We start from the raw sequence: 139,911 nt of genomic DNA, 5'->3' as shown, positions 1-139,911 counted from the left end.
TGTGCAACAGGCCTCTAGCCAACGGAAACTCTGCCCCCGTTAAACACTAACTCTCCACCCCTGCCCCCCAGCCCCTGGCACCCACATCCTAATTTCTGTCTCTATGAATTTTCCCACGTCCTCAAGGTTCCCCCATGTTGTAGCATGTGTCAGAATGTCCTTCTTTTCTAAGTCTGATCTTACTGTTGTTCGTATGCATAGACCACACTTCTTTACCCACCACTGGTGGGCACGGGGCTGCTGCCACGGGACGGTGGTGAAGGGTGCTGCTGGGGTGTGCAAGCATGAGCCGCACACGCTGACGACTGCGGCTGGGCTGGCAATGGCGGCTGCTTACTGTGTGTGCAGGGAGGGCAGTTAGGGGTGACACCAGGGAGGGGAAGGTCAGAAAGGCCATGTGGGAAGGCTTGGGTGGAACCGCAAAGCTGCACCCAGCCCTTGGAGCTTAGAAGACAGACTACCTGAGCCACACCTGTGCTGCACTGCCTTGCACACACTCTCACTCATACACACACGCACATGCTCACACTCACTCACTCATACATGCATGCACATGCTCACACATGCTCTCCCCCACACCTCTTCGCTCTCAGTTGACCTTCAGCTACTTTTACAAGGGCTCAGAGCCGTGCTGGCTGCCCCCATGCTCTGTGCGTGCCCATGGGGCCTCCGGGGACACCGCACCAATCCCTCTGCTCCTGGCCGTCCCCGGGACACTCCTCCCGGGCTGCTCCTCCTCTGGCACCGGGAGGACTTCCTGCCGCCCAAAGAGCAGCCGCTCAGGAAAGGAAGACTCACTCTAACATGAACCGGAGGCCACTCTAATTCCGTTGACAGAATGTGGTCAGAAAAGCATGTGGCTTGACGCATCGACGTAGTAGGTGGTGTCAGCATTCGCAGGTAGAGCTAAGGCCCGGAGCTGGGCAGGGCTGAGGCAGGCAGCGGGGTTTTGCGTTCTCCTGGGCCAGTCCTTTCCCAGGCTCACAGTCCTAGCTCATTTCCACCCCACCTCAGCCAGAGCTGCGTGACTGGGAGCTATGGCAGGTACTTTATTTCTGTTTATTTTTAAATTAACTTTCTTTTTAAATGTAAGTATAGCTGGCATACAATATTATATTAGCTTCAGGTGTATAGTGTGGTGATTTGGCATTTTGATACCTTACAATTGATCACCCCACTAATTCTAGTAATCACCCGTCACTGTGCAAACTTATCACAGTATGATTGACTACAGTCCCCTCCCCCTCCCCCATCCTCCTGCCCCTCCCTTCTGGTAACCATCTCTTTGGTCTGTTTCTATGAGCCTGTTTTTGTTTTGCTTTTAGATTCCACACATAAGTGAAACCATATGGCATTTGTCTTTCTGACTTATTTCACTTAGCATGATACCCTCTAGGGCCATCCATGTTGCTGCAGGAGGCAAGGTTTCGTTCTTTTTATTGCTGATAAGACTCCTTGAATGTATGTAGCACGTATATTCATTCGTCTATTGATGGACACCAGGTTGCTTCCATATCTTGGCTGTTTTTAATAATCCTGCAGTGAACATAGGGGTGTACATATCTTTTTTTCCCTAATATATTGTTATTGATTTCAGAGAGGAAGGGAGAGGGAGAGAGAAATAGAAACATCAATGATGAGAGAGAATCATTGATCAGCTGCCTCCTGCACATTCCCTACTGAAGGTGGAACCTGCAACCTGGGCATGTGCCTTGACTGGGAATGGAACCATGACCTCCTGGTTCATAGGTTGACGCCCAACCACTGAGCCACACGGGCCAGGCCATATATCTTTTAAAATTAGTGTTTTGAGTTCCTTTGGATGTATACCCAGGAGTGGAATTGCTGGGCCATAAGGTAGTTCTATTTTTCATTTGTGAGGAACCTCCATACTGTTCTCCACAGTGGCTGCACCAGTCTGCATTCCCACCAGCAGTGCACGAGGGTTCCTTTTTCTCCGCATCCTCGCCAGCACTTGTTGTTTATTGACCTTTTATAGTAGCCATTCTGACTGGTGTGAGGTGGTATCTCATTGTGTTTTGTTTGTTTTTTAAATTTATCTTTATTGTTGAAAGTTCATTGCGGCTTTAATTAGCATCTCTGATGATTAGTAATGTGAGCATCTTTTCATGTCTCTTGGCCATCTGTTTGTCCTTTGTGGAGGAGTGTTTATTCATGTCTTCTGCCCAATTTTTTTTATCAGATTGTTTATTTTTTTGCTATTGAGCTGTATGATTTCCTTATATATTTCGATATTAACTTCTTATTGGATGTATCATTAATGAATATCTTCTCCCATTCAGCAGATTGTCTTTTGTTTTGTTGATGGTTTCCTTCACTGTGTAGAAGCTTTTTAATTTGATAAAAGTCTCAGTTTTTTTATTTTTACTTTTGTTTCCCTTGCTTGAGAGGACATATCCAAAAAGATATTACTCAGGCTAATATGACATAGTTTACTACCTATGTTTTCTTCTAGGGATTTTAGGGTTTCAGCTCTTAAATTTAAGCCTTTAATTCATTTTGAGTTTGTTTTTGTATATGATGTAAGCGAGTGGTCCAGTTTAATTTTTTTTGCACGTATCTGTCCAGTTTTCCTAACACCACTGTTGAATAGACTATCTTTCCCCCATTTATGTTCTTGCCTCCTTTCTCATAGATTAATTGACCATATAAGTGTGGGTTTATTTCTGGGATTTCTATTCTGTTCCATTGAACTAGGTGTCTGCTTTTGTGCCAGTACCATGCTGTTTTGATTATTATATTTTTGCAGTACAGTTTTGCAGGGACCATGATAACTCTCATTTGTTCTTTCTCAAAATTGTTTTGTCTATTTGTGATCTTTTGTAATTCCATATAAATTTTACTATTATTTGTCTTAATTCTGAGAAGAATATCATTGGTATTTTGATAAGGATTGCGTTGAATTTGTAAGTTTATTTGGGTGATATGTTCATTTAACAATATTAGCTCTTCCAGTCCATGAGTCAATTACTTTATACGCTATGTCACATATGACAAGTGTGACTGTGAGTGACACAAACTTCAAAGCACCAGTGGCTTAAGCAAGAAGATGTTTCTTTCTTACATGTCGAGGATGCCTGAGCCAAGCAGGAGGGCTGTGGTGGCCTCACGTGGCCTCCTGTCTTCCTGCTCTGCCACTCTCCACTCCGCTCCACCTCACGCTCTCAGACAGCTCCCTGAACTCCAGCATTGTGCGGGGAAAGGACGAGAAAAAGGAGTGCACCCCACACTCTAAGACACTTCTCAGAAGTCCCTGGACACGTCCACTCACATCTATGGCCAGAGCTCATCCACGTGGCCATGTCTGGACGCGAGGGAAGTGGGAGGTGGACTTTCTATTCTAGGCACCCATGTTCCCCCAAAAAGTCCAGGGCTTCTCTGACGGAGGAAGAAGGGATGGACAGTGGAGGGCACTTAGCCGTCTCGGTTATACATACCTCATTCTAATAAGTTATCATGAGCCCTAAAGTTTGCTCTGGCCAGTGTGCCTCAGATGGTTGAGCATCAACCTATGCATTAAAGGGTCTCAGGTTTGATTCCTGCTGAGGGCACATGCCCAGTTGTGGGCTCCATCTCTGATAGGGGTTGTGCAGGAGGCAGCCGATGGATGTTTCTCTTTCCCCACCTCCCTTCCTCTCTTTCTAAAAATAAGTAATAAAAATAATTTCTGAAGTTTAAATCTTATTTACATACTAGATTGCACGAAATTCATCCCCTCAGCCCAGCCTGCACCCTCTCCAATCTGAGACCCCTTGGGGGATGTCTGACTGCTGGTTTAGGCCCAATACCGGGGATCAGGCCTAAACGGGCAGTCGGACATCCCTCTCACAATCCTGGACCACTGGCTCCTTATCGCTCACCTGCCTGCCTGCCTGGTCACCCCCAACTGCCCCCCCTGCTGGCCTGGTCACCCCATGCAGGCTGCTGTTCAGTCATTTGGTTGTCCCTCACTAACCCCCGTGCTAACCTGGTCGCCCCACACAGCCTACTGTTCAGTTGTTTGGTTGCCCCTCACTAACCCCCCTGCTGGCCTGGTCATATGCAGCCATCTTGTGAGGGCATGAGGGTCAATTTGCATATTACCTCTTTATTCTATAGGATTTTTGTTAAGTAGCCTGATCACAGTATGAAATTCAAAATGGCATGTGGTGAAACCTGTCCCTCCCTCTCCTGCCCCCAGAGGGCAGCAGAGGGCATCTGGGCCAGCAGTTCTCAAAGTAGGTCCTTGGACTGGCCCAGGATACGAGAGGATTTTAAAAATGCAGATTCCTAGGCCATGGTCCTGTCTGTGGGTGAGGCCAGTCATTCGTATTTGAGCTCGCCCTGGGGGTTTCTGAGTCAGCTACCGTCTGAGGGCCAGTCCGTGGGCCCCTGCCCCCGGAAGCACTGCGGATGCTCATGGGCTTGCTGCTGTGTCACTCAGGACCACAGACAGCTCCTCCGAGCCAGCGGGGCGGTGCAGGGGGCGGGTGCAGTCACCGCCTCTCACCCACTGAGTGTGCTCTGACCTTCACCTGGGTGCCCATCCCCATAGCCAGTGCTCATTCTTTAACCTAATTTTTGAACAGTCTTATTTAAGTGACTCAAACATTTTAAGAAGGCCTCTCCTGCGTGCCTGCCCCCACCGGCTCGGTGGCCCCACACCCAGGACACCACTGCCTTTGGGGTTTGTGTTTTCTTCCGGAACCTCTTGCTGGTGTGCGGCAGGCGGACACAGACACGCTGTCTCCACACGTGGACGAGGCCGGCTGTGTTCTCTGCACCTTGGTGAGGGCCCACCTGGCCGGCCTGGGCGACAGCTCACTCACAGCACAAGGAGGACCAGAGAGGCTTTGGACACCCCCTCCCTGGGTTTCTTTGGTCAGCGGTCAGCGCTGGTTGCCAGCTGGGTGAGGGGTATTCCTTCTCCCATGCTCCCGTCCCCCAAACCCTGAGCCCAGCTGGGCTCCGGGGGCCTGGCCCACACTCCGCTGTGGCACCTGTCTGTAAGTCTGTCCCACTGGGGACTGTGAGCTCGCGGGGCTCAGCCCGGGTCTGGGTGGGGCGTGTCCTCTCCTCACAAACGTTTGTTGAATGCATGGATGAGTCGGCCTGTCCCTGCAGCCACCCCAGTAGCTCTGGCCCTCAGGCACTCACTGCCCTTTCTGGAGTCCCAGGGTCTCTTCTGGAGCATCTGGGGACCTCACAGTGCTGGGAACCTCACAGTGCTGGGGACCTCACAGTGCTGGGAACCTCACAGTGCTGGGGACGCCTTGAGAGCAGCCACGGGGCTGGGGAGCGGACAGCATCCTCTCCTCCCGTCTCCGAGAGGAACAGCGGCCTGGAGCACAGGTCAGCATTCCAGGCTCCAGGAACCCAGTTAACCTCACAGCTGACGACGCTCCCATGCTGTGCCAGGCGCCAGCCAGCAGGGGGCACAGCACACCCAGGGCTGGGGAAAGGCCTGCCCTCAGGGGACCCAGTTGGAGGGGGCCCTGGACTTGGCCAGAGGAGTGTGGAGAATTTAGTTAACGATTATGGTGGGCACAGAGAGCCAAGGGAAAAACAGACTTCCTCAAAACAACATGTTTGTGCATCAAAGACACTACCAAGGGGCGCAAAGACCACCCACAGAACGGGAGAAAATATTTGCAAGTGATGGGTCTGATCGGGGTCTAGTGTCTAGCATATACAGAGAACCCCTGAAACTCAAGAGCAAATGTACAAACAACTGGATTAAAAAATGGGCAAAGGACTTGAATAGATATTTCTCTCAAGATACGCAAACGGCCAATAACCATATGAAAAGACTGCAAATCAAAATCACCTCCTGCCCATTAGGACGGTCAGGATCTCAGACGCCAGAGAAAATGCTGGCAGGCGTGTGGAGAGAGGACCTGCTGCCCGCGGGTCTCGAAGGCTGCAGGGCGGAGGACAGGCTGCTCGGCTGCGACGGCTAACAGGCCGGTGGCCCAACCCCACACGCACACCAGAATGTGCGCGTGGAGTTCATCGCAGCCCAGAGTGGAAGCAGCTCAGATGTCCATCATCGGCTGGTCCCCAGCCATCGGAGGAGTGGAGCTCCCGCCCAGGCTCCCGCCCCGAGGAACAAGGAAGCTCTGTGCGTGAGGAGGCCAGACACACGGCCACCTCGTGCGATCCTGTTTATACGAAATGTCTTGAGTGGCACATCTGGAGAGAGGTGGACAAGTGGCTGTAGGGTCGGGGAGGATGGGAAGTGGGGTGTGACTGCTTGACAAGGGCTTTCCACCAACTTTCCCAAACTTTATTTTAAAACATTTCTTTTCAATCCTCACCTGAGGATGTGTTTGCTTTAAAGAGAGGAAGGGAGAGAGAGAACCATCCATCGGTTGCCTCCCATGCACACCCTGCCCAGAACTGGACCTGCAAGCTTTTGGTGTATGGGACGATGCTCCGACCAAGTGAGCCCCCAGCCAGGGCCCTAACTTTATTAGCTAAGGAAGCAGTGATGGAAATCTCTAGGAGATGTCAATTTGGGGGACTGCACCCTTGAAAAGATGGCCTTTGACTTCCAGACACACGCCGGAGTGCACTGAGCAGGTGCCGGGCGGAGCCCTGCCCTGCCCCTGCCTCTCCCTCTGCGTCCTGTGGGCACCGTGGCTTCCTTCCCTTGGTCTGTAGCTCCCCGAGCACAGCAGTCGCAGGCCTGGAGCCGCTACACTGAGCTGTGGCTCCTGTGCCACAGCCAAGACCCCGCAGGGTCCAGCAGCGGGCAGGCCGCCCGCGCCCATCTCCTCGGCGCCCGCACCGGGCTGGGCTCCTGAGAGCTGTGCTGACGGCGAGGGAGCAGGAGGAACACCGGCCTCAGGCCCAGGGTCACGCCCAGCCCAGCCCAGCCCATCAGGACCCTGCGTTTCAGCTGCGTTGCCCGCATGTCTGTGTTGTCAGGGCGCCTCCTGTTCCAGCATTTTCTCCTCATTCTGGGCGAACGGCCGCAGCACCGGCCGGAGAGGACAGCGGGGCTGTGCGTCTGCCCGAGGAGCGTGGCCGTCACGGCCGTGGGTGCTTCTCAATCCCCTCTGTCTTCCTCTCTTGTCTGGCCGTCCGGTTGAACCATACGTTTCTGAATTCTGCTTCATCTTCGGAGTCGAGCCGCAGGACGGGGCAGTCAGGCCACCAACGCCTGGGCGGCCCTGGGTCCCCGCAGAGCGGCCCTGGGTGCAGTGCTGGAGGGGTGGCTGCCAAGCCCGCTAACACCCGGGGCGTGTGCCTGCGCAGGACTCAGACGGCTTTGTCGGTCCGAGGAACAGGTGCCGCGCGTTCAAGAAATGCCGGCCCTGCGCGCCCCTCCCCCATTGCTAAACAGTCCCACCCATTTCCAGACATTTTCGCTTTCTGTTGAATTCATGTTCTTGTTAACGTCTTCCTGTGATTCTCGGGGTGTGTGTGTGTGGGGGGGCCGGACAGGATGAAAAATTGCAATGTTGCAAACAAAAGAGTGTCTGGTGTCTGGGCTGGGGGCGTGCAGGCGGAGGTGGGTGCTCACTGCTCTCTGACCCTGCTGTGTGGTCCTGTTCCCGGACGGGGTCCCGGCCCAGGCGGGTCTGCCTGGGGCCGCCGGCAGTGTGTGGGTTCTTGAGTTCACGGAGGAGAGACCTCACCACAGGAGTCCCGGTGGCTGTGAGGGACAGTTAGTACAGCTGGGACAGTGAAACCAGAAAGGGCTTAGCATAGAAGCAGCAACAGGAGAGCCAGGCTGGGCTGTCGCTGCCCATTGCTCCCAGGTTGCAAGCCTCGTGGGGTCCCTTAGAGTTCAGGAGGCGCATGCCTGTGGGGGAAGGGGAGGGAGAAGGGGATTTGGGGGGCTGCTCCTAGAGAGACAATCTGGGTCCTTTGTCTCACAGGGGAACCTTAGGGGCGGTCTTGGGAGGGTTCCAGCAGAATATTCATCAGCTTTCCAGGTGGGCTCCTCCAGGGCCGTGGTCTCCCCTGATTGGTCAGTGCCGGGGCCGGGGGTTGTCAGTCATCGCAGCTGGTCCTGGTGTCGCCCCCCTGGTTTTGCTGCTTTTCTGGGCCTGGAGCTGAAATACAGCTGAAGCCTAGATGTTACCTGTGGGGAGGGGACCTGGTGTGTCTGCTGTGAATCGCTGTCAGTGTGTTCAGCTCTCTGCCTCAGTTTCCCTGTTCTGCCAGTCCAGGGCCCTGACACCGTGACACAGGAGGGGCGCAGGACTAGTCTGAGTATCTGGAAGGCTTTGCGCTCCCAGCAATCAGTGCTCAGGCCCTGGGTGGGGCTCACTCAAAACCACTCTAAAGTTGCAAACAGTACCTCAGAGAAGATTAATTTATTCAATTAAGTAACAAGTGCGTGCCCGCCCCCCCCCCCCATGGGACTAAGGCTTGGCTTGGTGGGGTCCCTGAAAGGAGGTGGGTTCTGGCCCCGCCCATTCAGCTCCCACCGTTGGGGCCCTCCTGGGGGGGAGCGGGGTTGGAAGCCGAGGGTGGGGTCCCCTGGCTGAGACCTGACTGTGGGGTAGGGGAGCGATGATGGTGGTGATTCCGGGGTGACAGGCAGCGGGGGCGGGGCCATGGGCTGGTGGTGGGCTTCCCTGCCTCCCACAGGAACCGATGATGGCTGAGGCCAACGCAGAGCCGTCTGCTGGAACCTTCCCTCAGCCCCGGGAGTGAGCTCACAGCTTGTTCCCGCACCCAGGAGGCGGCACCCACACTGTCTGTGCTAGCCTAGGGACAGCGCTGGTCACGTGGTCGGAGGCTGGGGGCCCGTCCTGGCAGGGCGGCTGGGAGGCTGAGCTCACGCCTAGTAAGAGGCAGGGAAATTAACCCTGGCTGGCGTGAGAAATGCTCGCCTGTCCGAATTCAAATAACGGACTCAGAGACAGAAGCGCGGCAAAACCAAGACTCTTCATACGTTTTGGAGGGGGGTGTCCGGTTGTACAGGCACACCGGGGCAGCGATCACAGCCTGCTTATCTCTAAGGTGAGAGAGTCCCTCCTCCGGGTCCTCATTGGCTGAGAACTACGGGCTCACCTGTCTGCTGTCTCCGTGGGGCCATTTGGAATTGGGCGGAGGCCTTTTCCCCGTAGCCTCCACCTCCCCGTCCAGCTGAGGCAGGCGCCCCGGGGGTTCCCACATGGCGCTGGCCCAGGTGCACAGTTCTTCGTTCCTACACCCTCTTCCCTCCTCCCTCCATTCTGTTGGCCGGGGACATTCAGCCACCGCTTCCACCAAACGCTGGCTGTGCTGGAGATGGACACAGAGGCCCGCTGCCCACAGCGGGAGCCCACTCTTGTCCTGTGCAAAGCCAGGTGCCTGCTCTGGGCGAGGCTGCCTGGCTTGGGGCTCAGTTGGTACAACCGCTCCTGAGGACCTTTTGACAAAATCTGCCACAATCACAAATGCATAAACCCCGCCCCACAGCGGGCTGCCGTGCGAATGGACGCGCCAGAGAAGCACAGGAGAGATGCAGCTCCCCCGGACAGACAGACAGAGCGCTGCTGATACCCGTGCGTGCCGTGCAGTACGTTCCTCTGAGGTCGTTCTTTTTGTTCAGTCCTCACTGGAGGATATGCTTTCCATTGACTTCCCCTCCCCCGCCCCTTTTTAAAGGAAATGATGGGAGAGGACACATCAAGTAGTTGCCTCCCCGCGCAGTAACAGGTCTCTGGGCGTGGCCTGGCCAGGGGAAGCGAGGGGCTACCCAAGTCCTCCTGCTGGATTGGATTGTTCCAACTTTTGCATTTTTCGTAGCTCTGAGGGAAACAACACTAGGCCTCATCTTTGCTTTTCTAAGGGTGGATTCCAAAAAGGGGTCCGAGAGTAGAAGTAAGCATGACTCTCCCTGCCTGTGCCTGCACCCTCTGCGGCTCCAGGCCTCACGGTCAAACAAGGCCGGCTAATCGCACATGGAGATGCCCTAGAGCAGTGGTTCTCAACCTTTCTAATGCCGCGACCCTTTAATACAGTTCCTCATGCTGTGGTGACCCCCAACCATAAAATTATTTTCGTTGCTACTTCATAACTGTAATTTTGCTACTGTTATGAATCGTAATGTAAATATCTGTGTTTTCCGATGGTCTTAGGCGACCCTGCTAGCGGTTCTCAACCTGTGGGTCGCGGCATTAGAAAGGTTGAGAACCACTGGGTTAATGGCACAGATTCAGATTGCGAGACCCCCAAAATGTCTCCTTTTCCCCATCAGGATGAATGTTCACAGAACACGCCCTCCAGGCTGGACAGGCCTCTTGAGCACCCGCAGCCCCGGTGCGGTGCCTGCCGTGCGCGCCCGCGGCCAGCTCCCTTCCCACTCCAGGAATGGTTTCTCCGTCAGTTAAAAGACCTGTTTTGCTGGCCAGTGTCTGCGCTGGCCTCAGCTTCAGGCCCCAGACCCCTGCCACCTCACCCCAGCCCCTCATCCTCAGGAACCTGGGCCAGAGCTACCTCACACCCCATGCAGCACATGAGCGCCCCCCCCCCTCACTTCCTTATCTTGTGAATGGCCAGGCTCTGCTCTGGCCTGGCCATTCCTGCAGGGTCGATGTGGACAATGCCCCCAACCCCAGGCTGCCTGCAGCACCCTGCTGGTGCCCTTTGGGGGCCAGTCATAGTGTAGGCCTTGATTTAAAGCACAGGGCACTCTGGTCACTGGTGCCCAACTTGCAAGAGGGCAACTCTGATATGTTCATCAAGTGGTCACTGCTGAGACTTCGTCCCTGGATGTGTAGCTCATGTAAAACGTAGACCATGGGAGTTGTGGCCTGACAGCCCAGGAGAGTGCACCTGCTCCCTTGGCAGGCACCGCCTCTGTGCCAGGACATCTGGGACACGCCCACGCCACTCGCACAGGACAATGAGGTGCGCCCTCGGAGGCCATGGGGCGAGGCGTGCCTGAGCCCTGGGAGGTGGTGCATCCCTGCAAGGCGCCCAGCCGGCACCCCAGGTCAAGGGGCACCAGCCTGCACCCCAGATCAAGGGGCCCCAGCCTGCGCCCCAGGTCAAGGGGCCCCAGACTGCACCCCAGGTCAAGGCGCCCCAGCCTGCACCCCCAGGTCAAAGGGCACCAGACTGCACCCCCAGGTCAAGGAGCCCCAGACTGCACCCCCAGGTCAAGGAGCCCCAGCCTGCACCCCCAGGTCAAGGCGCCCCAGCCTGCACCCCCAGGTCAAGGGGCCCCAGCCTGCACCCCCAGGTCAAGGCGCCCCAGCCTGCACCCCCAGGTCAAAGGGCACCAGACTGCACCCCCAGGTCAAGGAGCCCCAGACTGCACCCCCAGGTCAAGGGGCCCCAGCCTGCACCCCAGGTCAAGGGGCCCCAGACTGTACCCCCGGGTTAAGGAGCCCCAGCCTGCACCCCCAGGTCAAGGCGTCCCAGCCTGCACCCCCAGGTCAAGGCGCCCCAGCCTGCACCCCAGGTCAAGGCGCCCCAGCCTGCACCCCAGGTCAAGGCCAGGAATGCTTTCCCGTTGGTTTGGAGAAGCCCTCCTGCACCCAGCCCTCAACCCCGGGAGGCAGGTGCCCCAGGTGGGGCGTTGGGGTGTTCGCAGGACGTTGGGGCGGGCGCAGCTTTTCCTAGGGCTGCTGCTGGATGGGAGCGGCAGAGGCCAGCGCTGCCTCTAGGAAGAAGCAAGCTGCACAGCAGGAGCCACGGGAGGGAGGGGCTGAGAGGGCAGGGAGGGCCTGTGCGCGGCACCGCGGGCCTGGGTCCAGCCACGTCTGAAACGGTGCTGCTTGCTAGATTCTCCACCAAGTGAGTCAATGAGTTCCCTTTCTGGTTTGGACCAGTTTGAGCTCGAGTTTGTCACTTACAAGAAAAGTGTCCTGAGTGATGTGCACCGTTAGAGTGGAGTGTGTGTGTCCCCACGTCTAAGCCCGTCTATGAGCAGGAAGGGAGCCACATCTGGTCTGTTCCCACCCGGCGGCTGGCCCGGCCCCCCAGAGCACCGGGAGGAACACAGCTGGATCAGGAACCCCCAGAGCACCGGGGGGAACACAGCTGGACCAGGACCCCCCCCCCCCTCAGGGCACCGGGGGGAACACAGCTGGCCCGGCGAGCGCGTGCAGAAAGAATAAAAAGCAACAGTAGCAAAACCTCACACCTCTTCTTGTGAGTTTCAAATTCTTCATAATCTGGTTGAGGAAAACAAAAGAAGCCCGTGCCACCCCCATTTCAGCCAGCGCGGGCGGGGGAGGGGCCGCCGTGCCACCTGGAGCCCGTGGGCACCTGTGGGGCAGTGGGGCTCTGCCTGGGTTGCATCTGCCCCTTCGGGACCTGCCACGCGCCTGTGGCCTGGGCGGCTGGTTAACAGGGCCCCAGAGCCTGGCTTCTCTGCGGATAAATTCCGTCGCAGTTCCTGCTTCGTCAGGTGGCCTTGGCCTGGAGTCAGGACGCCCGGGGAGTGACAGGCAGTGCTTGCGGGTGTGGGGACACGTCCACGATGGCGAGGGAGGCTGTCTGCGGGTGTCTGCATGGCACAGGGGTCCCCACTCTGCTGGTCCTGTGTCGGAGGGTCTCTGCCCTGCGGGGTGGGGCAGGGCGGGGGTGGCCTCAATGGGAATGAACTGAGAAACCTCCAGCCTGGGCCTGGCCCCTCTGCGGCACCTCGGCCCAAAGGCCAGGACACAGCACCACCCCCGGGCGCGCCTGAGGTTGGCACGGGTGTTCTGTGAACAGGCCACCCCCCCACAAAGGGCCTCACCCCAGACACGGGAAGGAGTGAGATGTGGAGACAACGCAGCCTTCACACGCGTGACGAGGAGCCCGGAGCCCACGCAGAGGGGAGGGTCCGTCACAGGCCTGCTCTCTGGCGTGTGGAGGGCTCCGTGCGCTCCCGGGAGGGTCAGGAGGGAAGAGGATGTGCTGGGCTCGGCACCACGCTGGCGGGCTGTTCACACTGCGGAGGCCGAGGCAGGAGGACGGCTCCGTTCTAACTCCGTGGCACGTCAACCTCAACGCCCGTCCTGGCCAGTTCCCGGAGGCACCTCGGACTCCCCTGCAGGACTCCCGGGTCCAGCCACCTGACTCCCTGCAGGACTCACATGTGCCTCCACGTGACATCCATTATTCCGAGCACCTGTTGGCGCCCACCACCCGGCCCCCCGACGCCCACCACCCGGCCCCCTGGCACCCACCACCCGGCCTCCCGGCGCCCACCACCCGGCCCCCTGGCACCCACCACCCGGCCTCCCGGCGCCCACCACCCGGCCTCCTGACGCCCACCACCCGGCCCCCCGGCACCCACCACCTGGCCCCCTGACTCCCACCACCCGGCGCCCACTACCCGGCCCCCCCGGCGCCCACCACCCGGCCCCCCCGGCGCCCACCACCCGACCTCCTGGCGCCCACCACCCAGCCCCCCGGCGCCCACCACCCGGCCCCCCGGCGCCCACCACCCGGCCCCCTGGCGCCTGACCGATAAGCATCCTGGGCCGATCCTGGGGCTAAGGCTGTAGAACTGATCATTCTCTGGAAGATGCTTTTTACTATGAGAACTTTAACCTTCCTTTCTTTGTTGAGACGCTGCTGCATTTTTTTGCCCAGCTGTGTTCCCCGTTTGCAAACTCTAAGACTCCAAAGAACTGTTCGCCGTTTATTTCTAGCGAAGCCCACAGCCCTTCCTGGGTGGTTGGGCAGAGCGCGTGTGCATCGTGCTGGGGCCCACGGCACAGGGCCGCCCGCCGCGCTCTCAGACTTTCTCGTTTGCTAACCTGACAGTGGAATGCGCTATCAGGAGGGTTTGCTTGGAAACTTTATTATGAGCAAAGTTGAGCTTTTCTTGTATTTACGAGGCAGTTGTATTTTTCCCTCTTAGTTCTCTCCTTCCATGACTTGTCTGTGTCTCTACGATGTTGTTGGTCTTTACTTACTGATCTGTGGGAGCAATTTATGAATCAAGAAAACTGTCCTTTGTCTTTCTACTTTATGGAACTTTAGCTAGGCAGTCTTATAGAATTAAGTTCATCCATCTCTTACTAGGTGTGTAAGCAGCGGACGCCCAGTACTCGTGGATTCTGTATTTGTGAATCCACCTGCTCGCTCAAGTTTATTTGTGACCCCATCATCCACAGCTGCTGCCCTTCCAAGGTCTTTGGTGGACGTGCCAGAGCGAGGAAAGCCCGAGCCCCGTGAGCACGGCCCCGCGGGGAATGTGGGCGCTCACTGCCTCCGGTCCAAGCTCTCAGCTCAGACGGGAAACAAGTGCTCTTTCCACAATCTCTGTATCGCAGTTTTGCATCTTTCTGCCTCTGTGAGTGGTTTTGCAGTTTATAATGGTCCCACCTGCAGACCTGGAGTCCTGTCCACCAGGAAGTGTGCAGTTTATAATGGTCCCACCTGCAGACCTGGAGTCCTGTCCACCGGGAGTGTGCGGGGCCTCGTGGAGCAAACACACAGGAGACTCACGAGGCAGCGCTGCGCTCGGGGTTCGGTGGCAGCGAACTGACAGTAGTGACCAAGCTGTCCCTACCTGGGAACACACAGAAACGCTTGTACCGGCCGGGCGAGGAAAAGCGCTGTGGCCAGGGGCTTACAGGCCCGCGCCGGAGCCACCCCGCGTGGTTCAGGGCCACCCGGCGTGCGGTCCCTTTCAGACGGCGCCCTGTGAGGGACGAGCGCATGCTGCGGACTGCTTCCCCGGTCTCCGTGTCTCCGCGGAGCGGTAACACCTCCGCCTCCCTCCCCGGGGCCTGCCGGCAATGTGCCCGCGGGGCCAGGCACCGGAGGCCTGGCAGTTTGCTGTGCCATGTCACGCGGGCACCTCTTCAGCGTGAGCCAGCAGGTACTGCCAGGGGCAGGCACGCCATTGCTCTGAGCAGCGAGGCCTCCCCGGGCAGGAGAGCCGCAGGCCGGTGGAGAAGGCCCTCGGCGGGCAGTGACTCGGAGGGCGCTGCACCGGAGCGCACAGAACCCACTGAGCACGAGGCGGAAACGGGTGGGGAGAGGCCTATGAACCCAGCCCCCCGCTCGTCAGAACTACCTGGGCTGTGGTTGGGCTCTGCTCCCAGGACCCCAGCCACGTCCACTGGTTCGCTGCCAAGATTTGTGGCCACCCAGCTCCTCATGCGTCTTCCCTCTGCTGTCCACACAAGCCCGCACCCCTCCCGGGGCTCTGCGGCGCCAAACACACGGCCATGACCTCCCAAGCTCCGGCCCGGGAAATGGGGGCTGGACAGCTCCCCTGAGTCGGGCCATTCTTCTCTCTTGGCGGGTCCCACCGGAAGGGGGCAGACAGAGGCCGGAGCGCTCCGTCCTGCTGTGCTGCTGGAACCTGGGAATTTCAGATCCTCTTAAGCCCTTGGGAGGTGGATTCCACTGCTACGCAGTGACTGATCAGAAACGGGAGTTCAGAAAAAGGAAAAGTAACAGGTCAAAGGTCACAGCCAGTGGGCGGCACCAGGATGTGAATCAGACCTGAGCCTCCAGACACACCCTGCTCTCCACTGACCCTCATTACCTCATCGCTATCCCGTTCCCAAGGACGTGGGCCTGCAGTAGGAGCAGCTGCCTCTCCCAAAGTGCAGAAAAAGGCACAAAAGTAGGAGCCCCCATGCTGACATTTTGGTGTCTCTCTCTGTTCCTTCCCCTGTGCACTTCGCAGTCTCTCATTACAAAACTCCACACGCAGCATTTGAAGGGCTTCGCCACACGTGATTATGTAGAAACTAGAAGCCTGGTGCACGACATTCGTGTGCTGAGGGAGGTGTCCCTCAGCCCGGCCTGCGCCCGCTCGCAGTCCGGGACCCCTTGGTGGACATCCCCCGAGGGGTCCTCAGTGCTACCATGGAGGGGGGAGAGGCTCCCGCCGCCGCCGCTGCGCTCGCCAGCCGTGAGCCCAGCTTCTGGCTGAGTGGCGCTCCCCCTGTGGGAGCGCACTGACTATCAGGGGGCAGCTCCTGTGTGGTCAGTACGCATCGTAGTGACCGGTCATTCCGCTGTTCAGTCGATTTGCATATTAGGATAGCATAATATGAGCCATATTCTAGTTTTTGAATGTTTATGCCATTCATACTTATTACAAACAACCTTTCAGGGAACATCTGTCGGCACCACAGGCTGCAGAGCTGGGCCCTTCGTGTACAAACCTCCAAAGGAGATTGCTGACGTCAAGGGTAGGAACATTGTTTGGACTTTGCTCCAACCCTGAACTGCTTTCCAAGAAGCTGGTGCTTGTCTGCCCAGTGAATTGCTCGAAGGCAGCAGACAAGATGGGGTGGTGACATGAACTGTCAGGGCCAAGAAGAGAACGTCGCCTAGAGTCCAGGGCCTTGGAGTGGTGGCCGCCCTGGAGAGCAGGGGATGGGCAGGTTGGGCCTGAGATCAAAATGGAATTAAGGGAGGCCCTGACCCCATGGCCTAGCCATTAAGATGGAGCCCCAAAGAGGAAGCAGCGTAGAAGCACAGAAGAGAGCCGAAGCTGATACTGGGCACAGCAGAGAGAGGGTTCTTCTCACAGAGGGTCCCACGCCACGGCAGAGCCAGGGGCCGGCACGAGTGAGCACGCGGGACCTCTGTGGCCCAGAAAGCAGCTTGCACTTGGGCTGGGGCACAGAGGAGCCTGAGTGTAAAAGGGCGGCCCCGTGGATGGGGGTGCTGCCATGCACTCACCACGCGCTCAGAGGGGCACAGTGTGACCAGCGTGGGGCCAAAGGACGCTGGGTGCTGTGTGCCCTGCACCCAGTGGGGATGATGTAATCGAAAACAGGAAGAGACACCTTCCTTCCACTCAGACTCCTCCCAGCACCTCCAGGGCCACCACGGCTGCATGGTCGCAGAGCTGGTGTGGCGGGCACATACCAGCCCCTGCCCTGGAGCTAACGAAGGCCCGGAGGCAGGGACCGGCCATGGAGGCCTGAAGAGGGTTGTCAGCAGTGGCCTGAGGTTGAGTGGCAGCTCGTGGTCGGCTGGGGGGGAGCTGGCCTATCACGTCCAGGCTGCAGGTTGAGCTCGGGTCGGTCTAGTGGCCTTTCTGCTACTTCCTACCTGATCGCAGGGCCACCTCTAAGACATTGTGGGGTGAGTGAGAGAATTCCTACAAAGACACAGCTAGGTGCTGGGCACGTACTACGTACCTAGTAGGGCTGGCATCATCATTATTTTTATTTTAGCTGCTTGACTTACTTGGGGATCCATACCACCCATTGGAATCAGCAAACTGTTCCCACTTTGGAAGGCTAGCAGTTTCTCAAGATCCTTGGGCCAAATTCCTGGGGCTTTAAGGAGAAATAAAAATGTGAAAAATGCGAACCAAGATGGCGGCATAGGTAAACACAAGTACTCGCTGCCTCCCACAACCACATCAAAATTACAACTAAAATACACAACCACCATCATCCAGAACCACCTGAAAGCTGGCTGAATGGAAGTCCTACAACTAGAGAAGTAAAGAAAAAGCACATCGAGACTGGTAGGAGGGATGGAGAGGTGGAATAGGCTGGTCTGACACCCACCTGTGCGATTTTTTAACCAGGGGGAATGGGGGGATATCTCCAAGGCCTCCCATGAGAAGCAGGGGGTCCCAGCCCCACACCAAACCCCCAGCCCAGGGTTCCAGAGCTGGAAAGAGAAGTCCCCATAACTCTGGGCTGTAAAAACCAGCGGGGAGTGTGGCTGAGTGACAGGGAGGCTGCTGGAGACCCAGTTGCTCTTCTTAAAGGGCCTGAGCATGAACTTACATGTTCTCGCTTCCTCTGAGCTCCAACACTGAGCAGCGGCTTTGGGGGAATCCAGGGACATATGGGAAGGAACCGGACTGTCTGGTATTAGGGCAGGAAATTGGGGGAGGCATTCTCCCAGACAAGGGTGCTCACAGGGGTCATTGTTCCTGTACTGAGACCTTCCCCATCCCAGAGCTGACTGGCAGCCATATCTGAGTTCCCATCAGTGTGGACCTGGCACTAGCCTGCCTTACTTCACAGCTGGGCCTCGCCTGGGCACTTCCAAGCCCAATACAAATAGCAGCCATCTTCAGATCTCTGTGTAGCTCCCACCAGGTAGCCCCAGGCAGTGGCTGAGTTTGCACCTCCCAGGAGGCCCCAAACCCAGTGCACCTGGTGGACAGTTTCAAACCATACCAGATTACAAATCTACACATCCACAAGTGAGACACTCAAGGGGCAGACTCCAGGACCAAAGTCCCATTGAAGGAGGTCCTGCTTCATAGGAGTGTCTCCTGCCCAGCAGCTCTCCCACTGTAGTCCCAGCTGGTCCTCACAGTCAATTGGCCTGGAGGTCAATTCCTCCCAGGGCACCAACAGCAATCAAGGTTCAACTACAACAAGATCTAGAGTGTCCAGTTGAGGTGACTGGGGAGGCTGAACCACTGGGCCCTACAGGACACCTCCTACACAAGGCCACTCTACCAATTCCAGGAGACTAGAAGCTCTACCTAATACATAGAAATAAACACAGGGAAGCAGCCAAAATGCGGAGACAAAGAAACATGTCACAAATGAAAGAAATGGAAGCAAGCAAACTACTGGATACAGAGTTCAAAACAATGTTTATAAGATTACTTAAGGATCATCAGAAGATCTTCAAGGGATTAAAAGAGAGCTTCAAGGGACTTAGTGAGACTTTCAAGGATCCTACTGAGAATGTCAAAGATATAAAAAAAGACCAGTTATAAATTAAGCATACAGTAACTGAAATAAATAATAATTTACAGGGATTCAACAGTAGAGTAGATGATTCTGAGAATCAAATCAACAATTTGGAATATGTGGAAGCAAAAATCACCCAATCAGAAGAGCAAAAAGAAAAAAAAAATATGAAGATAGTATAAGGAGCCTCTGGGACAACTTCAAGCATACCAACATTCGCATCATGGGGGTACCAGAAGGAGAATAGAGAGAGCAAGATATTGAGAACCTACTTGAAGAAATAATGACAGAAAACTTCCCCTACCTGGTGAAAGAAATAGACTTACAAGTCCAGGAAGCACAGAGAGTCCCAAATAAGAGGATCCCAAAGAGGCCCACACCAAGACACATCATAATTAAAATGCCAAAGGTTAAGGACAAAGAGAGAATCTTAAAAGCAGCAAGAGAAAAGCAGTTAGTTATATACAAGGGAGTGCCCATACGACTGTCAGCTGATTTCTCAACAGAAACTTTGCAGGCCAGAGGGAGTGGCAAGAAATATTCAAAGTCATGAAAAGCAAGGACCTACAACCAAAATTACTCCACCCAGCAAAACTATCACTTAGAATTGAAGGTCAGATAAAGAGCTTCACAGACAAGAAAAAGCTAAAGGAGTTCATCACCACTAAACCAGTATTACACGAAATGTTCATTAAGAAGAGGAAGAAGAAAAAAAAGATAAAAAATATGAACAATAAAATGGCAATAAATACATACCTATCAGCAATTGAATCTATATATCAAAATAAACGAACGAGAAATCTAATGAATAAGATAAACTAATTAATAAAATAGAATCAGAGGCATGGAAACATGGAACATACTGATGAATTTCAGAGGGAAGGGGAATAGGGGTGGGAAGAGATTAACCAAAGATCTTATATGCATGCTAGAGGCCCGGTGCACAGATTTGTGCACTGGTGGGGTCCCTCGGCCTGGTCTGCAGGGATCGGGCTGAAACTAGCTCTCTGGCATCCCTCGAGAGGTCCCAGATTGCGAGAGGGTGGTTCTCAGGTGACACATCCTGGAATCAGTCTCCCTCCTCTCTGGTTCCAGGTGCATCATCTGAGAACTGCAACTGCCAAGTCACCGTAGCTCAGCAGCTCCTGCGTAGAGCATCTGTCCCCTGGTGGTCATTGTGTGTCATAGCTACTGGTCAGACAGTTGAACAGTCAGATGTTTACTTAGGCTTTTGTAAATATAGACTAGAGGCCTGGTGAATGAAATTCATGCATGGGGGGGATTGTTCCTCAGCCCAGCCTACACCCTCTTTAATCTGGGACCCCTCGGGGGATGTCTGACTGCCGGTTTAGGCCTGATCACAGGGACCGGGCCTAAACCGGCAGTCGGACATCCCTCTCGCAATTCAGGACCACTGGTTCCTAACCACTCACCTGCCTGCCTGCCTAATGCCCCCAACAGCCCTCCCCTGCTGGCCTGGTCACCCCCAATGGCTCTTCCCTGCAGGCCTGGTTGCCCCCAACTGTCCTCCCCTACAGGCCTAGTCGCCCCCAACTGCCCTCCCCTGTAGGCCTGGTAACCCCCAACTACCCTCCCCTGCCGGCCTGATCTCGCCCCTAACTGCTCTCCCCTGTCAACCTGATCTTGCCCCTAACTGCCTCTGCCTCGGCCCCCACCACCATGGCTTTGTCTGGAAGGAAGTTGGACGTTCAGAAGATGGCCGGTTGACCCGGTCTAATTAGCATATTACCCTTTTATTAGTATAGATATGCATTACCTATGGACACAAGACAATAGAGTGGTGAAGGGCTAGGTGGGTGGGTGGGGGGCGTAGAGGAGGGTGAAGGCAGGAACAGGGTGAAGGCGACAATGGGGGGAAAAAGAGGGACATCTGTAATATTCTCAACAATAAAGATTAAAAAATAAATAAAAATTAAAAATTTGAAAAATGGCCTTTGTTTTCTTCTGCTCATCCCCATATTCCATGATCCACGTAAGCCCGTTGGGCTTCATGGCCCTCTGTTTGCAGAACAACTTGAGTCTGGCTTTGGGATGCTGAAAAGGGGATTGCCCAGCAGATTACTGGCACTTTCTCCTGTGAGCACCCAGAGGTCACACCTGATTTCTTCTACCAAGTCCAGAAGAGACTGAGACGCTAGGGCACAGAGGGCATCGGGGTGAAGGCACCACTCCAGCTCCCGAATGGCTGCTGCTGCCCCCGGGGCTCAGGCACACAGGTGACCGTGGTGCCATGTAGCAGTTCCCAGTGGAGACTGGGCTGCAGTCCCCACTACTCAGGCCACTGACCGGGCTGGAATTACCACTGAGTGGTCTTAGCTGTTCTTCCTAAAATTATTCACAGAAAATGAAAATAAACCATTTCTAAGGGTTGTGTCCATTCCTGAGGCCTACAGTTGAGCTGCAGGGAAGGCTGTGGGCTGATGGCAACCCCCCTTCCCCCCCCCCCCCCCCGGCTGCCTCAGCAGGATGTGGGAGGAGATGTCAAACACCTGTGCATCATAGGGCTGCTGAGGGCTAAAGCCCTGTGCTCTGGACCACACAAAACAGGAGGTATGATTTTGCATGTGGTGCGAATCTAATTGAGTAAAATTAAATAATAACTATGCATAAGAGGAAAGGTTCAAACTGCAGTTTACTTATTTGATTGGAGCCTGCTAAGATCTCCTAAGGAGACAGCTGCAGGGGGTGCCCGGGGCGTCACACTGGGATAGCAACACAAGGACCGCTGAAAACTTTTATTCCCACTTTTTCTGTCTTACAAATTTTCTACAATGTGGACATGCTTTTAAAAAATCAGTATGGATATCCATTCAATGAATATTTTTTAAAAATATGTTCTTCTTGATTTCAGAGAGAGGAAGGAAGAGGGAGAGAGAGATAGAAACATCAATGATGAGAGAGAATCCTTGATTGGCTGCCTCCTACTTGCCCCCTACTGGGGATCGAGCCCACAACCCAGGCATGTGCCCTGACCAGGAATTGAACTGTGACCTTCTAGTTCATGGGTCAACACTCAACCACTGAGCCACACTGGCCAGGCCCATTCGATGAATATTATTCAGCCATAAAAAGAAACAAAGTACTGCCACCTGCTGCCACCTGGATGAGCTGTCGGTCACGCTGAGTGGGAGAGCCAGTCACCACGGGCACCACGGCAAGGCCCCCTCATGAGAGTCCAGCAGAGGTGGCCCACAGAGACAGGAAGCGCCTGCTGGTGCCTGGGCTGAGAGCGCGCGAGTGGGAGCGACTGGGAATGGGGACGGGTTTTCTGGGGAGTGATGAAAATGCTCTGGAATTAGAGAGTGGTGATGGGGATACACCTCTGAAGATACTAAAAACCACTGAATTGTACACTTGACAACAGTGAATTCCGTGGAATGTGAATTATGCCTCAATAAAGCTGTTATTTTAAAAAATCAACATGTTTTTAAATTTGGGAGTAAAGACAATGTTACATCAGCGTATTAATTATGAAGAATAAAGTGAAGACTGTGCTATAGAACAGCAGTTGCCAACCGGCGGTCCACGGACCACTGGTGGTCTGTGAGGTCCCGCCTGGTGTGGTCGGAGTGGAAGGGCCAGATGCCCTCCCAGCCACACAGGACTCTTCAGAGGCCACAACCCCACGCAGTGCTTCCCCTGACGGCACCCTTCCCTTGGGTCCCTGTCCTCCGGGGCACTCCTGCCACCCCCTCTGCTCTCCAGAGCTCCCTGCCATCCTGCCTGGCACTGGGCGGCTCCACACGGTGGTGCAGTGGCCCCTGCTGGCGAGGGGCTGCCTCCCTGTGCGGGCTCCAGGAGGCTGCACTTGGTCTGCCCCCTAGACTGTCCCGGCTGCCCGACACTGGGCTCCAACCTCCCGCCCTGGGGTGCCCTCCGGGCACAGTGAGCAGAGGCGGATGGTGGGGTCTGCCCTCTCCCCGCCCTGCCGCCGTGAGTGAACTTGTGCTGAACACTGACTGCGCCTCTGCGTTGATCGTGGCCATTATGTCCCTCTCACAGATGACCCAACTGTTGACATGGTTCTGTTGCCTGCTGGGTTCTGGCCCTGGAAGTGCCCATCTTACTGACTAGGCTGGGCACCAGAGCAGCCTGGACTTGGGGGGACTCAGGGCTCCCTGGCACTGGAGTCTTAGGTAGCCGGCTGAAAGCTGTTGGTGGTGGAAGGGTCACTGTGGCTAGCTCTGTGGCCTTGAGCAAGCTACTTAGAAGCGAAAAGTCTCTGGGCTGGGCCTCAACATATTAATCTGTGACATGGAGAGAATCAACCCATTTGGCCCGACAGCCACTGAGATGGCTGCTCCAGGCCGCAGAGAGAGGTGCTGTCATCAGCAGCCGGGCGGACCCTTTGCGGACTGTTTTCCACCAGCGTGGCTCATACCAGCCCAAGTCAACCAGTAAAGCAGACGGGCAGTGCCTGCTCTCCCGTCAGAGCCAGGGACAGAGGCTCAGAGGTGTCAAGAGACTTGGCCAAGGACACACAGTGATCCTGGCAAAGTTCTGGTCCCACGGTCTGTCCAAGGGCGCCTTAGCCTTCCCCTTCCCGGATCCTAGGATCTGTACAGAGCCCAGCCCAAGGTGTCTTGCAAAGGGAACTGTGACTTCTCCACTAGCTGCTTAGCCATGGACTCCGTGTTCATGAGTAAGCAGAGGAGGCAAGCTCCCTGCCACGGAGGCGTGAGCAGGGGCCTGAAGCCAGCCGAGGCCGAGAGTGCACAGAGTACACACTGCACTCTCCCGCTCTCCCGGGCCCTGAGCTCTCTGTGAAGTGGGAACACTGCTGCCATACTTCGCACACCTGCCAGCTGTGGGTGGGCAGCGGCCCACAGGCCGTAATGTGAATGGCCAGCCGCCTCCTCCATCACCAGGCAGGCATGATGGCCACATGCCACCAGTGGGGCCAGGAGGCAGAGCGGAGGCCGGTCTGGTGGGCATCTGTCGGGGAAATGCAGATCCACCCCTGCTGAGTTTTCCCGGAAAGGCGAGGCCCGCCTACCCCAGGTTGGGACTCCGGTGCCTTGAGGACTTACTGAGTCTTGGAGAAACTGGCAGTCTTCCAAATGGGAGAAACCAGGTCAGGCCGGTTCTTCAGGGGGATCCTGGGCTCCGCACGCAGGACGGCCCAGGGCCGTGAGAATGGCAGGGCCAGACTGGGTCTGTAGCCCCACAGGGAAGACCTTCACCCACCCTCCTCTGCCTGGAAGGCCCCACTCCGGGGGAGGACCCACTCAGGTCCCCACATCAGAGGTGTCCTCGGGGGCAGAGCTGGGTCTGCTGCTGGCCCTTCCTCACGTGGACTCTGAGCCTGATGCCTGTCCCACGAGCAGACGTGAGGACTGAAGCCGGTACTTAGCAGGTGTGAGCCAAATGCCCAGCCCAGCGCCAGCACGCCCTGGGGGAGTCCTGATCTGTGGCATCTGCCCATTTCCATGGTGTAATTTCTCCCAGTTTTGCCACGTGTCACTGAACAGAGCTGGAAAGAGATGCCAGCCCTCACCAGGTGGTGTCTGTGGCTCCAGCCCCACCGGCACCTGCAGGACCTCGGGAAGTCCCGCTGCTCTGGAAAGCAGCTGGCACCCACCCCACTCTGAGGGCTGCTGTCGCCGAGTGCCTTTGTGCCGCGGGCTCCGGGCCCAGCAGCCCACAGGTAACCACCTGTTTGAAAGTTTGTGTGCTTGACAGTGTGCCAGGCCAGGGGGCAGGGACCAACATGAGAACAGCCTGGCATCTCCCCTGGCAGCTGCCTCCCCTTGCCTCCCTTTCCTGCCCTGGAAGCAGGCCAACGGCTACACACCGTGGGCTGACGGGGGACGGGGGAGTGTGCGCTCAGGGCCGCACAGAGTCCGGCTGGGGAACTAGCAGGGCAGTCTTCGCCGTCGGCCCTTTCCCTGAAGCCAGGTTCAAGGTGCTCCAGAGAAGGGCAGGTCTGTGGGAGTCCAGAGGAGGAAGGGTGAGGGAGGATCTGCAAAGAGGGGACGGTGCCATTTAAAAGAGGGTGAGGAGACGCTGGGCCGGGGCCTCTGCAAGGCTCTCCCGCCCTACCACCCACAGGGCAGTTCAGCCTGCTGAGAGCTCTGGGTTCAGAGCAGATGATTTCGGCCTTTGGGGTCTCGGTTGTTCAATTGCAAAAGGGGAATTATGAGGACAGCACTCACCCTCCTGGTGAGGCGGTGAGGTCCTGGCAGGTCCCAGTGAAGTGAGAGAGGGGCGCCCCACCCCTCCACCAGGCTGAGGCTCCGTGGGGGTGGGGCGGGGCGTAGGCATCTTCTCGAGGTCTCCCTAAGGGCAGGGACCCCGGGCGCTGTTCCGTTGCCTTCTGGCCTGCTCCGGCTGCCCGGGCACAGGGCTCAGAGGCCTGGCACACCTGCTGCGCTGGGTGAGGAGGTGAGCCTGTGCCTCTTCTGGGGACACACGGGCTCCCCGCGGCCGGCAGCCGCGCGAGGCAGTCCAAGGCCCTCGGGGCCGGGGTCGCCAGGGGTGGGAGCTGAGGGTACTGCAGCTCCCCGGGCGGGCGGGCGGAGGCCTGGGGGCCCGGGAGCCCGCCCGCAGGTGGCGGCCAGCCCGCGGCCAGGTGGGCGTGCCAGCCCCGCCCCGCCCCGCGCCGCCGCTGACGCCCCGCCCTCCCGCGCGCCGGGTCTGAGCCGGAGCCGGTGCGGAGCGCAGCCGCGCGGAACCCGAGCCGCACGCGGGAGCGCGGCCCGCAGCTGAGGGCTCCAGGGAACGCGTCACCACCGGACCCGAGAGCGACCGGCCCGAAGCGCGGCCTTGCCCGCCCCGGCCGCGGCATGGACGGCGCCCGCTCGCCCTGTGAGTGCGGAGCCCCCGCCGCCTCCTTTGTGCGCGCGCCGCGCCGCGCAGCCCCCTCCCCGCGCGCCTCTCCTGCGCCCCCGGCCCGGCCCTTTGTGGAGCCGCTGTGCGCCGGTCCCTCCCCCCTCCCCCCTCACCTCCCGGCCCCCAAGCTATCAGCCCGGGGTCCCGGGGACAGCCCGTCAGGCCTCTTCCCCCGGCCGTGCGGGCACGGCCTCCTCCCCCACCCGGGCCCGCTCCCGCTCCCGCTGCAGCCCCTCCGCGGGGACGGCCCCGAGCGCCTCCGCGGCCGGGCGCGCAGGGCGGGCGGGCGGGCCCCGCGCGGCGCGGTCTCCCCGCGGCCGGGACAGGTGCGGGCCCGCTGACGCGGCCTGTGTCCTTGCCCGCAGAGATGGACGGTGATGGCCGCCTAGACGCCCGCGGAGCGCCGGGGGAGGCCGGGCGCGGCGCGGGACCCGCGGGCATGGCGGAGCCGACGGCGGTGCCCAGGGCGAGGGCGGCGCGGCCCGGGCCGCAGCGCTTCCTGCGACGCAGCGTGGTGGAGTCGGACCAGGAGGAGCCGCCGGGCCTGGAGGCCGCCGAGGCGCCCGGCGCGCAGCCCCCGCAGCCCCTGCAGCGCCGGGTGCTGCTGCTCTGCAAGACGCGCCGCCTCATCGCCGAGCGCGCCCGCGGCCGCCCCGCCGCCCCCGCGCCCGCCGCGCCGCCCTGCGCCCCCAGCGCCCCCAGCGCCCCTGGCCCCGAGCCCGCGGGTGCGCAGGATCCTGGCCTGGACGCGGTGTCGGCGCCCGCCCCGGACCGGCCTCGAGAGGAGGCGGCAGCGGCGAGGACCGAGGACGCGGGGCCGCCTGAGGCCAGGCCGGAGCCCGGGCCTGTCCGCCGGGATGAGCCCGAGGAGGAGGAGGACGATGAGGATGACCTCAAGGCCGTGGCCACCTCCCTGGACGGCCGCTTCCTCAAGTTTGACATCGAGCTGGGCCGTGGCTCCTTCAAGACGGTGTACAAGGGGCTGGACACGGAGACCTGGGTGGAGGTGGCCTGGTGCGAGCTGCAGGTGCGTGGTGGGCCCTGCATGTCCTCCTTGCGTTCCTTGCCTTAAGCAGCTCTCACCTTTGTGTGTGCCCAGCGCGTGGGGCGGGGGGAGGGGTGGCTCTGGGTGGTGCCGATTGGGGGATGGAGGTGGGATCTCCTGGTGTGTGGCATCCGGGTCTGGCACAGCGTGGCCCACACGAGAGTGGGCAGTGAGCACTGGGAGGGTGTGTCTCTGCCTCTCCTTCCTGGGACTCAGGGCTGTGCTGACCAGGCCCTGGACCCTGTGTCCCTGCGGAAGTAGTGCCGGGGCTGCCGGGCGGTCCTGGGCTGGGGAACGCCGAGCTGCTCTGTAATGAGCACCTTCCATGCCTTGCAAGGTGGAGGTGCCCTGGCCTGAGTTCCTGAGGGGCTGCTGCTGACCCAGGCCTGTTTAGGGTGGGGCCTGGTGGTCCCGGGGCTGCTGGACAAGGAGTGGAATTGCTGTGAGTGGCTTCTCGGAGCTCCCAAAGCCCATTTGTTCACAAAGTGGGTGTGTGAGGTCTTAAAACAGTCATGCGAAAGGCAGATGGGTGGCTTTTTTTTTTTTTTTGCACAGGCTCTGGGCATGCATTTTTCATAACCTTGCCCTTGCTCTGGCTGTGTCAGTCCCAGCCCTGGAAGATTATATAAACCGTAACCCGAGCCGCCCTGGGCGCTGTGGAAGCCGGGGCCATGCCTGTCACAGTGGGTGTTTACTGCCCTCTGCCTTGTGGGGGCAGCTGTCCAGCATGAGGCGGCCTCAGTGGTGTAAGCCTACCCCAGCGCCCGTAAAGCTAGCCGGGCCTTCCAGGTTTGATGCAGGCCGCCGCCACGCTGCAGGCCGCTGCCTTTTGGCCCAGGAAAGGGATTTGGTTGCTCTGTCCTCCAGGCTCTGGCTGGATGTGTGCGTGTGTGTGTGTGTAAGCGGGGGGGGGGGGGGGGGGGGGGGAGCACACACACGCTGGGCTAAGTTGGTGGTGCTGACTTGTCCTCAGCCCTTCCCTGAGACAAAGGATCCGAGGGAAGCCCCTTGGTCCTGCTCTGGAAATGCAGGCGTGTCCCAGGGAGTCCTGGGGCGAAAGAGCTGCCCCTCTCCATCACGGCCCTGCTGAGAGGTGGCCGGGGCCTGTGCTGTGCTGGAGATGGCACGGGAGTGAGTGGGCATCACTGCTCACGAGAATGCAGAGAGGAGCACAGGTCTGAGGGGGAAGATCAGGGATGAGAGGTGGGGGAGGGGGAGGAGGCTTCCTGGTTCTAGAGCGTAGCTGTGCGGTCCCACTGCCGAGTGATCCGGCCTCTGGCGTGGCAGTGGGCACCCCGGTGCTCCACGGGTAATGCCCGGGCAGGAGGCGGCAGCCCTGGTGGGCCACGGCAGTGGAGCTCAGGGGGTATGGCCGAGGCATTGTAGGTGCTGTGACCCCGGGCGGGAGGAGGAGGCTGTTCCCCTCATTTCCTTTAGGGCGAGGCAAGAGGTTCTGCTTCTGGCCTCAGGTGCAGCCTGCCTTGTCCAGGGGCCCGGACGTGGTGGTGGAGGAAGCCTGGAGATGGCCTCCGTGTGCCTGGCGCCTGCCCTGGCCCCGGTTACAGGGAGCCCGGGCCAGCAGGGACCGTGCTGTGCCCCCAGTAAGGGTCCTGCTGGTGTTTGCCTCGGGCCATGGCAGCGTTGGGCGCGCTGCCTTCTGCTGGGGGAGAGGGGTCAGCTGAGGGCAGCGAGGACCTCTCCTCACCGCCCGGAGGCTGCTGTCCCCACTTTATTGAGGACCCCCATGCAGGCCGGCGGTGAGGACGCAGGTGGGGAGGGAGCTGGCGGCATCGTGGGGGGAGGCCCAGCCTGGTGCTGTCCACTGAGCGCTGGAGAAGGGTGTGGAGGGGAGGGTGCCAGGTGAGGCCTCGAGGACCGCTGTGCCTGGGGAGCGCGTGGGGGCGTCCTGGCTTTGTGCCTGGAGAGGGGCTCGGTGTCAGGCTCCCTCCCGTGGAGGGTGGGTCACCTGGAGCTCCGCCTTCAGCGCGGGGAGCTTTATCCCGGAGGCTTCCTCGCCCCCAGGCCTGGCCTTGCCTCAGGACGCCTGGCCAGCAGCATCGGACCCCCGAAGCCCCCCCTCAGAGTCTAATTCTCTCGCCCTCTGCCTGCGGGGGGCGTTGGCACCTCTTGGCGCCCGTGGGGACCAGGACTGAGATAGTGTCACCTGCCTGCTCTTTCTGGGTGTCCTGCCCGGGGCCGGCCGTGCGCATTTCTGGGTCTCAGTGTGACCGGAGGACGTCGGGTCCCCTGGGCGGCGTTAGCGCGGGAAGTGCTTTGCAGCGGGAGCAGTGGGGTCACTGAACGCTCCACAGGTCCAGGAGGACGCCGGTTTTCCGGGGAAGCCATTTTAAAGTGTCACGCCTGTCTCTCCTTTCAAATGAACGTTTACTCCTGGCATCGGGCCATGTTACGCTAGTGATGTAGGGAGTGCAAGTGTGCCCAGAACCGCTGCCCGCGCTCCGGCGCAGGCCCCCACATCGCCACGTCCTTGGGCCCCCGCCAGCCGCCACAGACCCCTCATCAGACAGTGCTCGGGCAGGCGGGCTGGCCCTGCTCCGTGCCGCCGGGAGGGGCAGTCTGGAGCACGGCCCAGCTGCTCAGCGCTTCTGAGCCGGCGGGAGACCTGAGGAGAGGAGACGAAGCCGGCCCAGACCGGCCGAGGCGGGAGCCTAGCTGGAGGCGCCCGGCCCACCTGCCTCTCCCAGGTCTTCCTCAGGGACCTGGGACCCTCCTCTCAGAGGCCTAGGCCCCTGTGCACCTCCTCCCCACGGAGGCTCTGAGCTGCTGTTGCCGGACTGGGCACAGCCTCCTGGGCGGTCCCACCTGGAGCCTCTGCTTCCCACCGTGTGTCCGGGTGCACGCCCAGCATGGGGCCATTCTGCCTCGTGGGGGCATCAGTCCTTGACCTTCACCCAAGCACTGTAGCACCCCCTCAGAGTAACCCAGAGGCCGAGCCCCACTCCTCAGGCCCTGGGTCTCCCCTGTTCTATCATGAAGCCATCCTGCAACTCTCTGCTGCTGGAGGTGGCTGGCTCCCGGGGGCGGGCTGGCCTGGGCTCAGGCTAGGGAGCAGCTTGCGAATGTGGGGACCATAGGACCTGATAACGTATGACCTGCTGGTGTCCCCTTGATGCGGCCACAGAGGCACCGTGTTCCCCACCTCCTGTGCGGGCAGACGGCTGTGTCCTGTTCGCCTGTCTGTGCCTCGGATGGGGGAGACACGCCTGGGGACGTGCTGCTCGTGGCCATGCTGACGGCGCCGGTCCACGCCCTGGCCTCGGAGGATGGCCAGCTGCCTCTCCCATGGCCACGGCTCCTGCACTGCGCTGGCCCGGAGCTCAGGCGCCCCCTGCCGGTGCACCCTCCCCTTTCATAGACAGGCCGTGCCCACCCCACCTCACCAGCAGCCTGGCCAAGGTGGAGAGGTCCCTCCCCCAGTCCCTCCTGCTTTCCCAGGAGCCCTCAGCAGCTGCTGGGAGGGGGATGATCCGAGGGGATGGTACGCGCCCGGGTAGCCGGACCTGAGAAGGGCTGCAGTCAGTTTGCAGGTGGTGCCTGCTTTGGTATTTTCATTAACCTCCTAAGAGCTGAGTCTTGTTGCGAGAGCTGTGTTTGGAAGTCCGTTGGATGCCAGCACTGAGCTTGTTTTTTCCAAGTGAAGTCACACACCACGGTTCTGGTTTGGTTGGTGGGACAGGTTGGTACCAGCCACCTGGAGGCCTGTGAAGACAGCTCCCGCCCGCCAGGGCAGGCTGTGGGCGCCCCTGCCCGGGCGGTGCTGGGGAGAGGGACGTGGTCTGTGAAGGTGGACTGGCTGGGGTCATCGTCGTGGGCACGTCGGGCACTCCTGGCTCCTTCCTGTTGGAAGTAAGCGCTCCTGAGACCAGCTGTGTGCCCTCTGGGCGTCCTTGGAGGCCCTGTTGTGTGGGCATCCGCTGAGCCTTATTCAGGGCCAAATCGCTGAAGGACTTGGGCCCAGACAGCCTCACGCCTTGGGAGGGCTGGCGGGCACCTCCCCACCCTGTGCCATTTCTGGGTGGTGGCTGGGGGCTTACTCTGAAGTGGGTGAGCATTGCTGCTGGGTTGTGGGTCCGGACATGATGGTGGTGAGAGAAAGAATTGCTAAGAGGAGAGGGAGCAGATGTTCCAGAAGTTTCCGGCACCAGGCCCCGTGCTCAGAGCTCCACGGCGCAGTGTGGTTTATTGGCTCAGATGTATGGCACTGTTGAGTGTGTGCTCTGGTTTCATCTGGAGCACCACTGGGAGCAGGGCCCACCACGAGAGCGTCCGTGAGAAGCTGCAGGAATGGGGTGGGGCCGTGTGGGGAGAGCCTGCCCTGCGGTCAAGGGCCAGCGGGCTTTGCCGCTCACCTTGCATGGCGGCCTGGACTGGCGGCCTCTGTGACCATGGGCATCTTGTGGGGCCAGAGCTGGTGATGCCCAAGGTGAGGACACGAGCTCCAGTGTCACTGGTGGGAGAGAGCTGGACCTGGCCCAGCAGAGGTGTGGCCACCGGCCTGGTCTCCTTCGTGGTCCCCTCGGCTGAGTGGCAGGCGAGTGCTGGCATCTGCCTGCGGGGGCTGTCGGGGCGTTCAGGAGCCCTGTAACCAGGCACACAAACACCCTAGAAGCAGAGGCCTGCTACATGCAGCCCCCAGCCCCACAGCTTCCCTCGGGGCGCCTCAGTTTACCTGTCTGCAGTGAGGGCAGTGCCAGCCAGGCTTCAGGGCGTGGAGACTGGAGAGTGTGCTGAGCACAGGCAGGCACTTGCAGGGCGGCTGTCCTCGCCCGCCCCGTGCTCCCCTCGAGGACACAGTTTTGAGAAGCACAGGTGGAAGGGAGAGCAAGCTGATCTGGAGGGGCCAGGCCTGCCCGTCACTCCCCGCTGGTGCAGGCCTCTGTGCAGGCCGACGGGGCACCCGCCCATTCTGCGCTGCAGACGAGGAAAGGGTGTGTGGAGGCAGGAGCTGGGATCCCCAGGAAGCAGGTGAAGATCTGCCTGGACCACAGGCAGTGGAGGTGGAGGTGCGGTGGGATGGTAGAGAGGCCCCAGCGAGATCGGTTCAGAACCGAAGCACAGCCCATGGGACGCGGGCGATCTGAGTGTTTTCCTGCGTCAAAAAGTTTTCAAATCGGCTCTGTTCCTGGGAGGGTTGAATTCTAAGATTGCCCAGAAGGCTATTTCTACACCTAATTATGCCAGCATTTTAATAATATAAAGACTTTTGGAAAAGAATAAAATAAAAGCTCAAGCCTGTGTATTGGTGACAGAATAGTAAATAGATCATTGGGACAGACTAGAGAGCCCAGGAATGGACCCACATCAGAGTCAGCTGCCCTTCGGGGGGGCGTGCAGGGCGGGAGCAGCTGGCCACCCACGTGCAGAAAGCGGGTATGAATGCAGAACTTCCTCCCTTCACAAAAGTTAGCTCGTAATGGATCAGACCTCCCCGTAAAACACAGAACTCTAAAACTCTTAGAAGATAGCAGGAGAAAACTTAGGTGGCCTTTGGCGTGGAGATGACTTTTTAGATACAACACCAGAAGTAAAATGTGAGAAGGAAAACTGTAAGTTGCACTTGATTAAAATGGAAAACTGCTCTGCAGAGCCACTGAGGGAGAATGGAAGGACAAAGCACAGACTGGGAGAAGGTCTTTGCCAAACACAGACCTGATAACGGACTGCTCCCCAGAATATACAAAGAACTCTTCGAACGCAACAGTAAGAACGCACCGTTTGATTAAAAAACGGGCCAAAGACCTTACTAGACACCTCACTAAACAAGATACTCAGACAGCAAATGGACGTAGGAAAAGGTGTGCAACGCCACATACTGCAGGAAAACGCAAGTTGAAACAACAGGCCTATTAGGACGCGAAAGGCAGAGCCCCGGCAGCCCGTGCCGGCGGGAACGCAGATGGCGCAGCCCCTGTGGGAGGCGGTGTGGACGTTCCTTACATAACACACCGCACGCCCCAGCAGTCACGTTCCTTGGCGTTTGCCCAAAGGACCTGGAAACTTGGTCCGCGCAGAAAGCCCGCACAGGATGTTTACAGCACTTGATTCACCGCCGCCAGAACTGGGACGTGACCGGGCGTCCTCGGCAGTGACGGATACACAGACTGCGGTCCGCGCAGACCGGGGATATTCTGTGATTTTAGAAAGGCTGTCAGACCGCGGAAAGACACGGATGAACCTCCCGTGCACGTGCTGAGTGAGAGGAGCGAGTCGGAAAGGCCACCTGCAGCTATGACGTCCTGGAAAAGGCAGAGCTGTGGAGACGGTGGTGGTGGTTAGGGGTTCGGGTGGCCCTGAAAATACTCCGTGTGCTAAGATAATGGTAGATACGTGTCCTTATACATCAGTCAGAACCCACAGACTGAACCCTGATGAAAGCTGTGGATTTAAGTTAATAATAATGTATTAATATTGGCAATCATTTCTAGCAAATGTACCACATTAATGCAAGATGTTACTAATAGAAGAGGCTGTGTGTGTGTGTGTGTGTGTGTGAGAGAGAGAGAGAATTCATGAAAACTGTACTTTCTGCTCAGTTTTTCCATAAACCTAAAACTTCTCTGAAAAATAGTCTGTTAATTAAAAAACAGTGTAACAGCTACATTAAAGAAGTTTGCAGAAATGGAAAAAACCACTCGTAATCCAAGTGAATATAACTGATTATTTTTGCATATTACCTGAAGCTTGTCCGTGTACACATACGTCTTTTTTATAAATACAGCTGCAATTGCAGGGTGTCGTAGCCTTTAAAATCAGGTTGTTTTTTTGGTTCCAGAGTGTCTGCTTCCAGGGGTCTTGGAGCTGGGTGGCCCCGGGAAGGTGGCGCCCCTCACACCCACCTCACCTCCAGCGGGTGAGTGTCCCAAGGGTTAGGAGTGAGGTCCACAGTGGCTCCGGAAATGAAGAAGCCATGAGCCCTGCCGAGACACATGGCAGAGGAGCGAGTGGGGTGGTGGGGGCGCTGGGTGAGGGATTTGGGGCCCCAAGTCCTGGGAGTCTGTCAAGGGCTGTGCTCCTCGGCAGAAGGTCCGAGCCTGGCCATCAGCTGGCCGTGGGCAGGACACCAGCGGGGAGGGCGGGAAGGAAGCTCTGAGCCCAGCGGGTCCTCAGAGCCACCGTGCGAGGCTCCAGGCCTTCCCCCGGTGAGGGGCGCCGGGGCGGTGGGTCATGTGTAAGCTCAGAGCAGGAGGCAGCTGGCGGCTCGCGGGGACTGCCCTGGCTGTCGCCTGTCTGCGGCTCCGGGGCAGGCTGCCGCGGTGGGCTTTTCAGAGCCTGTGAGACGCTGGCCGTGTTGTGAGGCCGTGAAGGGGTGGGTGTGGGAGGCGCCCCCCACCTTGTCCTTCGCGCTCCCATGGGACAGGACGGGCCCTGGGGAGAGGGTGCCTTTGGGAGGCAGATGCCCCGGGGCTTGTCTTGGCCCTGTTGTGTGCTGGGGTTGGAGTGCCTGGAGCTAGACGTGGAAATCGGCCCTGCCCCGGACCCCCGCTTGTCTCCGACGGAGGACCGTCCTCCCTCCCGCGCCCTCTTCCCTCGGCCCCGCTTCCCTGGCTGTGTGCCTGCTCAGGAGCCAGTGTTCTGGGAACAGTCTCAGCTACAAGCCCGTGACCAAGCAGTGCGGATCTTTGGTCGCCCCAGAATCCGAAACTTGGAGATGGCCGCCGGAGGGCCCTGGCGCTGGTGTCTGCAGGGACCGACGGCTCCCTGCTCTCAGCCTGGCTGGTTTGTCCCCTCTCTCAGGCCGCGGACGGCTGCCACGCCAGGAATCCCCACCGCATCTTAAAGCAGGAAGTAAGGGCCTGGTTAGGTGCAGGTGTCACACTTGAACCTGCAAAGGAGAATGTTGGCTGTAATCCTCTCCGTCTCTCTGGCTAGAAGGGGGATGCAAGGGGCTCTGGGAAAGGCTCGAAGGCCCAGGCAGGTTCTGTTCTGTTCCCTGGGGCTGGGCACAGTGGGTTTTGCTGGGAGGGTGGGCTGACCTGCTGTCTATTTGGGGTACCTCATCCCCCCCAGGTCTTGCAGGTGCCAGTGCCCCCTGAGGCTGAGGAATCCGCTCTGGGTCCTCCCCGCCCGGCCCCTCCCTCTCCCATCCTGGGACCCCACCTTTCCCTCTCCTCGTCCCTCCTCGGAGCTTTCTTCTCTCCAGCAATCCAGTTTTTATTTCTCAACCAAGTTGTGTTACCAGTTTTTAAGAGCTAGCCACACCTGCTTTTTCTCTCTCTGCATATGCTTTATTCTGGCCCATTTACACCTCGCCCTGAACACCCAGCAGCAGCTCCTATAGGGACAGGGCGTTTGCCCGCAAACACAGCTGTGCTCATCGAAGGAGGGGGCGGCAGTGGCGTCTGACGTGGACTGTGCCCGTGCGCTCGGCATTTCCGCCTGGATCCAGGACACAGTCGGTAATGGGGTGTTGCTCTGGCTCTCATGTGAGTTTTTTAAACAAAAGGTATTTTAATTGATTTCAGAGAGGAATGGAGAGGGAGAGAGATAGAAACATCAATGATGAGAATCGTCAATTGGCTGCTTCCTACACGCCCCCTCCTGGGGATCGAGCCTGCAACCCAGGCGCGTGCCCTGACCGGGAATCCAGCCATGCCCTCCTGGTTCCTAGGCTGATGCTCACCCACTGAGCCAGGCCAGCCGAGCTCATGTCAGTTTTAATCTAGAACAGCCCCCCGCCGCTTGAATCATTATTTTTGATTCTTTTGCCGCCTTGCCTTCTTCTTGGCCCCACAGCCTCTGACTTGGGCCTCCATCTGGGCTGATCCTGTTGGAATCATCCAGGATTTTGGGAAGACAGATCAGATCATACTGGGCTCTCCTCATGGGCAGTCGGGCGGCGCTGGGACCTGACCCAGCCGAGGAGGGTGCTGCTAGGAGGCTGCTGCAGATGTGGGCCTCCTGGGACGCCTGCCTCCTGCCTGCCTGCGCCCGCGCCCCTGCACAGGGTGCCACCTGCATTAAGCTGCACGTGGTGCTGGTTGTACCCCGAGCTCCTGGTGCCGGTGGTGTGGACTTCTGCAGGAGAAGGGGCCTGCCCTGAGACTGCGGTCAGGGGACCCTGACCTCTAGGGCCATCCTCAGGCCTTGCTCCCGCAAGGGGCTTTTGTCCACCCACACCCCTGTTCATCCTGGAGGAGGGGGCCAGGTCCCCCAGGTGCCGGCGCTGGACCCCCCAGGGAGCGGGGACTGTCGGGATGGAGGCAGTGGCGGGCAGTGGGTGGGGATGTTTCCAGCTACTTAAGTTCTTCGGAATGTGACAGACGTGACAGATGCTGAAACCTGAAAAAGAAGCTGCCCCCGAAAACCTTTCGTTTTGTGCGACCCCTGGGAGTTCCCTTCTCATTGCTAGAAGGGATGCTGCCTAATTCATGAATCGTTTGGTAAAGCCAATTAACTCCTATACAAAGCTGCCCAATCTCCTGAGACAGCCTCCTCACTTGGTACCGGCCCGTGTCTGTTTTTACGTTCTTGGTTTTCTTGCGAAGTCATGTTGTGGCCCCACCTTCATTGTGAGCCCGCTGCAGGGGTGAGTGAGGCCACCAGCCTCCCTTGTCCCTGGTGGAGGGTGGAGGGTCCGGGGGGGGGGCGAATTCAGGGGGGGGGGGGTCAGCACTAGCCCCGCCCCTGCAGCTGGGCCCAGCCTCCAGCACTGTCGAGGCCTGACACATTTCGTGAGACGTGGGTGTGTCTCCTCAGCCCCTGTGGCCGGGGCCCGGGGCCCCCAGGGGAGCAGGGCCGCTGTGCTGTGTCTTCAAGCCGGAAAGTCATCTTCCAAATTGGCTGGAGCAAACCACTGACACCTGCCCAGACAGGCTCAGAGGGATTCCTCCTTTTTAATTAAGGGGTTCAAGCAGGAGAGTGAGTTCATTTCTGGAAGAATCATTGCAAACTTGAAGGGCAAAGGAGAGAGGATGGGGAGCAGGGTGGGTGCGATGCTGGGCCGTCCCCCTGGGTCTGTTGGGGCTCCCGTGTGCTTGGGTTTGGGAAAACCTTTGTACACAACACCAGGACTGACCCGCTGGGACTTCAGAGGGTTGGGGGTCGGCGCAGGGTCCCCTCCACGCCTGGACGACCCTTGGAGGAGCCCCTTTCTCCATCCTCCAGGGCGTCATGGGTCAGCCTGTGCTCCTGCTCCGGGGGCAGGCACCTGGGGACTGGGGTGGGGTGGCCACAGGCATGAGCAGAGAGGCCCGTTCTAGGGGCCCCGTGGAATGATCTGGGCGGCGGCATGTCCTTGGGCCCTGGGGGACACACAGCCCCTCACCCCGGCTGCACACTGTGACCTGAGCTGTGCTAGCCAGCATGCGCCTCGGGATGGTTTGACCCCTGACAGGATGCAGGGCTTGGCTTGTCATTGGGCTCTTTTGGGGCAAAGGCTGCCTCGTGGGGCTCTCTTCCTGTGTCCGGCTCGCAGGGGCCTTCTGAGCAGAGGGGTCTCCTTGGGACCGCCCCTGAGCTGGAGCTGGAGGGCTCAGGGAGGACTCCAGGGGAAGGCATGGAGGCTGCACTGTGGGCCTCGTGGGCATCGAGCAGACCCACACCTGCACCCCCTTGGGGGAGGGACTGCTCATGCTGGGAGGGGCTTGTCCCCTGGGGGAGGGCAGGGCCGGTGCTGTGGGAGGGCAGGCTGGGCAGCTGAGGGGTCTGTTTTGACCGCAGGGTGAGGGAGAACCTCGTGGCTTCTCTGTTCGTGCATGGCAGTGCCACCAGTGACCTGGAATCATGCAGAGGAGGGCAGAGATCCGGGGCACCCCAGGCCCTGCTCCTCTGGCTCCCTGCTGTGGGTGGGGTTTTCTGCCTGGAGATGCCAGTGGACCCACTGACCCCACTGGGGGTCAAGCCCCCAAGCCCATCTCTCTCTCCCCCTCTCCCTTGTCTCTGAAATCAATAAAAAGACACTGAAGGACAGGCGTGCACTTTATTGTTTTAGAGCGAAGCTGCTGGAGCCTCGGTGGTGGGTGTGCTGCGCCCTCACGGGGAGGCGGGCTGCCCGGCCCGGCCCGGCCCGGGCATGCTGCTCTCTGTCCCGTGGGTCCTTGGAGCTCCTGTTACCTGCCCGTGGGTCTCATGAGTGTGTGGCCTTTCCAGCTGCCATGCACGTCGGGGTGTTCTTTGGGACTCAGCCCGGCTCGCGGTGGGCAGTCGGTCCCTTGGCCACCACGTGGACCTCCACAGTCGGTTGTCCGTCCACCTGTTGTCGGATTCTTGGCAGTTTCCACTCTGGCACCCTGGCGGAGGGGCGGGCGCGGAGGCGCCTGGGCTTGGGGCGCCCCTTCCCTGCCCTCGGCACCCCAGAGCTGTTTTCTGTGTCTGCGTCCTAGTAGCGAGGTGGGAGCAGCCGCCTGCAGGGCTCGTGTCTAGGTGACAAGGACGCAGACCCGCCCCACAGGCCCCGCCGGACCACCGGCCCCTCAGGTGCCGGGAAGCCGGTGTTGGCTGGCGTCCGGCTCCGGGCTGATGGGCCTGGAGTAGCGCCCGCCTCTGAGGATGCGATGAGGTGACGATAAGACACAAAGGCGGCTCTGTGCTGGAGGGACCGGGGCCTCTGGAGCCCTTTCCGGACATTTCTGAGACGGCCTTGTGTGGAGCAGGGCCGGGCCTCCCCGGCCTGGCAAGGTGGAGCAGTCAGCCCGCCGGCTGCCCCTTGTTCCTGGGCGGGGGCAGAGGTCGCAGTGGGGCGCACCCTTCGGGCTCACATTGGGACAAACCCTCGGCCCCGGGTCTTGGGAGGCCTCAGAGGAGCCAGGGGTCTAGGCCTGGTGTGGGCGCCTGACAGTACAGTAGAGGGGTCAGTGCCCAGTGGACTGGTGGGCCGCGGTGGGCCCTGTGGGCTCGGTTGGGCTGCTACCGGCGCGCTGTGTGGTCCTGCTCCCGTGGCCTGTGTGTGGCAGCCGTGGCGCCTGACCCTGGCTTCCCCGCCCACCGGCTGCTGCATGGACAGGCCGTGTGTGCCGTGGTGTCCCAGGTTGCTGGTCAGGTTAGAGGCCTGCCTGCCCAGGGGTGCCGCGGTGGGAGCGGCGAGCCCTTGGAGGCCCGGGGTGCTGGCGGCGTGGCCCGGGCCCTGCCGGGCAGCAGAGGCTTCCTCCCGCGACAGGGCAGGAACCGGGAAGGCGGATGTTCTATGGCTGATGGCCTTTCAACAAAAGGTTTCTGTTGTGTTTTCCCTTTGGGAAGGGAGCATGCGGTGGGCGGGGCGGGGCGGGGCAGGCACCGTGCGGCGGAGGCTGATCGGGCGGGTTTGACAGACTGAGTATAATCAGGAACGGCCCTGCTGACAGACACATCTCTGGAAGCTCCCAGGTCCCCGCCGCCTGTGCACACCTCCTCTGGTTGGGTCCTGCTGCAGCCCGGGGCCGTGGGCCTGGGTCCCTGCTGCTGTGCTGGCTGGAGTCAGTTGGCTCCTTTGGCTGGTGCCCCTGGAGCTCAGAGCCCCGATCGTGGTGGAGGCCTGGTGGAGGCACCGTCTGGGCCGTGAGCATCTTTGTGGATGTGTCCGCTGGGGCGCGGAAGCTGGACTGGGGTACCAGCCGGGGGTTGGGGTGTGGCCCAGGGAAAGGTGTGGCAGCCAGGAGGGGACGCAGGCCTGCCCACTGGACAAGGGCCTGGGTGGGCAGTGGCAGAGAGCTGTGGTAGCTGGGCAGACTGGCCACTCAGACCTTCCTTCTGCACTTACAGAAGGAAAAGAAAAAATAAAAGAGATGGCGGCACTGCCTAGACATATGGCGTGAAGCCTGGTGCTGCCTGGCCCTGGGGAGGCTGGCAGGGAGCCTGGGGGCAGCTGCTGTGGCCAGGGCCCAGTGGACGGCCAGGAGCAGGCCTGGGTGATAGAGGCACCTGGGGCCCAGGGGACGGCCAGGTGCAGGGCTGGGTGATAGAGGCGCCCGTGGCCAGGCCCAGGGCCTGGGGGACGGCCAGGTGCAGGGCTGGGTGATGGAGGCGTCCGTGGCCAGGCCCAGGGCCCGGGGGACGGCCAGGTGCAGGGCTGGGTGATGGAGGCGCCCGCGGCCACGTGCCCCGCTGGGGGGACTGCAGGCACAGTTGCCCGAGGACCTTGACCTTGCGGTGGAAGCTGACCCTGGGCTGCACGGTGGGCCTGGTCTTTATAGGCGGGCACGGGGCCCTGGGGAGACGTGGTGGCGGAAGATGCCAGGGAACTTGGTACTGCCTAGAAACTGGACAAGGGCCCGCCCCCCACAAAGCCCTAGGAGGCAGCCACGCCTGAGACATGCCGCCTCAGGCCGCTCTGGCCACAGCGGTAGGGGCTGCGGGGTGACGGGCTGAGAGGCTGCCTGTGCTGGGCGCTGGGGACCGTGGACAAGGCTAGCTTTGAGCTGGCCATTGGTGGCAACTGGCATGGCCTCCAGGTCAGGTTTCTGGGACAGCTGGCTGGGTGGGGGGTGTCCAGGTAAGTGCTGGAGAGGAGGGCTCACCTGAGGCCACACGGGGGTGTATTAACCTTTGGGCCTGGTCCGCAGTACCAGGGCATTGCAGGCCTTGGAGGAGGATATGAAGACAGCAGCAGGGGCCTGGGCGCTGTGTGGGAGGTGCCAGGAGCATTAACCCAGAGGTGCCATGATCCCTGCGGGGACCCTCCGTCAGGAGCCTCCTGGTCCGGGCTCACTGGCCTGGCAGGGGTGGCGGAAGGAAGGGAGGCCTCTGAAGGCTGCATGTGCTGAAGATCACACCAGGGCTCCCGGGAGGGGCGGCTTCCCAGGGAGGGGAGGGCCTGAGCCCTGCGCGGAGCCCCTGGCAGGTGTGGCTGGACCGGGACTGGGCGCAGGAGGACTCAGGGTTCTGTCCTGAAAGTTCCTGCCTGAGGCCTGGCCGCTGGGGTTGGGGACCAGGGGCGCACATACCCTGTCCACCGTCACAGAGCCCTGTGTGCCGGGCCGGGGCGGCGGGGAGCGGGGAGGGGGCCTGCGTCCGCGTGGCTCTTCCTCGGCACCATCGCCCTGCCTGGTGGTGTCCGGGGGCAGGCGGGCTGAGGGCGGTCCGGCTACCCCCACAGCAGAGAGAAGCCTGCGCGGTGACGGTGTTAGTGCGGGGAGCTGGAGTATCGGGACGTGTCTGACCCGTGGCGCTCACATCGGAGTGTGTTCATGGCTGTGGGAGATGCTGATTCCTCTGGTACAAACGTTAGTGCTCAGCACTTGCCCCTCTCCAGAATCTCTGTGGAGGTCAGCGCTACCTGGTCAGAGTGCCAGTGACCGGGCAGAGGGCCAGGCACCTCTCTCCTGCTCCTGCCAGCACTTCTCTGTGTCCTTCTTCCCCATCACTGCTGTCCCCGCCCCGTCTGTGCCCCTCCCCCCCCACCGGTGTACACATCTCTGCCCACATCTCAGCCATCCTCCACATCTTTGTTCCCCTCGCCCCATATCTGTCCCATCCCTGTCCCCCTTCCCCAGTCTCTGCCTCAGTGTCTGTCCTTCTCCCCTGTCTCTGCCTCTCCCTCCACCTTCGGTCTGTGCATCTCTATTTCCTCCCCCATTTCTGTCCCCTCTGCCTCACCTGTCTCCGCAGTCCCCAACCCCCTGCTGGCTAGAGCCCGTATCCATAGCAACCACTGCTGTTGTGGAAGCTGGCACGCTCCTCACCCATGGGGAGGTATTTTTGGCACCGCAGATTTTGTTTTATTTTATCTTGGGTGTTGACTTCTACTTTTGAGTGAGCACAGGAAGAGCTCAGGGCAGCGTGCAAGGAAGCCTTTGCTCTGGGGGTACCTTGCCTGCGGGTCTCCCCCTTCTCTGTGAGTTCATCAGATGTGCCCCACCCCCAGGGTCCGCGGACAGGGCGAGGCACCGACTACTTTGTGCAGCATCTGGGGCAGCAGATGATGTGGGTCACGGATTGCACTGGGGTTTGGTCAGTGACAGGATCCCCAGCGGGGAGTCTGGAACGGGGGCCTGACAAGCCGCCGAGCCCGAGCTGGTGGCCAGAACACAGCTCACCGGCAGCACCCGGGCCCCACGGAGACCCGCGTGGAGCCTCACGTGCGCTGGGCGGTCACGCTCCTGCTTGTGGTGTGACTACGGACACAGGGTCCTGCCTGTGGGTTCAGGGGCACAAGGAAGGAGGAGGGGCTTTGTGCTCATGGAGGGAAGCGGCTTTGGGGTGAGGTGCCCTGTGAGGGCTGGAGGGGGAGAGGGTACCTCCTGCCTGGGACTGAGCTGGGCACCTGCGAGGGCAAGACTGCTGCCTCCGAGCGGCCCTGCTATGGGTGAGCTGAGGGTGGGCACTCCCCTGTGGGCAGAGGGCCCAGGTCCCTTCAGACCCCCTGGCCCAGGGTGATGTGTGCTCCACGCTGCCCAGACCCACTGGCCACCCGTAGTGCTGCTTCACCCGTGCCAGCCTCGCCCCGGGGGGTCTGCAGCCAGGACACAGGCCCACGTCCTTGGGCAGCTGAGCAGGGGACAGGCAGGCAGGCCCTAGGCCTGGGAGGGTCCTCCTGTATTGGGGATGCTGAGTGGGGGCAGGCCCTAGGCCTGGAGGGTCCCTCTGTCTTGGGGATGCTGAGTGGGGGCAGGCCCTAGGCCTGGGAGGGTCCCTCTGTATTGGGGATGCTGAGTGGGGGCAGGCCCTAGGCCTGGAGGGTCCCTCTGTCTTGGGGATGCTGAGTGGGGGCAGGCCCTAGGCCTGGAGGGTCCCTCTGTGTCCGGGATGCTGAGTGGGGGCGGGCCTCAGGCCTGGGAGCCCAGTATACCATTGTATCCCTTTTCTGTTTGTAGGTAGGACAGATGTGCCCTGTCCTTCTGTGGTGATTGGTTTAGGGGATACACGGATGCATGAGGGTGTGATGAGGAATGACGTTCCCTGGGGACAGATCCCAGGAGGCAGTCTTCCTGGGGGGGCTCAGCAGATGCCTGCCCCTCACCTGTCCGGTGGACGTGAGGTAAGGGCCTCTCTCTGCCATTTGTCAGTCTTCCCTGGTCGCTGGTTGGTGCTTCCCCACCTCTTCCGGATGTGCTGTTTGGAAGATGTTGTTAACGAAAAAAACCACTGAAACCTGTAAAGAATTTTAGTGAGTTTATTTGAGCCAAACTGTCGACATATGCCGGGAAGCAGAACCTCAATGAATTGAGATAATGCTCCGTAGAATGCAGGGTTACATCTACATTTATACATTGCCATCAAAGGAAAGGGACGTAGGTGGGTTACATGAAATCCATTGGTGATAGATTAGGGAGGTGGGACAAAGCAAAGCGGGGAAACTCTGGGATAGGGTAAAAAATGAAATGATGGACATGTGCTTCTTTTACAGAGATGGATACAGGATACTTTAACGTAATTAACAGTTGACAATTAACTTGATAACAATAACAATGAGGGAATGTCCCTGTGCCATTTGTTGTGCCTTGAGGGGTCCGGGGTAACAAGGAAGTTACAAGTTACCCAGACATCTCACAGATACGTTATCTTAGAGGCAAAAAGGCAAATGGGCTCAGTAAAGAAGATCTAAGTTGATCTTTGTCAGGGAAGATAGCAGCTTAGGAATGACTGCCCACCATAACCTGTTTGTAGTTAAATATTTAATTTTCAGACCATCTTTTGTGGTTATTTTAGGTCTCTGAGTTTTCAAGACTGCCACACAGGTCTCCTCTGAGCTTGTCAGGTTAGCAAGTGGCTTCTTTCATTCACAATGTGGACGGGAAAGAATAAACGGAAATCACCCCGATCTTACCGAAGAAAGGAGAGGCTTAGCCATAGCTGAGGTGATGCGATGTGCGAGTGACGTCATGTACAGCCTGCGTGCTGTGACATGGTGTGTGATTGATGTGTGCATGTGGCACATGGCATGGTGTTCTATGTACTGTGTGACATGGGGCTTTTTGAGGTTGGGCCTTTGCAACATGCTGATTTCTCCCTGGCTGTTGTGCAGCCTCCAGTCCCTCACTTACCTCAGCTATCCATCTCACTTTTCATTCCTTTATTCACTTGCTCCTTCATTCATTCACTCCATTTGCTAATTTGCTCTCATCCCTCCGCTGTGGGGCCTCCCCAGACCCTGCAGCGGCCCACAAAGGAAAGGGGTTTCCTTCCCGGCTGGGGCTGCGGGGTCTCAGCAGAGCCAGCTGCTGGGAGGGGCGATGCGGGAGCACTGGCTGTAGGTGGCAGAGCTGTGCTCGGTGCAGCGTCCCTGCCTGGTGTGGTCACAGCACGGGCATCGGCAGGCCAGTGTCCAGAGGGGCTGGCCCCTCCCTGTCACTCTGTCTGATAGAGACCTGCTTGCTTCAGTCAGGCCCCCATATCGCCCCCTCCCCTGTTGTCCCCTAGGGTTTGGGACACTCAGGCCCCCACACATCTAGAGGCAGAAAGAGCCAGGCTGGCTGGTGGTCACATCTGACCTGTACTTGGGGGTGCTGAGCCTCTCTGAGCCTTAGCTTCCTCTTTGTAAATGGGCAGCATGCACGTGCATGGCTTTTAAGGGTGAGCACCAGGGGCAGAGTCTTGTCTCGGGGTCATCTTTGGGGCATGGCCATTATATGTTTGCCTGAGGGAGAGAGAGAGGAGGGTGTCGAGGAGGGGGCATTCCTCTCCCGCCTGCCCACTCCAGCGCTCCCAACCTTGAGTTCACATGGTGCCATACCTCAGAGTTGCCCCTGGGCCTTGGGTTGTTGGCATCTGTTGGCGATGAGCCATCACAGGTGGAGGTGGAGAAGCCCTGTGGGATGCCAGAGAGCTTTCGCAGGTCTCAGCCGCGAGGGCGGGAGCTTTACCATCACCTGGGGAGCAGACACCTCCGGGAAGGGAGCCCCCTGCGCACTGGCTCTGTGTTGGAGTTGGGCTTCTGTTCTGCCTTTAGGGAAGGACAAACATGCCGTCTTCCCATGGATGACCAGGGCAACAAGGGTGGTTGTGCTTCTGCCTGGCACACCCTGGGAGACCTGCCGCTGTAAGGCGGGACAACTGGAGAGGGAAGCATGGAGGATGACGGAGAGCAGGGCCACTGGGTATTTGTAATTTTTGGTCATTATTTCATTGTATACTGTGTATCCACATAGTAGTGATTTTAACAACTGACGTGTGGTCTCAGATGTGTCTGCCCAGTAATTGGCCAAACCATTCTTGGAGCTCCAGGCTTTGGGCAGTTTAGAGCTTGCACTTAGAAAGCTTGTTAGGCATTCTTTTACAATTTTTTTAATGGTTCCACTAGAGATTACAGCATGCATCCTTGATTATTAAAGTCTGATATAAACTCATAGGTCTTAGAACATTGAACTCTTTCTACCCCTACCCCCTCTGCCTGCCTTTTGTGATACTGTGTCCAAGACTTACTTTGCGTTTTCAGGAGGTTTTTTGTTTGTTTTTTATTGTAATGTGGCTTGGTGTGGGTGTGGGTGTGGTGTGTTTTTTTTTGTTTTGTTTTGTTTTTTTGTATTTAACTTGCTTGGGGTTTATAACACATCTTGAATTTCAGTTTTGCAAAACTTTGGGGCATTATTTTAAATATTGCATTTGTTCTATTCTTTATGCCCTCTTCTTCCAAAAATCCACTTATACATGGGTTGGACTTTTTCCACTGTGTTCTATAAGTTTTTTTAATCTTCTTTCCCATGTTTTCCATCCATTTGTCTTTCCATGTTTCACTTTGTATATTTTCTACTGACATGTCTTCCAGTTTGCTGATCCTGTCTTCAGCTATGTCTAATCTTCTGTTAAACCCATATATTGAGTTTCATTTCTTAGTTCTAGCTTTCATTTGATTCTTTAAAATATTTTTAAAAGTTTTTATTGATTTCAGGGAGAGGGAGAGAAACATTAATGATAGAGAAACATTGATCGGCTGCCTCCTGCACGCCCCCTACTGGGGATTGAACCACAATCCGGGCATGTGACCTGACTGGGAATCAAACCGTGACCTCCTGGTGCATGGGACAATGCTCTACCACTGAGTCACACTGGCTGGGCTAATTTTATTCTTATTTCGCAGATGTCAGTTCTGGTGAACTTGTCCATCTTGCTGTCTATTTTCTTGACCACACCGATCACAGTAGTGTACAGTCTGTGTCTGTTAACTACAATATTTGGATCCTCTGGGGGTTGTTGCTATTGTCTGGGTTTTCCTCTTGGATTTCTGCTGTTTGGTCTTATCTCCTGGACTAGAGTAAAAGCCTGGGCGTTACCCGAGGCCTCCCTCGCAGGCCCTGTCAGGCTGGGAAGCTTTGTCCAGCATCTCAGCTTCCAGCCCAGTGCCTAGTGCTGACACTGGGACAGCACTGCCTTGTCAAAGCCGAAGTCTAGCGTGTATCTTCGTGCGGACTAGTGCATGCGAAGTGCTCATAGCTACTGTCTTGGACTACAGACCTCCAGGGGAGAAAGTGCTGAGTGCGGAGTCAGACACGGAGCTGGTGTCTCAGCACACGCGTGGGCGCTGTGTGACTGCTGTCTGGTTCGGACTGTGGCCCCAAGGCTCTTGCTGCCAACTTGGGGAAGAACCAAGAAGTTAGTTCACAGGGTTGGGCCAGATGTGAGCTGCAGAGCCTTACCTCACCTGCCCTGGGCCTCCGTGGTCCTTTGTGGCCCTGACCACGTGGGCTGGTTTATCTGTTGATGCCCCAGCCCCACCACATACTCTGGCACAGTGCCTGGCCCAGGAGACATCGTGGATGTTCAGTTCTGGCAGCATCTCCCCTCCGTCGACACTGGCCCGAGGCTGTCTGGTCTCTGGGGTCCTCTTAGGTCAGGTCAGGTGGCTCGGGCTGCCCAGGGCCTCTGGACAGAGGTGACCTCCAGGTGACTTAATGTGGGGCTCAGAGGGCTGGCAGACAGGGCCCCCTGCAGCCAGAGGCACCAGGTCCCCGCCTCTCTGGTCCCGAGCACTAGAGCTGCGGGTCTGAGCGTTCACTGGGCTGGGTTGTGTACGGGGGAGGGAGGTGTGCTTTCTGGGGAGGGTCCACAGGATTTAGCAGATTGTCATAGAACCTTGCTAATTTGGGGTTCCCCAGCCTTTGGGCAGATGCCTTTTGACTGGCTCCACCCCAAAGAGTTGACCTGGGGGTGTGGGGTATTGACTGCCCTGCCCCCCCCCCTCCCTACAAGCATGATCCTCTGTCCATGGTGTGTCCACATCTGTCTTTAGGGGTCCCCAGGGCCTGGGGTGGGGTGGCCCTTCCTGGCAATCAGACACGTGGTGTGGTCAGCTGCAGGAGTGGCCACTGCCCGGCCTTTGTGTGCTGTGCTTCAGGGCCACTGTGGGTGGGTGCTGATGTTCTTGCTGGGGGTCTCGGTGTCCTGGTCGTCCCAAGGGGGGTGGCCAGTGCACTGCTCTTGCTGGCTCCGCCTGCATTTCACACTCGATGGCCTGCAGCTCTGGCCACCGGGGTTAGAGCTGATGTGAGAAAAGCCACGCCCTCCGTGATGCCCTGGTCCTGTGTGGTGGCTGCTGCCCTGGCCTCGAGGTTTCCCTCATCCCACCCGAGAGGCCTTGAAGAAACCCACTCCGCTGTGACTGTCCCTGCCCAGGACTGCCTTTGCGTCTGGTTCAGGGCTGCCCATGGCCCGTGTGAGGCCTGCGGTGGCTGGGGCAGGTTTTGTGGGGTGGAGGGCCTGCCCAGCCTGCTCCTGCCCTGGGGGTGCTCGTGGCCTGTGGCCGTGTCTCTGAACAAATGCTCCCCACCACCAGAGTGCCAGCTCATAGACTTGGCCGCCTCTCTGCCCCACTCTTGGCTCCTCCTTCGCCCGTCCCCGCTCTGGCTTCCAGCAATGCCCTGTCTGTGCCCATGGGGAGGGGATGGGCAGGCCTGAGGGGGGCGGCCCTGCAGTTTGACCACCACCCATGGCTCGGTGGGGGGTGGAGAGAGACCTCATCCCCCGATGTCCAGCACAGAGGGCCGACCCCAAACTGTCCTGCTGTCCTCATGGCAGGGATGGGGTCTCTCTGGTCGTCAGGCAGGGCACCCCCCACCCACCCTGAATCTCACTTCATGGCCGACGCTGCCCAGACCCCAGGGAGAGCCTGGGGATGGGTCACCGTGGACGGCTGACAGCCCGCACTGTGTCCATGGAGCCTGAGGAGGCCCTGATGGTGCTTCCTTGCGGTTGGGGACACACTCAGATTGAGTCTGGACAGCTCTGCGACGCGGTGTGATCTGCTCCCTCACCCCGCCTGCGGGCCGACGTGATGTGAGCCCACGGTGAGAGGAGCAGTGCCGGCCGGGCTCATTCTGGTGATGAGAAGGTGCACTGTGGGTGGTGTGTGACGCAGTTGGGAGAGGTGCATGTTCAGTCACATTTGTTATCTGTTTGGTAACTCATCCAGAAAAAGCTGACCATCAGGGCTGTGAGACCATAGGAAATAAATGGAAATTGCAATAAGCACTGTCTTATAGCAGAGAAGTGTGGCCGGTGGTCAATACGGACTTTCAGGAAAACTGTTCCATTAGGTCTGCGGGGTGGAAATGTGGGTCTGGACTGTGGTTTCATTCACGGTTTGCAAAACGGCAGAGAGACTATCAGATGCCCTGGGGACTGTTTCAGAGCATTAAAGTAATGCCAACATTTACCTCTTTATAACTACACAAACTTGTGACAGAGCAGTTGGATTCCAGCTCCCATGTGTACAGTCTCCTACAGAGGGCAGTGGGCCAGCCCACAGGCCGGCTCACGGTGATTCTCCCTTTTGAGGGAAGAACAGGGGTCCATGACCCATGCCTTTCATTATTTTTAAGACTATTTCTATTTATTAAATGTGTTTTTATTGATTTCAGAGAGGAAGGGAGAGGGAGAAAGAGATAGAAACTCAAATGATGAGAGAGAATCATTGATTGGCTGCCTCCTGCATGCCCTCTCCTGGGGATTGAGCTTGCAACCTGGGCATGTGCCCTGATGGGGAATAGAGCCATGACTTCCCAGTTCATGGGTTGATGCTCAACCACTGAGCCACACTGACTGGGCCCAGCATGGCTTTTAAAAGAGCAAAGGCCCCTTAAAGACACTGGTTTGGAGGGATTTGTGCACCTTCCCTCTTTAGAGAGAGTGTTTATAAACGCTGTGAGGAGCTGGAGAGCAGCATTCAGCTGTCCTCTGGGAATGGTAAGTTTGTTGGCTCTGTGACAGGGAAGCTGTGAGTGGTGGAGTGCCTTGCCCTCCCTGAGCTGCCTGTTCACAAGATTTTTCCCTCAGCCCCTGCCCAGCGGGCTCTTGCTCAGGCCTGCGGGGGTGAGGGGGAGAAATAGGAGGAGGAAGGGGCATGTCTTAAGTGGTAGCAGTGGCCAGAGGACTCCTGAGGACTACTTGTTTTAATAACAATGCCTTTATTTTAAATGTGAATTAGAAAAAAGAAAAAGCTTGTACCACAAGAGGGCAAGTTGGTGTCCTAGATTAACCTAGGTCAGGCGTCCTCAAACTACGGCCCGCGGGCCACATGCGGGTGTTTTTGCCGTTTTGTTTTTTTACTTCAAAATAAGATATGTGCAGTGTGCATAGGAATTTGTTCGTAGTTTTTTTTAAACTATAGTCCGGCCCTCCAACGGTCTGAGGGACAGTGAACTGGGCCCCTGTTTAAAAAGTTTGAGGACCCCTGACCTAGGTGCTTGCCTCCTCCCACAGCCACATTAAAATTACTAGTACAACTCGAACTTGTCCCCAACTGCAAGGAAGCACCATCAGGGCCTCCTCAGGCTCCATCATCATTCAGAACCACCTGAACGCTGGCTGAATGGAAGCCCTACAACTAGAGAAGCAAAGAAGAAAGCACATTGAGACTGGTAGGAGGGGCAGAGGGGCAAAATGGGTTAGTCCCATACCCACGTGTGCCATCTGGAAGGATATCTTGGTGGTGGAGGTCCCCCGTGAGGAGCAAGGGGTCCCAATCCCACACCAGATCCATCAGCCCAGAGTTCTAGTACCGGGAAGAGAAGTCCCTGTCACTTGGGGCTGTAAAAATCAGTGGGGATTGTGGCTGAGTGACACGGAGGCTGCTGATGGACTTACTCAGACTCACTGCCTCTGAGCTCCACGCTGGGGCAGGAGCTTGAAAAGAACCAGGGACATACGGGAGGAACTAAATTGTTGGCATCAGGGCAAGAGCTGTGAGGGCAGCTTTCTCTTGGACAAAAGTGCTGGCAGAGGTCATTCATTGTTCCTTTGCTGAGCCCTCCCAACCACAAAGCCCACAGGCAGGTGCCATATCTGAGTCTCCATCAACCTGGCTCACACTGTTTGCCCTGCCCTGGTGATTCTGAGACCCTGCCCCACCCAAATTTGCAGGTTCACCCAAGCTGTTTCCAGTGGCTTTTCTATATGAATGGCCTGTCCTGGCTCAGGCTTCAGATTTTCCTAAAATCTCTCCAACAAGCAGCAGCTGGCCTCAGCATGCACATACCTCTCAATAAGTAGCTTTGGGCCCAGCACTAGCAGCAGCCAGCCTTAGTTCACAGATTGGCCTCTCCTGGGCACCTCCAAGCCCAACACAAGTAGCAGCCATCTGCAGATTGCTTTGTAGCTCGTTCCAGGTGGTCAGAGCCAATGCACCCAATGGTCAGCTTCAGACCAGACCAGATTACAACTCTACACATCCACAAGCGACACGCTCAAGGGGTGAACTCGGTGAGCACCAAAGCCCCACTGAAGCTAGTGCTGCTCCATAGAATCAGCTCCTGCATAACAGCTCCTCCTCTGTCACAACCGGTCCTCACAGCCGATTGGCCTAGAGGTCAATTCCTCCTGGTGATGCCAACAGCAGTTAACCCCAACCAGAACAAGACTGTATACATAGCCCACACAGGGGTGTACCTAGAGTGCCCAGCTCAGGTGACTAGAGAGGCTAAGCTACTGGGCCTAAAGGACACCTACTACACAAGGCCACTCTACCAAGTCCAGGAGACAAAGCAGCTCTCCCTAATACATGGAAACAAATACAGGGAAACAGCCAAAATGTGGAGACAAAGAAACATGTCACCAATGAAAGAAAAGAATAAAACTCCAGAAAAAGAACTAAGTGACATGGAAGCAAGCGAGCTATCAGATACAGAGTTTAAAACAATGGTTACTTACTGAGAACTTCAAGAAACTTAGTGAAAACATCAACAACATAAAAAAGGACTGGTCACAAATGAAGGAGGCCCTAACTGAAATTAAGTATAATTTACAGGGAGTCAACAGCAGAGTAGAGGATGCCAAGAATCAAATCAGCGATTTGGAATAGGAGGAAGCAAAAATCACCCAATCAGAAGAGCAAAAAGAAAAAAGAATCCAAAATTATGAAGATAGTGTAAGGAGCCTCTGGGACAACTTTAAGTGTACCAACATTCGCATCATGGAGGTGCCAGAAGGAGAAGAGAGGGAGCAAGAAATCACCGGGGTGTACACCTGAAACTAGTATAGTACTGTATGGCAACTATAATTGAAAAATAAAAAGTGATTTAAAAAAACCAAAAAGCATATACCACTCACCTGTGATTTCACATATTTTATTGCTCAGATGAGATAGGAAAGCACTTGGGTTTAAAAGAAGTGAATTTATTTTTAAAACGGCAGTAAATATTAGAGGGTACAAGTCACAGCCCGAAAGTGTGAGATATCACTCTCTCGAGGTCTCTGCCTTGGTGGCCCTGGTAGGAGCCGGGGCCAGGACAGCCCACCATCGGGCTGCCAGCCTACCTGCTGGCCCCTGAGGACATAAACCACAGGTGGCCTGCTCTCCCCGACCTCACGCCTGCATACGGGATACTTCCTCCCGGGATGGCCCTGCCTTTCGCCCCGGCCATGGGAACTTTTCCCTGGCCCGGGGTGTCCCCGGCTGCTGCTGCCACCTTCCCCTCGCCGTTTTTAGGCGTGGTGTAATTGCACGTTTATCTGTTTTCTTGGCTGTTGCCTGCTCCCATGAGGTTATCCACAGCCCAGACCTGCAACCCAGAGCCTCAGAGACAATCTGGTAACTGAGTTGGGCCAGTGGACGCCCACTAGGAGCAGGGGCCTCGATGGACAAGCTGTGCCCTCCCTGCCGGGCCAGCCCTGTCCCTAGAGCCCCATTCCTGGGCCAGCCGACCCTGCCCCTGCAGCTGCATGATCTGAGCTGACTTGGCACCCGGAGTCCCGTCCTGGGCTGACTTCCCTGTATAAGTGATGGGTCTCTTTAAGCTTTTCTGGTTTGATTTATGATGTAATGGGGCTAGAGAGAGGTCCCAGGCCAGGTTGTCAGCCCAGACTCTCTGCTCATTCTGGACACCCTCCTAGCTGCTTATTATTCCTCCGCCCTGTGTGTGTGGATCCCACATCTCTGGCTGGACTTGGGGTCCCTGGGCAGTTCTGTCCTCACGGGGTTCGTTGGGCTTTGCCTAGCTGGAAGGAGATGGCCACAGGACCCGGCCACGCGCGGAGGGTGGCCTCTGGGTCTGAGGACTCAGCCTCACGGCGGGAATGTTGGAGCGGGGCTGGCGCCTCCTGAGCCACGCGGGAAGCCCTTCATACTCAGGGCTGCCATTCCTGGCCGGCTTGGCCCCCTGACCCGAGCACCCCACTCACCTCGCTGCCTGCGCTCTGAGGGTGATGCTGGGGACAAAGTGACATTTGCAACTGCCTTGGCTTTTTTCCTGTGGAGACGAGAGCCAGCATTGTCCAGAATGTTTTCTCCTTTGTAATCTGATTGGCTCACTCTATCTGTGGGGGAATGGGAGCCACCAGTCCCGGCAGCATCGGGGCCTATTGGCAGGGAGGCTGGTCTGTGACTGCCCGCCTGTCTGGGGCGTGGACCGTCCCATAGCAAGGCCTGTGAGCAGCAGAGCACCTTCACCGCTGCACCTGAGGAGCAGCCTGACTGGCAGGACCTGAGGCCCCACAGGGACCAGGGGCTTCCCTCCTGCCCTGGGTTGTGACCACAGCCGTGCCAGCAGCCGGGGAATGCGTTCATCCCACAGCAGTGACAGTGCCAGCTGCCGACGGGCTCTGCCTCCATGGAGGCACTGATGGCATGGCGATCAGCAGTGTCAAGGACTTGGGCCAGCTCGGGGGGGCGGGGGGGTGACACTGAGCAGCGCTCTGAGGACCCGCCAACTGACCTTTTAAATTATCAAGCGGTGTGTCACGTAGGTAAAAATAGCCTGGTGGCTTAGAACATACAATAAGGTCTGTTTCTCCTGCTTCTCCCCCACCCAGCTCTGAGGGGCATTGTCTAAAGAGCTGGCTTCCACATCATACCCATGTCCTTGTCACCACTGGCCTGTGTCGGTCACAGGGAATGAGCTTAGCATGTCCTGGGCACCTTCCTCCCACTTTGTTGTTGTCAGTTATGCTATTTATATAACACAAATCTTTTGCTCTGAGACTACAATGAAATCTTTTACTTTGCTGCTGGCTAGTGCTGAAATACTGGCAAAAACAATTTCTACGGTAAGCAAGTCTGAGTTTCCTGTAGAATCCGTGGGCAGGCCTTTGGAAGGAATTGAAACTGAAATGTCATTGTCCTGAGCCAGCTGCCCTGCGGGTGTGGTGCAGGGGTGCCCCATGGCTACGTTTGGTGGTGGGCACAGCCCCACGGCCACAATCGGTGGTGGGCATAGCCCCATGGCTACGTTTGGTGGTGGGCACAGCCCCACAGCCACGTTCGGTGGCATGCACAGCCCCATGGCCTTGTTCGGTGACAGGCACAGCCCCATGGCCTTGTTCGGTTGCAGGCACAGCCCCATGACCACGTTCGGTGGCAGGCACAGCCCCATGGTCATGTTTGGTGGCAGGCACTGCCCCATGGCTTTGTTTGGTTGCAGGCACAGCCCCACGGCTACGTTCGGTGGCGGGCACCGCCCCATGGCCTTGTTTGGTGGCAGGCACAGCCCCATGGCCTTGTTCGGTGGCAGGCACAGCCCCATGACCATGTTTGGTGGCAGGCACAGCCCCATGGCTACGTTTGGTTGCAGGCACAGCTTGCCACACTCACTCATTTTGTGTTGTGCGGAAGGAGAGTTACCTTTGAGTTCTCCAGCGTCTGAGAGTCAGACCTGGGGCCATGGGTTTGACATCAATTTGGCTGGGTATTGAGTTCCACATCAGAGTTAGCACTTAGAGGAGGCTGCCTCATTGGCTGTGCCCTTGATTGCTGATGAGACCCCCCCCCCCCAAAAAAAAAAAAAGAAAGAAAATTAAACCACACCACAACAAACCACACAAACCCTCCTCGGTGGGCAGGGCTTGCTCTCAGCCCTCCGGGGTCTGAATTTCACTGGAACTGGTCTGGTGGTGGATCATTTTTCCATTTATTCTAAACTAGAGGTCTGGTGCATGAAATTTGTGGATGGGTAGGGTCCCTAGGCCTAGCTGGTGATCAGGGCCAATCGGGCCTTCTAGCCGCCGGCTGAGGCCTCCCTTCCCCGGCTGCTGGTCAGGGCCTTCCTTTGTTCTGTGCCACCCCCTGGTGGTCAGTGCACGTCATAGCAAGCAATCGAACTCCCGAGGGGACCAATTTGCATATTAGGCTTTTATATAGAGAGAGTAGGGGCCCAGTGCATGAATTTGTGCATCTTGAAAGGAACTGTGGGCTGTGAGGCAGCGGTGGGCACAGGGTGGGTCTCGGCCCATCCTCCGTGCCCCCGCCCGGCCCCTCCCACTGCGGCCCCTGGTCCCCTGTCTGCCAGCAGCCCCGCTCCCGCCGCTGCTCCCATGCGCTGATGGCGCCAGCCCCGCTTGCACCTGCTGATGGTGCGGAGTAATTGGGGCCGGCACCAGCAGCGGGTGCGAGTGGGGCTAGTGCTGGCAGTGGGTGTGAGTGGCAGCTGCTGCTTTGATCGCCCCTCAGGAGCAGGGGGAGGTGGAGAAGCCCTGAGGGGCGATCGGGGCCGGCAGCCGCTGCTTGCACCCATTGACGGCGCCGAGTGATCAGGGCTGGCGCCAGGTGCCGGCAGCAGGTGCAAGCAGCGGTTCCAGTGCTGGCAACGGGTGCGAGTGGGGCCAGCGCCAGCAGCAGGTGCAGGCGCCAGGCGGGACTGCAGCGCACGGGAGTTTTCAGTAACTACTAGAGGCTCGCCCCGATAACAGAGAATGGTGCCCCGCCTTGGTCTGGTGCCCCCCCACCTGCTCCACCATCTCACTGCGGCTGATACCCATCATGTTCCGCACTCTGCCGTCTGCTGCCGACGCCCACCATGTTCCGCGTGCGCCCCCTGGTGGTCAGTGCTCATCGTAGTGACCAGTTCTTCGGTTGTTCCGCCGTTCGGTCTATTTGCATATTAGCCTTTTATTTTATAGGATAGTTCTGCTTTCAGCTCAGGAAAATGCTATTTCCTTATCTCCTTCTCCTTCCTGATTCCTCTCCTTCCCTCTGAACTCCTGGTACGTGTTGTCAGGACTTTCAGCTGGGTCTCCATGTTTTGATGTTTCTCTTCTATTTCTCACATTTGGTTTTGGATGTTTTCTCTTTATTTTTTGACACTTACTTGGAAAGTTGAGCACTGGCTGACATATAATAAAACACATCTTAAGTGTACAAGCAGGTGTACATATTGGGTGACTGCACCCAGTTACCTGCACCTGCGCCCCAGAGGCAAGCGCTGCTCTGGTTTCTACCCCACAGTTCTGCCTTTTCTGGAGTTTGGGTTGTGAGTGGCGCAGCTCTGAACCCTGTGTGCCTGTCTTGCGTGGCTGCCTGTTTCTTTTTCTTGTGTGGGTACCTGGTCGGGTGTGACTGGGCCTAGTGCTGGTGCGAAGCTGCCAACGCTTCTTTGAGGCTTGTGCCACATGCACTTCCAACAGCCTGTGCCAGAGGGCTCAGCTCCACCACCATCCGGGCTGGAATGACCCTGCTTGGAATGACTCTGCAGATGGCTGTGAAGTGGCATCTTGTGATTGTAGTTGGATTTTCCTGATGACTCAGGATGCCAAGTCCCTTTTCATACGCATCTTTTGTGACATGTATCCATTCCTCTCTCGTTGTTATTGAGTTGTAGAGGTACTGTAATAAACCTAGTTATGAATAAAGGAAAGAAGCAAAGGGAAGACTAAATATTATAGCCATTTGTTCAGCTTTGCCAGAAAGCTGCAGTTTAACACTCACCAGGGAGCCACCCGTCAGGGGGAGAATAGACACATGACCAGTAAAGTCTGGGTGAAATAGGGAAGGTACTGGCCATCAGTCACACCTGGGAACAGGTCATTGGCCAGAGTGGGCGTGGCTGCTGCACAAGTGGGAAGATTGGAGAGACTGAGTCTCCTAAACCAAGGAGTCCTCCCTCTTGCCTTCCTGTGCTCCTGGCTCCTCAGGGCCTCATGGGCCTGTGCTCCTGCATTCACCCCGTGGTTCACAGCCACGTGGACCCCACACACAATGGACTATTGGACTGCAACTAGCCTGATGCTAAAGTGGACCCAATTCCAACATGGAACAGGAGCTCTGGATACTGGCTTTGCTTTTAGTTCTGAATCCGCAGCCTCACATCTTCCAGGACTGGATTAAGGGAAATGGGTCTTTAGAAACCCAAGGATTTGATTCCACGCAAATAAAAATCATTCATCCTCCCATGTGAGTCACAGAAAATTATTTTTCTTGAGATAACATAGGACACGACTCCCAGTACTAAGTTGGGAAAGGGATACCTCACTTCTACTGATAACAGCAGGAGTTCATATGAGTCCCATGTCAAATACTTGTTTTGGGAATAGTTTCTCTCAGTCTGTGGCTTGACTTGTATTTTCTTAAATATTTGATGAGTCGAACATGTTTCCATGTTATTATCTAGATTAAAGTTGATTTTTTGACTTGAAGACAATTATGCTAAATGAAATAAGCCAATTTGAGGAAGACAAATATCACGTGATCTCACTTATTTGTGGAATCTAATGGACAGAATGAATTGGCCAACAAAACAAGACCCGAAGCATGGAAGTATGGAACAGACTGACATACCTCCATATAGGGGTGGAGGACAAGGAGAGATAAATCAAAGAACTTATATACTTACTAGAGGCCCAGTGCATGAAATTCGTGTGTGTGTGTGTGTGTGTGTGTGTGTGTCCCTTAGCCCAGCCTGCACCCTCTCCAATCTGTGATCCCTCTCACAATCCAGGACTGCTGGCTCCCAACCACTTGCCTGCCTGCCTGCCTGATTGCTCCCTAACCACTCCCCTGCTGGCCTGGTCACCCCCAACTGCCCTCCCCTGCCAGCCTGGTTGCCCTCAACTGCCCTCCCCTACAGGCCTGGTCGCCCCCATCTGCCTTCCCCTGCTGACCCGGTCACCCCTAACTGCCCTCCCCTGCTGGCCCAATTGCCCCTAACTGCCCTCCCCTGCCAGCCGGGTCTCCCTAACTGTTCTCCCCTGCAGGCCTGGTCCCCCCCAACTGCCCTCCCCTGCCAGCCTAGTCACCCTTATCTGCTCTCCCCTGCTTGCCTGGTCGCCCCCAACTGCCCTCCCCTGAAGGCCTGGTCCCCCCCAACTGCCCTCCCCTGCAGGCCTGGTCCCCCCCCAACTACCCTCCCTTGTAGGCCTTGTCCCTCCCAACTGCCCTCACCTGCAGGCCTGATCACCCACAACTTACCTCCCCTGCTGGCCATCTTGTGGCAGCCATCTTGTGTCCACAAGGGGCCATCTTTGACCACATGGGGGCGGCCATCTTGTGTGTTGGAGTGATGGTCAATTTGCATATTACCTCTTTATTATATAGGATATGCATAGGCCATGGACACGGGCAGTAGGGTGGTGAAGACCTGGGGGGTGGGTAGGGGCTGAGCGGAGGTGTGTAAAGGGGAAAGAATGGGAGACATCTTTAATAATGTCAACAATAAAAGAAAATAAAAGTTGACTTTTTGTATTTAATGTTTCATTGGATTACAGAATATCTTATTTTTAAAACATTGAGCTTTAATTTTCAAGAGCTCTTGATTGTTCCTTTTTAAAAACTGTTTTATTTATCTTTTCTTTTAAAATATATTTTTTATTGATCTCAGAGAGGATGGGAGAGGGAGAGAGAGATAGAAAAATCAGTGATGAGAGAGAATCATTGATTGACTGCCTCCTGCACACTTCCTACTGGGGATCAAGCCCACAACCCAAGCTTGTGCCCTTGACCAGAATCAAACCTGGGACTTTTCAGTACACAGACTGACGCTCTATCCACTGAGCCAAACCTGCTGGGGCTATTTATCTTTTCTTTTTAAAAAACCTTTATTGTTGAGGGTATTACAGATGCCCTCCTCCTCTTCGCCCCTTTGTCTCCCTCCACCCAGTTCCCGCCCCTCCCTAGGTGTTCATCACCCTGCGGCCTGTGTCCATAGGTAATGCATATATGCCCACTAGAGGCCTGGTGCATGAATTTATGCACGGGTGGGGTCCCTTGTCCTGGCCGGCGATTGGGGCTGATTGGGGGCGGGGGGGACAGCTGGCTGGGGGGAGTGACTGCAGGAGGTTGGCTAGCTGGGGGGAGGGAGGGACCGCGGGAGGTTGGCTGGCTGGGGGGAGGGAGGGACCGTGGGAGGTTGACCGGCCGGGGGAAGGGAAGGACTGCGGAGGTTGGCTGGCCAGCTTGAGAGGTGAACCTTGGGAGGTTGGCCATCCGTGGGAGGTTGGCTGTGGGAGCGCACTGACCACCAGGGGGCAGCTCCTGCATTGAGCGTCTACCCCCTGGTGGTCAGTGTGCATCATAGCAACCAGTCCTTCAGTCGCTTAGGCTTTTATATATATGTAGAGGCTTTTATATCCTATCTAATAAAAGAGTAATATGCAAATTAACCATCACTCTAACACACAAGATGGCTATCCCCATGTGGTCAAAGATGGCTCCCCCCATGTGGACACAAGATGGCTGCCACAAGATGGCCATCAGGGGAGGGCAGTTGGGAGGGACCAGGCCTGCAAGGGAGGGCAGTTGTGGGCGATCAGGCCAGCAGGGGAGGGCAGTTAGGGATGACCAGGCTTGCAGAGGAGGGAAGTTGGGGGCGACCGGGCCTGCAGGGAAGGGCAGTTGGGGGGGGGGGGACCCAGGCCTGCAGGAGAGAGCAGTTGGGGGTGACCAGGCCTTCAGGGGAGGGCAGTTGGGGGTGACCAGGCCTTCAGGGGAGGGCAATTAGGGGTGACCAGGCCTACAGGGGAGCACACTGTGGGAGCACACTGACTACCAGGGGGCAGCTCCTGCATTGAGGGTCTGCCCCCTGGTGGTCAGTGCGCATCATAGTGACCGGTCATTCCACCATTCGGTCATTTTCATATTAGTTAGGGGTGACCAGCCCTTCAGGGGAGGGTAGTTAGGGGTGACCAGGCCTGCAGGGGAGGGCAGTTAGGGGCGACCAGGCTTGCAGGGGAGCAGTTAGGCAGCAATCAGGCTGGCAGGGGAGTGGTTAGGGGGTGATCAGGCTGGCAGGCAGAAGCGGTTAGGGGCAATCAGAAAGGCAGGCAGGCGAGCAGTTTGGAGCCAGCAGTCCTGGATTGTGAGAGGGATGACCGACTGCCCATTTAGGATCGGGCCTAAACGGGCAGTCAGACATCCCTCGAGGGGTCCCAGATTGGAGAGGGTGCAGGCTGGACTGAGGGACACACACCCCAGTGCACGAATTTCATGCACCGGGCCTCTAGTATATAGATAAGATCCTTGGTTAATCTCTCCCCACCCCCCCCCACCCCCTTTCCTCTGAGATTCATCAGTTTGTTCCATGTTTCCATGCCTCTGGTTCTATTTTATTCATCAGTTTATTTTGTTCATTAGATTCTTTATTTGTTTATTTTGACTTTTAGATTCAATTATTGAGAGCTATGTATTTATTGCCATTTTATGGTTCATATTTTTACCTCTTCCTCCTCCTCCTTTCTTCTTTTTTCTTCTTTTTCCTCCTCCTCCTCCTCCTCCTCCTCCTCCTCCTCTTCCTCCTCCTCCTCCTCCTCCTCCTCCTCCTCCTCCTCCTCCTCCTCCTCCTCCTCCTTCACCCTTTAACATTTCATGTACTACTGGTTTGGTGGTGATGAACTACTTTAACTTTTTCTTGTCTGTGAAGCTCTTTATCTGACCTTCAATTCTGAATGATAGCTTTGCTGGGTAGAATAATTTTGATTGTAGGTTCTTGCTATTCATCACTTTGAATATTTCTTGCCACTCCCTCTGGCCTGCAAAGTTTCTGTTGAGAAGTCAGATGACAGTCTTATGGTAGCTCCCTTGTAGGTAACTAACTGCTTTTCTCTTGCTGCCTTTAAGATTCTCTCTTTCTCATTAACCCTTGGCATTTTAATTATGATGTGTCTTGGTGTGTGCCTCTTTGGGTTCCTCTTGTTTGGGACTCTCAGTGCTTCCTGGACTTGTAAGTCTATTTCTTTCACCAGGTAGGGAAGGTTTTCTGTCATTTTTTCTTCAAATAGGTTTTCAATATCTTGCTCTCTTCTCCTTCTGGCACCCCCCTATGCGAATGTTGGTACGCTTGAAGTTGTCCCAGAGGCTTCTTACACTACCTTCATATTTTTGAATTCTTTTTTCTCTTTTTGCTCTTCTGAATGATTTTTGCTTCCTCATATTCCAAATTGTTGATTTGATTCTCGGAATCATCTACTGTATTGTTGACTCCCTGTAAATTATTTTTTATTTCAGTTAGTGTATGCTTAATTTCTGACTGGTCCTTTCTCATGTCTTTGACATTCTCAGTAGGATCCTTGAAAGTCTCACTAAGTCCCTTGAAGTTCTCTTTGAGTCCTTTGAAGCTCTCCTGAAGATCCTTAAGTAACCTTATAATCATGGTTTTGAACTCTGTATCCAGTAGTTTGCTTGCTTCCATTTCATTCATTTGTAACACATTTCTTTGTCTCCACATTGTGGCTGCTTCCCTGTGTTTATTTCTATGTATTGGGTAGAGCTTCTAGTCTCCTGGAATTGGTAGGGTGACCTTGTGTAGTAGATGTCCTGTAGGGCCCAGTGGCTCAGCCTCCCCAGTCACCTGAGCTGGGCACTCCAGGTGCACCCCTGTGTGGGCTGTGTGCACAGTCTTGTAGTTGAACCTCTATTGCTGTTGGCTGAGGGTCAGTTGGCTGAGGACCAGTTGGGGCTACAGTGGAAGAGCGGCTGTATAGGAGGCACCCCCTATGGAGCAGGACTTGCTTCAGTGGGGCTTTGGTGCTCACTGAGTCTGCCCCTTGAGTGCATCGCTTGTGGATGTGAGGAGTTGTAGTCTGGTGTGGTCTGAAGCTGTCCACCTAGTGCACTGGCTCTGGGGCCTCCCGGGAAGTGCAAAGTCAGCCACTGCCTGGGGCCACCTGGCAACAGATACAGAGATCTGCCGAGGCTGGTACTTGTATTGGGCTCGTAAGTGCCCCGGCGAGGCCCAGCTGTGAAGCAAGGCAGGCTGGTGCTAGTGCCGGGTCTTGGGCCTTTTATTGGTAGGTTTGGGGCATGCTGACGCCAGGTGCTACTTGTTTGAGAGATTTTAGCAAAGTCTGAAGCCTGAGCCAGGACAGGCCATTCACATGGAAAAGCTGCTGCACACAGCTTGGGTGGGGCTGCACATTGGATGGGGCGGGGTCTCAGAATCACCAGGGCAGAGCAAACAGTGTGCTCCAGGCTGATGGAGACTCAGATATGTCTGCCAGTCAGCTCTGACACAGGAGGTCCCAGCACAGGAACAGTGACCCTTTGAGCACCCTGATCTGGAAGAAAGCTGCCCCTGAGTTCCTGCTCCAATAACAGGCAGTCTAGTTCCTCCCCATATGTCCCTGGGTCCCCCCAAACCACCTGGTGCTGGAGCTCAGAAGGTGTGATTCCATGCAAGTCCATGCGCCTGGCCCTTTAAGAGGAACACCTGGTCTCCAGCAGCCTCTGTGTCACTCAGCTACAATCCCTGCTGGTTTTTACAGCCCAGAGTTACGGGAACTTCTCTTCTCAGCTCTGGAGCCCCAGACTGTGTGTCTAGTGTGTGGCTGGGACTCCTTGCTCCTCACGGGAGGCCTTTGCAGCTGAGATCTCCCTCCTGATTTAAAAACACCACAGGTAGCCGAAACCGGTTTGGCTCAGTGGATAGAGCGTCGGCCTGCGGACTGGATGGTCCCTGGTTCGATTCCGGTCAAGGGCATGTACCGTGGTTGCGGGCACATCCCTGGTGGGGGGTGTGCAGGAGGCAGCTGGTCGATGTTTCTCTCTCATAGATGTTTCTGGCTCTCTATCCCTCTCCCTTCCTCTCTGTGAAAAACCAATAAAATATATTTTAAAAAAATAAAAATAAAAACACCACAGGTGGGTGCTGGACCAGCCCGTTCTGGGCCTCCGCCCCTCCTTCCAGCCTCAGTGTGCTTTCTTTGCTTCTCTAGTTGTAGGGCTTCCATTCAACCCAATTTCAGGCGGTTCTGAATGATGTGGTTCTGTCTTTTAGTTGTCATTTTGATGTGGTTCTCCGGGAATTTTGATTGCTCTTTTTTCAGTAGAAGCTTGCTCTCATTTATGTGTGTCAACGTCCTGGACCTTAGAGGACATGAGCTAGATGTTCTCGAAGTTGTCTTTGTTTTCTCCTGGTATTCCTTTGCTCTGTGGGTGCTCGTGCTGGCTGGTCCCACTTTGCATGGAGAGGCTGATGGGGGTTTGTGGGGAAGGGTGCCTAATGCTCAGAGCACCACTTGGGATAGAATCCGGTGACCCGATGACCCCAGCCCCTCCCCGCCTCCTCTCTGGGTGTGTTGGAATCTTTATGCCGTTGGGCTCTTTTGGAAATATCCCAGGAGTCCAGGCCTGTGTTTCCTTTCAGCTCTGATTTCTCCCACCGTCTGTCCACATGCAACTCTCCTGTCTTCCTGCAACTCCTCAAAGCTCCCGTTCCACCTACAGCTGTGTTTGTTTCCCGGGGGCTCCTTCTGGTGGGAGGGCCGGGTGTGTGCTGCCAGGCTGTGTGGCCCGTTGGACGGGGACAGAGGTGACATGGGGGCCCGTGGAGGTGAGGCTCATCTGTGAGGGAAGCCAGACACAGAGGCTGCTGGGACCCACCAGGCAGGGCCTGGGTGGTGGCAGGTGTGGGGGCAGGTGTGGCCTTGGGGTTGGGGTGCTGGAGTGTGCTCCCATGTGCTGAGGGCGTGGGTGCCGATGGCCCAGGCCCCGCCGCACGTGTGCCTGACCCAGCACCGACGTGAGCGCGCCTGGCACTCGGGCCTTGCTCCTTTGCCGTTAGCGCTGCTCTCTCCTGGCTTGCTGGTTGTCACGGCTGTGGTCACGAACAGGCCCTCAGAGTCCCAGGTCAGTGCTGGCCTTGCGCAGCCCTGGATCCCAGGCGTGCCCGAGGCAGCCGCCCGTGTGCTTAGGGCGGGGGCATGGGCACTGCAGTGGCTGCAGGTTGCTCTGGTTTTTTCTTTTTTTAATCCTCACCCAAGGATATGTCTTTCATTGAATCAAGGGGAGAGAGAGAGAGAGAGAGAGAGAGAGAGAGAGAGAGAGAGAAACATCGACGTGAGAGAGAAACATCCATTGGTTGCCTCTGTGTGTGCCCCAACTAGAAATTGTACCCGCAACCTGGGTATGTGCCTTCACCCAGGAATTGAACTTGTGACCCTTCAGTGCACTGGATAACAGTAACCAACCGAGGTAGAGATCTTTTTGATGAGCTAGGGGCTCCTCCTCAGGGTGGGCCCTCCCCGTCCCTTCCCTCTCCCCTCCCCCTTCCTTCCCCCCTCCCCCTCCCTCTCCCCCTCCCCTCCCCTCCCTCTCCCCCTCCTTTGTGCTCCCTGAGCAAAAGGAAATGAGGGAGTGACCTCCTGGGATCACCAGGCTCTGTGAAAGGCCGTGCCCCTGTCCCGCTCAGCTGTGCGTGTCTCTCTAGGACCGGAAGCTCACCAAGCTCGAGCGGCAGCGGTTCAAGGAGGAGGCCGAGATGCTCAAGGGCCTGCAGCACCCCAACATTGTGCGCTTCTATGACTTCTGGGAGTCCAGCGCCAAGGGGAAGCGGTGCATCGTGCTGGTGACCGAGCTGATGACCTCCGGGACGCTCAAGACGTGAGTGCGGCCCCGCCTGCCCCCTGGCCGCGGGGCCTCAGGGTGGGCTCGGCCCGGGTGCGGCCCACAGCAGCCGGCGGTCCCGCCTGGCGTTTGGTCAGCACTCCTGTCTCCCAGGGTGCCCTGTGGGTGGCAGATGCCCGGCCCGCCGCAGCGGGAAGCCCTTTCACACGCGAGCAGCCGGGACCTGCAGCCACGCCCTCCCCTGCAGGTACCTGAAGCGGTTCAAGGTGATGAAGCCCAAGGTGCTGCGCAGCTGGTGCCGGCAGATCCTGAAGGGGCTGCTGTTCCTGCACACCCGCACGCCCCCCATCATCCACCGGGACCTCAAGTGCGACAACATCTTCATCACCGGGCCCACCGGCTCCGTCAAGATTGGCGACCTGGGCCTGGCAACCCTCAAGAGAGCATCCTTTGCCAAGAGTGTGATAGGTAAGCTCAGCTCTCCCGGGCCTGCCACCCCTCTGCCCCTCAGCCAGGCTGTGGCTCCCGGGCCTGCGAGGGGCTGTGGGTCGGGTGGTGAGGCTGGCTGGCGCCTGTGGGCTATGGCACTCAGGAGCAGGAAGGGGGAGCGGCCTCTGCAGGTGGGGAACCCCCCGGCATCTGAGGAGCCGAGGTATTTGGGGCCTGGAGTGAACGAGTGTTTGGGTGGGTGCGGTCTGGGGCTTCACTGTGGAGGCTGGTTTACTGGCTGTGTTGGCCTCTGCCTTTCTCTTCCTCCTCTGAGAGCCACGCTGCAGCCTTTCTGGCCGGAGCCCTCAGAGGAAGGGAGAGGGAGAGAAAGAAATATTGGTTGGCTGCCCTCTGCACGCCCCTGCTGGGGATCAAGCCCGCAGCCCCAGGCATTGCCCTGACTAGGAATCAAACCTGCGACCTTTTGGTTCATTGGATGGTGCTCAACCACTGAGCCACAGCGGCCGGGGCCCCGGCTGCAGTTGGGGCGGGGTGCGGGGAGGACAGGTGTGTCTGGTATCTGAGTGTGGCCAGAGGGAGCTCCTGGCAAGCAGGGGGTGCTCTTTGTCCACGGGGTCTAGGCCTCAGGCAGTGGGCCTCCTGGCTTTGCCAAGAGAGAGCTTGGAGGGGCTTTGGGGCAGCTCTTTATGGGGTTCAAGACATCTGGAACACGCTGACGTGCTGCAGGGCCTCCATGCGACAGCACGGAGACAGCTGTGTAAATCCTCAGCTGAGGACAGGTTCGCATTTATCTGAGAGAGGGAGAGAGAGAAACATCAGTGATGAGAGAGAATCACTGATTGGCTGCTGCCTGCACTCCCCCAGCCCAGGCATGTGCCCTGACCCGGAATCGAACCCGTGACCTTTCAGTGCACGGGATGATGCTCAACCACTGAGCAACACAGGCCAGGGCTGCAGTATAAACATTTTGAAGACACTCTTCCTCCCGCCATATGCTTTCTAACACAACAGCCAGTTCATGGTATTTTGCATCTGCTTTTAAAAAACTTGGACTTCAGAAAACCTCCCGTCGTCAGCGGGGAAGTTCAAGAGCAGCCTCCCTGAAGAGGAAGCCCTTGGTGTTTAGTGTGACCTGCTCAGTTGGACTTGTTCTCACAAAAGGAGTGATCATTAGAGCAAAATTGCTACAGAAAAATTAAAAACCCTAGACCAGCGTCACTAAGGAAAACGGCTGTGATCACAGCTGCCAGGGGAGTCCCTTCCGTGCTCACGGCCACGCACCGGGAGGTCAGCGTGCACACGCGTGTGTATTTTGTGTATTTGACTCTGCCTCTGGTAAGTGATCACGGCCTTAACATTCAGAGTGAACATTATTTGAAAACCTTGTGTGCTTAGAACGCACGAGCAGTCTCCACCTGGTACCTGCCGGCCGGCGGCCCCCGTGCCGCGCCCGTCCTGGTCTGCTGCCCACGCTCTGCCGTGCGCCGTGCCTGTCGGGGATGTTTGGGCCTTTCTGGGTTTCTGCCGTGTCAGCAGCTCTGTGGTGGCCGCGGCTCTGTCTGTTCTGGTCCCCTGGGCCTGCGGCGGGGACTGCGCTGTGCTCTGCCCGAGAGGCACCCAGCATCCCCAGCTCTGTGGGCTGGTCCAGCCAGAATCAGGAGGGTCCTGGACGGGTTTTCGGGAACCTCTGTCTACAGAACAGTCCTGTTTGAATCAGGATTCCGGGACCTGCTGCGCGGCGCGTGGATGGGGGCGGGGCTCTGGACCGCTGACCCTGCACCTCTTGCTCTGGCACAGGCACCCCCGAATTCATGGCACCCGAGATGTACGAGGAGCACTACGACGAGTCGGTGGACGTGTATGCCTTCGGGATGTGCATGCTGGAGATGGCCACCTCGGAGTATCCCTACTCGGAGTGCCAGAACGCCGCTCAGATCTACCGCAAGGTCACCTGCGTGAGTGCCCGCGGGCGGGCGGGCGCCTTGGTGAAGTCACAGCTGCTGTGAGAGGAGGGCGCCGTGTCACGGATGGGGAGCGAGGAGCCGGCCTCCGGGCTGCAGGCGGCAGCCCCCGCAGCAGTGATGCGAGTGCTGGGAACAGTGCCCGGGCTGCCAGGGCCTCAGCGCTGCAAGGCTGGAGCCCTCCGGGCCGTGCCGGGGGCCGCGGGCGTTTGTGTCTTCTGGTGTGTCCCAGGATTTAATTGGACCGACCACCTGTTCTCCCTGCGCAGCCGTCTGCCTGCGGGGAGCACCGGGGGAGGTCTAAGGCGGCGCAGGGGGCGGGGCTGTTCCGGGCCCTGGTCTGTCCCTGTCTGCGCCTGCAGCCCTGCGTGGGCTCCCCCAGACAGCACTCCCCTCCGCAGGCTCCTGGCTTCTGCAGAGGAGCCTGGTTCTGCACCCCAGGCACCGGCCCCCTGCACACGCCCGAGCCATCCTGGGAGGTCGCTCGGCTCTCTCCTTCGGCTCTCAGTTCTGAGTTAGTGGTCACGTGTGAGCTCCGAGCCCCTCCTGTGTGCTGCTCGGGCCTCGAGGCAGGAGAGCAGGGCTGGGGTCGGAGGCCCTGGGGCGGTCAGGACCCCGGCTGGGTGTGCGCCCCCTGTGCTGCTGGCAGGAGAGGCTGTGGGCATTCCTCCAGGATGGCGGGGCTGAGAGAGCAGCTTCCCCGCCAGACCTGGGTGTTGGCTCTGGGTGTGGGAGGAGCCGTCTGGAGACCCTTGTTCTGGCCCGTCTGCTGGCCTGGGCGACGGGCTGAGCCCACTGCCCTGTTGGGCCCCGAAAACAAGCCGTGGCCCGGGTCCCGAGGCGCCGGGGCACCGTGTTGGTTGGGAAAGCAGGGCACAGCCAGGCCGCGCGTCCCCCGAAAGCGGCCCTCAGTGTGTCCTCAGGCCAGTGACACCCGTGCTCCTGCCGCCAGCTCACTCCTGGTGCACCCACACTCGCCCAGGCTCCAGTGGGGTCACTGTGCCCTCGGCTGTCAGCTCCCCTGGCTCCATGCAACGAGCCCAGACACGGCGCCCTCCGGAACTGTGCCTTGTTCTTCTGGCACAGTCTCCACCGGCTTTGGGGGCTCCGGTTCTCAGAGATGTAAGTGCCAGTGTGCCCCCCCTGCCTGTGGGAGTTCCTCAGACCCGCCCACAGGGCTGCCCTTCCTCCGGCAGCGTGAAGCCTTTCTCTGTCTCGCCACCACGGGGGCCCTCTTCGCTCCTGAAGCCCAGGGTCCCGTATCAGACTCGCCCGCGTCAGACACAGCACGACCCCATTGGCTACGGTGTGGTCCTGGGGGTCCGGGTTGGTGGGTGCAGTGGGGCCTCACCTGGCCTGCGGAGTGGCTGGGGTCCTGCATTTTCTGGTCTGCCCTGGCCTGTCCGCCCTCATTGTGGGAGTGTGTGCTCCCATTCTATACACGGAAAAGGACACGGGACAGGCCTTCGGAGGTGGGGTCTTGCTGAAGGAGAAAGAACATGATGGCTGAGCCCTCAGTGTGTTTAAATGTTTAACCACCGGGTATCCCTCAGTCAACCCCGCGCTCCCGCAGATGACAAATAAACCCTGTGGTCTGGCCCCTCACCTGCAATGTTGCCTGCGGTTCTGCCCGCACCGTGTCCAGGCCGCACGGTGACTGCCCGCTGGGGCTCTGGTCTGTGTGGATGCTTGTCCACACCCTGGCACCCCTGCCTCAAGGCCACCTGGCCGGGTCGCTGGCCACAGAACTGGGTGGTGGAACTGCATAGCACAGTCGTTTGCAGAAGCCTGAGCTACAGGCCTAGGAAATCAACCCTGCGGTGGCCTCAGTGGGCCAGGGTCTCGCGGCCCTTCGTCAGCGTCAGCCGCAGTGACTACAGATCTTGCTCTTAGCGCCCTGGAGCAAGGGGTGGGAGAAAGGCTGGCCTGTGCGGGGCATTTCCTCCTCCAGCCTCCCCTCCTCCAGGCACCAAAGTGGGCGTGGGTCCCCAGTCTGTTCCCCAGCTCACGCCCACCGGCCTCCCCACCCGAAGCCGGTGCACTGCCTGCCTGGGCTTCGGGGTCAGTGTGAGGAGTGGGACCCCGTAGAGTGACTCTGCCTCTCTCCGCAGGGCATCAAGCCGGCCAGCTTTGAGAAAGTGCACGATCCCGAAATCAAGGAGATTATTGGGGAGTGCATCTGCAAAAACAAGGAGGAGAGGTGAGTTCCCAGCGGCACTGGCCTGGGGCACTTCCCCCGCTGAAACCCTTCCGGCTGGCCTGCAGAGAGCTTCGGCCACGGACTCCCGGGTGCCAGCCCGCCCGCTGGTAGTCAGTGGGACGCCCTAGAATACACTCCTCGACTTTGGGGACTGTCCTGGAGCCCCCTTTCCTCCTTTGCTGGAAGCTTCCTGCCCACCAGGGGGTTCCTGAGGCCTCACTTGCCTTTTCTCTGTGTTGTTTCTGGTGGATCCGTCTTTTCCCGACTTGCAGGACACCCCCGTGCCCAGCCTCCCCGTGCCCGGCCTCCCCGTGCCCGGCCTCCCCGTGCCCGGCCTCCCTGTGCCCGGCCTCCCCGTGCCCGGCCTCCCCGTGCCCGGCCTCCCTGTGCCTTCCTGTGCCCGGCCTCCCATGCCCAGCCTCCCCATGTCTAGCCTCCCCATGCTCAGTCTCCCCGTGCCCGGCCTCCCTGTGCCTCCCCGTGCCCGGCCTCCCATGCCCAGCCTCCCCATGTCTAGCCTCCCCATGCTCAGTCTCCCCGTGCCCAGCCTCCCCGTACCCAGCCTTCCTGTGCCCAGCCTCCCCGTGCCTTCCTGTGCCCAGCCTTCCCGTGCCCAGCCTCCCCGTGCCTTCCCGTGCCCAGTCTCCCCGTGCCCAGCCTTCCCATGCCCAGCCTCCCCGTGCCTTCCCGTGCCCAGTCTCCCCGTGCCCAGCCTTCCCATGCCCAGTCTCCCCGTGCTCGGCCTCCCCGTGCCTCCCTGTGCCCAGCCTCCCCATGCCTCCCTGTGCCCAGCCTCCCTGTGCCTCCCTGTGCCCAGCCTCCCCGTGCCCAGCCTCCCTGTGCGGCTCGTCTTGCTCTCTCTCCTGAACTCCAGGCTGCACATCTCATGCATCTGTGTCTGATCCATCCCAAACCTCCTGCAGCTTATCACGTTCAAGTCCAGGAGGCCGCCCAACCCGCCTGCCTCCTCAGGTGGTCTCAGGCCTCTCCCTCAGCTGCTCAGCAGGAAACAAGGCCTGGGCTTTGAGCTTTTCTCCTTCCCCTCTTTCCCTTCCTCCCTCCCTCCCCCTGCGCCCCTCTCCACTGCCTTCCCCCTGCCCTTCCTGTCCTGCTCATCTGTCGCCCTCCCTTCCTCCTCCTCTCCCTCAGCCCTCGCCTCCCAGCCCCACATTCAGGCACTGTGCCCAGTGTTGGTCCCTACCTTTCCCCACAGCCATCGTCCTCGGGCAAGGGCCCTGTCCTGGTCTCTGGACATTTTCTCCTCCCCTTGCAGGTTATCATGTGAGGAGAAATACTAAAAAATTGTGAGCTATAACCCCTGTCAGAAAAGCATAGAAACACCACGTAGGGTGAGAGAATCCTTCGCGCAGACCCTGCGAGACCACCTCCTAGCCAGGACTCCAACGCCCGGCCAGGACCTCGCCCGGTCGCCTGCCGTGTGCCGGCCCCGCCGGGCTGGGCACTGGAGCTCGCAGCCGTGGTGACCACAGAGCTGACCCTGGGAGGAGGCTGTGCTGGGACAGTGCATGAATCCATTTCTGCCAGCAGCAGCTAGTGTTGGGAATGCTGGGGCGGGGGGGGAGGCAAAGTGGTTACCATGGCAACTCCCAGCCGCTGCACCTGCCCTGTCCTGAGGAGCTTCCAGAAACCCCCTGAATATGGTTACCGTGGCAACTCCCAGCCGCTGCTCCTGCCCTGTCCTGAGGAGCTTCCAGAAAACCCCGTTCAGGCCTCTGGAGCCAGGTGTCCGACACCGGGTCCCTGCCCGCAGCGGCCGTGTCTGCACCGCAGAGCCTGGCTGACCGGCCTTCCCTGGGCTCCTGGGGTCTCTCACCCCGGGCATGCTTTCTTCTCATCATCAGAGAAGAGCCTCCAATGCTGCCCAGTGAGATGTGTTCAGGAGCAGTCTTGTCCCCCAGGAGGCGGGCGTGCACTGTAAGCTGCTCTGTGCCCTGGGGGCAGAGCAGTCCAGCAGGTGGTTCGGACGGTCCGGAGAGCGGTGGCCTCCGCCCCAGCAGCTGCTCCCTCCCCAGGTACGAGATCAAGGACTTGCTCAGCCACGCCTTCTTCGCGGAGGACACGGGCGTGAGGGTGGAGCTGGCTGAGGAGGACCACGGCAGGAAGTCCACCATTGCCCTGAGGCTCTGGGTAGAGGACCCCAAGAAACTGAAGGGCAAGCCCAAGGACAATGGGGCCATAGAGTTTACCTTCGACCTGGAGAAGGAGACGCCAGATGATGTGGCACAGGAGATGGTAAAGTGTCATTGTGGTGGGCGGTGGAGGGTGTGGGTGGGTGGTGGAGGGTGGTGGTGGAGGGTGTGGGTGGGCGGTGGAGGGTGTGGGTGAGCGGTGGAGGGTGGTGGTGGAGGGTGTGGGTGGGCGGTGGAGGGTGGTGGTGGAGGGTGTGGGTGGGCGGTGGAGGGTGGTGGTGGAGGGTGTGGGTGGGCGGTGGAGGGTGGTGGTGGAGGGTGTGGGTGGGCGGTGGAGGGTGGTGGTGGAGGGTGTGGGTGGGCGGTGGAGGTTGTGGGTGGGCGGTGGAGGGTGGTGGTGGAGGGTGTGGGTGAGCGGCAGAGGGCAGCGGTGGGCGGTGGAGGGCGAGGGTGGCGGTGGAGGGCTAGGGTGGCGGTGGAGGGTGGCGGTGGGTAGTGGAGGGTGGCGGTGGGTGGCGGAGGGTGTGGGTGGGCGGTGGAGGGTGTGGGTGAGCGGTAGAGGGTGTGGGTGGGCGGTGGGCGGTGGAATTGTGGGGCACAGCTTTGAGAGCCTGTGGTTTCCCAAGGTTAGAACAAAGCCAGAAGGGTGTTGCCGTGAGAGGCGTCGGGAATGAGGGCGTGTTGCGTGTGTCTGAGGGACAGCGTGGGTCGGATACCCGCTGCCCAGATGCGGGACGTGGCTCAGAAACGGGTGCCAGGAAAGGCCCTGCTCTGACCGGATCCTTGCCGACTGTAAATGCGGGCCTTTGCGTTTGGATCTGTGTTACCTTGTGTTTTGAGCCGCATTTGGCCCGGGAGCCGGCGGGAGCAGGCGGGCGTGCTCAGGGTCGCGGAGAGCGGAAAGGTATCGGGGGAAACTGATGAGACCGACTTTTCCTGGAAAAACTGGGCAGGAGTGAGAGCCAGCAGGGTCACTGCGGAGGGCGAGGGCCTGGCCACGCCTTTGTCACGGCAGACCGAGCCCGCCTTCTCTAAACAGTGTTACTGAATATCGCACGTCTGTCGGAAGTGCCCACAAGTCACGGTGCGTCCGGGGGGCTGCCCGCCGCACTCGCCGGCCCCGTGGTTTCAGGAGGAGGAAGTGGGCGGCGGGGCCGGCGGAAGAGGTGCAGCTTCCCGCGGGGGCCCCGGCGCGTGGTGAGGTGAGGGTGCAGCAGGCCAGCGGGGGACGGAGTGGGCACCGATGGCCCGTCACGGCCCCACCTTCCACCGGACGGGCCCGCACTCGCAGGGGGTGTGATGTCCTGTTGGGGGCCCGGCTCCCAGGTCAGGGCCAGCGCGCCCCTTCCCAGCTGCCAGGCACGAGCAGACACGAGTTGCGCACCGACTGAGGGTCTCGCGGTGCCGGGAGGCCGGCCCTGCAGCGGGGCCGGGACTGCTTCGCATTTACCGAGCGTCCCGTGTCCACAGTCCCCTGCCCGCATCCTGGGATGCGCAGTTCCTCCTCACGCTGCCGCCCTTTCCGCGCTCCGCTGAAACTTCAAGCACAATAAGTGACGCGCGCGGCGGCGTTCGGGTGTGGGTCCTGTGCAGTGTCCTGGAGGGCCTCGGGCTGGGGACCCGGCACACGGCACTGCCCTCAGCGCACACGGACCGGGCAGGAAGAGGGCCCTCCCAGGAGCTGAGGTGCGCCCTGGGACGGCCTTGGGGCACAGGTGCCTCTGGGCTCTGAGGTTGGGGCCAGGGCCTGGGGAGGCGGGTGGCCAGCAGTGCGCCCTCTCTGCGTCAGCGTGGGCACAGGGAGCCTCCTGCGCCCGCAGGGATTCGCTTCAGGGAAGCCAAGGCGGTCCAGTGTGCAGTGCCTGGACCGCGGGGGCGCTGGCACAGAGGGTCCCCCGGGGCCCTCCCAGTGCTGCCTGCCCCTCAGCCTACAGCTCCTCCTCCTGCTCAGGGGTCTGGCCCCAGCTGCCCTCTCTGGGATCTGCCCACCTCCCTGGAGGACGCTTCCCACCCGGATGCCTGCCCTCCTGCAGCCCAGCCCGCCCCCCCCCCCCCCCCCCCCCCCCCCCCCCCCCCCCCCCCGTCCCCCGACTCGCCAGGCCCTGGCAGGTCCCGGTGGAGGCGCTGGGCCTGTGTTTCTCCTCCCTCTGCCCCTCCCCCGTCTCCTTCAGAAGAGCTTTCCCTGTGGAGCACTTGCCCTGCAGCGCAGTCCACGCAGCAGGCACGTCCGTGCTCAGTTCCAGGCAAAACCAGAACAGCGTGTCCCCACTGCTCTGCGTGGAGCCAGGCGGGTTGGCGGAGCGGCTGTGCTGACCCGAAGCGCTGCCTGCGGTTGCTAGCCTGGCCCCTGTGGCTCCTGCTGGGCCTTGTGCTGATGCTGGTCCTGTGGCTGTTGGCCCGGTTCTTACCTCCCCACCCACCGTAAACCCCAGAGCTGGCACCGGGTCCGGGCCTCTGTAGCCCCAGGCCTCCCAGCCGGCCCTGGGCCAGCGCCAGGACCTGAGGAGGCTCACTGCCCCGCAGCCTTAACTCAGCCCAGACTTCTCCCAAAGTAGCGTAACAGACGCCATGAATGAGACGGGCCAGTTGTTGTAGATGGAAGTCACTCACAAGGAAACTCAGCGAGAGCACAGGATGACCCCGCACTGGGGTGCTGCCTCGTTCTAGGGCTGAGGTCAGTGAGGACTGGGGGCTGAGGTCAGTGAGGACTGGGGGCTGAGGTCAGTGAGCACTGGGGGCTGAGGTCAGTGAGCACTGGGGGCCGAGGTCAGTGAGCACTGGGGGCTGAGGTCTGAGCACTGGGGGCTGAGGTCAGTGAGCACTGGGGGCCGAGGTCTGAGAACTGGGGGCCGAGGTCTGAGGACTGGGGGCTGAGGTCAGCGAGCACTGGGGGCCGAGGTCAGCGAGCACTGGGGGCCGAGGTCTGAGGACTGGGGGCTGAGGTCTGAGGACTGGGGGCTGAGGTCAGCGAGCACTGGGGGCCGAGGTCTGAGCACTGGGGGCTGAGGTCAGCGAGCACTGGGGGCTGAGGTCAGTGAGCACTGGGGGCTGAGGTCAGTGAGCACTGGGGGCTGAGGTCAGTGAGCACTGGGGGCTGAGGTCTGAGCACTGGGGGAGGGGAGAGATTCCAGCACCTGCTGTGGTTCTGACGAGGCCCCTCAGGGTGGGAGGAGCAGGGAGGACAGCTCTCCTCCCAGCAGGTCCTCAGGCAGGGACATGGGGTGGAGGGCGTGAATCAGAAAGATGATGCCTGGGGCTGAGAGAAGGCAGGTCTCTGATCTGGAGGTTCCCCGCAGTGGGCCCCGGGCATGGGGGGAGAGCCCAGCACAGGGGGTTCTCGAGGTTATGTGCCAACCTTCCTTCTGCCTCAGCCTGCCGGTAATGGGGCTTTCGGGGTGACATACCATGTGGCTGCAATCTTCCCTGGTTGGGAAAACAGAAGTGAGGCCTGGAGAGGCTGCCTGTGGGAGGCGTGGCGTCTGGGCGTGCAGCAGAGGAAAGTGGGTCACGGGCAGAAATAGAAGTGGCAGCAGGAGCCAGGGCAGCCTCTCTTCAGGGCCTCCGCTCAGGTGGCTGTGCCCTGGGCGGGGCGTGCCGCCCCCAGCCTGGCCCCTGCTCTCACCCGCTGAGCCTGGGGGGGCGGCACGCTCGGGTGGTGGTTCATCCCGTCAGAGTCGTCTCCTGAATGAGTGACGTCATCACAGACTTCCCGAAGGGCTGCAAGCATGCGCCCAAGCACTGTGACGGCATCGCCGCTGGGCCGCCCGGGGCCTGCTCCCCACGCACTCGGATCAGGACGGAGCTGCCCAGCTCCCGGCGGTCAGAGCCGAGTGCGGCCGGCCCCTCGGCCCATCCTTCAGCGCCCCGCGGCCAGGCTCTGTCTTCAGGAGCCCTGTGCGCAGGCTGGGCAGCCCGCTCCTCTGGTGCGCCTGCGGACTCCCTGTGATCGCGTGGCGGCGGTCTGCAGTGCAGCCCTGATGAATGCCTGTTCTGTGGGAGGTACTTTGGAACTAGGCAGATGTCTCTGTTGCACCAGGCTCTTAATTTCTATTTCTGTGGGCACAGCGTGGCTTTATTCAGTAGGTTATCTGCTCCGTTGGTGAGTTACCCTTACTGTGCAACAAATGCCCCAACCCCACTGTGCACACACCTCTCCCCATTCTCCAAGGCCGGGGGTCCAGGTGTGGCTTAGCAGGCGGTTTGGGGTCAGGGCCCCTCGTGAGGTGTGGCTGGGTGTGGCCAGGGCTGACCTGGCTGTGGGAGACCCAGTCTCCGGCCGGGGAGGTTGTTCCACAGGCCCGTTCATGACGTGGCCTCCCGTGAGCCAGTCACCCAGGAGGGAGGGAGGGAGACACTGAGGCTGAGAGACAAAAGGAGAGAGGTAGAGACAGGGATTGAGACGGACGCAGATGAGAGACAGGCAGGAGAGGGACAGGCAGACGGAATGCCCGTACGTGGCCCCCTTTTGTAACCTCGGACCGCAGGGACACTCCCGCTGCTGCCCCGCAGACCTGTGTCCCTTGGGTGTACGCGTGTGGACACACCCTTTAACCCGCCGTGGTAGCACAGTGCACGTAGACGCTCAGAATGTCCCGGCACTGGCACCGGCTTCCTGCGTCCCATGCCCCCGCACGTCCAGCCCCTGCCCTCTTCCCGCCCACCTGGACCCGCGCGTGGGCTGTCGCCCTGCGCCACACGCCTGTCGACGTTTGCGTGTGTGTCTCTTGCGCCTGGAGACTGCGCGGTCACCCTTCCCGGCCAGCACCGCAGGCTTCTCTGGTTTCCCTGTTCCGCACGGGGATCCCGAGTGGCGGCCAGGAGCCTGGCTTCCCCTCTTGTGTGGTTTGACCATGAATCTCCTTGGAGAGAGCCGGTGTTTCCCAGGAGCCTCCGCTCCTTTACAAATGCTCCCCAACACCCTGTGGGGTGCGCCGGGTCCCTAATGCTGCCGGGCATGGTGCACACCGCCCTGGCCTCCAGCTGCGGAGCCGTGCCTTCTGGGAGAATGCCGAGAACAGCACTGGCCTCGGGTCCTCGTCCCTGCCCCCGAGCACATGCATTCGGCCAGGACACCATCCTGCTCGGGCAGCCTGGGGTGGGGGTGGGGGGCCAGGCAGCCTCAGGGCTCAGACAGTAGGCTGCTTCCCTCCCTCCAGCTCACGTCAGTGAGGTCCCGAGGGTCACTCCCCCTGTGGGCGTAGTCGGCACGGAGGCTGTGTCCTCATGGGATGGTGGGAGCGTCCCTGAAGGGTGGGAGCGGGGCCTGAGGAGGGGCTTTGTGCGGAGACCCCGTGACCGGGCAGTGGCAGAGCGGCTGGAGGACAGGCTGGGCAGTGGGGTGTGTGGGAGGGGGAGGGGAAACGGTCCCAGTAACGGCAGGGGGTCCCTTTGCAGATCGAGTCCGGGTTCTTCCACGAGAGCGACGTGAAGATTGTGGCCAAGTCCATCCGCGACCGCGTGGCGTTGATCCAGTGGCGGCGGGAGAGGATCTGGCCAGCGCTGCAGCCGCCGGAGCGGCAGGACCCGGGCAGCCCCGACACGGCCAGGGCTCCGCACGCGCCCCTGCAGGTCCAGGTGACCTACCACGCGCAGGCAGGGCCGCCCGAGCCCGAGGAGCCCGAGGCGGACCAGCACCTCCTGCCCCCCGCGCTGCCGGCCAGTGCCACCTCCCTGGCCTGTGAGTGCTGCTCTCCCGTCCCCGGCTCTCCTGCGGGTGTGGGGGGCCCCCTGGCTCTGCCCGGGAGGGCGTGGCAGCATCCCTGGTGCTGCACAGAGCTCTCGGCCAGCTCCCCGGGACAGGTGGGCACAGACGTGCAGGTCCCCCAGAGCCTCCGGCCAGCCCGCGGGTTAGCAGCTCCGCGGCTCCTCTCCCCCTGGAGGGTACGGCCGGCAGCTTGGGGCCCTGGGCTCAACACCGGGTGACGTCTGTTCGGGACAGGGCGTCCGAGGGCTGCGGGGCTGAAGGTGGAGTGGCCACGCTGTGTGACCTTTGTCCTCAGGAGTGTCTGTGCCCAGGGTGACCTGCCTTCTAGTGTCGAACCTTGAGACCATGTGTGTTACCGGTGGGGGTGGGGTCCGTTCGTGCCTGGCTCCACCTCAGACCTTTGGACCAGAGCAGCTTCTGCAGATCCGGGCAGGAGCGTGCCCGCCGTGCCCTCCGTGCCCACGCCGCCGCTGTGGCCGAGGCAGGGGCGGCCTTCCTGTCCGGAGGAGCTCGGAGTCGCAGGCAGCGCTGTGGGCCGCTGTTAGGTTGTGTGAGTGGGAAGGTGGACCAGCCTGTGTGATGTATTCAGTAGGCACACCCTTCACTTCCCATTAACACAGTGAGGGTTCTCAGAGTGGGCTCTGACTGAAAGCAGGGGCTGGTGTCGCTTTGAGACAGTTTGCTTACTGTTTGCTTCCTTTCCAACCTCCTCGAGTTTGTTTTGGAGAATAAAACTGCTATAGCCTCATACTCCATTTTCTTATAAACCCAAAAAGTCAATTGACGTGCATAAACTTTGGAGGAAAAAGCACACACACTCTCAGAGGTAACCGTCAGCTGGCCGGTGTCTAGGACGGGAAGGGAGAGATGGCCTTTTGTCACATCCGAAGAGGATGCACCTAAAGCTGGGAGCGCCCTCCCTGGGCCACTGACGCCAGGAACTCCCGAGATAGCCTGCCCGTGCAGTCACTCACACGCAGCAGGCACACGCCACAGCACCCTGCACACTCAGCACCTCACTCGGCCAGAGTGGGCCGCCCATGCACAGCCGTGCCTCTGGCCGCAGTGCCCATGGACAGACGGCTGGACAGACAGGGACCCAGCAGCACACCCCGGAGCAAGGACCACATCCTAGGCAACAGACGGAAGCACGTGCACGCGCGTCGCGGGGAGGTTAGAGCTGCTCTGCGTGAGACTGGTCGGGTCTCCTCACGTCCTCCGTGCGGCTCTCCTGTCTCTGTCTTCCTCTGTGTCTCTCTCTGTCTCTTGTGAACTCCCTTTCTGTCTGTCTCTTCGTCTGTCTGTCTGTCTGCCTCTCTCTCTGTATAAGTGGAATGACTGCCAGTCACCTCAGAAACCAGAGCCACTTGTCTGGCTGCTTTTGCGTACTCCCGCCTCAGCACTCGTACGTCTTCCTCGGTTAAAACAAGTCCTAATCAGTCCTGGGGAGAAACTATTTTTATACGGAGTTGAAAAGACACCCCTTTACTTTATTTGTTTAAATGATGTTGCCCATCTGAACAGTGACCCTGTAGAAATAGCTTGGTGTACATCAGTGACAAATGGTAACGTTTGTGTAGCTTTGGGAATCCGGAAGCAATAGACTGGGAGTGCCGTTTCAATAGTTTTTGAACCTTTGGTCAGATGAGCCGGTGGGCCCTGTCTGCACCTTCACAAGCCCCGCCCCCAGCTGTGGGCAGCCCCGCCCACTGGCCCTGCCCCGGGCCCTGTGGGGCTGACTGCCTGAAAGGCGCAGAGCCTCCGGGTCCCCTCTCACGGCCCCTGTGGGGTGAGGGCCTTGTCAGCCCCATTTTCCAGCCAAGTTAGACCCGGCCTGTGACTTGGGGGCCGGGTTTGGACCCAGATCTCCTGCTTCAGACCCCGTCACTGTAGGTGAAGATGGTCAGGGTCTTGGAACCTCCCCATCATAAGACACAGGGGACAGCTGACCGGAGTCTTCTGACACCCGGCCTCCCGAGACCCTGCGCCCTCGAAGGGCTGGACGAGGGCTCCCTTCAAGGCCGGGCTGGCGCTGTGTGAGGCCCTGTCTCAGCCAGGGCGGGAGCAGCTGCCTGGCCTGTGAGGACTGTGTGAGGGGCCCCTGGGATTTGTGGGGCCTCAGGCAGCCCTCCAGGCGTCAGGCTGTGTGGGTGGGCTGCCAGGGCTGTTTCTGGGTGCAATGAGCCCCTCACAGCTCTGTCGTTGGTTATGTAAAATGATGCACATTCGTTACTTACACCACCTGGAAGCACAAGTGTGCCTCACAGAAGAAAGCGTGCGGACGAGCTGAGTGTGCGTGTGAGCCCCCATTGGCCTCCCGGGCTGTGTGGAGTGTCATGGGGGTGCCGTTTGGGGGTCCCACTCTGAGCTGTGCTTTTGTCCTCCCCAGCGGACAGCACCTTTGACAGCGGCCAGGGCTCCACCGTGTACTCGGACTCACAGAGCAGCCAGCAGAGCGTGGTGCTGGGCTCGCTGGCAGACGCAGCCCCACTCACCGCCCAGAGCGTGTGCAGCGCCCCCGTGAGCGTGAGCGTGAGCGTGAGCGAGGGGCTCGGCCTGCCGCACAGCCTGCCCTCGCTGGGGGCCTACCCGCAGCCCGCCACGGTGAGTCAGCTTGGCCCTGCCCCAAAGAGCCCCTGCATGCGGCCTGGAGCCGGGGATGGGCCCTCCGCTGTACGGCCGTGTTCAGCTCCGCCTGCCGGAGCAGGTGCGCAGGAGGTCCGTCCGTGTGGGAAGTGCAGGCTGCAGGCTGGAGGCCTGCCGGGGAGGCATGCAGAAAACAGCCCGTGACACCCCGTGTGAGGCGTGGAGGTGCCTGAATCCTGAGAAACGTTTTCAGTGCCGTTTGAGAAGCGGGATTGAAAGGCTCATGCCTGTGAGGAATCATTTGTAAGCCTCCCAGGTGAATGGAAGTGGCTGGGTAAAGGGTCACATTTGGCATTTATTTTTCAACCAGAGACCCAGTGCATGAATTTGTGCACGGGTGGGGTCCCGAGGCCTGGCCGGTAATCGAGGCCAATTGGGGCCGGCCAGCCCAGGAGAGGGACCGCAGGAGGCTGACCAGCAGCGGAGGTTGGCTGTGGGAGTGCACTGACCACCAGGGACAGCTCCTGCATTAAGCGTCTGCCCCCTGCTGGTCAGTGCGCATCTTAGCGGCCTGTCGACTGGTCTTTTGGTCGTTCAGACTTTTATATTCACAGATGTTGATTTTAATGCCAGAGAAAGCAAAGCAGGCAGAGAAGTTGCCCTTGAGGCAGGTGGTGCAGTGGGTCCAGCAGGAGACTTAGGGCCCCTGGGCTTAGGAGTGGTCAGGGCCAGGCCTTCCTGGAGCACGGTCTCGGCTCTCCCTCCCACCGCACCCTCCCAGCGGCCCCACCTCGCTTCCCTCCACTGTCCTCTGGGCTCGGAAGCTGCTCTGGACAAGCAGTCGGCGTTTGCTGGGCAGAGCCCAGGCTCCTTGGCCACTTACATTGATGGGTTGCTCAGTTCGTGAAGTGAAGTGAAGCACAGTTAGTCATCAGCGGCACCACAGCTCCGTCGGGGCCCAGTTACTCGGAGCGTGTGTCTTGGCTTTGGGCTTGCCCGGCGGGAGCCGAGCCACTTCTCCAGGTGCAGGGTCAGGCCTCTGGCTCCCGGCCGCCCGTCCGGGCAGCCCTGCCTGTCCAGCTCCTGCCTGCAGACGGGGAAGGCTGAGCTGGGTGCGACCAGAATGCATTCTCCCATGTTCTGCCTGTTTATGCAGAAACAGCTTGGACAGAGAGTGGGAGGGGGTCCCCAGTGTCCGTGGTCTCCTGGGGAGGGTTATTGTGGTGAAGGAGAGCAGGGCGGAGGGGTTGGGGCCGGGCCGGGCCCCGGTGAGTGCTCGGCAGGCTCGTCCACCCGTGCTGCTGTCGCAGCCTTCCCTGCGGAAGGCGGACACGGCCGAGAACAGGCTGCAGGTGACAGATGACTATCCGTGACTCACCCAGAAGCCCCAGTGAGAACTGTCCCTGTCGCTGAGCGCAGGCTGCCCTCCTGCTTCTCACTTCCCCACTATTTGGAAGTAAATCCCAAACAGGAAGATATTTTGCCCATAAACATTTCAGCCTGTACCTGCCGGATCAAGACTTCTGAACACAACCCACTCCCAATGTTGCACCTACAAATGAACACGTTAGCAGCAGTTTTGACTGGCCCCCACAGCCATGCCCGGGCTCTGGCTCCCCATCCCCTCTCTGCTGGAGACCCCACTCTGCAGAGGCCCGGGTTGCAGGCCGGCTGTCTGCCTTCACGTTTCCGTGTTGTGTGCATGTGTACACATGTGTGTGTTACACAGTCAGGAAGCAAATGCATTTTATCTTTCCCCACTGTTGTCACAACAAGCGTTTCTCCACAATTCTCCAAAGTCCTTATAATGGTCTTTTCTCACGATTGCATTGTATTCTGTGGCGCTAATGTTCTAGAACATTCCTTGGTTAGGAGTTGTGACCATTTTTGCCTTTTGCCTTACTTCTGTGAGTCATGTTCCTAGGCAAACCATCCTTAGCAGGTGATGGGCATGGGGAGTGAGTGTGGGTCCCTGCATCTGTCAAGCTCGTGGCGGGGTGGGGTCTTCAGGGTAGCCACTGAGTGTGCCCCGTGCTCTCTGCAGCCTGGCCTGCCGGCGGGCTCCATCCCACCCTCCACCCGTGCTTCGCTCCCACCGCAGCATTTCCCGGAGCCAGCCGTGAGCTTCGCCCCTGTGCTGACTGGCCCAGGCCAGCCCATGCCCTCGGGCCACCAGGTGAGTGTGGGAAGCCCCTCCTATGGCTACCGTCGTGCCTCAGTCTCCCCTGACAATCAGCTTTGGCTGTCCTGGGCCCAGGTGTTCATGGGAATGGGGGCGGGGTGTCTCTTGTGTTTGTGGAATTCAAGTCCCAGAGCACTGGGAGGGGCTTCATTCACACACAGCAGTTCGCCCAGATCTGCATGTCCTGGGCTCCCTGCTGGGTGTGTAAGTATGTGTGGGGTATGCATGTTGTGCATGTGTGTGTGCACACTCACTGATTGTCTCTGTCATGTCCGAGCACCTGTGGCACCTCAGTGGGACGCTGTGTAAGAGACGCCCCTCTCCCTCCAGCCTCCGCTGGCCCAGCCAGCGCCCCTGCCACAGGTCCTGGCCCCGCAGGTCCTGGCCCCACAGCCCATGCGCCCTCTCCAGCCGGTGCCCGCTCACCTGCCGCCGTACCTGGCTTCGACCTCCCAGGTGGCCCCGGCGCAGCCGACGCCCATCCAGATGCCACCGGTGCCTCTGCAGCCACTCACTCAAGTCCCCCCGCAGGTACCGCACCTCTCCGGCCCCGCCCTCCTGCTGTCCGTGGGCGGGCGGAGCGGCCCGTGACTGGTCCCTGGCAGCACATGTTGGTGCGGGTGCCATCGCCCAGGCTCGTGCCAGCGATGGTCATGGGGTTGCTTTGCCTCATGGGGCACCGAGCTGTGATGGGACGTGCGGCTTCCTGGGGAAGGCACGAGTGTCCCCGAGGCTCCCCACAACGCAGGCTCCTGCCTGCCGGCTGTCACCGCAGCCCTCGTCCTCCTCAGTTGGTCCTTGGTTTCCCTTCCCGTCTAGTTAACCCCTCCTGCTTGGTGGCGGCCACGGCGTTGAGTTGCTTTTCAAATGCCCAGAGGTCGGCCTGCACCTCGTCCCTGCCTTCGAGCTGCCCTCGAGCTGCCCAAGCCCGTGTGCGTGTGATGCTCGTGTGCATGTGACGCTCGTGTGTGTGTGTGACGCTCGTGTGCTGCCACCAGAACGGCTTTCTCTTTAGGGCAGCGGCTGCCAGCCCTGTCACCTCATGGCACGCAGACTGGTTCCTAAAACTCGGCAGCACTCGGAAATGTATTTTTTGCCAATCTGACAAAACAGGTTGAGTTTGGATTCATTCACAGCAGACGTCTGTGGTTGTGTTGGCTGTTGCTATTTCCTTATCTGACAATCTAAGGGAGAGGTCGGCGCCACTGACATACAGTCAGGCACTGCGTGCTCGGCAGCCCCATGCACGCCGGGCGGCAGGCAGCCCCATGCACGCCGGGCGGCAGGCAGCCCCATGCACGCCGGGCGGCAGGCAGCCCTATGCACGCCGGGCGGCAGCTCCATGCACGCCGGGCAGCAGGCAGCCCCATGCACGCCGGGCGGCAGGCAGCCCTATGCACGCCGGGCGGCAGCCCCATGCACACCGGGCGGCAGGCAGCCCCATGCACGCCGGGCGGCAGCCCCATGCACGCCGGGCGGCAGGCAGCCCCATGCACGCCAGGCGGCAGCCCTGCTCCAGAGAGCGCTGGCCGAGAAGCGCTGAGTGTGAAGTGCAGACCCGGGGCCAGGTGCTGGGTGCCTCGGACCAGAAGGTTTGGGCGCTCCCACGGTGGGGACACCCGTCCTCCCCAGTCCTGGTGGCACAGCTGATGGGGCACTCTGAGCTATGCCCGGCCATCCTCAGAACCGCCCGCGGCCCCTCCACGGTGGGGCCAAAGGGGGCTCCCCAGGCCACCCCACCCTCTGTCTTTCCTTCCCTGGTGGACGGTGCCATGCACCTGGTTCCATTTGAATTGGGTTTCCTTTTGGGTTCCCTTGGCGGCAGCTGCACAGAAGTGTCTCGGGCAGAACCTGGTTGCGCCGGCGCTGTCCTGGGGGCCGACATGCTCCCTCTCTTTCAGATGCCCCCACCTCCTGTCATCCCACCAGTGGCTCCGCTGGCCACAGTCGACAGCCTCCCCTCGGCGCTCCCCGACCTGCCGGCGGCCGGTGGGCCCGCGGGGCCGCCTCCCTCTCAGTACTTCTCTCCTGCCGTCATCCTGCCCAGCCTCCCGCTCAGCGCCGCCGGCCCCCTGCCCGCGCCCCCAGCCCTGCCTCTGCCGACGGTCAAGCTTCCCCACGCCGCCGGGGCACCCCTGGCCATGCCATGCCAGACCATCGTGCCAAACGTGGCAGCCACCGCCACTGCCATCCCTCTGCTGGCTGTGGCCTCCCAGGGCGTGGCCACCCTGTCCATCCACCCAGCCGTGGCCCAGCTCCCGGCCCAGCCCGTGTACCAGGCAGCCTTCCCGCAGATGGTGCCCAGTGACGTCCCGCCTTCTCCTCTCCACACGGCGCAGACCGTGCAGGCCGCCCCTCTGCAGCCAGCACCCCCCGTGTTGCCGCAGCCCCGCCTGCCGAGCGTCACCCACCTTCCGGAGCCGGCTGCTGTCCCCCGGGGGGGGAGCCAGGTAACCGCCTGCCAGGAGGGCCTGCTGTCCCGCACTGGGACACCCTGTGGTGCCCAAGGTGCAAAGGGCCTGAGGCTCTGCTCCTTCTTGGCCCGTGGCTGGAGGGCGGGGCCCCGGGGGGCAGGCCAGCAGGCCGCGCTGCCCACAGGCTTGGCTCTCATCCTGGGTCTGCTGCCTCCTCCGACTCCCAGCACCTGTCAGAGCCAGAGGTCCCACGGTAGGGGCAGCAGCTGCTTGTGGGGTCCCAGCCTTGCTGTGCCCGGCACCTGCCCTCAGCTAGTGGGGCCTGGCAGCCCCCTCTGAGGGCGCTGGGGAGGCTCACACTCCATCTTGTCACCTGTCAAAACGAGATAGGTTAATACCCCCCATGTCAGCAGGGAAATGGGCCACCAGGGTTCGGGGATCTGACAGTTGGGGTCCAGGCAGTGGCTGGAGCATGTGGCTGCTGGCTCCAGGGTGGGCATGGCAGACAGGGCTGATGTCCAGGGTCAGGAGGGGATCTGGCCGGTGCACACGGACAGTGAAGGGACGCAGACGCACCGGCTGGCTGGATGAGCCGCCGAGTGGCTCTGTCACCTGCCCAGCCCCGTGTGTTCGAGTCAGGCTGTGATCCACCCTCTGGCCTGGGCACTCTCTCACGTGGTGCCCTCCCACCTGGGTGCCTTCCCACTGGCCCTAACCCTCAGCAGCCTGTGCCATGGGCTCCGTGCTTTCCTTTTAAAACGTGGGCGCCTCCCCGCTGAGGTGGGCGGATGCCTCCTTTTGTTCTGCCGGGAAGATCCACCGCACAGCGTGGCTGCCAGGTGCCAGCTCACGGCACCGCTCCAGTCCGGCTGAGAGCGCGTCCTGAGTCGCGCAGACTCCTGGGCGTGCTTCTTGCCGTCTGAGCCAGAGGGGCTGGCACGTGGAGAAGGAAGGTGGCTTCTGTTGAACACAGGATGGCGTTGGTTTAAACACGCCATCAGCCGGCGCCCTGGCTGCGCAGGCCCTGGGCAGCTCACGGCTCAGAGTAGCGTCCACTCACGGGTCAAGGCCGTGTGGGGAAAGCCAGAGCCTGTGGGGAGGCTCGGGGCCCGTGGTGGCAGGGCCTGGCCGGCACACGGTAGCACTGCGCTTGCTCGGTTTTATCGCGGGCTGGCCAGCTGCCCACACCTCCCCGTGGCCGAGCAGTCTGCTAGCAGGCCCAGCGGGGGTCCTTTCATCTCCGACCCTGTCGTTTTTCAGCTGAGAGCTTTTAAAGAGGGAACAGTGGGGAGTCAGGCCCAGCTCCCAGGTCACCCCAAGGAAGGCCAAGGTCCAGGGCTTCTCCCTCAGGAGGCAGGAGGCAGGAGGCAGGAGGCAGGAGGCAGGGCAGCGTTCGGTCCAAGGCCTGATGCTGGCGCTCAGCCAGACTCACTGGTTCTAGGTTACAGTTTACACAAGTGGGACTCAGAGCGCCTTCGTTTGTTTCTTCTAAGTCTGTCCAAGTGTTCTCAGAGGCCAGGGCTCTCCTGGGCAGGAGTGAGTGCCCTAGAGAGGGCGCCTCGAGACCCCCAGACCTGCTCACCCGCCCCGACAGGGAGGCTGTGCCGGCCGCCGGGCCCCGGATGGCAGTGGCACTCCCACTTGTGTGCCTTCTGTGCTCACAGATCCTGCGTGGCCACCCGCCTCCATATGCTGTGGATGTCACCGCCCAGGCCCCCGCGGGGCCCACTCCTGCTGCCGTCCTCTCCCCGCCCGTGCCGGAAGGGCTGCCCCCCGCTGCCCCCGAGCGCCTGCCGCAGCTCCCCAGCTCGCAGGCCCCCGCGCCAATGGCTGCGACTCCGAGCTTGCCTGTCCAGTCCACTGCGCTGCCCCCCGCCAACCTGCCCCTGACCAGTGGGCCTGGGCTCTCCAGCCTCAGCTCAGCCGTCCAGCTGACCGTGGAGTTGGCTCCCGAGGTGTGTGGGCTGGGCCTCCCGCACGGCACCTTGATGCCTGGCCCTGCGCCGGTCTCAGCCCCAGACGTGGGAGGTGGGATGTGCACGTTGGGACACACGGTGCCTGCTCACCGGCCTCTGCTGTCCCCAGATGTCAGTTTCCTCAATGCATTCCAGGTGGAAGGTGTGGTTTTTTTACAAGCCCCTTGGGCCGTGTGCTTCCTTGTAGGGATGGCCAGAGTGGGTTAGTGTGCTTGGGAAGGGGAGGGTCCCGGCTTTTAGGGATCAGCTTGGCTCCAACAAGGTGAAACCCTCATGCCCGCTGCCCTATGCTATCTGCTCGCTACAGTCAGGAGGGATCGGGCGGCGGCCGGGCCGGGCTGGGCTGGGCTGGGCTGGGCTGGGCTGCGAGAGGGACATGACCTTCCTCCTCGTGTTTATTGCAGGAGCAGGCCTCCCAGGACACGCAGCCTGGCCTGCAGAGCTGTGAGAGGTACGGCCGGCTGGCCCACGGCCATGTCACGGGGACCCGCCTGCCCGGCCCCTCACGTGGCAGGGCTTCTGTTGACATCAGTGGGGCCTCCCTGACCTGCTGGGGCCCCCGGGAGCCTCTGGGTCTTGGCCAGCACGTGCTGGAGTTTGGTTGTCCGATGGCCCAGGCTGTGTCCTGGTCCAGGTGCTGGTGGGGAGGAGACTGGGAGGGCAGGGCCCACACCCCATCCCCCGTGGCTCCCAGGCATGGGCATGTGGAGTTTGGGAGGGAACTGGTTACAGGAAGTAACCGTGTCCCACCCTCTCGGCAGGTCAGCACCAACCTCACTGCTCTGCAAGTTCTCCTCAAACTTGCAGCAAACCACGTGGTTGGCATGTTTCTGTTTCTTTTGCACAGATAGGGAAACTGAGGCACGGGAGAGGATTGTTTGTGAATTTTGCTGTTTACCATGAGGAGGCGGGGCTTGCTTGATAGGGCTGGAGGCTGAGAGGACCAAGGTCCTGGGTCAGAAAGGCCACGCGTCCCCCGCCACCTCAGTGCTGCCCAGGGCGGCAGGAGGGCCCGTGCAGGGGTGCCCCGTGGGACTCGGCTGGCTGCAGCCCTCAGGTGGTCTAGCTGAGCACGCAGACGCTGAAGCTCCTGGCTGCTTCCTGAGGAGCTGAGCTGCCGGGGAGGCCAGTGTGCAGTCATTTTCGGGGGTGAGTAACCCTGGTTTTCCGACAGCTACGGAGGGTCTGACGCCCCTTCTGGAAGGGAGCTGAGTGACAGCGGTGACGGCACCTTCGGAGCAGGGAGGCTGGAAGGCAGGCCGGCCCGGAAACACCACCGCAGGTCCACACGCACACGATCCCGCCCGGAGAGGCTCAGCCGGCCCCGGCTGACCATCCTGAATGTGAGGAGGCAGGGGTGGTGGGCGGCGGGAGCTCCCACCTGGTCTGCAGGTGTGCAACCCCTGGTCTCACCGCCCTGGGTCTGCAGGTGTGCAACACCTGGTGTCACCTGGGTCTGCAGGTGTGCAACACCTGGTGTCACCTGGATCTGCAGGTGTGCAACACCTGGTCTCACCGCCCTGGGTCTGCAGGTGTGCAACACCTGGTCTCACCGCCCTGGGTCTGCAGGTGTGCAACACCTGGTCTCACCGCCCTGGGTCCGCAGGTGTGCAACACCTGGTCTCACCGCCCTGGGTCTGCAGGTGTGCAACACCTGGTCTCACCGCCCTGAGCCCGCAGGTGTGCAACACCTGGTCTCACCGCCCTGGGTCTGCAGGTGTGCAACACCTGGTGTCACCTGGGTCTGCAGGTGTGCAACACCTGGTCTCACCGCCCTGAGCCCGCAGGTGTGCAACACCTGGTCTCACCGCCCTGGGTCTGTAGGTGTGCAACACCTGGTGTCACCTGGGTCTGCAGGTGTGCAACACCTGGTCTCACTGTCCTGGGTCTGCAGGTGTGCAACACAGGCGACAAGATGGTGGAGTGCCAGCTGGAGACACACAACCACAAGATGGTAACGTTCAAGTTCGACCTGGATGGGGACGCACCCGATGAGATCGCCACCTACATGGTACGCGGGTGTCTGCCAGGTGATTGGGCCGGCGACACTGCCCCTGGGTTGGCCAGGCAGCCTCCTCCAGGTCCTTTGGGCACTTGGCTGCCAGCCCCCTTGTTGCCAGCCTTCCCTGTCCTGCAGCTTCAGCAGTGGCTGCCGGCTCCGGGTCCCCGCTGGCTGCTGCTCAGGCCGCGGCTTCTCTTGCTGAACCGTGCAGCCCTGAGCTGAGACCAGGCCGCCGCTGCCCTGGGGTTTAGTGCAGAGCAGGAGCCAAGCGGATCACGTGGTGGAGATCTGCAGGCCTGCTCTGCTCCCCACGGGCAGGGCTGCGTGTGCCCCCGTGAGTCCCCACGGGCAGGGCTGCGTGTGCCCCCGTGAGTCCCCACGGGCAGGGCTGCGTGTGCCCCCGTGAGTCCCCACGGGCAGGGCTGCGTGTGCCCCCGTGAGTCCCCACGGGCAGGGCTGTGTGTGCCCCCGTGAGTCCCCACGGGCAGGGCTGCGTGTGCCGTTGCAGGTGGAGCACGACTTCATCCTACAGGCCGAGCGGGAAACGTTCATCGAGCAGATGAAGGATGTCATGGACAAGGCGGAGGACATGCTCAGTGAGGACACGGATGTGGACCGTGGCTCTGACCCGGGGGCAAGCCCGCCGCCCCTCAGCACCTGCAGCCTGGGTTCCGGGGAGGTGAGCTGGGCGGCTGTCCTGGGAGGGCGGGGCCTGCGTCCCCCACTCCAGGCCCTGCAGGCAGCAGCCACCCGCCTTCCTGCCGGGAGAGCCTGCGGGTGCAGCGTGGGGCGAGGTGCCCGCCCGGAGCGCGCCGTTAGCACAGGCGGAGGTGCCCGGCTCCGAGGCCCGGGCTGCCCAGTCCGCGGTTTACTGATTGCCGCCTTCCCCTCCCTCAGGAGAATCGCCAGTCCCGAGCCAACGCCCCGGTGTATCAGCAGAACGGTATGTGCCCCCGGGACCCCCAGACTCATTGTCCCTTCTTTCTCCCAGCGGGGTGTGATTAGAGCCCCACTGAGCGTGTTTGAGGGAGCTCGGCCATCACACGGGGGGTTGTCGGACCGTGTAGTGACCTCGCCCCATGTCCTCCCGGTCTGGCCCAGGTGGTGACAGGGTGGCATAGGTTCCCCGCTGCCTGCTGGCCTCTGGCCGGCAGTGCCCCTTCAGCGATGGTCCCTTGGGCGTCCTGGGAACTAAGCCGGTGTTGGGAGTGCTTGTTGGGGCCCCGGGCTGCCGCCGAGGAGCCGCGAGTGCTGCCCGCCCCTCAGTGGTGAGACCGTTCCCCAGAGCGGCTCAGGCGGGAGAAACGTGCTTGCTCTCACCGCTGCTCTTGCCCGCCCTGCAGTCCTGCACACCGGGAAGAGGTGGTTCATCGTCTGTCCGGTGGCTGAACACCCGGCTGCAGAGGTCCCCGAATCCTCGCCCCCACTTCCTCTGAGCTCCGTGCAGCCAGAAGCCAGCCCAGGTAGGACCAGCCGCCAGGCCGCCTGCTGGGGCCAGCGCCCCCTCCCGGCGCGGCTCTGCACTGGCTCCACTCGTGCTCGCGGCTCAGCGCCAGTGCTGTGTGCCCGCTAAAGCGAGGAACTGGCCCCACTGTCCCCCCAAGCCCAGAGCCGCCTGCGGGCTGTTCCTCTCCAGACTTTCTACCGAGGGCCGGACCCAGGCTTGGGCTGCTGGTACCTTGGCTATGAGGTGGCACCCAGGGCCGCACAGGTGTGTGCTGGGAGCGCTCTGCCTCCTTCTCTTACCGGTGTCATCTTACAACCCAACTCCCTGCCCCGTCCCTAGGCGGCCCCGGCAGGGATGCCCTGCTCGCCCTGCTGGGTTTGGGGTAGGCAAGTCCCTTGTAGTGCTGAGACTCTGACTTTAAACTGTCACCAAGGAAAATGACACTCGGATATGGATCTTTATCTGGTGGACGGACAAATGGCAGCAAGCTTGCCCGTGGGGCTGTCGGTTAAGTCCTGATTTCTGTGGTTCCTTGGGAGAAGAATCGCTGAAACAGACTGAAGGTTTAATTCCCTGTAAGCTGGCAGGAAAGGTGGCTGAATCTGTAACTCTACAGTCGTCCTTCTCATCCACATTCCCACTCTGTTTTCAGTTACCTGCAGTCATCTGTGGCCCAAAAACATTAGATGGAAAATCCCAGAAATAACAATCCATAAGTTCTTAGTTACTTATTTTAATTTCTTTAAAAATATGTTTTTGTTTATTTCAGAGCGAGGGGAAGAGAGAGAAACATCAATGATGAGAGAGCAACATTGATTGACTGCCTCCTGCATGCCCTCTACTGGGGATCGAACTATGACCTCCTGGTTCATAGGCTGATGCTCAGCCCCTGAGCCATGCCAACCAGGCTATTTTTAAATTTTTATTGAATTTATTGGAATAACATTGGTTAATAAAATTATAGGTTTCAAACATACAATTCTATAATACAGTATCTTGACCCAAAGTCAAGTCTCCTTCCATCAGCGTTCATGCCCCTTTATCTTCCTTGGCCTCCCTCCATGCCCTGCCCTCTGGGAACCACTTCACTGTTTTCTCTGTCTGTGAGGGGTCTTTTTGTTTGTCTAACCCAGACGTCCTCAGACTACGGCCCGAGGCCCACATGCGGCCCGCCGAGGACATTTATCCGGCCCACCAGGTGTTTTTGCCGTTTTGTTTTTTTACTTCAAAATAAGACATGTGCAGTGTGCATAGGAACTTGTTCATAGTTGTTTTTTTTAAACTATAGTCCGGCCCTCCAACGGTCTGAGGGACAGTGAACTGGCCCCCTGTTTAAAACGTTTGAGGACCCCGGGGTCCCTTCGCCTTTATTCACCCAGCCCGCCAGCTCCCCGCCCCACTGACAGCAGTCAGTCTGTTCTCTATGAGTCTGCTCCTATTTTGTTTGTTTGTTTTGTTCATTAGGTCCCCACACAAGTGCGATCATGGGTGCTTGTGTCCCTCTGACTGACTTATTTCACTGAGCATGGCCCTCCCCAGGTCCCTCCGTGCCGTTGCCAATGGTGGTAAGGGTCCTTCTTTTTGAAGTCCGAGTGTGTTCCATGGTGTAGCTGTACCACACTTCTTTATACATTTGCCACTGATGGCCCGTGGGCTGCTCCCAGGTCTTGGCTATTGTAAATAACACTGTGATGAACACAGGGGTGCGTACATTCTGTCATTAGTGTTTCTGGTCTCTTTGGATGTATTCCCAATAGTGAATCACTGGGTCAGATGGCAGTTCCACTTTTAATTTTTTGAGGAAACTCCATACTGTTCTCCACGGCGGCTGCACCAGTCCGCATTCCCACCAGCAGTGCACGAGGGTTCCCTTTTCTCCACATCCTCGCCAGCACTTGTCGTTTGTTCATTTGTTGATGTAGCCATTCTGACAGGTGTGAGGTGATGCGTCATTGTCATTTTAATTCTCATCTCTCTGGTGATGAATGATGTTGAGCATCTTTTCATATGACTCTTGCTATCTGTATGTATGTCCTCTTTGGAGAAGTGTCTACTCATGTCCGGTGCTGATTTTTAGTTGGATTGTTTGTTTGTTTTTTGGTGTTGAGTTGTGTAAGTACTTTATAAAATTTGGATATTAACCTTTCATCAGATTTATTATTGACAAATGTGTTATCTCATTCAGTGGTTGTCTTCATTTTGTTGCTGGTTTCCTTCACTGTGCAAAAACTTTATATATTTTTTTAAATGTCACTCTACTTTTTAAAAAAATATGGTTTTATTGATTTCAGGGAGAGGGAGAGAAAGATACAAACATCATTGAAGAGAGAGAATCATCCATCGGCTCCCTCCTGCTTCTCCCCTACTGGGAATCGAGCCTGCAGCTCGGGCATGTGCCCTGACCTGGATTTGAACCTTGACCTCCTGGTTCATGGGTCGATGCTCACCCACTGAGCCACACTGGCTGGGCTGCAAAAACTTTTTAGTTTTATGCAGTACCATTTCTATATTTTTTCTTTTGTTTCCCTTACCTGAGGACGATATATCAGAAAATATATTACTATGAGAAATGTCCAAGATTTTACTGTATATGTTTTCTTCTTGGATTTTTATCATTTCTAATCTTACATTTTAAGTCTTTAATCCATTTTGAGTTTATTCTTGTGTCTGGTGTAAAAAGGTGGTTTAGTTTAATTTTTTTGCATGTGTCTGTCCGGTTTTCCCAGCACCATTTATTGAAGAGACTGTCTTTACCCCATTGTATGCTCTCGCCGCCTTTGTCAGGTGTTAGTTGACCATAAGCTGTGGGTGTATCTCTGGGCTCTCTGTTCTGTCCCATTGATCTATATGCTTGTTTTTTATGCCCGAACCAGGCTCTTTTGGCCTTGTGGTGTAGTTCGATATAAGGTAGCATGATTCCTCCAACTTTGTTCTTCTTTTCTCAAGATTTCTGTTGTTATTTGGGCTCTTTTGTGGTACCATACACACTTGCTATCTTCTTTTTTAAAAATTTATCTTTATTGTTGAAAGTATTACAGATGTCTCCTCTTTTTTCCCCATTGGCCTTCACCATTTGCACTTAATGTCATGAGAGGAATTGTGTTGAATTTGTAGATTGCTTTGGGTAGTATGGACATTTTAATGATGCTAATTCTTTCTATCTGTAAATACTATATGTGCTTCCATTTATTTGTATCTTCCTTAATTCCTTTAGTGTCTTAATAATTTTCTGAGTATAGGGCTTTTACCTACTTGGTTAAATTTATTCCCTTTTTTTTTAATGCAATTATAAATGCAGTGTTTTCTTAGTTTCCCTTTCTGATAGTTCATTACCTATATACATAAAACCCTAATATGCAAATAAACCGAACAGCGGTACAATTGAACAACCAGTCACTATGACATGTGCTGACCACCAGCGGGGTGCGCGTGGAACATGGCAGGCGGCGGCCGCAGCGGGATGGTGGAGCAGGTGGGGGGGGGGGCGCCAGAACAAGACAGGGTGCCAGTCGCTGTCATCGGGGCGAGACTCTGGTGGTTACTGAAAATTCTTTGCTCCCGTGCACCATGGTTCCACTGGCGCTCGCACCTGCTGCCAGCCCCAGCCCTGCTGCACCTGCTGCCACAGCGGCTGCTGCCCCAATCGCCCCTCAGGGCTTCCCCACCTCCCCCGCTCCTGAGGGGCGATTGGGGCAGCAGCCACCACTTGCCATCACAGCAGGTGCGAGCGGGGCCGGCGCCATCAGCGCGTGCGAGCGGCGGCAGCAGGAGCGGGGCTGCCGGCTGACGGGACTGGGGGCCTCGGCGGGAGGGGCTCGCAGGGCGCGGAGGACGGGCCGAGACCCGCCCTTGTGCCCACCGCAGCCTCTCGGCCCACAGTTCCTTTCAAGGCGCACGAATTTGTGCACTGCGCTCCTAGTTGGTGTATAAAAAGGCAACTGATTTCCGAGTATACATTTTGTTTCCTGCTACTTTACTGAATTCGTGTATCAGTTCTCGTAGTTTTTGGTAGAACCTTTAGGGCTCCCTATATACAGTTCCTTGTGTGTCATCTACAGATAGTGACAGCTCCTTTTCCTCCTTTACAATTTGGATGCCTTTTATTTCTTCTTCTTGTCTGATCGCTGTGGCTAGGACTTCCAGTGCTATGTTGAATAAGAGGACATCCCTGTCTTGTTCATGATCTTAAGGGAAAAGCTTTTAGTTTTTGCCCATTAAATCTGATTTTGGCTGTCAGTTTGTATATATGGCCTTTATCATGTTGAGGCATGATCCATCTATTCCCACTTTGCTGGGAGGTTTTTGTTGTTGTTGTTTTTCATAAATGGGTGCTGGATTTTGTAGAATGCTTTCTCTGCATCTATTGATATGATCATGTGATGTTTATCCTTCAGTTTGTTTATGTGATGTGTCACAGTTATTTATTTACAAACATGGATGCAGGTACCCACTTTGCATCCCCCAAACAAATCCCACTTGGTCCTGGTGTACGGTATTTTTAATTTATTGCTGGATCCAATTTGCTAATATTTTGTTGAGAATTTTAGCATCTATGCTCATCAGGGAGATTAGCCTATAATTTTCATCATTGTAGTGTCTTCATCTGCAGTGGAATTCGGGTAATGCTGGCCTGGTGAAATGAGGCTGGGAGTCTTCCCTCCTCTTGAGTTTTTTTGAATAGTTTGAGGATAGGTGTTAGCTCTTCTTTGAATGTTTGGTAAAACTCACTTATAAAGCCATCCAGTGAAGGACTTTGTTTGTTGGAAGTTTTCTGATTACTGCTTTGATTTCATTATTTGTAGTCAGTCTGTTCAGATTTTCTGTTTCTTCTTTTTTTTTTAAAATATAGTTTTATTTATTTCAAAGAGGAAGGGAGAGGGAGAGAGGGATGGAAACTTCGATGATGAGAGAGAATCATGAATTGTCTGCCTCCTGCATGCCCCACACTGGGGATGGAGCCCACAACCTGGGCATGTGCTCTGACTGGGAATCGAACCATGACCTCCTGGTTCACAGGTTGATGCTCAACCACTAGTCACCACGGCCGGGCTTCTGTTTCTTCTTGATTCAGTTTTGGAAGATTGCATATTTCTAGGAATTTATCCATTTCATCCAGATTTTTCAGTTTATTGGCATATAGCTGTTTATAATATTTTCTTACACTCTTGATTTTCTTGTTAGTTGTTACTCCTCTTTCATTTCTGATTTTATTTATTTGGGTCCTCTCTCTCTTTTCCTTGATGAGTCTTGTTAAAAATTTGTCCATTTTGTTTATCGTTTCAGAGAGCAGCTTTTGGTTTCATTGTTCTTTGTTCTATTTTTTTAGACTCTATTTTGTTTATTTCTGCTATTATCTTTATTTCTTCTAATCAATTTGGGCTTTATTTCTTCTTTTTATAGTTTATTTAAGTATTAATTTAGATTGTTTACTTGAGATTTTTCTTATTTCTTGAAGTAGGACTATACTCTTCTGAAGGTCCCTCTCAGCACTGCTTTTGCTGTGTCCTATAGATTTTGGGTTGTTGTGTGTTCATTTCCATTTGTTTCAAGGTATCTTTTGATTTCTTTCTTAATAATGGCTTCAGAGTGCAAGAGCAGTGATCCTGATGATTCAGATATACTGGATAGAAGCTGTAAATTGCTTTCTTTAAGTGAAAAGGTGAAAGTTCTTGACTTAATAAGGAAAGAATAAAGATCATGTGGTTAGGTTGCTAAAGTCTGTAGTAAGAACACATTTTCTATCTGTGAAGCTGAAGAAGGAAAAAGAAATTAGTGCTAGTTTGCTGGGAGCACATTCATATAACTTTTCTAACTTTTATTACAGTATATTGTTTTTGTTAATCCTCACCTGAGGATATTTTTCCACTGATTTTTTTTTTCTTTTAGAGCGAGTAGAAGGGAGAGGGAGAGACAGAGAGAAACTGATGTGAGAGAGACACATCAACTGGTTGCCTCCCACACATGCCCTGACCAGGGCCGGGGATCAAGCCAGCAATTGAGGCACGTGTCCTTGACTGGAATCAAACTCAGGACCCTTCAGCCCATGGGCTGATGCTCTGTCCACTGAGCCAAACTGGCTAGGGCCAGTATATTGTTTTAATTGTTCTATTTTATTATGCTGTTATTTTTTATCTCTTGCTGCACTTAATTATAGATTAAGTTTTAACAGGTACGTTACGTATAGGAAAAAACAGAGTATATCTAGGGTTGGTACTGTCAGCAACTTCAGGCATCCACTGGGGATCTGGAGATTTGTCCCATGCACTGGAACTACTGTACATTTAAGAAGAGTATCTGTTAATCATTTTAAATGTTTTACCATGTGTTCCCAGCGACTTCCATTGTGTCTTTGAAGATTTCCTCCCAAAGCGGACAAGTCAGCCTCCTAAGCCCTAAAGAAGCCACAAACAGGCCTGGTGAAGGGCCTGGCCTGCCCGGCAGAGGGGCCGGGGGGGAGCAGCACTGCCTGCAGGGGCTCAGTCTTGAAATAAGAATGTGTTCATGCCGTACGTTTTCATTCTGATATAGCCAGTTAACTGGGGAAGAAAAACCCCTACACAATAAATCGAATTCTCAGTATAGTTTAGTGATTAAAGGACATGCCGGCAGTTAAACTCTAGCCCTTCATCTATGCACCAACCTCAGGAAACCTTCCAGGGCCAGTTTCTTTATCTATAAATAAAAGAAAAAGGAGGTGGCCACCTCCAGAGATGGCAGATCTATTGATTTGGATCAACTGTTCACTGAGGATGACCAAGCAAGTTGGATGAAAGATAAAGCTCACCCGTGAAGGTGCCTGGGAAATGTGCAGACTGTGGAGAATGATCCGGTGGGGTCCAGAGAGGAGGAGCCCTGGGCTGTGAGCCAGTATTGGTCTGTTGCCCTGGGGCGTTTTCCATTCTTGCAGGATGGCTGAGAGGTTGGGCACTGATGCTGCACCAGCCTGGGGGAAAGGGGCCAGAACTCGTGGCCAGGAGGCTGGCCCTGCTGGAGCACGGGGCTGGAGAAGCAAGGACAGCCGGAAGGAGGCAGAGAGAAGGGCTGCTTCCGAGCATGGTACCCTCGTGAAGGTGATTTCAGAATGCCGTGTGCTCAGACAGAAGTACAGAGGTTCTTTTTACACAAAGGTGACACCATTCTGGACCCAGTATTTGGCACATCATAAAAAGTAACAGGGCAGAAAGTCCTGGTTCTGGATTAGATGGTGAATACACATCCCATCACCCCTTTCCTCCACTGACCCTAACTATACACCTGGGCCCATCGATGCAGGGCACAGATCTTTGCAGACTCAGGAAATCCGTAGCAGAGGCAGGATGGGGAAGCTCCCAGAATTCCAAGTACCACAGAGCTGGTGGCAAGCTTACTGTTTTCCCTCTGGTGTCTCCTGACCTTGGCTCAGGGCAAGGTGAAGATTCGGGTGAACTCTGGGTGCAGACAGAGAAGCTCCGGGAGAGGCCCTCTGGTTTCAGCTCACAGAATGGAAAGGGTACTTCTCAAGCTCTGAGAGAGGCGTGTGGGGCCCTCTTGTTTCTCCTTCCCTCTCCTCTCTTCTCCTCAGCTCACAGAAAGTTCTGAGGGGCAGCAACAGGTAGCAGGAGACAAACCACGGGAGGGGAGAGCCTTCCTCTCCATTGGGTGGAGCTGGGGCTCAAGAAGTTCATAACCAAAACCCATTACTTTTTGTCTCTCTGACCTCCTGCCACTTAGTCCTGCTTCTCACACGGGAGTGGATGGTTTCTCTCCAGAGGTCTGTAAAGGGAGTTCCAGGGAACCAGGAAGTACCAGGGCAACCCTGGAAAGAGGAGCTTGGGAAAGTAGCTTGATGAAGCTGTTTTCACCTGTGCATGCATGGTTCTGACCCGAATTAGCACATTCAGAACTTTGAGAACTGAGCTAGTAGATGGACTCTCACCGTGGTCCTAAACTGGTCCCTGGATGATACACACGTTTCAAATCAGATTAGTACATCAGAGACACAGATAATTAAACTGACTGTGTAGCCACAGCTCATAGAATGCCGGTTGCAACTTGCAGCTTAAACCTAGCCAGGTCAGTTGCCTGCTAAAGCAAAAATAACATTTCCGTAGGATTTAAACAGACTTAGAATCTCATAATATTATGCAAAATCCAGTCTAATCCAACCGAATCAATTCAATCCAAAAGTATTCGTCAAGTGAAGAACCATAGAAATGTCAACTTGCATGGAAAAAGATGCCCATCACATGATAATGGCAAGATAACATAGATGTTGTAATGATCTGACTGACAAAGGCTTCAAAGCAACTATTATAAAAATGCTTGAACAAGCAATCATAAACATTCTGGAAACAAATGTAAAATAGAAAGTATCAGCAAAGAAATAAAAGATACGAAGAAGAGACCAATGGAAATTGTAAAACTAGAAATTAGAATAATTATTAATTATTCTAATTTCTAGAATAATTAGAAAAAGATCCCAAAAAAATGAACAGAACTTGTGGAACAAGAAAAAAGGTGTAACATTTGTGTCATCAAAGCCACAGAAGGAGAGGAGAAAAATGCAGTGCTGAAAAAATAATGCTGAAAACTTTCTAAATTTGGTGAAAGACATAAATCTACAGATTCAAGGAGTTGAGTTAATTTTACTAGTAATAGGATTAACCCAAATAAATCCATACCTGGACACATTGTAAACTGCTGAAAACGGAAGACAACGAAAACATTGTGAAAGCAGCCAGAGAAAAAATTATGCTTTACTTTTAGGGGAATGGTCATTCAGATGACCATGGAACCATGGAGTCCAGGAGGAAGTGGTGCTGTATTTTTAAAGTGTTGAAAGAATCAACCCAGAATTCTGTATGTGGGGAAAATAGTCTTCAGGACAGCTGGAGTTTGAGGAGTGGAGAACTCTGCCCATATTGAAAAGACAGAGGGAAAGAGACCCCTGAGAAGATAATGGGGCGGAGTGACACCAGCAAGATGGCAGAGTAGGCGATACCAGCCCTCATCTGCCCATAAAAACAACAATTAGCCACCTATCTATATAAGGAAACATCCCTGCGAGGGATTGAGAGTCCAATTAAGAACCTGTGGGAACACAGTAGAACAAAAACAAAGAATAATTGCACAGAAAGGCTTGCTGGGGAGATGACCTTAGCTGAGCTATCAGGAGACAGCTAGGAACAAAGAGGGCTGGTATCCGTATCAGTCACATGGTCTGCTCTGAGAGGACCCGTCATCCTCTGCTGCTGAGGAGCTCTGCAGCCCCCAGGACAGCCCGGGGCTCCATACAGCTTTCAGAGCAGAGGACCCCACACGGTGACGGCCCGGAGCCCACTGGCCTGCTTTGCAGAAGACATTGGCAGCTTTCGCTGTCAAGGTAAGCAACAGCCATTGCTGCCACGGACCCTCCAGGGAGGGAGATGCTATTGCATTCCCCCCCAAAAGAGCTTCTGCTGTGCTACCCTGGGACCAGGCCTGCCAGTTGCCTTCCCCAACCCCGTGCATACCCCAGATCCCAGAGCTCTGGCTGCGTTGGGTGCACACATGCTTCAGTCCCCAGCTCCATGGGAGCTCTGTTCTCGTGTGCCCCAGACACTGGAGGCCCTGCTGCGGTGAACTAGCCAACACCCAGAACTAGAGTTGCCATCACTCCGTGAGCATCTGCACTTTTAGATTCTGCTTTGCCTCTGCACCATGGGGGCCTACACATCAGATACCAGTGCGACCGCCACCACGAGAGTGCCCACAGCTAGACCTGGTGCCAAGGGGATCCCCTTAGCCACAACATCCCCCTGGGAGAAAAAGAGAGCAGAAGGTGCCCAGCAGCCTTCACTGCTGAAGACCCCGACAGCCCCCACAGCCACTCAGCCAGTGGTTGAGGACACCTAAGGCCATGGCCAGTTGCTGACCCAGCTGGCGGAGCTGCAGAGAGCCCCATAGCTGGAACCACCACGTCCCATCTGGCGTCCTTGCACCTACTTGCAAGTGAAGGTCTTTACTCAACAAAATCAGGCTCTAATGCCTGGAAGGGATGACGGCACCATCAGATGCACAGGGCTACAGGAGACGTGGAAAAGCAAGGAACCATGGACCACCAAATAAGCAACAATTTTTTCAATAAGTGACCCCCAAAGAATTAAAGATCCATGAATTGCCAAAAAAATCAGCATAATATACTTTAAGGAAGTTTGGTGACCTTCAAGAGACAATTCAATAAAATCAGGAAAAACAGTATATGAACAAAATGAGAAGTGCAGTAGAGAAATAGAAATAATAAGAACCAAGCAGAAATTCTGGAGTTGAAGATACAACAAATGAAAGAAAAATGCAATAGAGAGCATCAAAATCAGACTTGATCAAGCAGAAAAAAGAATCGGTTTATTTGAAATTATCCAGTCATAGGAGCAAAAAGTAAGAAGAGTGAAAAATGTAAAGAAAGCCTATGTGAATTATAGGCACCAGGAAGCAAGTGATACCTGCATTATGGAATCCCAGAAGGAGAAAGCACAGAAATCCCCAAATCTAGGAAGAGACACATCCAGGTATATGAGTCTCACAGGTCCCCACACACACTCAGCCCAAAGAAGACTTGATCAAGACACATTAAAATAAAACTATCAAAAAATCCAAGACAAAGAATTTTGAAAGCAGCAGGAGGAAAAATACATGAATTCATATCTTACTTGGGAATGTTGAGAGGCTTTCCGCAGATTTCTCCGACACCTTGCAGGCCAGGAGAGAGTGGAAATAATATAATTAAAGTGCTGAGAGGATGAAACTGACACCCAAGGATACTTTAATTGGAAAAACTGTTCTTCAGAAAGATTTTTCAAAATCTTTCCTAGATTAAAAAAAAAAAAGTTGCAGGAGCGCCTCACCGCTGTGTCTGCCTCACAAGGAATGCTCAGGGCAGCTCTTCAAGCTGAAGTGAAAGGACACTAATTAGCAACATGGAGACACGTGGAAGGATAAAATCCGCTGGTGAAGTACATGCACCGTCACCCAGAATAGTATTATAATGGTGGTGTGTAAATCACTTAATTCTAGTAAAAAGGTTAAAAAAGTATTAAAAATAATTATAGTAATTTTTAATGGATACACAATATAAAAAGATGTACATTGTGACATCAAAGACATTAAATGTGGGGAAAGTAAAAGTGTAGAGTTTTTGTATGTAGTCAAAGTTAATAACTTAAAATAGACTGTTACAACGATATTTTTAACATGAGCCTCATGGTAATCACAAAATGAATACCTGGAGTAGATGCACAAAACATAAACAATGCATACCACTATGGAAAACACCATCTAATCACCAAGGCACACCAAGCAAAAGAGGAAGAAAGGAACTACGAAACAGCCAGAAAACAACAAAACAGCAATAGGTCGTAAGTTCTTACTTTTCAGTAATTACTTTAAATGTAAATGGATTAAGTTCTCCAATCAAAAGCTATGGAGTGGCTGAATGGATTAATAACACAAGATAAAACTATATACTCTCTACAATCGACTCACTTCAACTTTAATGCCACACATGAAAGTGAAGGGTGGAAAAATATATTGCAGGCTGATGGAAACCGAAGGCCAGGAATAGCTTTCCTTATATCAGACAAAAGTAGACTTTAGGCCAAAATTTGTATCAAGAGACAAAGATCGTTTTATAATGATAAAGAATCAATTCACCAAGAGGATATAGCACTTGTAAATATAGACGCACCCAACGTTAAAGCACCAAGATATATTAAGCAAAGATGAACAGATTTGCAGGCAGAAATAGCAATGCAACAATAGTAGGGACTTCAGTACCTCTACTTTCAACAACGGATAGATCAGACAGAGAAGGAATAGGAAACATTGGACTTACCACTTTAGAACACATGGACATAACAAGTGCACATGAAACCTTCTCCCGAGAGGTAATGTATCAGATCACAAAACACGTCTTCACACACCTGAGAAGGTTAGTCACATCAGGTTATCTTTTCCAACCACATTGGAGATCAGAAACAGGAAGGCTGGAAAATGCACAAATACATGGGAATTAAACAACACACTTTGGAATAACCAGTGGGTCAAAGGAGAAATCGAAAGAGAAATAAAAATATATCTTGAAAAATGAAAATGGAAACAGCATACTGAAACTAATAGGATGTAGCAAAAACAGTTTTAAGAGGAAAGTTTAGACCACATTAAGAAACAAGAAAAATCTAAAACAAGCTAACTTCACACCTCAAGAACTAGAAAAAGAAGGACTAACTAAGGCTTATAGCAGAAGAAAGAAAAAAGATAGGAGCAAAAATGAATGAACTAGACCAGTGGTCGGCAAACTCATTAGTCCACAGAGCCAGATATCAACAGCACAACGATTGAAATTTCTTTTGAGAGCCAAATATTTTAAACTTAAACTTCTTCTAATGCCACTTCTTCAAAATAGACTCGCCCAGGCCATGGTATTTTGTGGAAGAGCCACACTCAAGGGGCCAAAGAGCCACATGTGGCTCTCGAGCCGCAGTTTGCTGACCACAGAACTAGACGATAAAAATGTAGAAAAGATCAATGAAACTAAGAGGTAGTTTATTGAAAAGTTAAACAAAATTGACAAATCTCTAGACTAAAAAAATGACAAATAAGATTAGGATTGAAAGGGAGACATTACAACTGTAATATAAAGAATCATAAGAGACTACTGTGAACAATTATAATCTAACATATTTGGTAACCCAGAAAAAAAAATGGTGTAAATTCCTAAAAGCATTGCGCAATCTACCAAGACTGAATCATGAAGAAACAGAAAATCTGAATGGACCTGTACCTAGTAAGGAGATTAAGTCAGTAATCAGTAATGTCTCAACAGTGGAAAGCCCAGGACTAAATGACTTCACTGGTGAATTCTACCAAACATTTAAAGAAGAATTAATACTAGTCCTTCTCAACCTCTTTCACAAATAAAATTGAAGAGGAGGGGACACTTCTAAACTCATCTTACCAGACCAGCATTACCAGGATAACAAAGCTAGATGAGGACACGACCAGAATACAAAACTATAGGCTAGTATCCTTGATGAATATAGATGCAAAAATTCTCAACCAAATACGAGCATTATAAACTCAACAGCACATTACAAGAATCATACACTGTGATCATGAGATTTATTCTTGAGATGCAAGGATGGTTGAATATAAGCAATATAAGCAAAAAAACAAATGTGACGCACCACATTAACAGAAGGAAGGGTAAAACCACAGTCATTGCAATAGATTCAGAAAAACTACTTAACGAAATTCAACATCCTTTCATGATAAAAACTTTGTAAACAAATAAGTTATAAAAGAAGTGTACCTCAACATAACAAAGGCCATATACATAAGCCCCACAGCTAACATCATACTCAATGGTGAGAAGCTTAAAGTTTTTCCTCTGAGGTTAAGAACAAGACAAGGATGCCCACTCTTACCACTTCTATTCAACATTGTGGAAGTCCTAGCCAGAGCAGTTAGGCAAGAAAAAGAGCTAAAATGGATTATAATCAGAAAGGAAGAATAAAGTTGTCTCTGTTTGCAGATGACATAATCTTACTCATATAAAACCTTAAAGTCTCCACTAACGTGGTTAGAACTAATAAATGAACTCAGTGAAGTTGCAGGGCACAAACTCAACATGCAAAAATCAGTTGTACTTCATACACTAACCGTGAACTACCTGACAGGTAAATGAAAAAAGCAGCCCCATGTACAGTAGCATAAAAAACTAACTTTGGAATACATTTCACTCGGGAGACGAAGCCCTGAACACTGAAAACTGTGAGACCTTGGTGAGAAAGATGGAAATAAATGGAACGCTATCTTGTGCCGCTGGATTGGAAGAATTAACATTAGTAAAATGTCCATACTCCCAAACCGTCTGCAGAGTCAATGCAATCCCTGTCAAAATTCCAATTGCATTTTTCACAGAAATAGGAAAAACAACCCTAAAATTCCTATAGAATCACAAAAGCCCCCAAATAGCCAAAGCAATCTCGAGAAAGAACAAAGCTGGAGGCATCTCATTTCCTAATTTCAAACTCTATTGCAAAGCCCCAGGGACCAAACAGTAATGCACTGGCATAAAGCAGACACGGAGACTAATGAACGGAACAGCGAGCCCGGGCAGTGTGGTCAGTAACCTGTGACAAGGTGCCAGCACACAATGGGGAAAATAGAGTCTTTTCAGTCAGCGGAGCTGGGAAAACTGGATAGCCACATGCAGAAAAATGAAAGTGGGTCCCTACCTCTCCCATTAAGAAAAATCAACTCAAAATGGATAAAAGACTTAAACATAAGGCCTGACACCATACAATTCCCAGAAGAAGACAGGGAAACCTGGATATTGGTGTGGCAATGATTTTTTTTTTTTTGCATCTGACAACAAAAGCACAAGCAACAGAAGCAGAAACTGTAAGTGGGACTACATCAAACGGAAAAGCGTTGGCACCGCAGAAGCACCAACAACAAAATGAAAAGGCAGCTGCGGGGTGGGAGGACGTATTTGCAAGTCATACATCTGGTAAGAGGTCAGGATCGAAAATGTGTAAGGGCCTCACAGCTCAAGAAAAAAGAAAAACCAGTAGTTCCATGGAAAAGGAGCAGAGCACACGAAGAGACATTCCTCCCAGAAGACACGCAGATGGCCCCTGGGAAGGCGCTGGCGTCACCGATCAGCAGGGAAATGCAGTGCAGATGCGTGCCGATCACCACCTGGCACCTGTGAGGATGGCTCTGTTAAAAGACAGTAGATGAGCCCTGGCCGGTTTGGCTCAGTGGATAGAGCATTGGCCTTTGGATCAAAGGGTCCTGGGTTCGATTCCAGTCAAGGGCATGTACCTTGGTTGCAGGCTCCTCCCCGGGCCGGGCCCTGGTCGGGCGTGTGCAGGAGGCAACCAATCGATGTGTTTCTCTCACATTGATGTTTCTCTCCGTCTTTCCCCCTCCCACTCTCCCTAAAAGTCCCTGGGAACATAGCCTGGGGTGAGGATTAAAAAAAGGCAGTAGGTGACGTGCTGGAGAGGCTGCGGGGAAAAGGGAGCCCTGTGCACTGCCGATGAGAATGTATATTGGTGCAGCCACTATGGAGGTTCCTCAAAAATAGCGCTGTCTTTTAGCCCAGCAGCCCACGCCCGGTGTGCGGCCAAAGGAGGTGGAACCTGTCTCGGAGGGACAGCCACGCCTGCGTGTTCAGCGCAGCACCATTCCCACACCAGACGTGGAAGCAGGGTCAGCACTGAAAACGGACACTCCGTCAGCCTGCAGAAGGAAATCCTGCCGTTGTGACCGCAGGGGAACATGGAGGTCATTATCCACAGGAAATAAGCCAGAGAAAGGCAAACACTGCATGATCTCACTTATATGTGGAATCGGGGGGGGGGGGGGGGCGCACAAAAATAAAGTTGAGCTCAGAACCAATGAGAGAAATGGCGGTTGTCAGAGGCACCGTTTGAAGGAGAAGCATTTGACCATCTCAGTAAATGGAGGAAAACATTTAATCAAATTCAACATTCATTCATGGCTTTGTTATGTGTTATAGGACAGCACACCTTTATTTAAATATCAGAACAAACTCAGAACAGAATTCTTCTGTATGGCTACCGTAATGCCCACGGAGAGAGGCGAGGCGGGAGGGGAAGAGGGTCAGTGTGCCGTGTCACTGGTTTGGTTGCTGTTCTGCGGTGAGAGCGTCCTCGCGTGTCCTGTGTGCGTTGAATTGTTTGGAATGGGAGCTTTGGGGATGATGATGACTGCAGGAGACAGCAGCGTCTCGACTGGTTTTCCTGGCTGTCATGTAAGGCAAAGCTATTCTTACCCAAGATTCAGCAGTTTTTACTAAATAAATTCTCCCCAGTTTGTTGTATGCCTTGGGTTTATTCCAAAGTCCTGAAATAATTGTTATTTTGCAATAAGTATTTTGTTCAGTTTTATAGTTGTTTTGGGGGGAGAGGATTTGCCAGTCTTTTTACCCACCAATCCTGGAACTCAATCGTTTAATTTTTACTTGAGTTGATTTTTTTCTGAGCTAATGTTTTCATGTTTATGCAATCTGTATTATCTGCCCAGGGTTGCCATGGCAAAGTATTCCAAACTAGGCGACTTAACACAACAGAAATGTCTGTTCTCACGGTTCAGAAGCTGGAAGACTGAAGTAAGGGGCCAGCGGTGCCGGGCTCCCGAAGGCTGCGGGGCGTCGGCACGGTGCCGCCGGCCGGGGACGCATCCCTCCATCGGCCTCGGCCCCCAGGCTCTCCCTCGTGTCTGCACTTCGTCTTCCCTGTGTGTGTCCTTTAGTGACTTAAATAACAGGGACATACGTATTTTTATTGTAAAAACAATAGCAAATTCTTCCTTGGCGCTGTGCTGAGTGCTTTCTCTCTGAAAGACCAAGATAAGGATACACATCATCACCACTTACTCTCAGTTCCCTCCTGGAGGTCCTAGATAGTCCAGTGCGGAGGTGAGGGGAAAGGAAGGATGGAGGGAGAGGAGAAGGGAGAAAGAAGTAGCAAAAGAAGGAAAAGCCACAGGATGGAAGAAGCCTCGGCCTGCCTCACACAGTGCCGTCTGAATTCTGTGGCCGGGCCCAGCGCCACCCCGGGGCCTCCGCTCTGCGGCCACGTGCAGAGAGTGCCCTGTCTACTTCCTGGAAATGTCTAAGGAGGCGTCGTGGTGTCAGACAAAAGCTTTATTCTTCGTTTGAAGAAAATGCCATTCATTTCAAAACAAGGTTTTTAAAGCAAGGTTTTACTTTTGGAGTTGGTACCAACTTAAGGCATCCATTCTTCTATTACCTGTCCAATATCGACTACTCTTTAAGTCAGTGGTTCTCAGCCTTTCTAATGCCGCGACCCTTTAATACAGCTCCTCATGTTGTGGTGACCCCCAACCATAAAATCATTTTCGTTGCTACTTCATAACTGTAATTTTGCCTAAGGCCATCGGAAAACACAGATATTTACATTACGATTCATAACAATAGCAAAATTACAGTTATGAAGTAGCAACGAAAATAATTTTATGGTTGGGGGTCACCACAGCATGAGGAGCTGTATTAAAGGGTCGCGGCGTTAGGAAGGTTGAGAACCACTGCTAAGTGGAAATAAGTGCATAATTCCTGCCGTGTAGTAAGATGCTCAGAGCTGAATGGCGATTCTGATTCCTTAGTGTAATTCAGTGTTGGTGTACATAAAAGGGGGTGTTCCTTTTTAAATTACCACTTTTTATTAAAAGTTTGGACAGAATAAGTTATTTTAAGAAGCCCTGGCTCTAACATTTATTGTATTGGGGCAAATTATAATTCAAGGAACATGTTTGTTAAAGTTTTCCCTATTTTGAAGTTGATGCATCAGAGGAAAGGAGAGGAGCCCAGGGTGTGGGTGCCGCCGGCGTGCAGGGCACGTCTTTGGCAGCAGGTGCCAGGTGAGCAGGACCCGCGGGCGGGCACAGAGCGCCTCTCTGTCTCTTCCAGACCCAGCGCCCTGCCAAGACCAGCCGTCCCTGAAGGGAAAGCCCGGCCCCCCGGCCGGTGGGCAGCCTCCGAAGCCGCCGGGCTCCCGGGACACCACCGGCGGCACACGAGCCCCTTCGGCGCCACCCTCCCCCCCTGTGACTGCTGTGCCCCAGGACACGGCCGCACCAACCGCCAGCCCCAGGCCAGAGCCAGCGACGGGGGCTGCCATGCAGGCAGGGGCCCCGGTGACCTCTCAGGGGATGGCCAACGAGCGTGATGCACCCCAGCCACTGGCAGAGACTCACGATGCCCAGCTTGCTGCACGGCCCCCGGATGTGGCCCCAGGGCCCTGCACCTCCCCTCCAGAGGCCCCCCATCACCCCGCTGGCCTCGGGGAGCCCGCCTCAGCCCAGGAGGCCATCACCCAGATGGATGCCCCGCCGGCTCCGGCCCCTGTGCCCAGTGCCTCCGGCGATGCCCCTCAGCCTGCCCTGGGCCCGTCCCTCCCTCCTCTCCCCAGTGCAGTGGGGGCTGTCAGCCTGGCTGCCCCCCAGCTCCCAAGCTCTCCTCTGGGGCCCAGCACCCTCCCCCAGCCACTGTCAGCCTTGGAGTCGGATGGGGAAGGGCCGCCTCCCAGGGTGGGCTTCGTGGACAACACCATCAAGAGCCTGGACGAGAAGCTGCGGACTCTGCTCTACCAGGAGCACGTGCCCACCTCCTCCGCCTCGGCCGGGACCCCGGTGGAGACGGGAGACCGAGACTTCACCCTGGAGCCCCCGAGAGGGGATCCGCCCTGCACAGAGGCCTCCATGGGGGACCTGGCCCTGCCACCCCAGCTGGTGGTGAGTGCTGGCCTGGCCAGAGGTGCCATCCTGGTCAGGGTCTGTGCGGGGGGAGGGCCATGAAGCACCGCCTCCCTCCAGCCGGCGCTCCTGCTCTGAGCCCGACCTCCCAGTTTGTTTGGCAACAAGTGGCCAGTTTGGGGGACGCAGGGTGTGCGTGTGCGTGTGCGAGTGCGTGTGCGAGTCAGGACCCGCTGGGCCAGCTGGTGTGTGTGGAGCGCCTGGGCCGGCCCGGCTCCAGCCTGGAGGACACAGCCGGGTGGTAGAGGCGGGGAGGGCATTGTAGCTGCGGGGAGGGCAGCGCGTGAGCTCCTGGCTCCTTCCTCTCTGTTTCTTCCTGCAGCTGGATCAGCCCGGACCGGCCCCTGGGCCGGCAGCTGCGCTGGAGCAGACCGGAGCCTCGCCAGGGACAGGTGATGGCACGGTGCACCCACCCTCCCTCCGCAGCGCCTTGCGTGGGGCCAGACAGGGCAGCGCCCGTCATGGTGCCTTAGCGCACGCTCACACGCCTGAGGGAGTCCACCGCCCGTGGGCACGGCAGACCGTCCTCCGCCTGGCGGGGTCAGCCTGTCAGTGCGGCCGGCTGGCCCGCGCCACCTGCGTGGGTGTTGTCGCGTGTGGGTCTCGGCTCAGGCCAGGCCCCCACACGTCAGCTCGCTCTGCCCGGTCATTCACTCCGCACAGTAGCTCTGGGAACGCAGCTCAGAAATATCAGGCTGTGTTCCCATTCTGTGGGGGCAAGCAGGCAGCCTTGATGGCATTCTCTAACACAAGCAGCGGGGCGAGGCTCAGCCCTGTCGATCTGCACCTTCCAGGGCCTCATGTGACCCGTTCATTACCAGACCCTGTCAGGGAGGCCCGTGACACCATGGGGTGGTAGAGGCGGCAGGGGGAGAGGGGACCCCATGGGGTGGTAGAGGCGTTAGGGGGAGAGGGGACACCATGGGGTGATAGAGGCAGCAGGGGGAGAGGGGACACCATGGGGTGGTAGAGGCGTTAGGGGGAGAGGGGACACCATGGGGTGGTAGAGGCGTTAGGGGGAGGGGGGACACCATGGGGTGGTAGAGGCGTTAGGGGGAGAGGGGACACCATGGGGTGGTAGAGGCGTTAGGGGGAGAGGTGACACCATCGGGTGGTAGAGGCGTTAGGGAGAGAGGGGACCCCATGGGGTGGTAGAGGCGTTAGGGGGAGAGGTGACCCCATGGGGTGGTAGAGGTGTTAGGGGGAGAGGGGACACCATGGGGTGGTAGAGGCGTTAGGGGGAGAGGGGACACCATGGGGTGGTAGAGGTGTTAGGGGGAGAGGTGACCCCATGGGGTGGTAGAGGCGGCAGGGGGAGAGGGGACACCATCGGGTGGTAGAGGCGTTAGGGAGAGAGGTGACCCCATGGGGTGGTAGAGGCGTTAGGGGGAGAGGGGACACCATCGGGTGGTAGAGGCGTTAGGGGGAGAGGGGACACCATGGGGTGGTAGAGGCGGCAGGGAGAGAGGTGACCCCATGGGGTGGTAGAGGCGTTAGGGAGAGAGGTGACCCCATGGGGTGGTAGAGGCGTTAGGGGGAGAGGTGACACCATGGGGTGGTAGAGGCGGCAGGGGGAGAGGTGACCCCATGGGGTGGTAGAGGCGTTAGGGGGAGAGGTGACCCCATGGGGTGGTAGAGGCGTTAGGGAGAGAGGGGACCCCATGGGGTGGTAGAGGCGTTAGGGAGAGAGGGGACACCATGGGGTGGTAGAGGCGTTAGGGGGAGAGGGGACACCATGGGGTGGTAGAGGCGTTAGGGGGAGAGGGGACCCCATGGGGTGGTAGAGGCGTTAGGGGGAGAGGGGACCCCATGGGGTGGTAGAGGCGTTAGGGAGAGAGGGGACCCCATGGGGTGGTAGAGGCGTTAGGGGGAGAGGGGACACCATCGGGTGGTAGAGGCGTTAGGGGGAGAGGGGACCCCATGGGGTGGTAGAGGCGTTAGGGGGAGAGGTGACCCCATGGGGTGGTAGAGGCGGCAGGGGGAGAGGGGACCCCATGGGGTGGTAGAGGCGGCAGGGGGAGAGGGGACCCCATGGGGTGGTAGAGGCGGCAGGGAGAGAGGTGACCCCATGGGGTGGTAGAGGCGTTAGGGGGAGAGGGGACACCATGGGGTGGTAGAGGCGTTAGGGGGAGAGGGGACACCATGGGGTGGTAGAGGCGTTAGGGGGAGAGGTGACCCCATGGGGTGGTAGAGGCGTTAGGGGGAGAGGGGACACCATGGGGTGGTAGAGGCGTTAGGGGGAGAGGTGACCCCATGGGGTGGTAGAGGCGTTAGGGGGATAGGGGACACCATGGGGTGGTAGAGGCGTTAGGGGGAGAGGGGACACCATGGGGTGGTAGAGGCGTTAGGGAGAGAGGTGACCCCATGGGGTGGTAGAGGCGTTAGGGGGAGATGGGACACCATGGGGTGGTAGAGGCGGCAGGGAGAGAGGGGACACCATGGGGTGGTAGAGGCGTTAGGGGGAGAGGGGACACCATGGGGTGGTAGAGGCGGCAGGGGGAGAGGGGACCCCATGGGGTGGTAGAGGCGTTAGGGGGAGAGGGGACACCATGGGGTGGTAGAGGCGGCAGGGGGAGAGGGGACACCATGGGGTGGTAGAGGCGGCAGGGGGAGAGGGGACACCATGGGGTGGTAGAGGCGTTAGGGGGAGAGGGGACCCCATGGGGTGGTAGAGGCGTTAGGGGGAGAGGGGACACCATGGGGTGTTAGAGGCGGCAGGGGGAGAGGGGACACCATGGGGTGGTAGAGGCGTTAGGGAGAGAGGTGACCCCATGGGGTGGTAGAGGCGTTAGGGGGAGAGGGGACACCATGGGGTGGTAGAGGCGGCAGGGGGAGAGGGGACACCATGGGGTGGTAGAGGCGTTAGGGAGAGAGGGGACCCCATGGGGTGGTAGAGGCGTTAGGGGGAGAGGGGACACCATGGGGTGGTAGAGGCGGCAGGGGGAGAGGGGACACCATGGGGTGGTAGAGGCGTTAGGGGGAGAGGTGACACCATGGGGTGGTAGAGGCGGCAGGGGGAGAGGGGACACCATGGGGTGGTAGAGGCGTTAGGGGGAGAGGTGACACCATGGGGTGGTAGAGGTGTTAGGGGGAGAGGTGACATCATGGGGTGGTAGAGACGGCAGGGGGAGAGGTGACCCCATGGGGTGGTAGAGGTGTTAGGGGGAGAGGTGACACCATGGGGTGGTAGAGGTGTTGGGGGAGAGGTGACACCATGGGGTGGTAGAGGTGTTAGGGGGAGAGGTGACACCATGGGGTGGTAGAGACGGCAGGGGGAGAGGTGACCCCATGGGGTGGTAGAGGTGTTGGGGGAGAGGTGACACCATGGGGTGGTAGAGACGGCAGGGGGAGAGGGGACACCATGAGGTGGTAGAGGTGTTAGGGGGAGAGGTGACACCATGGGGTGGTAGAGACGGCAGGGGGAGAGGTGACCCCATGGGGTGGTAGAGGTGTTGGGGGAGAGGTGACACCATGGGGTGGTAGAGACGGCAGGGGGAGAGGGGACACCATGGGGTGGTAGAGGTGTTAGGGGGAGAGGTGACCCCATGGGGTGGTAGAGGCGTTAGGGGGAGAGGGGACGCCATGGGGTGGTAGAGGCGTTAGGGGGAGAGGGGACACCATGGGTGGTAGAGGCAGCAGAAACTCACGATGCCCAGTTTGCTGCACGGCCCCCGGATGTGGCCCCAGGGCCCTGCACCTCCCCTCCAGAGGCCCCCCATCACCCTGCAGGCCTCGGGGAGCCCGCCTCAGCCCAGGAGGCCAACACCCGGATGGATGCCCCGCCGGCTCCGGCCCCTGTGCCCAGTGCCTCCGGCGATGCCCCTCAGCCTGCCCTGGGCCCGTCCCTCCCTCCTCTCCCCAGTGCGGCAGGTGACCATCAGCTGTGTCGAGGGCCTGCTGAGACCCGAGTGGATTGGGCTGACACCTGCTCCCTCCCAGGCTCTAGGGCGCCCCCTGTGAAGGCGGGGAGGTTGGGACAGCTGCTCACTGTGGCCCCTTCCCTCCCACCATGCCCTCCCCGGGACCCCTGCCTGAGCCCCAGTGATGGTGTCCCTGTCCCCAGCAGCACCTGTGAGCAGCACACGGGGCCCCGAGGGAGGCCGGGCAGCCTCGGGCTCACCTGCAGCCACCAGGGCCCCTCAGGTAGGTGTTCTCCGCGACGAGACCGGGCGGGCTCGGCCGGGTGGTGGCGTTTGCTCTCTGCTGGCGTTCGTGTGGAATCGTTTCTCTTCTGTTTCCCAAGGGTGCCCCCACGCCCACCATCCCTGCGCATCTGGAGCCCGCAGACCAGAGTGGCGGGGCGCCCGGGGTGCTGACCCAGGGCGGCCAGGCCCGTGCCCCGCAGCCCCCTGGTGCTCTGGCCTCAGGGTCCCCTCGGAAGCAGCCCGGGCAGCAGGACGGCAGCTCTCCAGCCAAAACCGTGGGCCGGTTCTCCGTGGTCAGCACCCAGGACGAGTGGACCCTGGCCTCCCCCCACAGCCTGCGGTACTCGGCCCCGCCCGACGTGTACCTGGAGGAGGGTCCCGGCAGCCCCGACGTGAAGCTGGCCCTGCGGCGGGCGCAGACGGCCTCCGCCCTCGAGGTCTGCCAGGAGCCCTTGTCCAGCGACTCTGGGGACGAGCGTGTACCCGGGAGGCCGCCGGCGCTGAAGCCGGGCTCCCTGCCCCGCAGCAGTGGCAGCTCGGCTGGCGATTTCGTGAGGAAGGCCGCGGCCCTCCTGCACCGGTCCGCGGGGGCTGGGCCCCCGGGCCCCGAGGCCCCCCGCAGGGCGGGCGTGAAGGTCCCCACCATCAGCGTGACCTCCTTCCACTCCCAGTCGTCCTACATTAGCAGCGACAACGACTCGGAGCCCGAGGACGCGGACATCAGGAAGGAGCTGCAGAGTCTGCGGGAGAAGTAGGTCCCGTGGGTGTGGGTGTGGGTGTGGGTGTGGGTGTGGGTGTGGGTGTGGGTGTGGGTGTGTGCAGGGCGCCGAGGCCCGGGCTCTGCCATGCACCCTGGGGCCTGGGCCAGGTGGCGGGCAGCGGTCGCTGCTGTGCTGCTGGCCTGGCCCCTGGTCTGGGGGCCCTGCCTCTTCACCCCACGGCCGCCCCTCCTGAGGCCTCGGCAGGACAGCGGGTGTCCCCAGACCAGGCCCCTCACGCTGCCTCTGAAGTGCGGCCACCGCCTGGTCAGGGCCCCAGCCAGCTGCACCCTGGCCTCCTGGGCAGGAGGACCCCGTGTGGTTGCTGCGGTGGGAGAGGCTGGCGTCCTGGACAGAAGGCTGAGGGCAGAGGGCTCTGGGGTGGACCCAGGAGCTGCCCACAGGCCCAGGAGCCTGGCCAGCCTCTCCTGCTCCTCCTCTGGGTGGGCGGGCAGGGCTGTGCCTGCCCGGAGGGGGCGGGAGAGCTTGCCTGCCCTGCCCTGGCCCCCCACCCCTACCCCTTGAGGCCGGCCCCTCCCCCACCCCCTCATCCCAGCCTGGGCACCCAGTACTTGTTGCTCGCTGCCTTGGTGCCTTGTCAGACCCCTGGGCACCCTGTGGGGATACAGGTGCCTGCCTCCCCACCTGCATTTGCAGTTCATAGGACCCCAGAGCCCCATAATCTGAGAGGCCCACTTGGGGCAGCGGTCTCGCTCCCAGCTGACCAGGCATCTCTCCCCCGCTCCAGCCAGCTTCCCCCTTGAAACTCACACTCTGTGAATCTAATCGGATGCAATAGCACTTTTCTGTTTAGAGAATCATTTTTCTAAAATAAATCTGACAGGCGTTGAAGACGTAATAGGAAAAATTAGAACTTCTTTTCCTTCTGCCTCATCACGAAAACACCTGTTTCCCGCCACACACCAAGGGGTGGGCGCGGCTGCCACAGCCAGGGCTGCCACCGTCTCAGCAGAGGCTTCCCACCCGGCGGCCTGCCAGGTCCGCTCTGCCCGTGGGGTGGTGCCGAGCTGGGAGGCCCTGGCAGGGCGGGGCTGGCTGACCACATGTCTCTCTGAGATGCCCCTGGCGCTCGCTCCCTTGCGGGGAGGAGAAAACAGCTGGTAAGCGAGGCGCCTCCCGGTTCCGAGTGCTGGCCGTTCTTGTTCTCACCTGTGATGATGTGCAGGGCTTGTACTGTGAGCACAAATGTGTGACGGTGTCCATACCCAGCCTCCCCCCAAAAAACAAAAACGAACAACCCCCCGAGTCCGAGCCTGGAGGGAGCGCGTCTCTGCAGCTGGTCAGGGCGCGTGATCCCACGTGGCTGACATGTAAACAGGAAAACGTTGGGATAAACGCCGGCTCCTTTGAGCAGCCGCACTGCCCGGTGCCTGCAGGCGGCCTGCCCCCCCCCCCCCCCCACGCTCCTGTCCGCCTTGGCCGGAGCCCACCCAGCCCTCTGCTCCCCCACAGGCACCTGCGGGAGATCGCGGAGCTGCAGAGCCAGCAGAAGCGAGAGATCGAAGCCCTGTACCGCCGCCTGGGCAGGACCCTGCCCCCCAACCTGGGGCTCTTGCACACGGCCCCACCCGCCGGCCGCCGGAGGAAGGCCAGCAGGAGCAAGCTGAAGGCTGGGAGGCTGCTGACTCCACTGGTGCAGCAGCTCAAGGTCGTGGCCTCCAGCACAGGTCGGCCCTGTGCCTGCTGGGGGCTGGGCTGGGGCTGGGCAGGTGGAGGCAGGCACCCGGACCTGGAAGGGCGCTTTTCACCCCTCACTGAGCGGGACCACGGGCCGTGGCCAGAGGAAAGGACCGAGCGCAGGTCTGCTCTGCCCGGGAGCTGCAGCTGCAGCGAGGGAGGGAGGGAGGAGGCTCGGGCTCTCCAGAGCCGGGCTGCTCTTCCCCAGGGGCTCCGCCCTGCAGGGTGCTGCCGGGACCGGGCTGTTTCCTGGCGTTTCTTAGACATATGTCACCACAGGGGGGCTGAGCAGCTGCCTTGGGGGAGGGGCAGGGCGGTGAGGCCCCAGCACTGAGGGTGCCCGCGGACCCCGAGCCCTGGCACCCCGGGTGGAGACCCGGTGAGTGGAAATCTCAGCCGCACCAGGTGGGAAGCGGGCCACAAGCCCTCCCTCTGGGCGTCGCGTGGCACCTGCAGGGCGCGGAGCACAGTGCCGAACCGCAGGCCATGCCTGCCCTGGAGCCGCCGGGACCACGTAGTGAGGAGGCGGCTCGCCGGCCCCCGCAGCCAGGGCCCCCGGAGCTGCCGTGTCCTTCCCACGCGTTTGCACGAGGCAAGCCCGACTCGGTGCTGTCGACCGGTGGAGACTGGTCATTTCTTTAATCCTCCCGGCACACCCACGTGGGTCACCCAGCCACGTGCCCATGCCTGCAGGGCCTCGGCTTCCCCAAGGTCACCCAGCAACAAGCAGAGAGGACAGCTGCGCACCGTGCGGGCCGGGCTGCCCTCGGCGCCTCATAGTCCTGTCCCTTCTCCCCACCCAGGTCATTTGTCAGACTGCAGCCGCGCCCCTCTTGCCCAGGACCCCGCCAGGGCCGGGGCAGGGCCCGCAGCAGCGGCAGACTCCTGTGGGAAGGCAGTGCAGACCCAGCAGCCCTGCTCCGTGCGGGCCTCCTTGTCTGCAGACATCTGCTCCGGCTTAGCCAGTGACGGGGGCGGAGCCCACGGCCCAGGTGATTCCCAGCTTGCCCGCCTCTGAGCATGTGCTAGCCACGCAGGGCCGTGTGGTGTAGCGGGGACGTGAGCTGTGGCCGAGGCTGGCGACAGCTCCTGAAGGAAGTGACCCTAGAGGTAGCCTTTGAATGAGAAGAGTGGGTGGCCACCCATCACCGTCTTGCTTTAAGTGGCTCCGAGGGAGGCGTGCTTGGCTAGAGCAACCTGGGGAAGGACCACTGAGGTCAGACGTGGTGTCTGCGGTGTGGTTTGTGCCGGGCGCCAGGCACTGCCCGCTCTGCCCTGCCCTGTTCCCTGCTAAACATGGGTCCAGAAGGGCCGCGGGGGCCCGGGGCACAGCTCTGGAGCTGGGAGTTGGGCCTTGAGGTGGAATGGCCGTGGACACAGCAGCTGTGCGATGAGGCACTTCTCCACGCCATCTCTGCAGAGGCGTGGGGACCGCAGCCACATCCGGTCCCTGCCCTGCCCCGCACGCGCTCCTGGGTCTGCCTCTCTCCGCTCCAGCGCTTCCTCCTTTCCATTACGTGGTCAGTGGCTGCGGTCCTCGGGGCTGGGCGAGTGCAGCCGTGGATGCTAAGTGGCGAGGCTGGTGTGGCTGGTGGTGCAGGAGCAGCCGGAGACTGTACTTGATGCCTGTCTCTGTTCTCTTCCCTCTATATTCACTTGCAGGCTGGACGGTTTACCACCCAACGTCTGAGAGAGTGGCCCATAAGTCTAGTAGCAAACCTCGCGCTCGATTCCTCAGTGGACCCGTGTCTGTGTCCATCTGTCTGTATTTGTTCTTTTGTATTTTATCACCTCCCGGCCCTTGGCTCTCCCTCCCGCTCCCTGTCTCCATCACCTCCACATGCTTTATAGGACGCCTCCCCTACGCCATTGAGCTCATTTACTTAATATCGAAACAGAGCCTCGTCCACACCCACCCGTCTGGCCCCAGAAAGCACGGTGCATGCTCGCAGCTCCTGCCGGCACCGGCGGCACACACAGCGGCCCGCCTGAGCCCACGCAGACCCGCCCCGCCCCCAGGCCGTGCTGCACTTCTCTCGTCACCTTGTATTCTTGTGACGTTGGACATACTTTTATTTCTGTTGCGATTGTGGCAAATACACACATTCACTGTCCCCAGTTCCAGCAACAACAAGACAGCCCGCCTTCTCTCCATGCATGACGTGCTTCACACGTGTCTGGACTTTGAAGACATGCATGTGAGCAAGATAGTGCTGGCAGGTCACCGTAAAAGGCCCGTGTCACAACATCCAGAACCCCCCGCCCCCCCCCCCCCCCCCCCCCCGCATGCGGACATGCTGAGCGCTCACACCAGCTGGGACCCCCAGCCCCGCCCCTCTGCTCGCCCCAGGACCTCCCAGCCCCGGGAGAGCTGGCCCCAGCCCCTCCGGGGTCTCTAGCTCCTGCACTGCACCTGGTGGCGCCCCCTCGCCTCAGGGCTAGCGAGGCAGCCGGCTGTGCAGCCCACAAGCCCCGTGACAGCACTCAGTCCCAGCCGCCCACGCCCCGGTGCCCTCCTGGGACCCGGACGTGTGCCCAGGAATGGGGTACCTGCTCAGGGCTCTCCCAAATTGTTTCTTATCCCTCAGATGGATTGGCAAGGGAATCAAAAGCTGTGGGCTTCTAGATTTTTGTTTTTAACAGAAAAATTAAGCTTTTTGCCAATTGGATTGGACATGCTGGTTTGGGCGTGTGGTCTTTTGCTTGTACAATAAAGATACATTGTGCTTGCTGGGACCTGAGGCCACGCCCACGGGAGGCACCCATCCCCCCAGAGGGCACGGCTCCTCCCAGGCAGCAGGCCGGAGGCAGGCGGGGACCAGGGAGAAGGGCCCAGGGCCTGCCCGGCGCTCCTCATTCACGGACAGATGCTGGTTCAGCGTGGGGGCGCCGGCTGCTGGGTAGTCGCAGTCAGATAGTTGGAGTCAGGTGGGGGCCAGCTCTCTGTCACTCCTCGGCCGTGCGCATGCGCGCGGAGCTGTGGTGTGAGCACATCCGGGTCCCCAGGTGTCTCCTGCGCAGAGGCGACTTGGTCCCTGCCGGAGGGCGGCTGCCGCAGGTGGGAAGTCCATGTGAGCAGGGGTTCCCCAGGGCGCCACGCCAGCCGCAGGCCATCACCACTTCCCTGCAGAGCCACCTGTTCTGCTTTTAGGGTTTTCCTTGTTTTTCACTATCACTTACTGTTCCAACATCAAAGAGAAATTTGAGGCCGAGCAGGGACAAGGAGATTAGGTTTTGCTGCTGCCCTGGCCCGGAGGAAAGGAGTGTGTGAGGCACAGCTCGGTGCCGACGGGCCGGGCCCGGTGGGGGGTTTCAGGCGGCACCCGCTGCCGGGCTGGCCTGCTCCCTCGGTGCTGTGAGGGCGATGATCCTGCTGTTGGCACAGCCTGGCCAGCTCTCAGGCAGGAAGCGGCCCCTGGCTCTGAGGCTGCGGTGAGGAGCGTGCGGCCTGCACGGCCCGCTTGTCGGGGCAGGTGCCCTGAGCGCCCCAGCCGCTCTGCTGGGGCCCGAACACCCAGGACCCCTCCCTTCGGTGCTGGTACCGGCCCTCGGCTCCTGGAGCTCCTGTTCGCGGGTGCCTGGTGACCCGGGGGCCCACGACGGGGGAAGGACATTGGTCTGGTAGCGGAGAGGTCGGCCACAGGGAGGTGGAGCAGAGCTGGAGTCGGGTGCGAGCCCCGCCTAAGCCGGAGGGAAAGCAGAGAATGGTGGGTTCTCCCTCCTGAAAGGAAAGGAGACGCATCTGGAAAAGTCAGCTCTGTGTGAAGTTTGGAAGCTGCCCTGGAACTCAGAGATGAGGGAGCTGGGGGGGGGGGGGGGGGGGCTCCGCAGAGCTGTGGGCAGTGCCAGGCGCTGGGAGGCGGTGCCTGTGGGAGAGGCAGCCAGGCCTGGGCCGAGCAAGGTGGGCACAGCCTCAGCAGCACAGCCTCAACCCTCGACCCTGCTGACTCCCGAGCTGCTGCTCATCCTGCAGGCCCCCTGCCCGGTGAACGCCGGGTCGGGCTGCGGAAGTGATGGGTCCTGGTGTCCTGTGGTCAGCCAGCCCGTGGGCTCCTCCCCTCCCAGAGCAGGGCTCACGTCCTCGGGGACATCGTGTACTCCGGGCCTTTGGCCACGTGCCCGGGGTCCAGGCTGCAGCAAGGTTGTCTCTGGGCCCCCGAGGCCCGCCTTAGCTGGGCGTGTTTCCCTCCCGCCCTCCTGTGAGGGCCTGCTGCAGTGGGTGTGGGAGAGGGCCCGGGGTGGGGGGGCCAAGGAGGAGAGCCTCCATGCACCCCCGCACCTCCGCTCACGCAGGCCGCATTGGTGAGCGCTGGCCCCCAGGCTGTCCGAGGGGCCGGCCCTGTGCTTGGGGCCTGTGCGGCCCAGACGGGGCTGCTGCCAGGTCCTGCTCCACAAACCAGGTTTGGACTTTCCTCCGCTTGAGAGGCTGGTGGCTCAGTCCGTAGACACCCAGAGCAGTGCCTTGGCGCGACCCCGCTTTCCTCTGCCAGACCGAGTGCATGCTGCCACTGTCGGGGTGCACCACCCCTCGGCCACGGACCTCCTCATGCGGTGGGAGCCCCACAGGGCCGGCCCTCCGACAGCCTTTGAGCACCAGGGCAGAGGCAGGTGTGGGTGGCTGTGGGCCCGGCCCATCGGTAAGCAGCCCCCCTCTGGCACCCTCGAGTTGGAGGCATCGCCTGGCAGCCAGCCAGAGGCCGGGGGAGGTGGAGGCAGGCGCCAGCAGGCTGGCTGTCCACGCCAGGAGCAGCCCCTGCGCCTGTGCCGGGTGCGTGTGGGGCGAAGGCGGGCCGCTCGGCACCCCTGCCGCCACGTGCTGCCCCAGGCAGGAGAGCGGCTGGCCCGCCCCTGGGCCTTCCCGGGTGTTCTGGGGCCTGGAGGCTGGCTCGGCTCTTCCCAGGGCCTTGGCCGAGGACGGAGTCCTGCAGGGACACCCTGCTCTCCACAGGAAGGTAGGGGTGGGGCTGGTCTGCTTTTCACCCCCACACCCCGAGGCCTCCTCAGGCTCCTTGTCGGCCTGTCAGCCCGTGTGGCTCCTGGCGCCCTCGCTGCTGCCGAGGCCTCGCGGGCGGGAGTGTCGGTTTGGTGAGCAGCCGGGCGCAGACGCGGGGACGGGCTGAGGGGCAGGGCTGTGGGCGCCCAGTGGCGTGAGCGCAGGGCATGGCGAGGAGCTGACGGTGTTGAAGTCCAGCGGGGGCCCGGAGCGGCTGTGCTCGGCTCTCACGGGCCGGTCAGGTGTGGGGCGGGGCCTGAGCACCGCGTCCCGGTGGCCGCCCGGCCCTGGGTTTCCAGTGAGGTCCCTGGGCTTCCTCTGCAGGCCCTCCGGGGGGTTGAGCAGGCGCCTGGCCGCGGGTGGCCGTCCCGGGAGGACGGAGCCACGGGAGCCAGCCCTGCCCGGCCCGGCGGCCGCCAGAACTCGTCGGGCCGTGGAGACCTGGCTGGTGTTCAGTCCCGTGCTCTGGGTCAGCGGGTGGGGCCTGCTGCAGTCTGGGCGCTGAGGCTCACCCCCCCGCCCCAAGAACGTGACGGGGAGTACGCAGACAGGCTCTGGGTGGCCACGCGCCCTGCGGCCCGGAGGGCCGTCGCACAGGCCCTTCAAGGCTCACCCCGGGCGGTGGGTCTGGGTGCTGCTTGTCCCTTTGCCTGTCTGTGCTCGTTAGAGACGGCAGGAGGAAGGGGAGCAGGGTGCGTGCTGGGGGCTGCGGCGCCTCCGGGCGCGGCGTGGGTGTGCGCAGGGCCTGCTGCTGTGAGGGCGTGGGCAGGAGCCAGACCCTCCGCTGGCGCAGCCTTGCTGAGTGACCTTGGGGATGCCCGAGCCCCTGCTGTCCCACCTCAGCTCCTGACTCCCGAGTCCCTCCCGCTCTCCCTCTGGTTGGGCAGACTGTCAGGGCCGCCGACGCTGAGGTCAGCGTGTGCCGTCTGTCGGCACAGACAGGCTCCGGGACCGCAGGGCCGGCCACCTGTGGCGGGGCCGCGCCCTGCCTGCTGGGTAGGAGATACCAGACAAGACCCAGTGGGAGAGAATCGTCCCCTGCCTCTCCCCCCCTGGACAGGACTGCCGCCTTCCCTGCCCGCGCTGGCCTCAGCCCGCAAAGCAATGTATCTTTTTGCACTTGGAAAGCCCCATGGCCTGAGGGCCGGGCCGGCTCCGGAGCCAGCTCACTCCTGGCGCGGCCAGGGGCTCCCAGAGCCCCACCTTGGAGCCGAGTGGCGAGCGCTGCCCTTTTCTTGGTTTGGTTTCTTTTTCTTTTCTTTTTTGGGATGTGTTTCTAGAGATGCACACTCTTCTCTCTGAACGTGGGCTTGGCCTGCACCCCCGCCCTCAGCGAGCTCGCGAGCCGCACCCCGAGCCAGGGGCACCCCGAGCCCGAGGCCGTCCTCCCGCTCCGGCCTGCTGGCCCCTGCTCCTCGCACACCGACGACTCGCGTATAGTGGCTCGTCCCGTGCTGCTGTCCGGCCTAACCCTGTGGTCTGTGTGGTTCTCTCTCCCTTGCAGGGTCTGCCTTGAAGCGTCTCTGTCTAGGCAAAGAGCACAGCAGTCGTAATTATCGGTTTTTCACTCGTCCGCTCTCCATCGCATGGGCTTTCTGTGGCTAGTGCCCCTCGGCTTCCGCGCCGCCTGCAACCACAGGGCCGGCGGGCAGGCAGGTGTGGGCCTGCACTGTGCCCGCCCTCCGGGGCACCGCTCACCACCGCCCGGCGGGGCAGCCCCTGGCGGTGCCCCTTTGCGTCTCCGTGGGTCTGAGTGTGCGTTCCGGCCAGTTCACCTCTAACGGCCTGGCCTCCGGACATCACACGTCACCCATCGCTGATTGGCTCCTTTTCCAAAACCTCGGAAGGAGTATTCCCGTGAGGTGCTCAGGACAGTGCCAGAGGAGGAGGCGGGGCAGAGCGGGACCACCGACCTGGCCGCCCACTGCTCATCTCGTGCCTTTTTTTTTCCCCCTTTTTTTCTTTTCTGGCTGAAACATTCATGTAGATACAGCTCATGTGTGTAGAATCTCATTACTAACGTTCAACTGTGTGTCTGCTTTTTTGTTGCGAGCCACTAAAGTAGACTACATTTTGCAATAGCTTGTTTGAAGAGATGGTCATAGGTTATTTTCAAATGCAGAACTCAAAAAAGGGGCCTATTCAAAATTGCCAACCAGAAATCATATGTTGAAGGAAGGGAGGGGCACCATTTTTGTAAAAGTGAACCGTCCTGTTTGGGTCACTTCAAACACACCTTCTAGTGGCGTGGGGAGAGCCCTGCCTCTGCCCCGCTCCGAGCCGCGGCCGGGGCGCCCGGACGGCGGGCCCATGGCGGTGGAAGGCTGTAGGTTTGTGCCCTTCAGCACCGTCCCCAATGCTCTGGCGAGGAGAGGGGCAGTTTCTGTGTCCTAAATCCAAACACCAAGCCACTTAGTCACAGGAATGCCGCGACCCGCCCTCAGCAGCAGCCCCTCGGCGTCCTCGCGTCAGAGCTGAGCGTGCTGGCCTGGACGGTGCCTCCCATCTGCGCCAGGAGGCTCCTTCCCGAGCTCTCCCGGGCCTGGCAGGCCGAGCGGCGTGGGCACAGCGTGGATGCTGCTGCAGCGGCCCTGTCCCCTGCCTGGTTGGTGAGGGGGTGACGGCCCAGGCCCTGTGGCCTGCGGAAGTGCTTCACACGCCCACCATTGGCACGCGGGTTCTAATGCAGACCATCTCCTGAAGCAAGGTGTTGCCTGGCCTGCGCGAGACCATTGAGTGATGCAGCTGGCCCTGCTGCTGCTGGCGAGGCCGCCAACGCTGCCTGTGTGTCCTCCCCAGGGTCCTCCACCAGCAGCCTGGCCCCGGGCCCCGAGCCGGGCCCCCCCGCGGCCCTGCACGCCCAGGCGCAGGTGAACAACAGCAACAACAACAAGGGCACGTTCACGGACGACCTGCACAGGCTGGTGGACCAGTGGGCCAGCCAGACGGCGGGGGCACCGCAGCTGAAGCCGTCGCTGAACCAGCTGAAGCAGACGCAGAAGCTGCACGACATGGAGGCGACAGCTGGGTGGCCCCCAGCCTCCGGCGAGGTTCGGGCTGTAAGTGGGGCGAGGCGGGGTCAGAGGGACGGGATGGGAGCCGGGCTGTGACCTCACATTTCAGCAGAGCAGCAGCTCTCGGCCTGGCATGGGTACATCTAGGTGGGCTGCCCCGGATCTGGTGACCTCGGGCTAAAGATGCAGGGGGGCCTGCATACTGCCCTCAGGGGCACCCCTTGTTGGGCTCGGGTGCAGGTGGGCAGAAGCCAGGAGCTGTTGTCTGACCGTGTCGCGTGATGCGTTCCTGTGTCGGGGCTGTGTCTGCACCCCGCGCGGAGGGGTGCGCCCCGTTTTAGTGTTCGGAGGGGTGTGTGCAAGGTGTGCTCTTTCTGAAGTGTTGAGCGAAGTTCGCGGGTGAGACGTCTGGTCTCGAAGTTCTTTTTTGAGTGTGGAAGGTCCTCCTGTGGCCTTTTCTTTTGAAAAATTTCAAACACCTGGGGCAGTTCAGCGTTCTGCAGGGAGCTCTCACGTGCCCCTGCCTGCACGCTGTGGTTGACCTTTTGCTGTTTTTATCCCAGGCCTCCATCCCAGGAGGGTAAGGTTTCGTTAATGGATTCCATTTCTTTTATAGTTTTAGAACCATGTGGAGTTTCTCTTTCTGTTAAACTGCTTTTCTAGCAATTGGTACTTCTCTAAATTTATCCAAGTTCTCACATTAATTGGCATTAAAGTTCATGACCTCTCCCACGGTCTGCAGCGAGGCGCGGTGCACCCCCCTTTAGGGTTTGTGAACGGCATTCGCTTTTCAAGCGCTCTTCTTGGCTCTGATACTCTATTGTATGTTTCGTGAAGTTCTTCCTTTTCGTCTTTCCTTCCTTCCGTCTGCGGGCTGCCACTTCTGTACGGAAAGCTTCTTGAGGCGTGCAGTCCTGTTTTCTCTCCGAGCACAGGCTTTAGGCTGCGGAGCGCCCTCCCGTGTTTTTACCCACAGCCCCAAGTTTCTGTTATGGAGCATTTTCTTTGACCTTCAGTTCAAAACATTTGCAATTTCCACTATGATTTTAAATACTATAATTATTAATTTCCTCGTGATCTTTGTATTAACCATTTGTTTGTTTTTTGTTGTTTGTTTTTGTTTTGTTTTGTTGTCTAATTGAACTGATGAGAACAAACTGAGTGTTTTCAGTTTGTTAAGCGTTGGGGGACTGGCTGGCTGACCCAGGCTCAGTCCTGGTCATTGCTGCAGGAGGACGGAGGCCCGCCCCTCTCCTCCCTCGGACGGCCACTCCCAGCCTGAGCCTCGCTTACTGCTCTCCCGGTCCGCAGCACCTCCTGGCAGGCGCACCTCCGCTAGTCTGACCCCTCGTGTCCATTCTCCCTTCTTCTGCAGCAAAGCCGAGACCCTTCCCGCGGCCCCAGGCCCTGCGGAGCCCACGCCTGGACAGGCCGCCGCTCCGCTGCTGGCCGCACGCTGCTCAGCCTGGGCCCCGCCGCCTCCCGCAGCTGCCAGTCCTGCTGCGCAGATGGCTGAGATTCTCACTAATGCTTTTGTTTGTTTGTTTGTTTCTTTATTATTTTTTGTGGTAAATCTAAATAACAAAATTTCCCAATTCAATCCTTTTGAGTGTGTGGTTCAGTAGCATTAAGCATATTCGCAATGTTGTCCAGCCATCACACTGCCCACATCTAGACCATTCTCATTATCCCAGACGAAGCGGCGCACCAGAACCAGCCCAGCTCTGGGCTCTGGCTGCCCAGCCCGGTCACTCCTCTGCGTCCTGCTTCCATGGGCGTGGCCAGGCTGGCACCTCCTGGAAGTGGAGTCACATGGCCTTTGCCCTTTCCTCTGGCTTCCTGCACTTCGTGTTTTCAAGGTGCATTCGTGTTGTAGCATGTTTTAGAACTTCATGCTTTCCCCCCTAATTTTTAAAGATTGTGGTAAAGTACATATAACAAAATTTGCCATCCTAGCCATTTTAAGTGCCAGTTCATTGGCATTAAATACATTAACATTGTTGTTCAACCATCACCACCATCCATCTCCAGAATTGGTTTATCTTGCACAACTGGAATTCTGTACCCATTGAAAATAACTCCCTATAGAAGCCCGCCCTGGCAGCCACCATCTGCCTTCGGTCTGTATGGATCTGACTGCTCTAGGTCCAGTCCCCATGTGAGTGGAATCATACAGTATTTGTCATTTTATAACTGGCTTATTTTATCTTGCATAATGCTCTCAAGGTTCATCTATATTGTAGTATGTGGCAGAATGTCCTTCCTTTTTAAAGCTGAATAATATTCCATGTGTATATACCACATTTTGTTTATTCACTGATCCATCCATGGACACTTGGGTTGCTTCTACCTTTTAGCTATTTTGAATAATGCTGCTATGAACATGTTTGAGACCCTGCTTTGAGTTCTTTCAGTCCATATACCCAGCAGTGGAATCACTAGATCCCATGGTAATTCTATTTTTAATTTTTTGAGGAATTGCCAAATTGTTTTTCACGGTGGTTAAACCATTTTATGTTCCCACCATCAATACACAGAGGTTCCAGTTTCTCCTCATTTTTGTCAATACTTTCTAATGTCTTCTTTTTTAAATAGTAGCCATCCTAATGGTACTTCTCTAAATTTATCCAAGTTTTCACATTAATTGGCATTAAAGTTCATGAGGTGTAGTATCTCATTGTAGCTTTAATTTGCATTTCTGTAGTGATTAGTGATGTTGAAATGTTTTCATGTGCTTATTGGCCTTTTGTATATCTTCTTTAGAAAAATAACAATTCAAGTCCTTTACCCATTTTAAAATAGCATTGATTTTTTGTTGTTGAGTTTTAGGAGCTCTGTATTCTGGATATTAATACCTTACCAGACATATGATTTGCAAATATTTTGTGTCTTTGTGTGGGTTGCTTTTTTACTCTGTGGATAGTGCCTTTTGATGCACAAAAGTTTTTAATTTTCATGAAGACCAATTTATCTATTTTTTTCTTTTGTTGCCTCTGTCTTTGGTGTCATATCCAAGAAATCATTGCCAAATCCATGTCATGAAGATTCCCCTATGATTCCTTCTAGGAGTTTAATAATTTTAGCTCTTATGTTTATCCCTTTAATCCATTCTTCTGCATGTGGATATCTAGTTTAGCAATATTTGTTGAAAAGACTGTTCTTTCTCCATTGAATGGACTTGGCACCCTTGCTAAAAGTCAATTGACCAAATGTGCAAAGGTTAATTCTGTATTCTCTATTCTATTCCATTGGTCTATATGTCTGTCCTTTTGCTAGTATCATACTATTTTGATTTCTGTAGCTTTATGGTAAGTTTTGAAACCAGGAAGTGTAAGTCCTCCAACTTTGTGTTTCTTTTTCAAGATTGTTTTGGTTATTGGCCATCCCTCGAGGATCCTAATGGTGTGTGTGTGTGTGTGTGTGTGTGTGTGTGCGCGCGCCCATGCTTTTAGGATGACTTTTTTTATTTTTTGAAAAAATGCCATTGAGACTTTAATAGTGATTGCATTGAATCTGTATATCACTTTGGGTAGTATTAACATATTAACAATACTAAATCTTTCAATCCATAAACATTGCATGCCTTATTTGTGTCTTTCTTAATTTCTTTTTGCAATGTTTTTTTAGTTTTCAGTGTGTTACTCTTTCAACTCCTTATATTTACTCCTAAGTATTCTATTCTTATTTATACTATTGTGAATATATTGTTTTCTTAATTTTTTAGATTATTCATCATTCATGCATGGAAATACAACTGATTTTGTACCCTGAAACTTTGCTAAATTTATGAATTAGCTCTAACAGTTTTTTTGGTGGATTTTTAGCATCATCTATATATAAGATCATGTCACCTCTGCAGAGAGATAATTTTACTTTTCCTTTCCAATATTGTTGCCTTTTACTTATTTTTTTTCTTGCCTAATTTCTCTGGCTAGACCTTCTAATGCTGTATTGAATAGAAGTGGCAAAAGCAAGGATCCTTGTCTTGTTTCTAATTTTAAATCTTTTACCATTGAATATGATATTAGTTATGTGTTTTTTAGATATGTATATCTGGCCTTTATGATATTGAGGAAGTGCATTCTGTTTCTAGTTTCTTGAGTGCTTTTATCATGAAAGAGTGTTAATTTTGTCAAATGCTTTTTCTGCATTAATTATGAATGGTATATCACATTGATTTTCATATGTTAAACCAACCTTGTATACTCCTTCTAATATGCTACTGAATTCATTTTGCTAATATATATTTTTTCTTCTTTTTGCTAATATTTTATTGGAGTTTTTGCCATCAATATTCATCAGGAGTATTAATCTGTAATTTTCTTGTGTTGTATTTATCTGGTTTTGGTATCAGGATAATGCTGGCCACATAGATTGAGTTAGGAAGTGTTCCCACCTCTTCAACTTTTTAGAAGAGTTTAAGAAAGACTTGGTGTTCTTTCTCTTTTAAATGGTGGAATTCACCAGTGAAGTCCTCTGGTCTTGGGCTTTTCTTTTTTGAGAGGTTTTTGATTACTGATTCAATTTCACTATTGTTATAGGTCTATTCAGATTTTCCATTTCTTCTTGAGTGAGTTATGGTAAAAGAAATCTTTCTGGTTTATGTGAGTTATCCAGTTTGGTAGCTAAAACTTTGTCAATTTGTTCATCTTTTCAAATAATTAATTTTGGTTTCATTGATGTTTCTCTATTGTTTTTCTATTTATTTTGTTTATTATAATATATAATTAGTTTATTAATTTAAGATCTTCCATTTTTTTAATATATATATTTTATTGATTTTTTTACAGAGAGGAAGGGAGAGAGATAGAGAGTTAGAAACATCGATGGGAGAGAAACATCGATCAGCTGCCTCCTGCACACCCCCCACTGGGGATGTGCCCGCAACCAAGGTACATGCCCTTGACCGGAATCGAACCCGGGACCTTTCAGTCCGCAGGCTGACGCTCTATCCACTGAGCCAAACCGGTTTCAGCGAGATCTTCCATTTTTTAATGTAGGATTTACAGCTATAAATTTCCCTCTGAAAATTTCTTTATCTGAAATATAGATGTGTTGTCTCTTCATTTGTCCCAAAGTATTTGCTAATTTTTCTATGATTACTTCTTTGACCCTTTGGTTAAGAGTATGTTGTTTAATTTCTGCACATGTGTCAGTGTTCTAGTACTTTTTTGTTATTGATTTCTAGTTTCATTAATTGTGTTAGAAAAGATACTTTGTATGATTTTAATCTTTTAAAATGTATTAAGACTTGTTTCATGGCTTACTATATATCCTGTTTTGGAGAATCATCCATGTGCTAATGAAAAGAAAATATATTCTGGCCCAGCTGGTGTTGCTCAGTGATTGAACATCAACTATGAACCAGGAGGTCACGGTTTATTTCCTGCTCAGAGCATATGGCCAGGTGATGGGCTTGATCCCCAGTATGGGGCGTGCGGGAAGCAGCCGATCAATGATTCTCTCTCATCATCGATTTTTCTATCTCTCTATTCCTCTCCCTTCCTCTCTTCAGTCAATAAAAATATCAAAAAGAAAGTATATTCTGCTATTGTAGGGTGGATATTCTGTAAATATTTGTTAGGGCTAATTGGCTTATGGTGATGTTCAGGTCTTCTCTTTCCTTACTGATCAGTCCGGTTGTTCTATTTATTGGGAGTATTGAAGTCTATAACTATTAGTGTAGAATTATCTAATTCTCTCTTTAATTCTCTCTCTCTTTGTATCATTATTGAGTTGGAGCTCTGTTGTTAGATATGTATAAATTTATATATATTGATGGATCCAATGTAATGTCCTTCTTTATCTCTTGTAACTTTTTTTGACTTAAAATTTATTTGGTCTGATAATAAAATAGTCACTCAGCTCTCTTTTTCATCCTTTTACTTTCAACCTCTTTGTATCTTTGTATCTAAAAGGAGTCGCTTACAGATAAGCATATAGATTGACGAAGCTTTTTATTCATTCTACCAATTTCTGCTTATTAATTGGAGAGTTTAATCAACTTACATTTAAAGTAATTATGGATAAGGAAGGACTTCTGCCATTTATTTATTTTCTATATGTCTTACATGTTTTTATTTCTCAATTTCTCCATTATTGCTTTTAAAAATACATTTGAACTCAGCCAGTGTGTCTCAGCGGTTGAGCATTGACCTATGAACCAGGAGGTCCTGGTTCGATTCCTAATCAGGGCATTTGCCCAGTTTGCAGCTCATTCCCCAGTAGGGGGTGTGCAGGAGGCAGCGTATCAATGATTGATATTTGATTGTTCTTTATAGTGCATAATTTTGATTCCCTTTCTCTTTACCTTTAGGGGATTACAATTAACATGTTAAATTTATAACAACCTAGTTTGAATAATACCAACTCTTTTAAATAGTATATAAATACTCTGCTCCTCCATATTTCCATCCTACCCTCTTTGTATTGTTTTTGTCACAGATTGAATTTTTTAAAATATATTTGTATTGATTTCAGAGAAGAAGGGAGAGGGAGAGAGAGCTAGAAACATCAATGATGAGAGAGAATCATTGATTGGCTGCCTCCTGTACACCCCCCACTGGGGATCGAGCCCGCAACCCAGGCATGTGCACTTGACCAGAATCAAACCTGGGACCCTTCAATCCATAGGCCGACACTCTATCCACTAAGCCATACTGGCTAGGGCTGAATTTTTAATGTTGTGTGCCCATTAACATATTTATTATTATTATTTATTGCATTTGCCTTTTAAGTTATACATGGGAAACAAGGAATTAAAATGAAAGTTAACAGTATTGAGTGTTCCTCACCAACATATTCACCTGTGTAGTTACTTTCTTTTTTCTTCATAGGGCTCTGACTTACCGCCTATTATCCCTTCATTTCAGCCTAAAGAACTCCCTTCAGCATTTCTTGTGGGGCAGATTTTTTAGACGCAACCTCTTTAGTTTTTGTTTATCTGAGAGTCTTTAATTTCTCCTTCATTCTTGAAGGATTATGTCATTAGACGTAGAATTCTTGGTTGACAGTCTTTTCTTTCTGTTCTTCAGGTATTTCTTCTGCCCATCTCTCTTCTCCTTCTTAGATGCTCATAATGCATAAGTTGGATCGCTTAACAGTATCGCACAGATACCTTAGGCTCTGTACACTTTTCTTCATTCTTTTTCTCTTTCTGCTTCCCACACTCCGTAATTTCAATTGTATGGTTTCAAGTTTGTGATTATGTACTCTGCCTGCTCTGTCTGCTGTTGGTTCCCTCCAGTAGAATTTTAAATTTCAGTTCTTGTATTTTAGCTCTAATATTTCTGTTTGGTTCCTTTTATAATTTCTGTCTCTATTGATATTCTCATGTTGTTCACCTGTCATTTTCCTGGTTTCCTGTTTGTCCATGGTTTCCTTTAGCTCTTTCAGCATATTTAAGATAGCTGATTTGCCCTAGCCTGTTTGGTCTGATAATAGAGCGTTGGCCCTCAGACTGAAGGGTCTTGGGTTCGATTCCAGTCAAGAGCACAGAGGTCGGTTGCAGGTTTGATCCTTGGCCCTGGTTGGGACGTGTGCAGGAGGCAATCAATCGATGTGTCTGTCTCACATCAGTATTTCTCTCTGTCTCTCCCCCTCCTTCCACTCTCTCTAAAAATTGGTGGAAAAATTATCCTCTGGTGAGGATTAACAACAACAACAAGAAGACAGCTGATTTAAAGTCTTTATTTAGTAAGTCCAAAATCTAGACTTCTTCAGGGGTGGTTTCTGCTAATTATTTTCCCCTTTGTATGAGCCATGCTTTTCTAATTGTTTGCATGTTTTATGATTTCGTATTGAAAACAGGACATTTGAATATTGTAAGTAGTAACTCTGAAAATCATATTCTCATTTCCCCCAGTACTTGCTGGCTTTATTTGTTGAAGACTTAGCTTGTGTTTAGCCATTGTTTTGACTAAGATTTCCTTGAACACCAGGAGCTTAATTTGCCTAAGCTTTTACTTCTTACTTCCATTGAGACTAATAGTGAAGACTTAGGGTCTGCTCAGGTCTTTTCTGTACAGTGTCTTGCTCTGGGCATGCACATGGCTTTCTAGATTCCCTAGTACACAACACTTTTGAATGCCCTAATATCCCAAAGAAACTCTCTTGCATGCTTTCCTGTCCTGGCTGTAGGCAGCCTGTGTATGTCTCAATCATGATCTTTGGCTCTGAGCAATTGTGGATGTTTTGATTGTCTTGCAATGTTTTCAACCATACATGCCATTTTTCTGCCCTGATAGAGTTCCACATTTGGTCAGACAGAGATATGCGAACCTTGTGTCAGCCCTTCAGGTAGCCTCCAGACAGATTAGGACAGACATACAAAATAATTTGTGAATAAGATCTCTGATCCCTCCAGAACCATGGGCCAGGGTACCACACTGGGAATGTAGCCTACCTTCAAGATAGCTGTAAAGGCAAGGAGGGAATGGGCCAAGGGCCAGTAAAATACCACAGTGCTTTCCTACTTTTAAAATTTTGCCTTTTTCTTTATTTGCCTTTTGCTTCTACTTGATTGCTATAAGCCTTTAGCTGTTTTCTGAAGTTTTGATAAAGTTAGTTCTGACAGTTTCTGTCATTATTTCAGTGCTTCTTTAGAAAGATGAAAGTTTGGAGCTACCTACTACTCTATTTTGCTGACATCACTCTTAATGAGTTTCTCTGTGTTTGTGTATATTCTGTCCATTATTGAAAGAGGAATTTTTAAATTTACCATCATGGTCATGGGTTTGTGTATTTCTTATTGTAGTTCTTTTGGTTTTTGCTGTATATTTTTTGAAGCTATGTTATTGGGTATATTCAAAATTAAATTTATCATGTCTGACTTGTGAGTTGAACTTTTAATATTACCAAGTATTTCTATTATGATTTTTTAAAAATATATTTTTATTGCCTTAGCTGGTTTTGCTCAGTGGATAGAGCGTCAGCCTGCGGACTAAAGAGTCACAGGTTCAATTCCAGCCAAGGGCACATGCCCGGGTTGTGGGCTCGATCCCCAGTAGGGAGCATGCAGGAGGCAGCCAATCAATGATTCTTTCTCATCATTGATATTTCTATCTCCCTCTCCCTTCCTCTCTAAAATCAATAAAAATATTTTTAAAAAATAAAATATATTTTTATTTATTTCAGAGAGGAAGGGAGAGGGAGAGAAAGATAGAAACATCAATGATGAGAAACCAAGATGGCAGCATAGGTAAACACCTAAACTGCTGCCTCACACAACAATTTCACAACTACAACTAAAAGACAAACGTCTATTACCCAGAACCACGGGGAAGCTGGCTGAGTGGAAGTTCTACAACTAGAAGGAAAGAGAAAAGAGCATTGAGACGTGCACAAGCGCTGAAAAGCTGAGATACGGAGGCACGCGAACCGGGCTGGCAGCGGGCAACTGGGTGCTTTTTGCAACCCGAAGGGAGACAACCTCCCGATTACTCTGAACTCCAGTTTCTGGGGAGACGCTGGGGACCCAAACTCCTATGGGGAGAAGCTGGACTCTCAGCCATCGGTTCGGAAAGTGAGGGTGACTTTCTTGCAGAGGTGCGCCCAGCAATCATTGTTTACTGCGTTGAGGCGCGGGACGCGGGTATGTGGAAACGCGGAGACGCAGAGACGGCTGACTGGCAGCCATCGCTGTTTGCCACGCCCTAGCCTAGGGACTCCCTGAGACCCCGCCCCGCACAATCTACAAACCTACCCAAGCTCCATGCAGTGGCTTTTGCATAAAAATGGCCTGCCCTATCGCAGCTTAACCTAACAAACTGCAGCTCTGGTCAGACAGCTCCAAAACCTCCAAACCCCAAGCAAAGAGGAGAAAACTGTAGTTCTCGCTATAGCTCCTGCTGGGTGGCCTCAGACGGTAGCTGACCTGCACCCCATTGGAGATCCAGAAGCCAGTGTATCTAGTGGTCTGTGTGAGACAACACCAGATTTCAACTACTCACATCCATAAGTGACACATTCAAGAGGCAGACTTAGTGAGCACCAAAGCCCCACTGAAGCAAGTCCTGCCCCATAAGCGTGTCTCCAGCACAGCAGTTCTCCCATTATAGACACAGCGGGTCCTCACAGCCAATTGGCCTGGAGGTCAATTCCTCCCAGTGACACCAACAACAATCAAGACTTAACTACAACAAGACTGTGCACACAGCCCACAAAGGGGTGCACCAAGAGTGTTCACCTCAGGTAACTGGGGAGGCTGACCCCCTGGGCCATATAGGTCACCTAGCACACAAAGCCACCCTACCAACTCAGGGAAGCAGCAAAAATGAGGAGACAAGGAAACAGATCACAAATGAAAGAAATGGAGGAAAGCAAACAACTGGATATAGAGTTCAAAACCACGGTTATAAGCTTTTTCAAGAATTTCCTAGAAAAGGCCGATAAATTTAACGAGACCTTCAAGGATATGAAAAAGAACCAACTAGAAATTAAACATACACTGACTGAAATAAAAAAAATATTATACAGAGACCCAACAGCAGACTAGAGGAACGCAAGAATCAAGTCAAAGATTTGAAATACAAAGAAGCAAAAAACACTCAACCGGGAAAGCAAAAAGAAAAAATAATCCAAAAATTTGAAGATAGTGTAAAAAGCCTCTGGGACAACTTCAAGCGTACCAACATCAGAATTATGGGGGTGCCAGAAGAAGAGAGAGAGCAGCAAGATACTGAAAACCTATTTGAAGAAATAATGACAGAAAACTTCCCCCACCTGGTGAAAGAAATAGACTTACAAGTCCAGGAAGCGCAGAGAACCCTAAACAAGAGGAATCCAAAGAGGACCACACCAAGACACATCATAATTAAAATGCCAAGAGCAAAAGATAAAGAGAGAATATTAAAAGCAGCAAGAGAAAAACAGTTAATTACCTACAAGGGACCACTTATACGATTGTCAGCTGATTTCTCAACAGAAACTATGCAGGCCAGATGGGAGTGGCAAGAAATATTCAAAATGATGAATAGCAAGAACCTACAACCATGATTACTCTACCCAGCAAAGTTATCATTCATAATTGAAGGTCAGATAAAGAGCTTCACAGATAAGAAAAAGCTAAAGGAGTTCATCACCACCAAACCAGTATTATATGAAATGCTGAAAGGTATTATTTAAGAAGAGAAAGAAGAAGAAAAAGGTAAAGATAAAATTATGAACAACAAATACATATCTATCAACAAGTGAATCTAAAAATCAAGTGAATAAAAAATCTGATGAACAGAATAAACTGGTGAATATAATAGAATCAGGGGCATAGAATGGGAGTGGATTGATAATTCTCAGGGGAAAAGGGGTGTGGGGGGTACGGAAAGAGACTGGACAAAAATCGTACACCTATGGACGAGGACAGTGGGGGAGAGGTAAGGGCAGAGGGTGGGGTGGGAACTGGGTGGAGGGGAGCTATGGGGGGAAAAAGGAGAAACAATTGTAATCTGAACAATAACATTTATTAAATTTTTTTTAAAAAAGAAACATCAATGATGAGAGAGAATCATTGATCGGCTGCCTTCAGCATGCCCCCTACTGGGATTGAGCCACAGCCTGGGCATTGCCCTGACTGGGAATCAAACTGTCACCTCCTGATTCATGGGTCAGCGCTCAACCACTGAGGCACACCAGCTGTGCTCTATTATGATTTTTGTCTTTAAATGTACTTTGTCTGAAATTGCTTTAACTGTACTAGGTTGTGTTGGATTATTATTGACATGGTGTATGATTTCCCATTTTTTACTTTCAGTCTTCTTATACCCTTATATTTTAGATGTAGCTCTTATAAACAGCACATAATTTGGGTCTGTTTATTTTTTGTCTTTAAATTATTTTGTTTATTTCCATTTAATGTAAATTATGAAAGTCTATCTTTTTCTTACCCATTTTCTAGACATTACAAAGACCATAAAACACTTTAACTGCATTTACTTCCCTCCTGACATTTATTGTTTAAATTATGTATGGCCTTTCAATCCCACAACACAGTTTTTTACACAGTTAGTATTCATCTATTTCCATGTTTACCAATTGTGCCATTTCATTCCTTCTTGCCTCTGATCTTCCACCTGGAATCATCCAGAAGATCCTTTATGTGTACCAGTGACTATCTTTTCAGTTTTGCTCTAAAAATGTCTTTATTTCATTAGTGTTCTTGGAGGATATTTTCAATAGTTACACGATTCATGTTGACATTTTCATTCCATTGTTATTTAGCTACACTTGTTTTTGTTGGAAGTAGGCTGCCAATCTGTATGTTGCTCCTTTGAAGATAATAAATTCTTTTCCTTCTGGTTTCTAATAGTTTAATTTTCAGATTTCTTAATTATGTGGTCCCCAAGAATATAAATTTTTATCCTGCTTAGATTTCATAGGGCTTCATGACTCCAGGGCTTGATTTCTTTATTAAGTTTTATTTTCCCCCCATTATCTGTTCCCATGCTTCTCCTGCTGCACTCTGCCACTCCTCCTCTCATCCTAAGACTCCAGTCCACTTGTCTTTTTTTTTTTTTTTTAGAGAGAGAGGAAGGGAGAGGGGGAGAGAGAAAGGGAAACATTGGTGTGAGAGCAAAACATCAATTGGCTACATCCTGCACTGGCCCTGCCAGAGCTCGAACCCACCTTCGGGGCATGTGCCCTGACCAGGAATTGAACCGGAAACCTTTTGGTGCCACACCGGCAGGGCCACATGTGAGGTGTTTTACTCTATCCTTGACCTCTTACATGTTTTCTCATCTTTTGTCTCTTAATACTTTATTCTGGTTATTTTTACAGTCTCCAGTTCTCTGTCCAAGTTCTGTCTCCTTTCTCCTCCACTTAGTATTTTATAGTTTTCGGTTTCACCTAGTATTGCCTTGTCTTTTCTTGTGACTTTTGTAAAAAGTGTGTTGGGGGTAGTATATTTTAAAATTTATCTGTGAAAAGAATTGGAAGCCTTAGAAATAGGTTCCTTATTGCTTTGTTTGCCTTTGGGCACCTTTACACATTCTTTTTGGCTACCTTGTGTAAAGCTCCTGGGCAGGGAACTTTACTACTTAAAAGTTTAAATAACTCTTTATTATTGACTTATTGGAGTTCTTTGTATGTCCTCCACCATGTACAGTGGATCCTGGAACAACGCCAGGTTGAGGGTGCCGACCCCCTGCACCCTATGTAACTGTCGTCAGCCTCTGCACATGTGGGTTCCCCACTGCGCTGGAGACGGCAGCTGGCCTTGAACAGCACGGGCTTGAAGTGCTCAGTCAGTCACTGAGGTGTGGGTTTTTCTGCTAGTCTGTGGCTTGTCTGTTTGCTTAATGGTGAAAGTGAAATGGCAGGCCTTTTAATTTTGTTGAGGACTGGTTTATCAAATTACTTATGTTCAGTGATATTTCTGTTCTCTCTAAGGAATCCGTATCTCTTACATTCTCCTGTGTGTCGGCTGTTGCAGCCAGGCCGGAAGCACCTCCGATGAGCGGTGTGTGTGATTGGATGTGGGGTCGGGGTCCCCCATGCACATCTCTGGTTGTACCAGCATGTTCCTCGCATAGACGTTCAGCAGCAGCCGTGCAGGTCCATGTTCCGAAGCCGTTGTCTGTTCCATGAGCCACTCTGTCATCCATATGGCCAGTCTACTCCCTCCTAATCACTGTGGCTTCATAGTTAGTTTAATATCTGATTGTGTAAGACCTCCAGCATTGATCTTCTTCAAGAATTTCTTGATTTTTTCAGGTTCTTAACATTTCCATATATGTTTTAGAAACAGCCCATCAATTTCTACAAAATAGCCTGCTAGGATTTTAACTGGGATTGTATTGGTGGTTTTTTGTTTGTTTGTTTAACTGGGTGAGATTTGACATGTTAACAGTATTGAGTGTTCCTATGAACTTGACATATCTGTTCATTTATGTCTTTTTTATTTCCTCTCAGCAAAGTTTTGTAGGGTTCAGTGTAAAGTTGTTATACATATGTCATTAAATGGGAGTAGATGGTTTGGAATGCCAGTTGTAAATTGTATTGTTTTAAAATTTAATTCTGCGGTGTATGTTAGTATAGAAATGCAGTAGAGTTCTGTATCTTGTAACCTGCAGTCTTGCTAAATTTACTTGTTAGATCTAGAAATTGTTCACTCTTTGGGGTGTTCTTCATACACAATCTTGTCATCTGTGAATAAAGCTGCTTCTACTTTTTCTCCGGCCTGTGCCTCCACTCCTTCCCTTGCCTCGGCTGGGACTTCCCCCGCATGTGGGCTGGAGCAGAGGGCTCTGGGGGAAGAGCATTTGGATCTCACATTGGCCCCGGGGAGGGGGGTAAGCGGGGGCTGCAGGTTCTGCAGGTCCCTTCATGGACTCAGCTGCTGGCTCTCCCTGAGGGATGGGACTCCTCGGCACCTCCCTGCCTCTGCGGAGCGGAGAGCACCGCGGCTCTCCCCCCAGGTGTGGCTGGGGAACTGCAGCGTTGCATTCCCGGGCAAACCCAGTAGTCGGTGAGACTCTTTTTTAGTTGCTGGATTTGATCTGCCAACACTTTGTCTAGGGGATTTGAAGTTTTCCGCCTCTGTTCTTGCTGCAGCTCCTGAGGTTTCCGCATCAGAGCATGCTGGCCTCAATGACCTCTCTGTTCACTGCCCCCCACCCCCCGCTCTGGGGTGTGGGGAGCAGGGGGCTGCCCTGCCATTGGCTCGTAGGCTCTGGGCACTGCCCCTCACAGCTCCTGTGGCTCTGTCCACCCTGTAATGCACTGACCAGTCAAGTAGGAGGCCTTGGGTTGGGGTGTGTGGTCTCTCGTGATGCCCTAGGGCAGTGGTCGGCGAACTGCGGCTCGCGAGCCACATGCGGCTCTTTGGCCCCTTGAGTTTTTAGCAAAGGCCAGCTTAGGAGTACCCTAATTAAGTTAATAACAATGTACCTACCTATATAGTTTAAGTTTAAAAAATTTGGCTCTCAAAAGAAATTTCAATCGTTGTCCTGTTGATATTTGGCTCTGTTGACTAATGAGTTTGCCGAACACTGGCCTAAGGGATCTGGCCTCCGCAGCCGGCTCTGGCCTGCGGACGCCCAGGGGTTTGGCCAGAGGAGGCCGGGCTGCAGATTTGAAGGGTGCGGGAAGGTGGGCCTCTGCTTCCCACCCCTCACTGTCACTGCGGGGTCCGCCGTCAGGAGGCGCCCACGGCAGGTCTTGGGACACTGTCCCCCGAGGATGCAGACACTGTGGGACCCGGGCCGCTGGAGGCCACTGATCCAGCCACATGCCCTCCCCTTCTTGTCTTGTAGATGAACACACCTCGAGCAGCAGTGGGGACACCATTTTTGGCCCTGGCGTCCGGCCCTCTACCCACCACGGTCATTCCTGGAACTGCCCTGGCCCTGCCCGTGCCCGTGCCAGGTACTGCCCTCTCTGGCCTCTCCTCCCCACCCTGTGCACTGCCTCTGGGCCAGTACAGAAGCCCGCTCCCAGCTCCTGTGTCCTGGGGTCCCTGGGCCAGCCAGGCTGGCAGCCGGAGCTCTACCTGGGGGAGCTCTACCTGGGGGCCGGGCGTGGGCACGGCGGGTGGGCCCGTGCTTCCCGAGTTCCTGTGGCCACCCGTGGTCAGCATGCCAGGCCCCAGGCCGTGGATCCTGTAGCTCTGTCCAGCCACTTGCCAGACGGAACGTGCTGCATTGAATGCCCATAGGAGCCAGGCTGTGGTTTGGCCTGCTGGTCCTGCCCCCTGCCCGAGGTGCCCAGGGAAGGGCCTGCTGCAAACCCCACTCACCCCCAAGGCTCCCATGGGCCACACTCACCGCCTTGCATCCACGTTCTGTGCTTGGATCGATGCTTCGTGCGTTGTGACCGCCCTGCGGGTTACAGAGCCTTGGACTCCGGCTCCCTGCTCACGGACGGGGAGATGTTTAAAGAACCATGTATTGGAAAAGGTGTATTTCATTTCCAATGGGCTTGTGTGTTGATTTCTTATTTCCCATTTTAAGTTGCAGAGAGAGATCAGTGGTTTACAAATCGGAAGCTGCAGTCTGACCTTTAGTTTCTGTAAGTGGTTTATTTTTTAAAATTGAACTGGTGACCTTGACCATGAAGAGTTGCAAATGGTCGGAGCCCTGCTTCCTGCGTAGGAGGCCCCTCGGGCTCCACGTCTCGGCACAAACATGGCACACCCACGCTGCAGGCCGGCGCTGCCGCTGCCAGGGTGCGGCCCCTGGGCCGCGCGTTTGTCTCAGTGAGGAGCGCTAGCAGCTGTGTTTGGCTGTGTGGAAGCTGCTGGAAAGTGCTAGGTGAGCCCTCAGGCCCGCAGCCAGGCAGGGCTGCTGTGAGGGGGGAGGGGAGGGCGTGTCTGCTCCTGGGAGCTGCCTCCTTCCCGCAGACACAGCTCCCCAGGGCTCGGCCGCCCCTCCTGCTTGGCCTCCTTCCTTTCCCCTGAGGCCTGGGGCCGCCGGCGCCCCCCTCTGTGGCCTGCTCTACCCTCCATATCCCCCCTCCCCCACCCCCGTGGCCCCAGACTGCTCTCCAGACTCCAAGGCTGCCCAGCCAGGGGCCGGGACTCCTCCCGGGAGACGAGACGTCAGTGGGACTGGCCCAGAGCAGCAGGAGCCTGGCGGGAGCGGGAGGCCCTGCCCCTCGCTGGGCCAGCACTGCTCACTGCGGCGTCAGTTCATTGCCCCGTCCGTGCAGTTAGCATTGGCTTGTCGGTGGTTACGCAGCATCTTCTTTCCCGCGGGTGCCCTTGGTCCCGGGTTGAGTTTTGTGTCTGGAAGCCCCACCCGCGCCCTCCAGCCCACGGCACCCTCGGGAGTGTTGGCGCTCGGCCTTGACAGCAGGGTCCGTGGCACAGAATCCCCAAGAGACTGTACGTGAAGGAGACAAATAAACATGTTTGTTTGAAAATAGTGTGAAACAACATTTTCTTGCTCTGTGTCCACATGAAAGCTGAACCAGGAGCCTCAGGGAGGACAGGAGGCGGCGGGCGGGTGGCAGCGGCACTGTCGCCCATGGAGTCAGGCTCGGGAGGCACGAGTGGGTCCTGTGGACTCGGCTTCTGCTCCGCCCGCGGGTGCGCCTGGGCCCCGAGGATGGCGGCCTCCTCACTCCCCACCACTCAGCCTGAGCTGCACGCAGATCCGGGGGCTCTGCCCACGGACTAGTGAGCCTCATGGTCAACCCAACGGGGTCCCCACCCCTGTCTCCACGGTGGCTGTTTCCAGGAGAGCTGGGTTTGCTGGCCCTGTGGATGCGGGGGGCGGGGGGGGGGGGGGGGAGGGCAGACTCTAGGCCTTGTGAGAGGAGGGTTGGGGCCAGGCCACCCAGGTCATGGAGGTGTGTCTGCTGTACCGTAGGCGCTGGGTTTGGGGAGTCTCCTCCTCCTGACCGACCCCCTTTCGCTCCCCCGTGGGACTCAGCATGTATTTCTGGTCTCTTGCTCCGTGGCCTGGGCCCTGCACTCACAAGCTGGGGTCACAGTGCCTTCTGTCCACCCGGCGAGGCGGCCGCCCCGTCTGCAGGCCTCACTCCCACTCGCGCTGCCCTGCAGTCAGGTCTGGGGCCTCTGCTCTGGAGTGGGGACCCCAGCTGCTTGGGTGCCTCAGCTCACTGCTGGCCTTGGGCCCAGGCCGGCAGCTCGCGGTTGCTGTGCCACCAGAGCAGGCGGCAGCCTCTCCCTGCCAGCCCAGGTGTGGGGGCTGGGCGTCCTGGCTGGTTCGAGCAGCTGCTCCGTGTGCAGGCGGCGGGCGCAGGGCAGGCTGCAGGCAGGCCTCCCAGGAGCGGAGCCCCGCTCCCCAGGCCGGGCGGCCAGTCGGGCCTGTAATGAGCTGTGGTGGTTTTGTTTTCTAGATTCTGAGAGTGAGAAGCCCAGCTGAGCCCAGGCAGGCTGACCCGACCCGACGCCAGGCCCAGGTCGTCTCGTGCAGAGAAGGCGAGTCGGCGCCTCGTGTCCACACACAGTTTTGTAACCACTTTCTAAGCGTTTTTTTATTCACAATTGGAAACACAAATGTAATGCAAGAATAAAAAATATTTTGGGGGAAAAAGGACTTTGGTTTTTCAAACTCTCCTTTTCAGTGGCCCCGAGGAGCAGATGGCCTGAGGCGGCAGCAAGGGGGGCGGTGGGAAGCTCGGGGCCACGCAGGGCGTCTGGGCGCCCCGGCCGAGGGCTGCGGGTGGTGGTGAGCTTTGCAGCGTCGCCCCGGTTAGTCCCAGGTCCTCACCCAGCGGCAGCCGGAGAGGTCAGAGGGCGACACGCCGCACGTCTTGGAGGAGCAGCCTCGCCCGGGGGGCAGGGGACCTGGCCGTTCGCAGGTGCTTCCCCCTTCGGGCCCCGGGCAACGCCCATTCCTTCCGGGTCCCTGGAGGCTGAGCAGCGGTGCTGCCTCGGGATGGCCCCGGGCCTGCGGGCCTGCGACCTCTGCACGCACAGCTCCATCCATTCCGCCAGCCTTGGCTCTCCTGCTCGGGCCCTGGGCGTGTGCCCCCCACACTCACACACTGGCACGGGCATCCCAGCCGCCTGAAACGCTCTTCGTCCTGAGTCCATAGTGCAGGTCTGCTGTCCCCATGTGGGCCCTGGGGCACGCTGTGAACAGAGGGCCGGGGGGAGCCCACGTGTCATCCTAC

The 139,911-nt window shown here is 56.6% G+C and overlaps 1 protein-coding gene across 7 annotated transcripts; it reads left to right on the top strand.

Annotated features, from left to right (window-relative positions):
• The first annotated feature begins 25,281 nt into the window (after nt 1-25,281).
• WNK2 (WNK lysine deficient protein kinase 2) lies at nt 25,282-139,257 on the top strand. Of its 7 annotated transcripts, none has more exons than XM_079789748.1 (30): nt 25,282-25,421; nt 25,811-26,472; nt 63,198-63,370; nt 63,582-63,802; nt 65,582-65,739; nt 67,857-67,945; nt 69,979-70,198; nt 75,490-75,772; nt 78,189-78,403; nt 80,487-80,561; nt 80,898-81,098; nt 82,469-83,017; nt 84,646-84,936; nt 85,362-85,408; nt 86,132-86,300; nt 86,852-86,968; nt 87,468-87,638; nt 87,857-87,902; nt 88,303-88,422; nt 105,883-106,706; nt 107,050-107,119; nt 110,791-110,870; nt 110,971-111,623; nt 113,104-113,318; nt 114,132-114,320; nt 114,991-115,089; nt 119,826-119,870; nt 121,121-121,380; nt 136,584-136,695; nt 139,132-139,257. In XM_079789748.1, the coding sequence occupies exons 2-30, from the start codon at nt 25,813-25,815 to the stop codon at nt 139,155-139,157; spliced, it is 6,378 nt and encodes a 2,125-aa protein (XP_079645874.1). In that variant the 5' UTR covers nt 25,282-25,421; nt 25,811-25,812; the 3' UTR covers nt 139,158-139,257. The 7 variants fall into 7 exon arrangements, with proteins under 7 accessions (XP_079645874.1, XP_079645872.1, XP_079645871.1 ...); XM_079789746.1 differs by having other exon boundaries at nt 80,430-80,561; nt 110,794-110,870; XM_079789745.1 differs by having other exon boundaries at nt 80,430-80,561.
• The last annotated feature ends 654 nt before the right edge of the window (nt 139,258-139,911 follow it).

The sequence above is a fragment of the Cnephaeus nilssonii genome (genome assembly GCF_951640355.1).
Source record: "Cnephaeus nilssonii genome assembly, chromosome: 14".
Lineage (NCBI taxonomy): Eukaryota > Metazoa > Chordata > Mammalia > Chiroptera > Vespertilionidae > Cnephaeus > Cnephaeus nilssonii.
Note: the sequence above shows the minus strand (reverse complement) of the source record. Positions and strands in the feature narration are given on the sequence as shown.

Excerpts from the sequence above, each read along its gene's own strand:
- WNK2 (XM_079789745.1), top strand. The coding sequence starts at position 25,813 with ATGGACGGTGATGGCCGCCTAGACGCCCGCGGAGCGCCGGGGGAGGCC. Across the intron at positions 65,740-67,856 it reads TCTACCGCAAGGTCACCTGC|GGCATCAAGCCGGCCAGCTT; the intron begins GTGAGTGCCCGC and ends CTCTCTCCGCAG. Across the intron at positions 70,199-75,489 it reads ATGATGTGGCACAGGAGATG|ATCGAGTCCGGGTTCTTCCA; the intron begins GTAAAGTGTCAT and ends GTCCCTTTGCAG.